This window comes from Moschus berezovskii, chromosome 20 (genome assembly GCF_049115385.1).
Source record: "Moschus berezovskii isolate FMDL1 chromosome 20, NW_MosBer_1.0, whole genome shotgun sequence".
Classification (NCBI taxonomy): domain Eukaryota; kingdom Metazoa; phylum Chordata; class Mammalia; order Artiodactyla; family Moschidae; genus Moschus; species Moschus berezovskii.
The window spans coordinates 43,801,964-43,946,142 of record NC_142479.1 but is presented as its reverse complement, the minus strand read 5'-3'; the positions used below and the strand labels follow the sequence as shown (position 1 = coordinate 43,946,142).

The 144,179-nt window shown below is 43.6% G+C and overlaps 1 protein-coding gene and 1 non-coding gene across 2 annotated transcripts; one reads left to right on the top strand and one right to left on the bottom strand.

The window, feature by feature from the left end:
• Positions 1-1,652: 1,652 nt before the first annotated feature.
• Positions 1,653-1,778, bottom strand: LOC129544858 (U6atac minor spliceosomal RNA). The gene has a single exon (XR_008683600.1). It is a non-coding gene; the product is annotated as a U6atac minor spliceosomal RNA (small nuclear RNA).
• A 47,946-nt stretch (positions 1,779-49,724) lies between these two features.
• HS3ST3A1 (heparan sulfate-glucosamine 3-sulfotransferase 3A1) lies at positions 49,725-134,234 on the top strand. The gene is made up of 2 exons (XM_055407316.2): positions 49,725-50,323; positions 131,509-134,234. Exons 1-2 carry the CDS (start codon positions 49,725-49,727, stop codon positions 132,128-132,130), a joined length of 1,221 nt encoding a protein of 406 aa, XP_055263291.1. The 3' UTR covers positions 132,131-134,234.
• Positions 134,235-144,179: the final 9,945 nt, after the last annotated feature.

Sequence of the window (144,179 nt, the reverse complement as noted above, 5' to 3'; positions counted from 1 at the left end):
GGGTTGGGAAGATCCCCTGAAGAAGATTATGGCAACCCACTCCAGTATTCTTGCCTGGAAAATTCCATGGACAGAGGAGCCTGGCAAGCTACAGTCCATGGAGTAACAAAGAGTTGGACACAACTGAGCAACTAACACACACACACAATAAAGTGCTCCTTGAATCACTCATGTAAACACTGAACATGTATTTATGGAGTACTTACTTACTGAGTATGCCAGAGACTGCAATAAGTCATGAGGTCATAATGATGAAAACTCTTGGCCTCTAATTTATGGAGTTTGTGATCTACAATTCCAACAAGGTGCAGCTATTACAGAACGATGCCATGAGAATTCACAGGAGGCAGCAACTAACTCTTCCTGTGAGTCAGGGAAGTCTTCTCTTTTGGGATTCTGGATCCAGTTTCAGTGTGTGTGTGTGTGTGTGTCTTATACCAGTAAGTGATTCTCCAGACAACAACTGTGCTTCCTACAATTCCACTCCATTCTGACACTATCTAACCAGAGGCAGAACCAGATCCCACAAGCTAAAGGTTCAGCTGGACGAGACTGCTCTGTGTCCCTAGTTCAGACTCCAGTCTCAAGCCCAGCTTACCACCTGTGCTTCTGGCCGACCTGCTGTGGATTCTATCAGGAAAATGTAGGCATGGGTTCTAATTCTGCCACTGTACAGGTCTATGGCTTTGGCAATGTTAGTTTCTTCTTTTCTTAAATTCTCACTTTCTGTAAAATGTGGAGAAAAGACTTGCTTTAAGTCGGACAAGACTGAGCGACTGAACTGAACTGAAGGGATTATTGTATTAAGCAAGTGAGGTAAGGCATTTGGCACAAGGTCTGATATGTGACAAGCACTTTAAGAATTATATTCATTGTTGTTTTGTTGTTCTTATTATTGCTTTATTTATTATTCTAAGGGAAAGAACACCTATCAAAGGGGAGAGATCCTAGATTCAACCTAACAACAATAGTGTAACAGAGTTTCTGAAGCACAAGATCCCAATATACCATGAATAAATTTGTTTCTAAGTGTAGAAAACCGTTTTCTCCTCTCTCAATTTCAGTCAAGTTTCTTCTTTCAACCTCCATCTCCTTTTCTTTGTCTCCATTTCTACTGATGTTCCTGGGTTCCTTCCCTGGGTCAGGAAGATCTCCTGGAGAAGGAAATGGCAACCCACTCCAGTATTCTTGCCTGGAGAATTCAGTGGACAGAGAAGTCTGACGGGCTACAGTGCATGGGGTCGCACAGAGTTGGTCCCAACTGAGCATGCGCTCACGTTACTTCCTCTTTATTTCTCTTAAAAGAAACATCAGCTCATATTCATTACTATTGGTAGCATTCTGACTGTTTTTTTTAAATTTTATTTTATTTTTAAAATTTTAATTGGAGGCTAGTTGCTTTACAGTATTGTATTGGTTTTGCCATACATTGACATGAATCGGCCCCGGGTATACATGTGTTCCCCATCTTGAACCCCCCTCCCACCTCCCTTCCCATCCCATCCCTCTGGGTCATCCCAGTTCACCAGCCCCGAGCATCCTGTATCGTGCATTGAACCTGGACTGGCAATTCGTTTCACATATAATATACATGTTTCAATGCCATTCTCCCAAATCATCCCACCCTTGCCCTCTCCTACAGAGTCCAAAAGAAAAAACAGTGGTTAGATGCCACGAAATAGGTGGCAATGTCTTAACCGTATGCATATTGTCAGGCCTGAGAGCCTCTTCCATCCTTGTCAAGGGGAGCGCTAACCTTCTCTCCTTTCATACAACACTAACTCTGGTTTTTAAAACCATAAAGCCTTCTATGCAGAAAGTTCTCTGTTGAAAATTCCAAGCTGTTTTAAAAAGACGACAATTAAAGTTAGTTTCTTCAGGGGAAGAAGATAAAAAGCATGGACACTACTTCACTGAGCCAATTATTCTCTTGACACAATTATTCTCTTGACACAATTTAATTATCTAGTGCAACAAACCAGACACCTTTTCTGCCTGGCCATTTTAATGGAGCTTTGACACCAGGAATTTAATTAAGTTAGAAGATCCCCAAAAACACCCTTAGAAGTCAGACAATCTCTTTCTGGAGCATTGAGCATAAAAAAATTCATCACTTATGAGCAACATTATTAAATGAGGTTTATTACTCTATCAGTGGACTAAACCTTTATTCTTATGGGAATGCATATATTTTAGTTATCATTTTAACTATTTAAAGGGTTGCTTTTTTTTTTTTAAGATTCTAAAGGTTACGCGGAAGAGCACTTGAGGATTAAAAACAAAACAAATAACAAGCAGTTATTTATCCACACACTAAAGGCAAAGTTTAAAAGCTAGAAATAATCTTAAACAAGTTGGAGACTTTTATTACACACACATATTCAATATATATTATGTAAAGTGAAAATTTCCAAATACATACATACATACCTGGAAGGGTGCATGAAAGTAGTTTGTTCAAGGTCACAGAACAATTTAGAGGTAGAAATGAGATTAGAGTCCAAGTCTTCTATTGCAAAATGTAACGTTAACTATTATCATAAGAGTCACATTCCTGGTTACGTTTATGATTATCCTCAAGAAGGAAAGGGATCTTATGAGGAAGGGGACATGTGGGAGCTCCTAGGGGCTGGCTCTGTTCTATTTCTCCATCTGGATAATGGGTATGTGGGTGTTTGTTTTATGATAATTCATTAAAGTAGACCCTTATGTTTCATATACTTTTGTATTATGTTATTAATATATATTTAACAATCTCAGAAAGTTAAATAAATATATACATATCACATAGATATATAATATATGGGCATTTATCTATATTATATGCAAAGCTATATGTAGCTATTTCATGAACATATGATATAGATAGAAATAAGCATTATGTGTATATAAACATACAAAGATATATCTACACACACAATGCTCACTGATGCTGAAGCTGAAGCTCCAAAACTTTGGCCACCTGATGTGAAGAGCCGACTCATTGGAAACGACCCTGATGCTGGAAAATATTGAAGGCAAAAGGAAGAAGGGAATGACAGAGGAGGAAATGGTTGGATGGCATCACTGACTCTACGGACATGAGTTTGAGCAAACTCCAGGAGATGCTGGAGGAGCCTGGTGTGTTGCAATCCATGGGGTCTCAAAGAGTTGGACACGACCGAATGACTGAACAACAATGTTCACACTTTAGCTGCACAGTCTAGTCCTTGTATCTTGTTCCCCAATACACAATTAATTAAGCGATATCTAAAACAGACCAGCTGAGAACTGAGCAGCTCCTGTGGGATCAGTTTTGAGGATTCAAGCCACAGATCCCTAGCTCCTTAGGGAAGCAGACTCACAGGGGTGGAACCAGGTCTTGAGGTAAAATGTACCAGAGGCAGTGTGCTTACCTCCGACATCTGTTTTTCTTTTTTTTCCATAATAATAGAATTTCTAGCTAAGCCAATGACTGCACAGAACAGAGTATGTTTCTCTGTTAGCTCACAGCTAGGCGTGTTCATGTGGCCGAATTCTAGGCAACAGGACGATACTTGGAGAGTCTTGTGGTGGTTTCTGAGAGACTCTTGTTGTTCAGTTGCTCAGTTGTGTCCAACTCTTTGCGACCCCATGAACCCCTGCAGCATGTCAAGTTCCCTGTCCTTCACCATCTCCCAGAGTTTGCTCAGACTCATGCCCACTGAGTCGATGATGCCATCTAACCATCTCATTCTTTTTTAGGAAACAACCAGTTGGCACCTTTGTCTTTTAATTTTTCTCCTCCATCCATCTGTTACCTGAAAAGCAGTCTGGGCCCCAGAGAGTTTTGTGAAACAGAGCTGCTCTCCTGTCCCTGGTTTACATACCTCTGGTATTTTATGTGAAAAAGAACAACATTGCTATCTTATTTAAGCTGCTGTTGTAGTAAGTGTATACATTATAGTCGTCTCTAATCCTAATTAACTCACGTGTGATTCTGCGGTTGGGTAAGAAGTGGTCTGGTGTGTGATGTATGTGAAAAGCTTTCGTGGATGTTTACAGCTGTATGGGGTGGAAGACTCCACTTACGATTTTATAAAGTAGGCATTTATTAGCAGAGACAGTAATAATTAAGAAACCATAAAACCAAGGCTGTCATGTAGTTTCACATAATAATGCCTTAAAGGCATTAGATGAATTTTATTTTCTTTCAGGAAAGATACTTAATATAAGTTTCTTAGATTATGTAGACAATTTGTATTTGTGCCATATATATTAATAATAAGCTAAACGGTGCAATAATCCATCCCATACAGTTTAAGATCAAAAGTCAAATATCTAAGGCACTGTTAGTTACTTCAAGAGTATTGTCTCCAAATGCAGGTTTGGACTCAAATCCTGTCTCCATTGCTGCATAGGTTTTGATAAATCATTTAATTTCTCTAAGTTGCAGTTTCCTTCTCTGTAAAATAGAGATCACAATAAAGCATCTATTTTCCATTTTTTTTTAATAGATGGGGAAACAGTGGAAACAGTGTCAGACTTTATTTTGGGGGGCTCCAAAATCATTGTGGATGCTGATTGCAGCCGTGAAATTAAAAGACGCTTACTCCTTGGAAGGAAAGTTATGACCAACCTAGATAGTATATTAAAAAGCAGAGACATTACTTTGCCAACCAAGGTCCGTCTAGTCAAGGCTATGGTTTTTCCAGTGGTCATGTATGGATGTGAGAGTTGGACTGTGAAGAAGTCTGATCGCCGAAGAATTGATGCTTTTGAACTGTGATGCTGGAGAAGACTCTTGAGAGTCCCTTGGACTGCAAGGAGATCCAGCCAGTCCATTCTAGAGGAGATCAATCCTGGGTATTCATTGGAAGGACTTATGCTAAAGCTGAAACTCCAATACTTTGGCCACCTCATGCGAAGAGTTGACTCACTGGGAAAGACTCTGATGCTGGGAAGGATTGGGGGCGGGAAGAGAAGGGGACGACAGAGAATGAGATGGCTGGATGGCATCACCGACTCGATGGACATGAGTTTGAGTGAACTCCGGGAGTTGTTGATGGACGGGGAGGCCTGGCGTGCTGTGATTCATGGGGTCGCAAAGAGTTGGACATGACTGAGTGACTGAACTGAACTGAAATGAGTTAAATGATTAAATGATATTGAAGGCAGGAGGAGAAGGGGATGACAGAGAATGAGATGGTTGAATGGTACCACCGACTGGATGGACATGAGTGTGAGCAAGCTCCAGGAGTTGGTGATGGACAGGGAAGCCTGGTGTGCTGCAGTCCATGGGGTCGCAAAGAGTTGGGCACGACTGACTGACTGAACTGAACTGAACTGAACTGAGTTAAAGTTTGCTGTCTTGGCACCATGGCTCCTTTGCAGATTAGCAGCTCCCGGGCTGGTCCCCATCACCAGATGCCTGGAGCACTCATGTCCCTGGTCCTTCATCTCTTCTGGCATCTCCGTGCGGGTTGGGGGTGAGCAGGATACACTCTGATCCCAGGTGTACACTGAGGTCGAAGGTCACCAGGAACCTCCTTAAGCATAGCTGCCTTCACGCTCCCCTGAGACCCCAGTGCCTTCCTGTGGCTCCCCGGCTCTGGCCCTGCATCCCACGCACCTATTTGATGTCATGCTTCCTCCCTTGAGTTTGGTCCGTTTTAACTTGGACTTCCCTATACCCTTGTGGATGGAAGCTCCCAGTGTCCTTTCTTCATGCCTCACTTCACAATCCAAGGCGTCATTTTCTAATTTGAAAGCAACAAACAAACAAGTAGGAAAGGGTATAAGGTTTTCTCCTAAAGATTTTGTCTTTATCACAAATCCTTTCTATTCCTTTAGGAATATGTGTGGGGTTTTTAAATTTGTTTTAATGTTTGGCTGCACCTTGAGGCTTGCAAGATCTTAGTTCCCTGACCAGGGGATAGAACCCATGCACTTGGCAGTGAAAGGGTGGAGTTCTAACCACTGGACTGCCAGGGAATTCCCAGGACATGTGTGTTTTGAAACACGATTAGTGTAGGAAATTCCTCTTTGTCCACTTGCTTGTCTTATATTCCTTCTCTGAGAAAAAGCACATAATGGCAGATTCACTTGAAATAGGAGAGTAAAAGATGCAAATACCAGGACAAACATCTGCCAAACTTTCAAAATGTTACCCACATTTTAAAGCATAAACCAGCTGTATGACAGAGGGGAAAGAATGTGTCCAAAGTAATTGATGGAACTGAAATGGCAATGATAGAGTCTACTTGTAGATCCTGTGCTAAGGAAATTTAGTTCAACTAGTTTAATCCCACACGAGCCAATTAATACACTGCTTTTTAGCTATAGACGTTATTCCATAATGGGTCCATTCATCTTGGAAGTAGAATGACAACTCACTATTGAGATGACAAATGTCCAGCAGCCTCAACTGGCTGGCATGTGATGGGTTAGCAAAGCTTCTGTGTATCCAAAATAGCTGTCGGAGCGTCCGAAGGGAAAGCTCTCAGTCTTTTTTCAGAGCACTTAGGAAGCCTGATCTTAGACCTCTCTTATGCCCCTTTGCATATCACTGAATTGCCTTTCTACTTTAATCACCTCATTTTCCAGACCTGAAATGGAAGCTAGAAATTAGAAAAGCACCATTCCTAGATCTCTAGACTATCCCCGCAATTGACTTTCCACCTTCCTTCTCTTTCTTGATTCATGGACTATTTTTGAAGGTACTGGGATAGATATGGGATGAAAGTAAGAAGACATGGTTATGATCAGTTCAAAACAAGAAAGAAATTATAATTTTAAAAACAATCCAGAAACTGGAATTTAAAAATAACAGCAGCCTGTATTAATTTAACCAAAGAATAAACAGGTTTATACTTTCCAGTTTCCCCTGAGAGCAAACCTGATTTACAGCAGAGAACAATTATTGTAATTCATAAGAGTGACATGAATCATCAATAAAAGGTCAAATGAAGTTTAATATAGTCTGTCAAGGGCATTTGAAAATTATGTAGTGCATTAAAATATTTTATAAAATTGTAATTAAAAAAGAAAACCTAAGCATGCCTTAATTGTCTGGAAAGCTGACTAATGCACAATGCTTTCCTGCCCAATGATATCGGATAAATGAGATAACAATTTTTATCATCAGTTACAAAAGATATGACTTATGAAGACGAGACTTGGACTTGCTTATCTCCCTTCAACTCTGTGGTGGAAAAAGATGTTCTCCCTGGTAGTCTAGTGGTTAGGACTGAGCACTTTCACTGCTGGGACCTGGGTTCAATTGTGGGTCAGGGAAATAAGATCCCCGCAGCCCCATGGGCAAAAAACAAAAACGAACAAACAAGAAAGTGCGTGCCTTTGTAAGTGACTGTGAGCTCATGGTCTTAATTTCCAGTGGTCAACACTATTGCATTTCCCATGGTTGTGCCCATAAGTGTTCATTGGAAATTTGCTTTTAAATTATAAAATGAGGGCAAAAGCATAGGAAAAAATTATTTCATATGGAAGAGAAAACAAAAGTCCTGATTACATGTATATATGGATACATACATACTTTTTCAGATTGTTTTCCATTATAGGTTATTACAAGATATTTTGCTACACAGTAGGTCCTCGTTTATCTATTTTATAAATAGTCTTGTGTGTCTGCTAAGCCCAAGCTCCTAATTCATCCCTCCCCGACCCCTTTCCCCCTTTGGAAATGATGTTTTTTTAATGTCTGTGAGTCTATTTCTGTTTTGTAAATAAGTTCATCTGTATCATTTTTTAGATCCACATATGAGTTATATGGCATTTGTCTCTTTCTGACTTACTTCACTTAGTATGATAATCTCGTGGTCCTGCCATGTTGTTGCAAATGGCATTATTTTGTTCTTTTTATGGCTGAATAGTATTCCATATCTGTATATACCACATCTTCTCTTTTCATTCATTCTTTGATGGACATTTAGGTTGCTTCCATGTCCTGACTATTGTAAATAGTGCTGATATGAACATTGGGGTGCATGCATCTTTTCAGATTAGAGTTTTCGCTTTTTTTCAGGAGTAGAATTGCTGGGTCATATGGAAACTCTCTTTTTAGTTTTTAAGGAGGCTCCATACTGTTTTCCACAGTGGCTGCACCGATTTACATTCCCACTGGTAGTGTAGGAGGGTTCCGTTTTCTCCACACCTTCACTAGTATTTCTTATTTGCAGACTTCTTGAGTTGGGCTGTTTTGGAGACAAGCTTTGAGTGCCAGAAGAATAAGGCCCTGACTGAGTACTCACAGCATGAAGTGAGTGAGAACAGAGAAGTATGACCTAAGTCATCCTTAGTAGCAATGATCTCAGTCTAGAATTTTCAACCCAAAGACATCAAGTTTGACCAGCCGGTGTGAACAGAAGCACCAAGAACATGACTAGAGTTCAGATTCTAGTGGGTCCTTGTGCTGTATGCTCTGCTCCTTCTTGTCCCTCGTGGAGCTCCTGGTTGGTGAGGCTGGCCAATGGTGCAAAGGAATACGTGGGATTCACAAAACAGAAGCCTGTTATGTTTCAGTTTTGGGTGCAGTTCAACAAGGCAGCAAGTTAGAAGAGAAATCTTCTACATCAGGGTGTCTCCAGGGCTGAAAAATCAATTGTGGAATAAAATGTGATACAACTGTCCTGGAAAACAGTTGAGCAGTTCTTCAAAAAGTCAGACATAGTTACCATGCTATGCTGTGCTCAGTTGCATCCTACTCTTTGCAACCCTGTGGACTGCAACCTGCCAGGCTCCTCTGTCCATGGGATTTCCCAGGCAAGAATACTGGGGTAGGTTGCCATTTCCTTCTCCAGGGGATCTTCCCAGCCCAGGGATCGAACCCTCATTCCCTGCATCTTCTGCATTAGCAGGTGGATTCTTTATCACTGTGCCATCCTAGAAGCTCCAGAGTTACTGGATGGCCCAGCAATTCCCACTCTCATTGGTATACACCCCAAAGATTTGAAAACTGGTGCTCAAACAAATGCATACATATGGGTGTTCATAGGAACATGATGCACAGTAGCTAAAAGGCAGAAACAACCCAAACGTCAATCAAACAAAATACTGACCTCAGTTCATTCATACAGTGACCTCACTGAGGTCCAGAAATATAATATGTCTGTACAATTGCATGGTGTTCATCCATTAAAAAGGAATAAATTACTGGTAACCCGCTAAAATGCAGATGAACTTCTAATACCCTATGCTGAGTGAACAACCCAGACACAAAGCGTCACATGTATGATTCCATTTATAGGAAACATCCAGGGAAGGTTAATTCATAGAGACAGATTGAAGAGCAGGGGTTACAAGGGAACTGGGAGGGGGAATGGGGAGTGGCTGTCTCATAGGTACTGGGATTCCTTTTGGGAGCGAGGAAAATGTCTTAAACCTAGACAGAGGTGATGGCTGCACAAACTCGTACACGTCATAAATACCACCGAATTGCACTGATTGAAATGGTTAATGGCTAAATTTAATGTTATGTAAATTGTACCTCAATTTAAAAAAAAACAAAAAAGATAATGATGATCAGAAGTTTCCAGGCAGAGTGGACCTGAGACATTGCTGTGAGAGACCCAGGAGGACGTTACACAGTTTTGTGTCCTTAATATGGCTCAAAACTGGCTGAGGGTAGGCCTGTGTGGTTAGGAAAAGGGTGAGCTTCCTGGACTGGGTTTCAGAATGAAGTGGAGGATGTACAGGAATAGATAGCAATAACCAAAGCTTAGGGAGGGTTGTATGTGTCCGCAGAGGCTAGCCCATGAATGCTGATGACGGTGAGCTTGCCTCCTTTCTCACGCTCTGGAAACCCTCAGAACTTACATCATCTCCCCCAGGAAGCGCAGAGGCGGAGGAACCTCAATCGAGCATGTTAAATACCAAGCTGACCACAGTTAACTCATACAGTGACCTCACATAGGTCCAGAAGGGCCTCAGTTTCCTTGGAAATGGCTACCACAAACTGGCAGACTGGGCCGGCGTCACATACCCAGTTGAATTATAGGAGAAAGTTTCATTTTCTTGAACATTGAAGTCAGCCACAGTGGAACATGAACTTGCAATAAATCTTCCAAGTGTGTTCACCTTTTCAGTATTTCCAACAGCATCTCATGACCACAAGACTCATCTGGCTGATGACAAACAATGCAGTGGGGAACTCCTTTGTCCACAAAAGTAGGTTTTATTGGAACTCTGTGTGTGGTGAGGGCAGGCAGGTTAAAAAGGAGAGGTTCCTGAGTTCCCAGGAGGAGAGCTGAGGTTTTGAGATTGAGAGGTGGTGGGAAACGAAGCCCATGGGAATGCAGGGCTTTGGCAGGATTGCAGCTGGAGTGATGGATGAGCACGTGGAGAACACACCTGCTGCAGGTGGGTGAGACCAGTGCCTCTGCCAGACTGAAGGACACACTCTGCTCAAATCCTCCTCTGCTGCTGCTGAGTCACTTCAGTCGTGTCCGACTCTGTGCGACCCCATAGATGGAAACCCACCAGGCTCCCCCAGCTTTTATTCTGCCTTTTTTGTTCTCCCTTGATTGCTACCAGTCTGTGAGAGAGGGGTTAAGCCCCCAAAGAATAGTCTGGACTTACAGGGGAAACAAACTGGACCTGGGAAGGGGGACGGCTCCCATCTACACCTGAGTAACTAGCCTTATCTCTTACAACTCACTTTCCACCTAAGTTTCTACAACATAGCTTCTCTCCATTCCTACACCACCCTGCTCCCTCTGCTTTGAACGTTCAATCGCTACTCCACTGTCTTTGTTTATCCAGTTTCTAGCCATTCTGTAGGGTACTAGTGGTAAAGAACCAACCTGCCAATGCAGGAGACAGGGGTTTGATCCCAGAGTCAGGAAGATCCCCTGGAGAAGGGCATGGAAACCCAGTTCAGTATTCTTGTCTGAAAAGTTCCATGGACAGAGAAGCCTGGGCGGGCTACAGTCCATGGGGTCATAAAGAGTTGGACACAACTGAGCTACTGAACACAACACACACATAAATACCAGGGAAGTTGCCACTTTCTTCAAGAAGTCTTCACTGACTTCTCCAACCTGGGTGACACACCTCTCTGCTGGATTCGGCAAACGACATGTTTACTTCCACTCTAGCCCTTGTCATTTTGATTGTAATTCAGTTTCCCCATGGAGACTTTCTCTGTAAAAGGCCACATAGTAAATATTTTTAGTTTGTGGGCCACAGATGGTTTGGCATGCTCTTTTTCATTTTAACTCTTGTATTTTATTTTCCTTATTTTTTTTTCCCAACCTTTTAAAATAGTAAAGCCCAGTTCTAGTTCACTGTGTGTGTGTGTATGTGTGTTAGATGCTCAGTTATGTCCCACTCTTTGTGACCCCATGGACTGTAACCCGCAAGGCTCCTCTGTCCATGGAATTCTTCAGGCAAGAATACAGGAGTGGGTTGCATTTCCTCCTCCAGGGATTCTTCCCACCCAGGGACTGGACCCAGATCTCCTGCATTGAGGGAAGATTCTTTACCTTCTGAAGAGGCCGTTTGCTCCTGCTGGCCCTAGTTTGCTGGTGTTTGCTCTGGAGGTAAACTTCTTAAGGATAGGGGATCGTATCTTGCTTTGCTTTGCATCTCCAGTGTAGGTATCAGCCCTGCAGAGTGCTCAGAATGTAGACCCGCATTCAGCTGAGAGCTGTATGTTAAGGCTGACTTTTCCTAAACTATTCTGCTTCCCTGAGTCTTTCTCATCTCCAACCACCCTACAACTTTTTGCCACTTTGTGTGTTTCAATTTATTAAACTAATTCCTTCAGGTTCAGCTGCTCCTCTGTCAACATGATGCCTTCATTGCAAGGCTCTGCCATGAAGTCCATGAGGTTTTTTGTTTTCTTTTTCTTTTTTTTTTGAGAGAGATTATAGAAGCATGCACATGGCTGCCTGTTTTTAACACGGAAAAGGTTACTTTGGCATGGCCAGTCCCTGAGAACTAATGAGTGCTGAGAAGGTTTTCTTTGTGGGAGCTCTCCCAACCTCAAGTTATAAAACCCAGTTTCAGCCAGGAATCTGGTTCTTAAACGGATTACGCATTTCACTTCCTTCTCTGTTTTAAGAGCATATTTCAGTAGATTTTTTAAAATGGAGATATCCTGAGTTTGCCTCAGGAATACAATCCCTGGGGACCCAAACAGGACTATGATCTGGGGGGTTAAAGGCAATCACCCCTCTCTCCTATTATCATTGCATTACGTGACATCTCTGGACATGCTCCCAACACCTGAGAAGTAGCCACCTGTCACCTTGACATGGTGAGAAGAGATAAACAGGAACACAGTCACGGAACTGTAGTCTCATCAAAAAAAAAAAAAAAAAATATATATATATATATAGGACTCCTAATACAACATGGTCATACAATCCATAAAAATCCCTCATATCCATTTTTACAAACAGTCTACATCAGTGACTGAAACAAAGCAAGAAGCAACAACAAAATGTACACCTATAAAAGCAGGCTCCGGGTGATGAGAGCTTCATCATAGGTAAACCCTCAGCGCAGCCAAAAACACTTGCTGCCCTTCTCTGTAGCCGGTTGGAGACTCTTTCTTTCCGGCCCATCTGCACTGTTTTTACAGCAGCCTTGCATACTTACAGAGTGACAGCATGCCGCTTTGTTGCTACAAACAGCTCCCATAAATGTTGGAGCCAAGTGTGTCTAAACATTACAGCATATTAAACACCTTTAAGCATGATCCATAACCTTGTAATTGGTACCAAAATAACAAGACTTGTGTTTTAAATGGGAATTTGACTCTGTGATTGCTGCTGTTGATCTGTTCCCCGAGCACGCAGCTGGGAAAGTGGGTCACGGGAAAAGAATGGCTGTGATTGAGGCAAGGCACCTTGAACTCTTAGACCCTAAAAGTCATCTGGGCCGATGCCCATCTTTGATTGATGAGGAAACCAAGGCAAAGTGGGTTCTCTGACTGAGTCAAGGATTCCTGACTGTCTTTCAGCTTTCTTTCTCTTTCTTTTAATATTTATTTACTCATTTTGGGGGCTGTGCTGAGTCTTCATTGCTGCATGGGCTTTTCTCTAGTTGCAGCGAGTGGGGGCTACTCTCCAGTTGTGGGGCATGGGTTTCTCACTTCAGTGGCTTTTCTTGTTGCAAACACGGACTCTAGGGTGTATGGGCTTCAGTAGTTGCAATGCATGGGCTCAGTTGCCCCAAGGCATATGGGATCTTCCTGGACCAGGGTTCAAACTGTGTCAGATGGATTGGCACCTTACAATCCATCTGTTGGCAGATGGGTTCTGAACAACTGGACCACCAGGGAAGTCCCACGCTCTTTCCATTTAACAAAATGCTTTTCTAGAAAAAGAAAAAAACTTTTCTTGGTATAAATAATAATTCCATCAGCTTGGAAATGACACAAGTTCAGTCTGAAATTCATCTCTGTTGGTCCAGTAATACGATGAATGAGATTTGGCTTTTGTTTTTGATTGGCAGCCTCCCAAAACATTTGCCTTTCTAAAAACATCTTTCTGAATCTGCTCCAGGTCCCCAAATCTTAATCTTTTCTTTAATTGTGATCTCCACAAGCCTTGACTAAGAGGAAATATGTTACTAAGAGGAATTGTGAGGTGTTACAAAGGATGCAGGTCTTAGAACTGGATGTGAGTGGTCCACATTCTGTTTTGGTGCTTGCTGGACATACAAATTCAAGCAAGTTACTAAAGCTCACTTACCCACATTCATTCAAACATTTACGTACAGTTCACTTTGTACCAGTCTCCTCATCCGGAAATGAGAACGAACCCTAGCTATTAATTAGGGTCATGAGAATCACATGAAATTACTTTAGAGATATCACCTGATTGTTTTCCACGTAGCAGGCAGTAAATTCTTATGGTAAATATCAAGAGCTGTAAAAAGATATGTGTTATAATGTACATAATTATTGTACTTTTAATTTAAATGTGTTGCTGGTGGGAATGACAGTCTTTTTTTTTTCAGACTAAATTCAACAAACATATAAGTAGGCCTCAATGAACAGGCTTTGAAAGATCAAAAAATAAATTCAAAAATTACAATACAGTCCTAATTCGTGATGCTCCAGAGTATGGAGATTGGTACATAACTGGTTCTCAGCCAGTATTAGGGAAATTATAACACAAGATGTTACCACTACACTAACTGGAGTATATTCTTAATTAAAGGTGGGTTGACAGCTCCCAGTGAATCTTTAAATGTAGTTACTGAATATGCTTGTTAATTGACATCACATCCTATTAAAACCATTTTCACTGTATGTTTTAAGTTCCTTTGAGAACAGTACTTCTGTTGAGATGCTCAAAATAAGTGATCAGTTTTCTGAAACTTATAAATCTTCCCCACATACTTTCTCCATCCTTCATCCCCTATTCCTGTATCATTTTGTTAAAAATGTTTAAAAAAAATTTTTTTTTAACACAGAAAATTGGCAGCCCAGTTTCTGAATTCACCACCAAGGTAAAGCCCGAGATCCTTGGCTTGGATCTCCTTGAGACGGATGGAAGGCAGAACGTATGATGTCCTAATGCTGATATTAATTTGGGGGAGTCAGGTTCTGATTTACCAGGGTCTTGTGAATGAGAATCAGTCATTGAAAGCCTTACTGTTTTTGTTTTGTTTTGTCTTTTAATCTCCATCCAGGCTTGTGATTGAAAAATGCTTTCAGGACCCTTGCTTTTTTGGCCAGCAAAAAACTTAAGAAAACTATTCTCATGTGGGGAACACACAAGGGAAAAATGGATGTGTTTTCTTCAACACCTGTTTTCATTAAGTAAGGGGAAGGAAACGAAAGAACTTTTTAATGCTTATCAAGTAAGTGCCAGAAGCTTACATATGTTATCCCACTTTATCTTTCAAATCAGAGAGGTGTCGATACTGTGGTCCTTGTTTGGGACATCCTCTCTAAGATTTTAATGAAATAAGATTTATCTTTTAGAATTAAACTTTTAATGAATTTTACAGGACTCAAGTAGAAATGAAAAGTCACAAGAAAAAGAATAGTGTTTAGACTAGCACAATATGCAATCGTGTTAATGTTAATTGATGTTCTTACTAAAGAATAGTGTCCTTGGATAAAGGTACAGACAAAAGAGGGGCCCAGAGATAAACAAGAGCTGTCAGGGGAAAAGAAGAAACTTGACCAATGAATCTGGAGGAGTCTTGGTCCATTGCCAGGGTCTCCACTTTGTGGAAATGTACACCTGAGGCTATATTAGCTCGATTCTATCAAACACCCAACCAGCTTCTCTTTGTCTGATTTCATGCTCAACAAACAAACCCCTGGTTGTAATTTGACTTCCACATGGGTTTGCCTACAGGAAAAGAAAGTTGCTGACCAAGCAGCTGCGAGGACTCTGGTCTAAGTCTTATTTATCTTGGGAGATGAATAAAATGGCTTTCTGATTTTATGTTAGTCTTGTGATTGGTTACTATAAATAGATCCTCCTGGCATAATAAGATTTCTGAATCTACCAAGGAGAGACCCACATCGTGGATGGGAGAGTATTTATCAGGTAGTTGATGCCAACTTGTAAGATCTAATTGGAATTAACCACTCTACCTGACACATATTACTTCAGCCAGCTGATAAGACTTGGCATCAATATTGATGACATATTGATACTATGTAGACTTTTGACAATTTGATGGAGTTGCACTTTATCTCTGTGGTCTTCCAAATAGCTAAAATCTCTGACTAATCATGAGGAAAAGATCAAACATTCTACAGAATACCTAACCCAAACTCACTGAACTGTCAGGGTTGTCAAAAACAATTAATATCTTGAGAAGCTGTCACAGCCAAGAGGACCTAAGACAATACACAACTAAATGGAGTGTGATATTTTGGGTGCCTAGATGAGATGGTGGAACAGAAAAAGAATGTTAACTGAAAACCAAAGAAATCTGCGTAAAATATGTGTTTTAACATCAAAGTACTGATATTGGTTCACTAATTGTAACAAATACACCACATTTTTATGGTGGCCCAAGAAATCTGTTTAGATTATGCTGCATTTAGGAAAAAAGTACTTCCCATAGACCATATGTCCTATTAAAAAATTGTTTGTGTTGGAAGTTGTGTGTAAATCTTCAGCCTTATTATAGTTAAGAAAACCATATGAAGAGTGGAGAAGGCTTACCTAGACCTTACAAGAGAGGAGAGGCTTCGAACAGAAAGGAACTTGAAGGGTCAAAGCTCATCCTGAATTTGTCTGATATGATTTGGAGACTTGTAACTGGATTGCTTGGATGAAATAATCTGTGATGTGATTCTCTGCCTAGTAACTCAGACGTTTGGGAAAGACATCGCTGTGGCTTAGTGTGACCTGGAGGAGGAAGGTGATGAAATCTAAGCTAAGATCAATGCTTGTGGACTGCAGATGTGGTTTTCTGAAAGGCAAGTAGAGACTATTTGAAATAAGAATAAAAGAATATACTTCTCTCAGAGAGAAGGAAAGGAGGCTCTCAAGATAGAGAACAAAATTATGAACTGAAAGATACTTCCTAAAGGATACGGCAAAGACCGCCCCTTCATCACCCATCCACCCGCCCATCCATTCACCCCCCCAGCCTTCCAGCCACCCATACACCCATCCATTTATCCCTACACTCATCCATCCACCCACCCATTCATCTGTCTTCTCTTTATTTGTTGTCTTATTTGGGGCTCTGGGCACAATCCTATTTCATATCCCACTCTAAATTATTGTTTCCTCTGTTGGATAAGAATAGCTATTCCCAATGCTGTCATCGTATCTGCTATAAGATTTGTATGCTTGGACTGGAGGAATTAAGAAATACAAGAGGAAAGGGAAGTACCACTCCAGATTTTTCAGTCCCCTGATGCCACTATAGCAGCAGCACAACCACCTGAAGGAGGATGACAGTCTCAGAGTTTCCGGTACCAGCTGGCAGTGCAGTGAGAGTTGTCCAACATGCAGCAGAGAACAGCCGAAGAGAATATGCAACCCAGAGAAGCAGCTGCCCGTTGGAGCAAGAAAGCGTTTTAAGACAAATCCCCCTCTCCCAAAATATGGAGGAAGGTAAGCCCAGTACTTGGGTTACACATGGATTATGTCAGATAATATATATTCTGCACATAGTAAGCACTGGATATATGGTAGCTATTAAAATAATAATAATAAATCTAAACGAATTCCACCTGGGACTATTTATCTGCGGAGGAATCTGGAGAGAGGTATGGCAGATCTGGGGGCCTCTGGGAATGTAGTAACATTATTTAAAACATCAACAAATACTGGAAACATAGAAACATTGAATGCCAGGGCTGGGAAACCTGAAGAAGCATTTTAGGTCAACACTCTCATTTTACAAATGTAATAAACTGAGTCCCCAAGAAGTCAAGTGACTGGCTTGAAACCATCCAACATCTGTAGCAACTGAGCTGGACACGCTGACTTCCAATTGACTGGGACTTTTTAAAAATTATTTTTCAAAAAATCCTCCAAATCTAGGGTCCATAAATAAATTCAAGAAAATTCTGGATAATGGCACTCCTAGATTTAGCTTAGTGGGGAAGTTATTGGCAGACATCATCCCAGAAAAGTGGAACCATTCAGTGGGAGAGAAAGTGCATTAGGGTTTCAGTGATAGACGTGAATTCTTAAAGGAATGAAAATTCTTCCCCAGAAAATGCTGTAAAGGGTGCCCATTTTGTGGGTGTCCTGAAAACTTGGTTTTCTGTTTTCCATGTTCATACAGTCAGGAAATCTTGCTGAGATGGTAGCAAGGATTTCTCCACTCTACAGAAGTGGGAGCATGAACAAGGAAAATGGACAGAAGCCCAGGGTCATTAGGCTCCTGGCGCCCATGGGATAAGGAGGGAGCCCCAAGCCAGCAGGTCCTGAGATCAGCTCCGGTGAGAGAGGCTGGACTTGTGTGTCCATCAAAATCCTCTATCTCCACTTGGAACCTTTCAACTAGGACCATCTTTTGTCAATAAACATTCATCCTGGGAAGCAACCTTACAAATAAAGAAACATCATCACTGTCGGGAAGTCGTTGACCTCAAGTTTCAGAACCAAGACTAGAACATAATTTTTTTATTTCTAGATCTTCCTGGAAGGTCATGATGTTATAGCATCACTGTCAATCCCAATTGAAGGGACCAAATTGAAGATTACGATATTATAGCATCACTGTCAATCCCAATCGCATCACAGAAAGGTCATTGTTATGTCTATGGTCCACTGGTATATTTGCCTTTTAAGTCTGGTTCACGAAATCAACTCTCTCTGAAGTAGTGGAACTGAGTAGTTTAACACGTTCTCTCATTACTCTAAATCCTGGTCAACCTCTTAATGACCCAAACTAGCCTATCTCCTAAAGTTTATTATCCTAACCTATAAGTTCCCCTGGAAATCATGTAGGTCAGAGCTCTTACAGCCTACCTGAGCTTCTAAGTATGCAAGCCTTGTCTTCCCTTGTCTCCTTTTTTTTTTTCTTCCGGTTGTACCACACGGATGTTTGTTCCCTGACCAGGGATCAAACCTGGGCCCTTTGCATTGGAAGTGTGGAGTCTTAACCACTAGACTGCCAGTGAAGTCCTTAGGTTTTCTTTCTATTAAATGTCTTGCCAGGTCAGGGCCCCTCGACAGGGATCCTTACTTCAAGTGCTACCTGCTGCTGCTGCAGCTGCTAAGTCACTCCAGTCGTGTCCGACTCTGTGCGACCCCATAGACGGCAGCCCACCAGGCTCCCCCGTCCCAGGGATTCTCCAGGCAAGAACACTGGAGTGGGTTGCCATTTCCTTCTCCAATGCGTGAAAGTGAAAAGTGAAAGTGAAGTCGCTCAGTCATCTCTGACTCGTAGTGACCCCATGGACTGCAGCCCACCAGGCTCCTCCGTCCATGGGATTTTCCAGGCAAGAGTACTACCCGCAAGTGCTACCTGGAAACTACTAATTGATGCCAAAGTTTTATTATTGCTGTTGTTGGTTTTGTTTTTTAAGGAAAACTTCCTCCTACAACAGGTGCTAAACAGATTATACGACCTTCGGAGGGATGTGTGTGGCATCCTCGGGCATTTTTACAACTGTAACAGCTATTCATGACATCCCCTGATTGACATCTAAGTTTGGTACAAGATCTGGTGCTAGCCAGAAATTCCCAACTTGGCAGATTTTATTGCTGCTTTAAGTTGACAAGGATTTTGAGGCTGCTGAATGTGGAGGGGAGTCTAAGTGATGCATGTCTTCTCATCCCATCTCCGTTGTTTATTCAAAAAATACATACTGAGCTTATAACATGTGTACGAGCCCATGAGAATGCAACATGGGGTCAGCTAGTCTGGAATCCCCCCACAATGACACTCATGAGTCTACAAGAGCATTTGAGGCAGGCCACAGAGTCTTAGAAAAAATAAAGTGATTCCTCATCAAAGAACATGTGGAATTTCAAATGCAACTCGCTCAGCCATTAGGCATGCTGACATATTTACTGAGGAGTCAAAATTTTAGTTGTAAATAACATGACTCTCGCCATCTTGGAAAGTCTTATGAAACCCGTCAAATGGATGTTTGGTGAGTATCTGGATCAAAGGAAGCCATTGTAGGACATAAGAAGAACCTTACAGTGGACCCAGACAGGAAAGAGGCCTTGCATGTGAAGGCCAGGTTCGCAGGCTGCCCTGTGGGAACTGTGCAGGCTCAGGGAAGCTGTCCTGAAAGACTTATCTGGGATGGCCTTGGGAATCAAGTGAGATATGAGGTGGGAATGAGCTAGTGATGAGACAGTTCTGAGCAGAGAAATCAATGAAAAGCAATGGAGAACAGTTTTGGTCATAGAGTAAAGAAACCCTGAGCTTATTTGCTTTGTACAAAAGGAGACCATATGGTCTAAAGTTCTGCTTCGAACACCATGATGGGCTTTTCTATATCTGATGTCAGTTTTGGCTACAGTATTGCAAGTTAGTCCTCCCAGGTGGCGTGTTGGTAAAGAATCTGCCTACTAACGCAGCAGATGCAGCTTCGATCCTTGAGTTGGAAAGATCCCCTGGAGAAAGAAATGGCAACCGACTAGTATTCTTGCCTGGGACATCCCATGGACAGAGTAGCTTATAGTCCATTGGGTTGCAAAGAGTTGGACACGACTGAATGTACACTCTGCTTAAAAAAAGTTCAGTTTTATTACATTTCTCTAGGGACTGGAATGACTGTCTTGTGCTTTGTTCTGAACAAAGTATAACTAACAAAATCTTTAAAGTTTATTTACCATCAATTTGGAACAACACCCTGAATAGCCATTTCCTTAATATGCAAAAACTTACATGGTTTAGTTCAGTTCAGTCACTCAATCGTGTTCGACTCTTTGCGACCCCATTGACTGCAGCATGCCAGGCCTCCCTGTTCATCACCAACTCCTGGAGTTTACACAAACTCATGTCCATTGAGTTGGTGATGCCATCCAACCATTTCATCCTCTATCATCCCCTTCTCCTCCCACCTTCAATCTTTCCAATCATCAGGGTCTTTTCAAATGAGTCAGTTCTCCACATCAGGTGGCCAAAGTATTGGAGTTTCAGCTTCAGCATCAGTCCTTCCAATGAATATTAAGGACTGATTTTCTTTAGGGTGGACTTGTTGGATCTTGCTGTCCAAGGGACTCTCAAGAGTCTTTTCCAACACCACAGTTCAAAAGCATCAATTCTTCAGCACTCAGCTTTCCTTATAGTCCAACTCCCACAACCATACGTGACTACTGGAAAAACCATAGCTTTGACTAGATGGACCTTTGTTGGCAAAGTAATGTCTCTGCTTTTTAATATGCTGTCTAGGTTGGTCATAACTTTTCTTCCAAGGAGCAAGCATATTTTAATTTCATGGCTGCAGTCACCATCTGCAGTAATTTTGGAGTCCCCCCAAAAAAATTATCTCTCACTGTTTCCACTGTTTCCCCATCTATTTGCCACAAAGTCATGTGTAAAGTTTACACATGAAAACACAATTTCAATAACTTGAAATGTATTGTTTTCCATATATCTTTTTTTTTTTTTTTAATGTCAGAGAGTGTTTTGCCTACGATCTCCTCTAGGAGTTTTATAGTTTCTGGTCTTACATTTAGCTCTCTAATCCATTTTGAGTTTATTTTGGTGTATGGTGTTAGGAAGTGTTCTAGTTTCATTCTTTTACAAGTGGCTGACCAGTTTTCCCAGCACCACTTGTTAAAGAGACTGTCTTTTCTCCATTTTATATTCTTGCCTCTTTTGTCAAAGATAAGGTGTCCATAGGTGCGTGGATTTATCTCTGGGCTTTCTATTTTGTTCCATTGATCTATATTTCTGTCTGTATGCCAGTACCATACTGTCTTGATGACTGTGGCTTTGTAGTAGAACCTGAAGTCCAGCAGGTTGATTCCCCTGTTTTCCATATATCTTAGTGTATTTTTTTTGTCATGTTCAATTTGACTTTTGTTGTTGTTGTTCAGTCGCTAAGTCCTGTCTGACTCTTTTCAACCCCATGGACTTCAGCACTGCAGGCTTCCCTGTCCTTCACTGGCTCCCAGAGATTTGGCTTTAGAATGACGTTTTTCATTTGATGAGAGTAGTGTGGGAATTACTTTATTTATGCAATACAGATTTAAGGGGAAAAATGTCTTTGTTTGTAATTTTTACAGCAGAATCATACAAACATCCATCGTGGAAAAGAGGTTTCCACAGATAGCCTGCATGTCAGTACTTTGCCAACAAAGATCCGTCTAGTCAAAGCTATGGTTTTTCCAGTAGTCATATATAGATGTGAGAGTTGGACTATAAAAAAAGCTGACTGCTGAAGAACTGATGCTTTTAAATTTCTGGAGAAGACTTGAGAGTCCCTTGGACAGCAAGGAGATCCAACTAGTCCATCCTAAAGGAAATCAGTCCTGAATATTTATTAGAAGGACTGATGCTGAAGCTGAAACTGCAATACTCTGGCCACCTGGTGCGAAGAACTGGCTTATTTGAAAAGACCCTGATGCTGGGAAAGACTGAGGGCAGGAGGAAAAGGGGGATGACAGAGGATGAGATGGTTGGATGGCATCACCGACTCGATGGACATGAGTTTGAGTAAGCTCTGGGAGTTGGTGATGGACAGGGTGATGGCATGCTGCAGTCCATGGAGTCCCAAAGAGTCGGACATGACTGAGTGATACCCAGACCTTGTGTCAGCAGAATATGCTATGGACTCAACTGTGTCCTCCCACCAAATTCATATGCTGCTGCTGCTAAGTTGCTTTAGTCGTGTCCGACTCTGTGCGACCCCATTGATAGCAGCCCACCAGGCTCCCCGTCCCTGAGATTCTCCAGGCAAGAACAATGGAGTGGGGTGCCATTTCCTTCTCCAATTCATGAAAGTGAAAAGTGAAAGTGAAGTTGCTCAGTCGTGTCTGACTCTTAGCGACCCCATGGACTGCAGCCTACCTGGCTCCTCTGTCCATGGGATTTTCCAGGCAAGAGTACTGGAGTGGGATGCCATTGCCTTCTCCACCAAATTCATATACTAAAGCCTTAACTCCCAAGGTGACCATATTTGGAGCCAGGGCCATTTTGAAATTAATTAAGGTTAAATAACGTCATAAGTATAGGATGCTGTCCTGATAGGGTTAATGTCTTTATAAGAAGAGGAAGCCAAGACTAGAGCTCTCTCACTCTCCACATACCTGCACAGGTGAAGGAAGGACCATTTGAAGACCCAGCATGAAGGTGGTTATCTTCAAGCCAAGAAGAGAAATTTCATTTGGAACTGAATCGTGACGGCACCTCAATCCCAGACTTCTCGCCTGCAGAACTCTAAACAGTTAATTCTGTTACTTAAGCCACCCAGGAGAAGGTGTTTTGTTATGGCAGACCAAGCTAAGACAGAAGACATTTCAATAAATAAAAATTTCCAATTTAGGGATAGTCAATAACTGATAACAGTGATTCAGAAACCTGTGCCTGTTCATAAGGGCTGTTAAGTGCAAATATACCATATTAAGTTGCTAATATATTTATTTGTAACACATAGTAATGTTAATATATATTCCTATTTACATCTTTATGAACATAAAATAGGAAATAGCCTTTCACACATAGAATATATGGAATCTTTTTGTAAAAAGAAGGAATCATTTGTGTAACCAAATGATGAAGTTCCAGTGGTTGATCTTGGAAGCATGGTTCTTTGGGGGAAATTCTTTCATTTTGTGATTTCTGCATCACTTATCTAGACCAGATCTCTTGAGTGTCATCTTATGAGCTCTCCATAACACAAATCATGCCAAATGGGTAGTAAAACATGGTAGAAGGTAATAGGCTGATTTGAACCATTCTTCTTTCTGACAGTTCACGATGATACCTGCTCTGTGATGGTTGTAAGTCACAGAGCTCTGGTATGTTCATCAAAGTTTTCTGCACACACTCCCATGTAAACTACCGGGCTCATCAAGACTCACACAGAGCTGCAGAACTGTAGCCAAAATTCAGCCTCTAAACACGGGTACCCAGTGGAATCTCGGAGACAGACTTTTGGGTGAAGTAGAAAAGAATAGCTTTATCCATAGTGGCTTAGTGTCCTCAAAATTGCGCATCCCAACCTGGAGTGGGTACTGAGGGGATTTCAGTCAGTTCCATTCAGTCGCTCAGTCGTGTCCGACTCTTTGCGACCCCATGAATCACAGCACTCCAGGCCTCCCTGTCCATCAACAACTCCCGGAGTTCACTCAAACTCATGTCCATCGAGTCGGTGATGCCATCCAACCATCTCATTCTCTGTCGTCCCTGTCTCCTCCTACTGCCAATCCCTCCCAGCATCAGAGTCTTTTCCAGTGAGTCAACTTTTCTCATGAGGTGTCCAAAGTATTGGAGTTTCAACTTTAGCATCAGTCCTTCCAATGAATGCCCAGGATTGATCTCCTTTATAATGGACTGGTTGGATCTCCTTGCAGTCCAGGGGACTCTCAAGAGTCTTCTCCAGAACCACAGTTCAAAAGCATCAGTTCTTTGGTGATCAGCTTTCTTCACAGTCCAACTCTCACATCCATACATGACCACTGGAAAAACCATAGCCTTGACTAGACGGACCTTGGTTGGCAAAGTAATGTCTCTGCTTTTTAATATGCTATCTAGGTTGGTCATAACTTTCCTTCCAAGGAGTAATTTTACATCAATAGTAATGGCTCAAAGAGGAGGGCGTGATCAGCTCATGAACTTTCTTTTGATTGGTTGATGTGAGGTCAGCATCATCAACCTTCTTTTTCCAGCCAGTCTGATGTCTCTGTGTTTGTGGGCTGCACACAGTTAACTTTTTCTCCCTTCTGGAGAGGGTTTATCTGCAAAAGGGCTCTGTGCATATCTTGAGGCGGAACCAGGACCTGCCTCAAGGCTTCACTATTGTTTCCTGGCCACTCCTCCCTTGTCTCCACTTCCCCTCCCTTCCCTGATTAGCAACTGTTTGGACCTGCCCTTTGGAAATCAGGGGAGGTGTGGACGCTGTAATCAAGATGAGACTCACCTGGGTCACACACCTAGTTAGTGGCAGGGCCAGAATTGGACCCCAGGACTCCTTCTTCTTTTTCATGTTTGGTTGATCAGTGGTGTCTGACTCTTTGCAACCCCATGGACTGCACCACACCAGGCTTCCCAGTCCTACATTATTTCCCAGAGTTTGCTCAAACTCATGTCCATTGAGTCGGTGATGCCATCCAATCATCTCATCCTTTGTCATCCCCGTCTCCTCCTGCCCTCAATCTTTCCCAGCATCAGGGTGTTTTCCAGTGAATCAGCTCTTTGCATCAGGGGGCCGAAGGATTGGAGCTTCAGTTTCAGCATCAGTCCTTCCAATAAATATTCAGGGTTGATTTCCTTTAGGCTTGACTGGTTTGATCTCCTGTGTCCAAGGGGCTCTCAAGACTCCTACCCTCCTGTTTATAGATCCTTCCCACATCTCACAGCCTCCTGGAAAATGCAGAGGAGGGTTTTATAGAATCCACCCGAGTTTCAACCATGAGACTCTTTTACTGTTGGACTCAACATGTAAGCAGAAAAGTTATGTGGTTCTTATTTTCCTCTGTTGAATTATTAATACCAAGAGCTGACCATCATGATGTTGAAAAAAGTAAACTTGGTGTCAGAGTGGGTGGGGCAGGTGCAGAGAACGGAGAAGAGAAAAATCACTGACTTTAGGCAACACTGCTTTGGCTTCAGGGCTTGTGGGCTTAGGACCAATTTTGGAAAGGGCTTTTGATTCCTTCCATGTTAGCTCTTGAGAGTCTTGGAGAAGATGCTGAAGCTGAAGCTCCAATACTTTGGCCACCTGATGCAAAGAGCCAACTCATTAGAAAAGACACTGATGCTGGGAAAGGGGATGACAGAGGATGAAATGGTTGGATGGCACCACTGACTCAACGGTCATGAGTTTGAACAAGCTCCAGGAGGTGGTGAAGGACAGGGAACCCTGGCATGTTGTAGTCCATGGGGTCGCAAAGAGTCAGACACGACTAAGTGACTGAAAACAACAACAGCGTTAGCTCACTCTATGCCTGCTGCTCCCATTGTCTCCAGGCATAAGTGAGAAGACTCCATGAGTATCAGCAAAACACTTGCTTGATCACTTCTTCAAGCAGAAGCGTTGTTTAAGATGAGAGGTCAAATTGTAAACGGGATGAGGGCTTCCCTGGTGGCTTAGAGGGTAAAGTGCCTGCCTGCAATGCGGGATGGGTGGGTTCAATCCTGGGGTCGAGAAGATCCCCTGGAGAAGGAAATGGCCACTCACTCCAGTACTCTTGCCTAGAAAATTCCATGGACGGAGGAGCCTGGCAGGCTACAGTTAATGGGATCGCAAAGAGTCATACATGACTGAGCAACTTCAGGTTGAGGCCTATAGATGGGATGGTAGATATATGTGTTTAATGATTAAGCCAATTAAAGAAGTTTCACATTGGAAAAAAAAAAGAGCATCCAGGTTTTTCTGAGAAATGAATATATACAGCGATACAGGCTTTGCATTGTGACTTGGTGACAGCTGAATTAACTCAGTTTTTCTCCTCCATTGCTTCACTCACTCACATTACTTGTCTCCTCGGTGGACAACTCAGCTGGTGGCCCTTGCTTAAAAAAATGACGTGAATTACATAATATTATTTTCTGCTTACAACTACAGCATGCCCTGAAATTAAAGAAAAAAAAAAAACTTCAAAATTAGATTTCTTTATTGTCAGCTGATGCTAGTATTTGCTCCACTGGACCTGGTCATAGTAGAGCTCATATATATATATACACACACACACATACACACACACATACACACACATATACACACACATGCACTCACACACGCACTAGTGGTTAGATCTTTTCAGCCCTTCTTTTCTGCACTTGAGCAACACTGTTGTTATATATAGTATTTCAGCTTTTAGTCCATTGCCAGTTGGAATATAGGTGTTAAATACCTCACTAACATCTTCCTGCTACTCATTCTGAACACTAAATACCTTCAAGGGGATTTAAAATTCTGTGGGCACCACCCTTTACCCAACAGAGCCAGTGGTTTCATGAGTGTAACTCTCAGCCTCTACTGGACCCCGCTTTCAGCTCTGACATCAACACCAATTTCCAAAAACGACTGAAAAGACTCTTGAAACACAGTGTTGACCTCAGTTGTCTCCAGTTCCCTCTCTCTGTGCAGTGAGAGTCACCAAGAATGAGATGCACCTTGGGTTAAAGCAAACTGCCACAGAAATAAAGATCAGACTCTTTTACTATGATTTGAAACTAAAACATTCCTCTACCGTAAAATCTGAAAGGTCCCAAAGTTTCATCATTTGAAAATAGACAAACATGTTTTTCTTTTAAGAGAAGGCAGCGGTGACCTAAGTGTTTTATATTCATTCTCACCCTGGGGAAAAATATATTCTTGGAAAGTTTTTACTTTTTTGAGCTCATTCCAAGGATGCGATGAACACGGCTCGATTCTGTGGCTGTATTTCATGAAGTGTCATTATCCTTCTGCCAGACCAACTAATGGATGGCTGGGAGGAAAGACACAATTTGGAGGCAATTAATTCTGCTTCAAGTCCCAATTCACTGATGCTAAATAGCATTTGAAACGCAATTCAAGATTTAGAGGCCAGGGGAAGTCTGCCTGAGCTGCTCCTCTTCTGGGCTCCTTCTGCAAGGAGCCTGCCTTTTGTTCCACTTCCTCTTGGTCCTGTGCTTGGGGCAATTACATGGGTGACAGGCCCTGGGTTTCTTTCTGCCCTGGTTTGCAGTGGGGAGGGAGCTCCAGGTGAGCCGATGCTAAAGATCACTCCACTGGACCCATCCACGTCAGGACACATGCTGCCATCTGCTTGCAACACTGCAGCAAAAACACGACATTCTGTTTCCCTCAGTGAGGTTGATGGGTCCACTCTGCCCTGGAGATGCACCCAGCAAGCCAGAGAGGCTTCACACCAGCTGGCCAGCATTATCCTGAACCCAGGCACAGCCAGAGGCCGGCCCGAAGATATTACTGCTGGGAATACAAAGGCATCAACTTCCGTTCATGATTTATGAACAAGCAGAGATAGTCATAAAGCAACCTCTGCTGAGAGAGCAGCCATCAGCCCACCTCTTTCCTTCTTCCTCTTCTAGGACAAAGGTGCTGCTAGCAGCCCTGGGGAGCAGGGAGTCTGCTAGGAAACCAGCTCAAGTCAAGTGGCCTCCCCTCCCGTCAATGCCTTCTAGAAAAGCCACTGGGTAACCTCTCACTTGCCCTGCCTCTAAGGTCTCACGTCAGACTCGGCCACTTCCTCGTCACCACGGACTCCCCACTCAGCATCCTGTGCCTGTTTTCTTGTCTTTGCGCCACACCTGTTGTGGTTTTGCTCGGAATGATGCACTGCATTAAGTGGTGCACACATCTCAGAAGCAGGAGATGTGTTATCATCCCCAGGTGGGGTTCCACTCTGACCACAGGGAGCGAGCCAGATTGGAACAGGGGGGTCAAGCAAATCCAGGGCACAAAGTGGATGGGCTTAAAGCCAGTGCTTGTGTTCCAGCCCCCACTGAAATCAGTGCGAGGTGGACCCACACCATGACAAGGGGACCCCGGCTAACACATGGTGGCCCTCAGTGCCTGGCGTGGCTCCATGCAGCTCACATATATTAACTGCTTGCCAATTTCACCACAACCCTGGGAGGCTGTAACTGCTTGTATCATTTTCCTCATTTCTCTAATGAGGAGGTTGATGCCTTGTGGACATTAAGGAAACTCCTTGGGTCACCTTGGTTCCTATGGCTGCCCGACTGGCTTGCAGTGCGTGATTTCAACCACACCACCCTCCACCACTCAGAGTCAATGAGGTGGACAGTCCTGGGGCCAGACGGTCTGAGTTGGGCTCAACCTTCTAGAGCCTAGTTGCATTGAACGCCTTCATTTTGCAGAGGCAGGAACTGGGGGTGAAGAGACGGTTTGGGACGATGCCATGTAGCAGGGCAGCCTGCATCAAAGTGGTTGCTGGGAGTTCTAATTTTGCTGCCAAACAGCCCCTGACTTCAGAGGGCTCACTAATCACTAAATCGCACCTGGGTTTAGATTCCCACACCTAGGGTCCTGCCTCCTGCCTGTCTCACAAGGTGCAGGGAAGACCCCCTGGGTGACGTGCTGGGTGCGGTGCGTGCTACCTGGGCGGAGGTGGGGCAGCTGTTCTCACCCAGTTTCATGCAGTTGAAGTGGTGGAGTTCAGAAGTCTGGCCTGAAGACTAACTCCAACTCCAGGAGGCCTTCCCCTGCTGTCTGCTGTCTGCAGAACAGAAACGAAAAACAAAGCCAGAGGTCTAGTGAAGCCCTGCCTGGACTCCACCCAACATGGTTTCCAAACCCTCAGAGCCAGGGTTGGTCACAGCAATGGGGGCAACAAGAAAAGGGGCTGCCAATGTAACTTGGGGCTGCCACTATGGAAAACAGCATGAGAGTTCCTCAAAAAACCAAAAATAGAACTATCATATGATCCAGCAATCCCACTTCTGGGTATGAATTCAGACAAAACTGTAACTCAAAAAGATCCATGAACCCCAATGTCCATAGCAATACTATTTACAATAGCCAAGACATGGAAGCAATCTAAATGTCTGTTGACAGAGGAATGGACAAAGATGTGGTACATGTATACAACTGATTACTATTCAGCCATAAAAAGAACACAATAATGCCATTTTCAGCAACATGGATGCAACTGAAGATTATAATACTAAGTGAAGTAAGTCGGAGAAAGAAATACCATATAATATCACTTATCTGTGTATAGATGGACCTGAGGAAATGGCAACCCACCCCAGTATTCTTGCCTGGGAACTCTCACAGACAAAGGAGCTAGGTAGTCCATGGGGTCACACAGAGTTGGACATGACTGAGATAACTTAGCATATGTATGCATGGAACAGAAATGGACTCAAGACATAGAGATAGGGCTTGCGGTTGCCGAGGGGATGGGAGTGGGAGAAGGATGGACAGGGAGTTTGGGATTAGCAGATGCAAACTAGTATATATAGGATGGGTAAACAATCAGGTCATACTGTATAGCACAAGGAACTATATTCAATGTCCTGTGATAAATCAGAAAGAAAAAGAATATGAAATGAATGCACACACACACATACACACATATACGTATAACTGAATCACTTTGAAATTATCACAGCATTATAAATCAACTATACTTCAGTCAAAAAAAGAAAAAAGAGGGCCTGCCTATAGGAGGAGTTGACAGGGTGAGGAGCCCTGAGTCCAAGCTCCGCCCTCACCCATTGGCCTGGCTCTGTGCCAGAGAAGCCAGTGACCCTCTAGGCATGCCCTGATCTCCCCTTCCCAGATCCAGGGCTCAGGTTAAATTGGTCCTCTTCCTAGTTACTAGATGTCCATTCTCTAAGGTTCAGTTCATTTCAGAGTTCATTGCCAGGTGTCCTGCTGGAGAGACACAGAAGTACACGGGGAACTTAGAAATGGGAAACCTGGAAAGTACCTGGTTATCATGCATGGTTGGGGGTGCAGTTTAAGCACACGACGTTGGAATTCTAAGAAGGATGTGGTTAATGCGGTTTGGGAAAGTGAAATGTTGAGCGCTTTGTGTATGTAAATGTGCTTCATCCTGAAAGCATTCTTAGAGATGAACTTAGTTAATTTTGCAGATGGAGCTTCAGTGACAAAAGTCACGTACTCAAAAGGTCAGAGTTAGATGTGGGGAATCTAACTATTGAAGCAAAAATCCAAGTCCTTGCTAGTATCTCACATTGCTTCTCAGCATTTATGGAGTATCTACTGTGTACCAGGTACTCTGCAAAACGTGTTGCACATATTAGCTTATTTAATCCTCACAGAACCCTTGGGTGACAGATAATATTAGTTTCAATTTCTAGCAAAAAGAAGCCTTAGTAACTTGTCCACAATCACATCAGCAAGACAAAGAGCAAGATTTGAACAAGATTTGTGGAGCTCCAAAACTATGCTCCTTCAACTACACCCTCATTTTCCCCTTTCTCTCTCTCTCTTTTTTCCTATGAGTTTTAAACAAAACATTCCCAAATTCCATCAGGAGTTTGATAATAGGCGGTCATTGCTGCAAGTGAGCATAATACTCACCATCCCCACCAGACCTTCTCTCCTTATTTCAGGGACCAAATATTACCTCTCGAGCCCTACATAGCTGCCAGGTCCAATCACTTCCTGTGATGGAAGACTTCTAGGTCAGGCAGCGGGTTGGTGTTGTGACCTTTGCATACTTAACCCATAAGCATGCCGCCCGCCCCCCGCAATCCAAAGTGACCACCTGTAATCCTTCCTTCTACCTGTGTCCCGCAGCCCATCAGTTATCAGATCCCTGATGTTCAAAGCCAGGCTCCACCTTTCCACTGCTGCTGCTGCTGCTAAGTTGCTTCAGTCATGTTCGACTCTGTGCGACCCCATAGACGGCAGCCCACCAGGCTCCCCCGTCCCTGGGATTCTCCAGGCAAGAACACTGGAGTAGGTTGCCATTTCCTTCTCCAATGCATGCAAGTGAAAGTGAAAGGGAAGTTGCTTAGTCGTGTCTGACTCTCAGCGACCCCATGGACTGCAGCCCACCAGGCTCCTCCATCCATGGGGTTTTCCAGGCGAGAGTACTGGAGTGGGGTGCCATTGCCTTCTCCACACCTTTCCACAGACTTCCTCAAATTCAGGGAACCCCTCAAACTACATCTCTCTTTCAAATCTCTCCATTGACCTCAGGTGCCAGATACATAACCTCCTAAAGAGCAGCTGAGGAGCTATCAGGACAAACCAGCACAGCATCCTAACTGAAATAGTGTGTAGAATGGGGAGTGTAGAGAACCAACTGGTTTAAAGATTTTTCTGCTGAGATTATGGAAAGGTCCAAAAATATCCCTTCTTCTTCGAGTCCAGGAAGAAGCTTCTGAGCCTTTTCTCTGTAAAGGCAGCAAACCCTTATTTGTCAAAGGAGACTTTTTTTTAAAATATACAAAATCCACAGCTTCTGCATCATTGTCGTTTTCATATGTGTGGTATAATTTTATTTATATGTTTATTTTTGGCTGTGCTGATCTTCACTGCTGTGTGCAGGCTTTCCTCGAGTTGCGGCGAGCCGGAGCTACTCTCTCGTTGTGGTGCCGTGGGCTTTTTATTGTGGTGGTTTTGCTTGTTGTGGAGCATAGGCTCTAGAGCATGGGCTCAGCAGTCATTGCACACTGGCTTAGTTGCAATGGGATCTTCCCAGACCAGAGACTGGATCTCTGTCTCCTACATGGGCAGGAGAATTCTTTACCACCTTTTATTTTATTTTGAGCCCTCTGTTGTATCTGCATTATTAAAACTCTCTCCTTTGATGGTTCTCGTTCTAGTATCTTTTTTACCCAACCCAAAAGGTGATGGAACAGCAGTGCAGCAGCAGGCAGGTGGAAAGGAAGGCAGGTCAGTCCACGAATAGTCAGCCAGACTCTGCTCCTCAGGTGGGGAGACCGACTGTTCCCGTTTGCCTGGAGACTTTCTCAGCCTCAGAACTGAAAGTCCTACATAATGAGAAACCCCACAGCCATGGACAGATCAGGAGGGTCAGTCACTCTATCTTTCTAAGATGAGAATAGAGAGGGGTAAAGATGTAAAATTAGTGTGGAAAAGCTAAACTTTTCCTAGAGTTTCTTTTCTTTGGAACTAAGGAGACTTTCTAGAGATGGCATTCCCCTGGAAGATGTGCTAAAAACACAGATGGATGTTTTCAAATTGTGGTGTTGGGGAAGACTCTTGAGAGTCCACTGGACTGCAAGGAGATCAAACCAGTCAATCCTAAAGGAAATCAACCCTGAATATTCTTTGGAAGGACTGATGCTAAAACCGAGGCTTTGGCCCCCTGATGCAAAGAGCTGATTCACTGGAAAAGACCCTGATGCTGGGAAAGATTGAGGGCAGGAGGAGAAGGGGACATCAGGGATGAAATGGTTGGATGGCATCACTGACTCCATTGACATGAGTTTGAGCAAGCTAGGAGAGATGTTGAAGGACAGGAAGCCTGGCGTGCTGCAGTCCATGGGGTTGTAGAGTCAGGCAGGAGTTAGTGACTGAACAACAACCTCGCCCACCCCAGTTTCTGCTGTGGACGTCAGGGTAGAATGGAGAATCTGCATTCCTGGCAAGGTCCCACGTGATGCTGCTGCTCCTGGTCCAGGGACCACACTTTGAGAACCACCGCTCTCCAGCTTACAGATCTCCCCTCCAGAAAGTACAGATTCCTCTGACTGTGATTACACCGGAACCATCTTGCCACTAGGTCTGACCTTGTACGTGCCCACTGAGCCATTTTATTCTTGCTAAAGTCTTTATTGTTCAGAGAGAGCGAGTGAGTGCCAGGCCAGTGACGTGGCCACCACTGATTAATGAGCCTCCTGCAGCCCTTGCATCTTTGGGAGACCCTGGCATGCGGCTTTTGCCCTCAGAGCCCTGCGTTCGAGGGGGAAAGAAATGAGAGGTCTCTTTAGAAAGGCCAGAGGGTGAAGGCTGGAGGGGCCGGGCGAGGCTGCAGATCACTGGAGAAAGACCAACCTGACCCTCTCCAAACCCACAACAAAACCTTTTCTTGAGTGATTAGCCCCAGAGAAAGGTGATTTGTTAAAGCCCTGGGTTCACCGCCTTTGTGTCCTGGGCCTTGGACATCTGGCAGGAGCCGGCGAGTCCTCTGATAGCGGGCTTGAGCCCCCATTCTCAGCCAGTGGACTGTGCATCATTGAAACACTGGCTACTTATTCTCATGCTAATCCGTGAACTCCAGAGCAGATGCGAGGCGTTTGGTTCTGTTCTTGCGCGCTTGTAAAGAACTAATGCAACTTTTTGAAAAGGGAAGGGCAGAGTTGGGCTGAGAGAAGGGTGAAGGTGAAGGGGGAGAGGGAAAAGGAGGGGACCGGGGTGAACTCCAGAAAGAAAGAAGAATTTACTTGAACTACTTTCTCTCTTGGTGGGCAAAACACCGCAGTTCATGCAAACTCCAGCCGAAGAAGTATAGGACAGGAAATATGACTTAATATTAAAGCTGTGGGACACCTCCAACTTGCCAAGTGGACAATATTCATAGAATGCAAAGGCAGAAAGGCATCATAGAAGTTTCTCTCCCAATAAGCACTCATGAGTCTTTTTCTCTCTGTCTTGTGCAAAAACTTTATCTTCTGGGGCATGGAAACTTTATTCCAGCCACTAAACGTTATGGGTGGCACAGTGATAAAGAATCCACCAGCCAATGCCTGCCAACACAGGAAAATCCCCTGGAGGAGGGCATGGCAACCCACTCCAGTATTATTGCCTGGGAAATCCCATGGAGAGAAAAGCCTGGTGGGCTACAGTCCATAGGGTCACAAAAGAGTCAGACATGACTGAGCACACACACACACACACACACACACACACACACAGATTGCTTGACAAACTTATGGCACCCTTCATTTTATAGTTAGAATGCCATTTGAAAATTGAGATAGTTAAAGGGGAAGCTGGTAGTTGGTCAAAGGACTATGTCTCTATTTTTATATGCATTTCTTTTTTTTCTATCGATAAAAAGATGTGTATAGATTTATAGAGAGAAGGACAGACAAATAACTTTCAAAGCTGTCAGGCATTTAATACTGTTATTCCTGTGTGGTTCATTTGACTAAAGTGCCTATATTATTGATTACATTGTAAATCTGTTAATGACAACATCGATTCTGTGGAATATCTAGATTTGTTTCCTACCCTATCATCAGGAGAATTCTTAAGGAGAAAGACTTATGATGCATTTGCTGATGGTGGAGTGTCCCTCTTGCCCAGAATTTGTGACCTATTTAATGCACGCCACGGACTCAGGCTGACGTCTGCAAAGAATGCCAACTCAAAATTGTTTACAACTCTCACCCAGATGTCCTCTCCGGGCCACCAGCTAGCATCACTCACTTTAACGGCTCTGCCATGTCAATAGCCTCTTCGTGCTAAGTGACCAGACCGTCACCTTCCACTCTTGAATCTTTTAAGAAGTCTCTGAAGTCAGAGTTGTGTAGACTTCCCTAGGGGTGAGAAGAACCTGGAATGCTTGTTACACAAAGACCTCTCTAGAGGGCCCTCCACTAGAGACCCTTATTCAGTAGATGAGAGCAGGCAGGGGTTCTAGCACACCTGCCAAGAGTTCCAGGTGACTCTGATCAGCAGAAATCTCTGAATCACATTGTCCAAAAGAGCGTGTTTGTGACAGTCATGGGGTGAGCCAGGGGTCTCACATGTAACCTGAGCTGCATGCCCTCTGCCCCTTCTCTGCGAATGCTGTCCTCTTTTGTTGGGCAGGTGTTTGGGTGTATAGTATTTAGTTGTAATTTTTAAAATAGCACACCTTTTTCTTTCATGATCTAATTCTTCTTTAGTACACCTGTGTTCAGCCACCTGTGACTTCTGATACCTGGCATGCCTGCTTTCACTGTACTGTCATTACCTGGAGCTTTAAACTGAACCTGATCTTCAGGTCTCTGTCTTGTAGAATGATGGGCACAGGGACATTTGGTGATGAAATATATATTATACAGTAAGTGTACGGGCTTCCCTGGTGGCTCAGACAGTAAAGAATCTGCCCACAATGCAGGAGACCCAGGTTCAATCCTTGGATCGGGAAGATCCCCTGGAGAAGGGAAGGGCAATCCACTCCAGTATCCTTGCCTGGGAAATCCCATGGACAGAGGAGCCTGGTGGGTTACAGTCCATGGGGTCACAATGAGTTGGACACAACTGAGTGACTAACACACACACAGACAGTAAGTGTATAGTATTTAATTGTAATTTTTAAAATAGTGAACCTGTTTCTTTCATGATCTAATTCTTCTTTAGTACATTTGTGTTTAGTTAGCCTCCCTTCAGGTGATGCAGTGGTAAAGAATCTGCTTGCCAAGGCAGGAGACACAGGTGGCACAGTTTTGACCCCTGGGTCAGGAAGATGCCCTGGAGAAGGAAATGGCAACCCACTCAAGTATTCTTGCCTGGAGAATCCCATGGACAGAGGAGCCTGGCGGGCTACAGTCCATGGGGTCGCAAAGAACTGGATACGACTGTGCATGCAAGAGCATTTTCTTTGAGTCAGTCACTAAATAAAACCTTTTATATGTATTAACTCGTTTACTGCTCACATTCAACTCAGTCATCATAGACAGTCATATTACTGTTATCCTCCTGACATAGATAAGGAAACTGAAGCCAGAAGAGCTTAGGTAACTTGCCCAGTTAGGCAGCTGACAGGAGGGGGACTCAGGGTTAAACCCAGGTAGTTCAACTCCAGAACTCAGCGCAATATACGCACCAGTTAACCTTTCACATAATCCTTCAGTTCCTCATCTGTAAAATGGGAGGGTTAGATTTGATCTGATGTAACCAAATTTATTTCTATAATGGGTATATGATCAGAAATTCATCTGTGTATAAATTCCAAGGATTTTAAAATAACTTTTGCTGAATGAAGAGTGTTTACATTTAGTGATTTTTAGATGTGACTCCACCATGATTCGAACGTACAGGGGTTATCAGTTCAGTTCAGTCTCTCAGTTGTGTCTGACTCTTTGCGACCCCATGAATCACAGCACGCCAGGCCTCCCTGTCCATCACCAACTCCCCGAGTTCACTCAAACTCATGTCCATTGAGTCGGTGATGCCATCCAGCCATCTCATTCTCTGTCGTCCCCTTCTCCTCCTGCCCCCAATCCCTCCCAGCATCAGAGTCTTTTCCAGTGAGTCAACTCTTTGCATCAGGTGGCCAAAGTATTGGAGTTTCAGCTTTAGCAACAGTCTTTCCAATGAACACCCAGGACTGATCTCATTTAGAATGGACTGGTTGGATCTCCTTCCAGTCCAAGGGACTCTCAAGAGTCTTCTCCAACACCACAGGTGAAAAGCATCGATTCTTCGGCGATCAGACTTCTTCACAGTCCAACTCTCACATCCATACATGACCGCGGGAAAAACCATAGCCTTGACTAGATGGACCTTTGTTGGCAAAGTAATGTCTCTGCTTTTTAATATACTATCTAGGTTGGTCATAACTTTCCTTCCAAGGAGTAAGTGTCCTTTAATTTCGTGGCTGCAATCAGCATCTGCAGTGATTTTGGAGCCCAAAAAAATAAAGTCTCTCACTGTTTCCACTGTCTCCCCATCTATTTCCCATGAAGTGATGGTACCAGATGCCATGATCTTAGTTTTCTGAATGTTGAGCTTCAAGCCAACTTTTTGACTCTCCTCTTTCACTTTCATCTATATCTATCTTCTTTCTGTCAGCAATCCTTCATTATATCGGTTTGGTGATGTCAATTTAATGAAGTGAAAGTTCAGCAGTTCAAAATTGTGTGACTAACAACATTGCACTTCAGTTATAATTGGCACTTGATCCAAGGATGCTAGAGGTACACCTGGCAAGGTTAGTTCTGCAAAAGAACCAGCGAGACTGGTGGCAAATACTTGCTGCTCTGTGAGGTCACGTGTGTTGGCCCAAGTGATAGAGAACGTTTGGATGTAAACAAAGTTCTACTTAGATAAAAAGCTAAACCCTAAAAACTTGCATCACTGAACAACAGAAAAATGAAAATAAATAAAACATGATCTTTATTCTTGCTCAAGATTCTAGCACAGACAACAAAATACATCTAAGGAAAGAAGAAAAAATGAAACAATAGAGTTACAAGCAAAAATCAATGAATCAGAAAATAGAAAATGGTAGTTTTACTCCTCAGTCGTTTTCTCTTTTTTTATATATAAAATAAATAAACATATATAACTCTGGCAAGCTTAGTTAAAAGTGATGTGTGTGTGTGTGTGTGTGTGTTGAGTCATGTCCAGCTCTTTGGGATCCCCTGACTGTAGCCCGCCAGGCTCCTCTGTCCATGGAACTTCCCAGACAGGAATGCTGGAGTGGGTTGGCATTTCCTACTCCAGGGGATCTTCCTCACCCAGACGTCAAACCCAGGGGTCCAACCACATCACCTGCATCTCCTGCACTGGTGGGCAGATTCTTTACCAATGAGTCACCTGAAGGGAGGCTAAACACAAGTGTACTAAATAAGGATTCCGTCCGTCCGTCCGTCCCGTCGCTCAGTCGTGTCCGACTCTATGCGACCCCGTGGACTGTAGCCTACCAGGCTTCTCCGTCCATGGGATTCTCCAGGCAAGAATACTGGAGTGGGTTACCGTTTCCTTCTCCAGGGGATCTTCCCGACCCAGGGATCGAACCCGGGTCTCCCGCATTGGGGGCAGAAGCTTTAACCTCTGAGCCACCAGGGAAGCCCAAATAAGGATTAGAATCATGAAATAAACAGGTACAATATTTTAAAAAGTATTATTGACTACTATCCACCATTTGAATACTTTGATGAAGAGAATGATTTTAGCATGTCTTTAATGTTCATTGAGCAAATATTATACAGAGGAAACGTAAACATATTGTCATAGAAAGAAATCAATTACATACGGCAAAAACCAAGAACACTCCCTTTTCCGTCTCTCTTGCACTCTTCTTAAAAATAACCACCATCAAGAGCCGAGAGTTCATTTTTTTCATCCACTGATGCATTTACATATGTATGTACTTATGTCTTCAGTGTCATATGGGAAAATCTACCTGTGAGATAATATTATCCACGCTGCTCTGGGACTTACTTTTTCACTTAAGCAAATGAGTTGATGATAAATCTAGTGCTGACATATAGATCTATCTCATCTGATTTTACAGCTTCAGCGTGTTCCTTAGGAAGGTAGCTTTTTATATGACTTAAACCACTTCTCTGTTGATGGACATTTAGGATGTTAGCAACTTCCCTCTTATAAACATGAAAAATGAGCATCTCTGCATCTTTGGGCTCAAGAGCAAGTATTTCTTTGGAATAAATTCCTAGAAGATCTTAATTTTGATGGAGGGTGGCAACTTGTCTTCCTAAAGGTCAACAATTATTTTTGAATTTTCTTTTTGTTTATTCTTGAAAATATTCTCTGTTATCAATGTTTTTACTCTGCCAATGGGATGAGGCCACCCAGTAATTTATCTCAGGCTTTCACTGCTCCCCAGAGGTAATTTCTATTATATATTGATCAGAAGAGTCAAAAGATAAAGCTGCTTCCTCAGTTTTCATCTCTCCAGACTTGGGAATATTAGTAAAATTTCTCAGGCTTATGTCCATTCACCAGAATGGTCTCTAAGGATTGAAACAAACAGGCGCAGAATCAAACATTACTGCCCAGCTCTATTCCGATTAGTTTTCCTCTCTTTTTCTTTCCTTCTGGTAAATTTTGTAATGGGAGAAGAGTAGCTTATTTCTCAATTATTACTCATTTCTTTAGGTAATGAGTAAAATAAATTACTGTGAAGATTTTCTGGGAAAGAGATTTTCTGTGAAGAATACAATATTCTCTTGATCCTCACTGATGATATTAATTTTGTTATTGAAAAGTGTTTTTGTTGTTGTTTTTTTCTTTTTTACAATTTACCTACAGATGATGCAATTGGGTGTCGATCTTTCCTGGTGGTTCAAAGGTTAACCAAATGTCATCATTGATGTTTGGCTATTTTGTAACCTATGAAAACAGTGAATTCATACCTTTCAAGTCTTGTTTGTCTGTTTCTCTGCCTATGCTTTTCTATGTAGTTTGGGCACTGATAGGGTTACCAGGTGAGGTGGGCTGGCCCCTTGAGACCCAGAGCCTCTGAGAGCTTCCCCTTGCTGGACCAGACTGAAAGCAGTGTGGGTGGGAGGGGCAGAGGAAGAAGGTTGAGCATCTCTTCCTGTCTTGTCACCCTGAGGAATTACTCCTCCACTTCAAAGCCACCTGTGACTGTGGCTGTGGGCCCACACCGCAGCATACTCATCTTACGGCATGTTGGGTGGCACTTGGATCCCTGGGTCCACTCCATTCTCCTGGCTGGCTTTCACACACTCAGCAACATTTCTGGTCTACTCATTACACTTTTTCCTTTCCCCTCAAATGTAATGAGTGCTCAGATTACCACATTGACCTAAATTTTCATGAATAATTTTAAGGAATAATTACTGATTGAAGAAATGGTGGAAAATCTGAATATAGCAACCATGATATTTTTAAATTGTCAATGCATACCCTTCCCCATTAGGGCTCCAGACACATACAATAGCAAAATAAAATAATAATAATAACAATACTACATTACCAAGAAGGTGAATGTGCACACACTTCAACATTGACACACATTGATGTAACATGAAATATTACAGAAAACAAAAAAGAACAGGTATCTCAGTATCTATAAAATATATTAAACAAAATCCCAGTTAATATGTACTTCTACATTTGAAATGAAGTTATCTAGTTCTTTAATAAGATAAAAAGATTAAAAAATCCATAATGGAAAAAGAACAAACATTACATTTTAACGGTCAAAATACAGAAGTATTTCCATTTGAATCAGTTCTAATGAGGTGGATGAAACTGGAGCCTATTATACAGAGTGAAGTAATCCAGAAAGAAAAACACCAATACAGTATACTAACGCATATATATGGAATTTAGAAAGATGATAATGATAACCCTGTATACGAGACAGCAAAAGAGACATAGATGTATAGAACAGTCTTCTGGACTCTGGGAGAGGGCGAGGGCGGGTTGATTTGGGAGAATGGCATTGAAACATGTATATTATCATATGTGATATCGCCAGTCCAGGTTTGATGCATGATACAGGATGCTCGGGGCTGGTGTACTGGGATGAACCAGAGGGATGGGATGGGGAGGGAGGTGGGAGGGGGGTTCAGGATGGAGAACACATGTACACCTGGGGCAGATTCATGTCAGTGTATGGCAAAACCAACACAATAATGTAAAGTAATTAGCCTTCAATTAAAATAAATAAATTTTAAAAAATAAAAGCAAAAAAAATACAGAAGTATTCTATAAATAACATAAACAGAAGGACATCTGATATTTTATTATTATTTTGCATTATTTTTATGGTTCTAACCAATTCAATGTGGCAAGAAAAATGAATGAGGTAGACAGTTTGGAAAGCAGACTTAAAATTTTTGTCTACTAGAGAGTAAATGATTGTCAACTGAAAAACAATGAAACTAGTAGGAGTGTCCACTAAGGGTGCTAGTTACTGAACACGTGGAAAAGGCAATAGCTTGCTTATATATCAGGGGGAAATCCTGAAAATATCCTGAAGAAAGATTTATTTACAAAACGATCATACATGTAACTCAGATAGGAATACCATAACAAAAGATGCAGGAATGTTATGAAGACAATGAAAAATTCATCCTGTGGCCATGCAATATAATTCAATAGAACAGAATAACTGTGGCACTCTAGAATAAGGCATACCGTGTTCTTGGAAGAGATTACATTTATATGTATGTATATACATATATGTGTGTGTTTGTATGTGTGAATTTCCTCTCAGGTTCAGTAAACTGAATTAGAGTCCAGTAAAAATGTAAACAGCATATGGGCGGGGGCTGGTAATTGATATGACAAACTTCAAATTTCTAGGAAAATAAAGATGTGAGAATAGTCAATACATTTTGAAATGCTAGTTTAGGGTTTAGAGTCTTAAAGTGATAGTACACAAGTAATACTTTAATGATAGTAAGTGATCCTCATGGGAATAACAGTTGAGTGTGTGTGTGACATAGTTGTGTCTGACTCTTTGCGACCCTTTGGACTGTAGCCCACCTGTAGCCCTGCCTGATGCCCAGGCTCGTTTGCCCATGGGATTCTCTAGGCAAGAATGCTGAAGTGGGGTGCCATGACTTTCTCCAGGGGATCTTCCCAACCCAGGAATCGAACCAGCATCTCCTGTGTTGCCTGCATTGCAAGTGGATTCTTTGCCCATTGAGCCATCACAGAACAAAATAAAATGTTCCAGGACTGATATGAATATGGATCAAGTTAAATGTGAACTTTCCAAGTGGCTCAGATGGTAAAGAATCTGCCTGCAATGCAGGAGGCCTGGGTTCGATCCCAGGGTTGGGAAGATCCCCTGAAGAAGGAAATGGCAATCCACTCTAATTTTTTTGCCTGGAGAATTCCATGGACAGAGAAGCCTGGCGGGCTATATATAGTCCATGGGGTCACAAAGAGTTGGACAGGACTGAGAGACTAACACTTTTCAAGTTGAATGTAGGAGAAACATGTCATTTCAACTCAGCAAGGAAAGAATAGTTATTAGGAAAACTAGTTCATCATTTAAGAAGGTAAAGTTTGAAGGTTAACTTGAAATAAGTAGACAAATTGCTTAGGTAAGAAACATACTCAGAACACCCCTTTCCTGGTAATTTTTCCTGTTCTTGTTCATGATCTCTTAGGATATTCAGTACACTAGATTGAATTTCCCTGTTTATAAAGGGAAAAAAGAGATCTAATGATATACAAAGAAGAAACTACTTTTTTAAATCACTATAGAGCCATGTCTAGAAATGTTTCCCCCACCCCGCCGGGCAAATGGGTGTATAAAAACCACATTCTTATACAGTCCAGGATTTGAATTATCCCACATCCTTTATTTTTTTTTTAATTGGAGGCTAATTACTTCACAATATTATATTGGTTGGTTTTGCCATACATTGACATGAATCCACCCCGAGTGTACATGAGTTCCCCCTCTCGAACCCCCCTCCCACCTCCCTCCTCCGCTTATCCTCCCTCTGGGTCATCCCCGCATACCAGCCCCGAGCATCCTGTAACATGCATCGACCCTGAACTGGCGATTCGTTTCACGTATGATAATATACATGTTTCAATGCCATTCTCCCAAACCATCCCACCCTCACCCTCTCCCACAGAGTCCCAAAGACTGTTCTATACATCTGTGTCTCTTTTGCTGTCTCGTATACAGGGTTATCATTTGCATCTTTCTAAATTCCATATATATGCGTTAGTATATTGTATTGGTGTTTTTGTTTCTGGCTTACTTCACTCTGTATAATAGGCTCTAGTTTCATCCACCTCATTAGAACTGGTTCAAATGCATGCTTTTTAATGGCTGAGTAATACTCCATTGTGTATATGTACCAAAGCTTTCTTATCCATTCTATAAGCAAGGTGAAAAGACAGCCTTCAGAATGGGAGAAAATAATAGCAAATCCCACATCCTTTAAAAGGGTGAGAGCTGGGTCAGAGGCTAAGCTGTAAAAAGCTCAGACATGAGCTTGGGCTTTTAGTGTTTAATTAGTAAAGATAAGCTTTATCTTTGAAGCCCCAGCTAATATTATACCAGAAGTTGGAAGGCAGAATGCTAAAGAGACGGGGTGTGATCAGATGGACAAAATGACCAAGTCCATGTGCAGAAACTATCAGCAGGAATGAATCTTGCACCCAGTTGCTTAATAATATGTCTGGAAAAGGTATACTATTGTGTAGAAACAATAATTGGAACTAAGTAAAATAAAAGCCATTTGTTGAAAGAAGTACTTTGCCTCGGTATGTCAAGTCATGTTCTGATGAGTTAACTAAGCCTAGTGGTCCATACCTACTTCAGAAAGTGTGTTGTTTAGTCGCTCAGTCGTGTCCAACTCTTTGCGACCCCATGGACCATAGTCCACCAGGTTCCTCTGTCCATGGGATTTCCCAGGCAAGAATACTGGAGTGGTTTGCCATTTTCTCTTCCAAGGGATCTTCCCGACCCAGGGATTGAACCTGAAACTCCTGCGTTGGCGGGTGAATTCTTTACCACTGTGCCACCAGGGAAGCCCTCAGTGTTCAGTTCAGTTCGATTCAGTCACTCAGTCTTGTCTGACTCTTTGTGATCCCATGAACTGCAGTATGCCAGGCTTCCATCTCCATCACCAACTCCCAAAGCTTGCTCAAACTCATGTCCATCACCGAGTCGGTGATGCCATCCAACCATTTCATCCTCTGTTGTCCCCTTCCCTTCCTGCCTTCAATCTTTCCCAGCATCAGGGTCTTTTCCAATGAGTCAGTTCTTCTATCAGGTGGCCAAAGTATTAGAGTTTCAGCTTCAGCATCAGTCCTTCCAATGAATATTCAGGATTGATTTCCTTTAGGATTGACTGGTTTGTGGTAGTTAAGAGAATGTAGTAGGCACAAAAAAATCTCAAGTTGGAAATCAAGTATTCACAAAGTAAATTTTTTATACTTTTGAAAGCTGAAATTTGGCTCAGACTGTAAAGTGTCTGCCTACAATGCGGGAGACCTGGGTTCGATCCCTGGGTTGGGAAGATTCCCCTGGAGAAGGAAATGGCAACACACTCCAGTATTCTTGCCTGGAAAATCCCATAGACGGAGGAGCCTGGTTGGCTACTGTCCGTGGGGTCGCAAAGAGTCAGACACTACTGAGCAACTTCACTTTAACAAGTGGCAAAAATGTAGTCCTAGTCCATTCTGGGTACCCTTGGGGTCTCCTTCTGTCTCCCCTGCTCCCATCCCCTTATCAATCCCTCTGCTCCCCCTCTGTTATCTCGTTTGGTCTTAGAGATGCTAAGACATCAGAGAGAATCTGCGCTTGGGCCATTGTTACCATCCACTGGGCATCTGACGAGCTATACTTTGTCCTTCCTGTCCTTGATCACCAGCACATGCCTATCGCAGTTGCATCATGCCTTGTTCCTGACCTCCAGGCTTCTCCAGACCCTGCATCCGTATCTGGATCCCACTGCCTCCCGGCTGTTGCTTCTTCCATGACTCTGGCGTTTTGAGGGGACCCCTGGGGAGCTGTTGCTGGTGCTTCCTGCTAAGGAATCCCACAGCCCTTCTCCTCCTTTGCTCTGAGGTGGGGCATATCATTGAGGCTTGCCCTTTCTCTGGGCTTCCCTGGAGGCCGTTGCACAAGTCTCCTTCACTCTCAGATTCCCTCAGCTTATCTAGAGGGTCTAGCTCCTGCCAGACATAATCTCTGTAGAAGGGTGGACAGGAAGCATCAGCCTGTTCCTCTCCTACTTTTCTTCTGATTCATATCTCCTTCTCCAGCAACACAGGAAAGATTAAAAATATTCTCTAGAAGTGGAGAACTAAGGAAAACTCACTCAGAATCACCTTATCATTCACGTCTATTGTTTATGCCTCACATCCTTCTAAAGTTCACCTAAAAGATTAACTCAGTTTGGATCTTCTACCATAAAAACGATGCGTTTTTTTTTTAAGGTGGACCAGTTTTAAAATCTTTATTGAGCTTGTTACAGTATCGCTTTGGTGGGTTTACGTTTTCGTTTTTCTGGCTGAGAGGGACCTAAGCTCCCTGATCAGGGATTGAACACACACTCCCTGCAGTGGAAAGGGAAGTTTTAACCACTGGACCAGCAGGGAAGTCCCTATGATATCTTTTAAATAAAATAAACACCAATATTATAGTGAAACAGAAAAAATTATGGACTGAGCCTAAAGGAGATCAGTCCTTGGGTGTTCATGGGAAGGACTGATGTTGAAGCTGAAACTCCAATACTTTGGCCACCTGATGCAAAGAGCTGATTCATTTGAAAAGACCCTGATGCTGGGAAAGACTGAGGGCAGGAGGAGAAGGGGACGACAGAGGATAAGATGGTTGGATAGCATCACTGACTCAATGGACATGGATTTGGGTGGACTCTGGGAGTTGGTGATGGACAGGGAGGCCTGGTGTGCTGCAGTTCATGGGGTCGCAAAGAGTCGGACATGACTGAGGAACTGAACTGAACTGAGCATCCTGTACTTTCAGAAAAGAAACAGAACAAATTAAAAAAACCCCACAAAACCCACCTTGAATCAATTTTTAGCTCCCTGTTATTTATATAAATAGGTACTGTTTTTCAACTAACTGTTCTTAATTCTTCTGATGCTTAGCTTTTATTGTACCCAGGCGATTTTGAGAACCTGAGCAATCAGTCTACTGAAAATGTCCCTTGATCCTTTTTGATCTTAATTCACCTCTTGATAAGGTGTATTTCCAAACCTGCATCCATTTCCTTCATATGTCATAGAATCGGAAAGAATTGACTCAGGACAGAAGCTAGATGCGTGAGTAATTATTAACCTTTCCAATTATTTTTTTGCCAAATCAATAATTCATAAAAACGACCATTTGTCAAGACCTTAGTCAAAGTCCTGTCCCTCAGGGGAGGTGGGTCCCTGGAGAAATAATAGAACAAAGAAAATTCCAGATACATGGGTGGAATGTCCCCCACCTGGTCTCAAAGTAAAGCCAGCCCTCACTATCTGCAGCTGAGGCCCCTGTCTTTTCAGAAAACATTTGTCCTCTGAGGTTCCTGACAACAGCGAGCCTTTATAAAGTTTAGGATTACATTTCTTGAGTCGTGTTCTGAGAACAATGAATGTTATTGGATAGGATGTGGGTAAGAGGAGTCTATGGTCCAAGAGGCTTGGAAAACATTGGATGAAGCAAATTTAACTGGTATCTTTACTAAAACGTCATCTCAGAGACTGTAACATGCTAATGTCTATTGGGAATACTCAAGAGGGTACAGTCTTTTTCGAATTTATTCTATTGCAGAATACTTTGCTATGGAACAAAGTAATCCCGCCAGGATTAGGGATGTAGCTGGGGAAACTCTGGCCTCTTTCAACACTGGAAATGGCAAGAAAAGACTTGAGCATCCACTCAGAGTAAGACCTGCTAGGAGCAAGCCCCAGCTCCTATCTGGCCTTTAGTAAATATCCTTAGTCTCTCTCCCTCATCATCCTTTCTTTTCCAAACTTCAGAGACTAATACTGGCCACTAACAGCAGTAAGACAGCTTCCCTGGTGGCTCAGCAGTGAAGAATTCGCCTGCCAGTGTAGGAGACACAGGTTCAGTTCATGGGTCAGGAAGATCCCCTGGAGAAGGAAACAGCAATCCACTCCAGTATTCTTGCCTGGGAAATACCGTGGATAGAAAAGCACAGTAGTCTACAGACCACAGAGTTGCGAACAATTCAGGCATGACTTAGTGACTAAGCAACAACAAAAACAGTGGTAAAAACCCTTCTTAATATGGTCTTACAATAATTTTGCTCGTTTTTCAGTCTGGAAACACCACTATGCTCATCTCCACCTTCAACAATCTTACTCTATCTTCAACAAGGTCCTTCTTCAATTCCACTTACTTTGGGAAATATTGGCCATCTTTCAGGGCATATCCAGGAGCTGGATATGAGTCTGGTGAGTGGGTAGCACCATCAGTCATTCGCTGGAACACAGTGCACTGTTGCATTCTAAAGAGTGTGTGCATGTTTTGTCTCATTGAGATTACAAGCCCCTAAGACCCCTGTTTCCCCACATGCAGGACATCAGCTGCTTGCTCATCCAGATCCATGTCACCCCCAGCTTCTGCTCCAGGAGGCTCACCTGGAGAGCTGACATCAACAGGCTCCCAAGCTCTCTGGCTTCCATGATGGTTTGGCCACTGTGGTGCCAGACACACGCTGGATTTTGAAGACTTGGTATGAAAAGAAAGAACATAAATGACCTCAGTCATTTTTATATTGACATGTTAAAATCACGCTTCTAGGTATGTAGGATATATTACTAAAATTAACTTCACCTGTTTCTTTTTACCATATTTAAGGTGGCTACTAGATTTTTTAAATGACCTGTGGGGCTTGTATTCATGGCTTATGTTTTATTTCTAAGGTACAGGGCTGCCCTAGAGCTAGATATGGTGTGAGTGGTTCTGAGAGCCCCGTCTCCTACATAGTGTGGGTGTTTAATACCCACATAAAGGAAATACCTGTACTTGGAATGTGAAAGCCATGATATTCTGCCATGTTGGAGCTGAAGCTATAAGGGAACTTGGTCACCACCATTTCCAGATGGGAAAACCCAACCGTGTTTGTAAACATTTATGGGATCGCACATGTTTTCAGAATAACTTTAAAATTATCTTCTTCTCTCTTTTTATTGGTCTTACTTCTGCAAGTCAGACTGAAATACCTAGAGATAAACTAAAATATATTAAAGCTCAACTAGATTGCTGACATCCAGTATAAGGACACAATGAGGCATTAACATTTGGCAGGACTTATTGCTCATCCTTGTAAAATCTCATTGCTTTATGGCAGCAGAACCTAACAAACTCTTCACCAGTGGACAGAAAAGGCTGGGATTGGCACTTCATAAACAGAAAACCACGTCCAGCCCTGAGTATTTATCCAGCTGGCACACATACAGCAATTCCACCCAGGCACCCAGAGTCAGAAACCACCAGATCGCCCTGGAAAGGTTATAAAGACTTCACTTCCACGTCAGATGGAGCGCGGGAAGGCAGGCGGGCCAAGTCCCCACACTGGGCAGCAGGAGCTCCCCGCACCCTGGCTCCGCGGCCGCGGCTAGCCCTGGGCAGCACCCACCCGGCGCCCCGAAAGCCGCCCGCGCGGCCTGCAAGGGTGAGTGTGAGGCGGCCAGGATACCGCCCACATTGCGGGGCGTCCTGCTGAGACCAGGAAACCAAGAAATCAGGAACAAATCGGATTGGAATTAAAAACCACCTCATGCAGGTTCCACGGGCCACCTCCCTCCATTAAACAGCAAGGCGATTTGTAGGCCTTTCTGACCCGCTCTCTGAGGAGCGCGGAGAGAGGATGTAAGGTCAGGGGGGGCAAGCGAACCAGGAAACCGCTGCTCAGGAGAAGACATTTAACTCCGCACTGGGGCGCGCGCAAGCTCGCGCACGAAAGCACACACACACACACACACACACACACACGTACAAACAACACTAAAAGAATTCCTTCATCAAAAACTGGGCCAATGGATTTGGAATCGGAGTTGATTTCTTTTAAAAAAAAAATTCTGAATTTCTCCATTTGATTCAGTTGTTGGCTCATTTCCTAAGAGGTTGGTTCATTTCACGTCCAGGGAAACTCTGATCATCACAAACTAACTTAAGGGAAACAATGAAATGAAAAACAAAAACAACAAAACACCAAAAGCTGCTGCGGGCAGAAGACTTCGCCCAGGAGTCCGCAGTGGACAGCAGGGTAGGTGGGAGGCGAAGCCGCAGCGAAGGAATCCAGTTCGCCCCGGACAGCCGGGGGCGCGGCGCGGTCCCGGGAACCGCCACCAACGAAACTTCCGAAGGTTAGCGGCGGCTCCGGGGTCTGGACGGAACGACCCTGGAGGGAGGGACCCCGAGCACAGGCATCGCAGGGGTCGGGGCTGCGCTGGGCTGAGTGGCGTCGGAGTGGTTTGGGAGCCCCTGATGGAGCGCGTGCCTCGCGGGGTGGAAGTCAGGCCCCGGGGATCCGACCCCCGCGCCTGCCGGTCAGAGGTCCCAGGAGCCGCCGCAGACCCGGCCCGGCTCCGAGGGGACAAGGCAGCCTGCTGGGGTGGAGGAGGCGGGGTGGGAGGAGTAGGGAAGGGGCGTCGCCTCGGTCGCCCCCGCCCTCTCCGCGATCATTGGGCGGCCGCCGCGGGGTCCGCGCCACCTTCTCCCGGGCGCACCCGCCCGCCCCCCTTGCGCTCCTCCGGGGGCTGGTCCGTCCCGGTCGCTGACGTCACCGACAAGTTTGCTGCCTTCGGAGCTCCACGTGTGGCGGCGGCGACTGCCCGGGAGGCGGCGGGGAGGCGGGGAGCGCAGTGGCCGCGGCTGCAGACCGGTCCCGCGCAACCCGGTTCAGCCGCGCCGCTCCCAGGTGGGGCCGAGAGCCGCCGGAGCGGCCGGGCGTGCACGGAGAGGGGCGGACTGCTGGGCGCGGCCCTTCTGGCTCCGGCTCCGGCAGAGGGACTCGGGGGACCTCGCCCCAGGGCCGGGAGCGCGCACCCAGGCGGGCCGGGGACCGAGCAAGCGGCGGCTTGGAGGCACTGTCCCCGCCGCGGTCTGGAGCGCACGGAGCCCAGAGGCCCGGGAGCCGCGCGTCCGCTCTCCGGGACCGAGCGAGGGATGCACGATCGCTGAGCTGGGACGCGCGCTGAGAGGCTGCTCCGGCCCGGGGCTGAGACGCACTCCTTCGCCACCCGCCGCCGAGATCCCTGTTCCGGCAACTCTCGGGGACCTGGGGCGCCGAGAGCGGCCCCGGGCTGAGGACTTGGGCGAGTCTAAGACGATGGTTTCTTAAGCACGGCATCACGTCCCCCTTCCCGCCCCCTCGACCGACCGGAGGCTGGGATCCCGCGCGCGGCTCCGGGGCCTCCATCTCCCGGAGGAGCCCCGGCTGCTGCCGCCCGGACAGCCCGCACGGCCGCAGGGGCGCAGGGCGATGTGGCCTCGGTCCAGCGCGCAGGAGCCCCCGGAGGATGTCCCGGCACCTGGCGGAGTCCCGGCCTAGCATGGCCCGTGCGCTGCCCGACGTTGCCTCCGGCTAGGATGGCCCCTCCGGGCCCGGCCGGCGCCCACCCCACCTCGGCCGAGCCGCTGTCCCGCAGCGTCTTCCGCAAGTTCTTGCTGATGCTCTGCTCTCTGCTCACGTCCCTCTACGTCTTCTACTGCCTGGCCGAGCGCTGCCAGACCCTATCGGGCCCCGTCGTGGGGCGGTCGGGCGGCGGCGAGGAGGCGGGGACCCCGGGCCGAGGCGTCCCGGCCGGAGGCCCGGGGGAGCTGGCCGCCTGGCCCGCGGCCGCGCGAAGGAAGCGCCTCCTGCAAGTGCGGCCGCGGCCGAAGCGCCGGCCGCCCGCCCCGCGAGACGACGGCGAGGAGGCGGCCGAGGAAGAGGAGCCCCCCGGGCTGGCGGGGAGTCTCGGCGGCTCCGGGGCCGGGAGCAGCGTGGCCGAGACCCCGCCGGGGACCTTGGCCCTGCTGCTGGACGAGGGGAGCAAGCAGCTGCCGCAGGCCATCATCATCGGCGTGAAGAAGGGCGGCACGCGGGCGCTGCTGGAGTTCCTGCGCGTGCATCCCGACGTGCGCGCCGTGGGCGCAGAGCCCCACTTCTTCGACCGCAGCTACGACAAGGGCCTCGCCTGGTACCGGTGAGCGGACGCGGGGCAGGGCGGGGGCGGCCGGAGCGCGCGGTGGGGGCCCCAGGAGCCCGCGGCGACCCTCACCCAATACATCTCCCTCCCCGATTTCATCAGAGGGCAGAGGGTCACCAGTAGCGGTCCTTAAGACGAGGGGTCTTTCCCCTACCCTGCCTCTGTCTAAATGTGGCGAAATATTTAGTACTAAACCCCTGTATTTTCGATTTGCCATATAGACATTATTTCCACAATAAAATGGATGGGGGCGGGGGGTGGATATTTTGGCCTTGGAGATATTTTTCTTTAGTTTTTCGGATTCCTTTCCCCCCAAATAGCCCATCTCTTCATTTTCTCCTACTCTGTGGAAGTAGAGAAAGAGAGAGAAAATGACTTCCCTGCCAAGTCAGAAACCTGCTCACCAATTACTAGATAAGTAACCTAGTGGATCCTTTCCCCAAGGAAACCTGTTTCTATTTCTCCTTTATCTTCTGGGCGGTTCCCTGGGGTTAATGTAGTCTTTGCCATCGCCTGTTTATTCACTTATCTTAACTCTTTGCCAGAGAATTGTCCTGGGTGGTAAGTAATATAGATAATTGTTCTGAGTGGTAAGTAATACAGACACTTAAAGTGTCAAGAACTAGACTCTAGGTTTGGGGGTATGTATGTGAGTGTGTTTTAAAAAAGGCTTTGTTGGCAATAACTTTTGTTTAGGGCAAGGAAATTGTACAAAATGCCTTCTGTATTTGTGGGAAAGAGTACCTTTTGTCTCTGAACTGGCGGAAACTTTTCTAAAGATCTTCAAACAATTCCCTTTATAAATGAGGTAGCCGAAATTTTTGTTAAAGGAAGACAAGTGGGGGGAAAATAGGAATCTTGGTAACGCTGTGAAAAAACCCTCCTAATGCAGTGTAGGAAACAAGGCTGATTTAGATCTTAATCTTAAATTTGCCAGTCTTCTCAAATTCAGACCACCTTTAATAACAGAATAAGGCAAACTCTAATAAATCTTAGTGTCACCTGGGTTTTGTTTGCCATAAAATATTGGTGCTTTTTTCTCTCCTTGGAGCATAAGGAAAAATACTCTGGAATTTTCCATTTTCTAAAGTTTTATCTTGTTCATTAAATGTGCCTTCTCCTTGTTATTTTAACTGAAATGATATTACAAACGTTCCAACACCATTTAAGTATATTTCAAAAGCCCACTCAATTAGCCATTCATCCCCCAAAGAGAAATGGACATGATTTGACAAGTTTATTTACTTGAGAGTCAAACACAGGAAGCAAATTTACAGTAACCCAACTCAGGAGAAAACGGTTTCGTCCTAAAAGTCAAACTTGAACATTAAACATGTTTCAAACAGTAACTTTCCATTTGTTGGAAAGAAAAACAAACAGCCTTCCCGTGCTATGGGATATATATCATTTAAAATCATCAGCCACTTAAAAAAATCCCCTTGTGTTTCTATCATTTCTGTTGTGTCCTCTGGGAAGTTCTTATAAAACTGACCTGTTGAATCTGGAAACAACAGGTCCTTCTTCTTAGCACAAAGGCAGCTCTGTTTTTTCCATCAAGGACACAAGAAAGAAGTGATTAAAGACCCCCTAAAACTCTTATCTAAAGCAGTTTGCATTGAATGCGGCCCGGTACACGGCTGTAAGTGAACACATTTCAAGCCGACTGCCCCAAAACATCTAAGACAATGTTGGACTCTAAGGTGCTGTTAAGTATGGTGAAATATTTAGTACTAACCCCCTGTATTTTCGTTTCGCCACATAGACTTTATTTCCACAAAGTAGAATTGTTTCTTCCCGTTTCAGAGATGAGTATCTGAGGGTACAGTATATCCAGAGAGCTGGATCTTATTTTCCGTGGACCTTTCTGAGCTTGTGTAAGAGAAGGAAGGTTTCAAGGTAACTAGAAACACAAGTTTTGGTTTTGTTTTTTTTTTTTTAGAAGGGAGAGGAAATTTAAAAAAAGAAGAAAAAGTCATAAACTTTTAGGCTGCTCTCTTGCTTGGAAACTGGATGCATGCTATAAAGTAAATATCTCCTTGGATTGTTTACTTGGGTAGAGGAGTTTTATAAAGCAATTTATGGTGGTTACAAAAATAACTGCACAGTAGACTTCATGGTTTGGTGAATTTAATTTTCTAAGTGTTGGAGCAATGTCTTTGTTTTACCATTTGCAATGGTCTTTTATTGGATGCATAAATTTAAGTTTAACTCAATTACATGGAAAACTCTTATTAAAAAAGTCCAACCTATGGAGCCTGGATTATGCGATTATTTAATGAAATTTTGCCACAGTTCTCTTTCATCTTGGCTCTGAACTTGGAGTTAGATGTTTGTGGAAAAGACTGAAGACTTAAACATGAAAAAGAAAATCACACACAACACCATCTATTAGGCACGTTTTAGCTCTTGTGTTTAGCCAGTATTTTAGGTAAAGGGATTACTTTTAGACCTTCTTGATTCAGTCCCAAAATTGTAATATAGGATTTCTAACACACACTTATGAAATGCCACCCCACCCCCAACACACAAAGGAACAGAAAGAAAGCCCTAGTATTTGAGCCCGGAAGTAAGTTATTCCAAGCGAAAAAAAAAGTCTGTACAATATTTTTTAGATGCTCATTGACATGGGAGAATCATCCAAGTCTAGCCTTGTTTTTTCGCCCAGTGAAGTTTTTCTCCATTTGCCACAATAGTTTGTTGTGGCAGCGCCCCCTACCGTCCTGATGATGGCACAAATCTGTTGCTGCTGGAAAGTTGGGAGGAAAATCTCTTGGAAATTGAGTTTGATAGTTCAAAACGCCTTTTGCTAGGACGTGTCAGTACATTTCTCTCTCTGGGGAAGAAAATTAATGGTACTTTTAAAACTACATCCCAGAAATAGTGTGATCAATGGTTTCTTCGTTTGGACAAGTGTGAAGCAAAGCTTAAGAAAACAAGTTTATTCAAAATCTCTAAAAAGGAAATTATTCAGATCGATTTAAAATGCCCAAAGACAGGGACATTTTAGTATGCCAGGGAATTTGTTAATGATAATTTAGGAAGCTTCAGTGGAGTTTTCTGGATATGAAACTCCGCCCTGATGGGGTTTAGAAAACATTCCACATGACTTAATTTAGCCGACATGCTAGCAGGACAACGACAAATGTCTGGCTCGCGCATCACGCGAAAGCAGTCCTTCACCAGGCTCCGTCTCCACGTCCATCGGCTGTGTGGCGGTTTCCTTGAGAAAAGTGGGGAATTGTTTCAGTAATTTCAGAACTTTAAGATTTCTTCTGAAAATTAAGACCAGATACCTCTGCTGTAGTTCAAGACCAGGTGAACTTGGAATTCAATAAGAACCCCCGTCCCCCACTCTGCTTTATATTTGCACCAGTTGTAATGTATGGTTATTTTTCTCCTAAAAAGATACCTTAGCTTTTATCTTACCTCCTAAGATAAAAAATACCTATTTATAAAGTATTTAAAGATATATGTGTGTGCTTATACATACTATGTATTTATATGTGTATGTATATGTTTGCATTCTGTAACACTTCAGTCTTTTATTTTGGGACAAGATAGTGAAGTGTTTGTTGTCTAATCTCTTATGCTAGCATATCTCATTCCTATGTTTTGACTCAGTTTTTTTAGTAAGACCGGATGATTTCAACAGAGAAAAATGTTGCCAATATTATTTTACTCTGTAGCAGTGGTCCCCAGCCTTTATGGCACCAGGGATGGGTTTCGTAGAAGACAATTTTTCTACGGACTTGGGGTCCGAATTATTCAAGCGTATTACATTTATTGTGCATTTTATTTTGTTATGGTTACATCAGCTCCACCTCTGATCATCAGGCTTTAGGTCCCGGAGTTATGGGACCCTCGTGTAGTATCCAGGAAGATCAGAGGTGACTCAGCTTGGAGTTCAGGAGATGGTTCTTTCCATGGCTTCAGAATGTGAAGGTCTCTGGCCCTTCCCGATCACGGCCTGTTTATCATCCACGGGAGAGGCAGGCTGAGCAGAGGCACTTTCGGTTCATGTCGGGGGTGATGGGCGTCTCAGAGCAGCTGGGAGCAGCTGTAGGGCACCCCCATGTTCGCTTTCCCACCCTTGTGAGCCACCAGCCCTTCTGCAGGAAGGGTGGGGGATGAAATTTGAGCCACAGGAGTCTGGCCACCCATGCAAGGTCCCGGGGACTGCCGTCCAAAGAGGCCCTGTGTCCTCAGAGGGATGTGAAGGACTTTGGAAGGGATGAAAGGTGGGGCGGGGGGGAAAGTGGGGAGAAGCAGCTTTGGGCCCCAAGTCCTGTGTCTTTGGAGGGGGAAAGGGCATCATGTCTTTCATTCATTTACTCCCAGGAGTCCTCAGTGACTGGACGCTTTCCATCGAGTGGGAGGTTGCAAACCGTGCCTTTGAGAAGCCTCATGCTGCCATTTTGTTTGCCCTGGGTTCATGCCCTGGTAGACCTCCCGGGCAAGTTCAACAGTCTCGTCTGTGTGTATGTGTGTGTGTGTGTGTGTGTGTGTGTGTGTGCGCGTGTGCACGTGTGCACTCAGGTTTGTGCATGAACCCACATTCAAGAGCAGGCACCCAGTAGGTGGAGAAAGTGATAGAACTGATAACAGGAATGTTACTTAGTGGTTAGGGAACTTCTGAGCAGTATCAGACACCTAAGTGAAACAGGGTCTGGAATATTGAGTCCAGTCATTAAAAACAATCACAACAGCAAAGTCATGCTTGGTACGGTCTGGAGTGGGAATACCTGGTGTGAGTGAGTATTCCCTTAGAGCGATGAGATTTATCACATGCTGATAGAGCATATATGAAACGCATAGCCATCTAGGAGCGAAAATCCTATTGTCATCTCTTGCCTTCCCTTAAAAAAAAACCCAAAAACCTAAAAATGCTCTGGCCCAAATATTTGTCTCATGGAAATGTCTGTGGATGGGCCCAGAAAGAGGGCATGCCAAATCTGTGTTCTGGAGGGGTCGTGAGAACAAAATAAGCTTGTGCAGTTTATGACACGAGGGAGTGACCTTACATAGGCCAGAAGCTCCCATCTTAGGAGGAGAGTGTTACAGAGCAAACAAACCCACTTGTTATAAACAGCTAAGGCTTGCCTGTCTCTATGGGATGAGTTTGAACAACTGCACATCACACATCGCTCAGGTTGCTGGGTCGGAAACTTCATAGATGTAGCACTTTTCCTTAGGGAAAAGCTTTCCCTTTCTCCACCAAAGAACAGGAACTTAGCTGATAAAGAGCATCATTTTTCCGTGTGCTTCCTAGTGATACGGGACTTGAAGCTTTGAGAAAGTTTGTTTCTCCTTAAGTGATGAATCCTTATTGTGGAAATGAGGTTTCTTATTAAGGTGTATGCCTTTAATATTATAACCAGAGGAAATTGCACCTCAGTAATATTTTGGCTCCCTAGTCTCTGCATTTGTAAGAATGTCTTTAAAATGTTTGCCAGCACTTTAAAATCTTTGCTAATTTGATACAGTTAAAAAGTCTCTATGGGCATAGGGATATTGATACAGTTAATAAATAAGCCTATGTGAAATAAGCTTATGTGAAACCAGAACCTAGAAATTGAGGAAATGCCGAGTTTAGAGACCTGAAGCATATTCCCAGCTGCTTGCTTCCAGTGATACAACTTCTGATTTTTTATATCACTCATGTGGTCATGACTGTTACATTTAATCTGTGATCCTTTGAAAGCTGTATTCCAGAAGTTCAGATTTGCTGTCAGATGGCTATAAATGTGGGCTTCCCAGGTGGCTCAGTAGTAAAGAATTCACATGCCAATGCAGGAGACCCAGGTTCCATCCCTGGGTTGGGAAGATCCCCTGGAGAAGGGAGTGGGAACCCACTCCAGTATTGTTGCCTGAAAAATCCCATGGACAGAGGAGCCTGGCTGTTTACAGTCAATGAAATTCTAAAGAGTGGGACACGACTTAGTGACTGAACACGCACGCAAGGCGGTAAATGCTTAAAAAAAGAAAAGAGGAAATATTTAGTAAGAAGGAAACTTAGTACTTGATGTTAGGCTTGTAATATTCTTGCAAAATTTAAAAAGAGAAAAAAAATCCTGTTTCAGGGACTCTTGAGAGCAGCCCGCTTTGAATGTGATATTTAGCGCCACCTAGTGGGAGGGAGAGTCAACAAGGAACCCAAAGGGCTGAACTTGGAAAACTTTGTCATTATTTGAGTATATTTGGTCTCCCCATTTTTTAAAAACAAAAAAAAAAGGAGGGAAAATCATGTTGTGTAGCACTTACAGCTTCTCTGCCTGAGCCCACTCTTTCAGGCAGGGAGGTTATCCTTTGGAGAGAAATAAAAAAGACCTGCCTTGACAATAAACCCGAAAAACAAGGTAGACGTGATTAGGAGATTTGTATTAGAAATGTGCATGCCTGAAAGAAATGCCATATGCCCCAGATTAGTTTTGTTAGTGTGTTTTGCCTCTGTTTCTGAAAACCAGCTTCACGTGAAAATACTTCCAGATGATTTTTATTTCAACATCAGCCATGCAGTCTTATTTCTTCCACCCTGTTGGACAGGCTCTTGAGGAGGGTCCCAGAATTCTTAAGGGGTGGCACCCAGAAGCCTGTTTAACCCTTGACATGCCTGAGATACACTTTGGAAGATCTGTCCGTGTGGGACAGTCTTATAGGAAGGTCCTTTCAGAGTTTCCAGCAGGAGATGGCTTCCTGTGAAGCTGTCCAGGGCCTGGGGAGCGGGGTGGGCAGGTACACAATACTATATATAAAATAGATAACCAGCAGTGGACCTACTGTAGAGCACAGAGAACTCTACTCAGTATTTTGTAATAACCTGCTGCTGCTAAGTCGCTTCAGTCGTGTCAGACTCTGTGAGACCCCATAGACGGCAGCCCACCAGGCTCCCCGTCCCTGGGATTCTCCAGGCAAGAACACTGGAATGGGTTGCCATTTCCTTCTCCAATGCATGAAAGTGAAAAGGGAAAGTGAAGTCGCTCAGTCGTGTCCGACTCTTCTTGACCCCATGGATTGCAGCCTACCAGGCTCCTCCATTCATGGGATTTTCCAGGCAAGAGTACTGGAGTGGGGTGCCATTGCCTTCTCCTGTAATAACCTATATGGGAAAAAAATCTGAAAAAATAGATATGTATGTTTATCTGAATCACTTTGTTCTAGATGTGAAATTAATGCAACATTGTAAATCAACTCAACTCCGGGTTTTTTTATTATTTTTTTTTATTTTAAAGTAAGCCTGGGTGGTAAGGGGATAGGAATGTTACAGTGGAGGAACCTGGCAGACCCCACCCAATCCAAGCGATGTGGGTGACATCCCCTTGTTTTCCTATTGAGATCTTGTGTGTGTGTGTGTGTTTGAGTCAGTCAGTCATGTCCAACTGTTTGTGACTCCATAGACTGTAGCCCACCAGGCTCCTCTGTCCATGGGATTCTCCAGGCAAGATACTGGAGTGGGTTGCCATTTTCTTCTCCAGGGAATCTTCCCGACCCAGGGATCGAACCAGACTCTCCCACATTGCAGGCAGATTCTTTACTATCTGAACCATCAAGGAAGCCCCCGAGATCTTGTATCCCCTGGTGTAGTGCAGGAAGGAAGGCTTCATGTGCGGGGTTTTCTGCGCCCGCCAAATGCTCAACCCCTGTCTGGTCATTAGAATACATGAACGGGTGGGGCAGCCACAAAATACCTGAGCAGCATTCTTCACAAATGTCGAGATCAAGATTAGCAAAATAAGGCTAAGACACTTGTCACCGCTGGGAGGGGACAAAAGACACTAATTACTAATGAGTACATAGAATCTGGTACCGTCCACTGGGCCCTGGAATAGAAAAAGGGCGTTGATGAAAAACTGAGGATATGTGACTGGCGTGTGTGGTTTAGTTCATGGTGTCATAGCAAGGTTAGTTTCCTGGTTTGATCCTTTACCAGGGAAGATGATAACCTCGGGGGACGCTGTCTGGGTTTCTAAGAATTTTCTGTACTGTTTTGTTTACAATTTTCTTGTCTAGAATGATCCCACAAACCAAGGGGAAAAGAGCATCCTTAACAGAGAAGGCAAACGGGTGGGATGAGGGTTCGAGAAGGGTTCAAGAGGGAGGGGTTATATGTGTACTTAGAGCTGATTCACAGTGTTCTGCAGCAGAAACTAACCCAACATTGTAAAGCAATTGTACTCCAATTTAAAAAAAAGAACAGAAAAACAAAAACAAAGAGGGCACGAGGGCTCATTCTGAAACCCTCTACCAAGCGAGCCCCTTTGCTTCTCTCCTTCCAGCTCCCCCCAACCCCCATCACGCCCCCCCAGCGTGGGCTAGCCAGCTCCCCTCCACGCCAGCACCTGTTACTCTAGACATGCTGATCTTTCCCTCAGCTTGTTTCATAATCAAGTTGGCTCGGGGCTCCCCTTCCTGCTCTCTTGTCTCTGAAACATGGGCAGAGACGGTTTTGTGTTCCTTTTCTGTTCTTTGTGGCTGGCAAGTGTCACATCACGAAGGTATAAAGTCACCCAGCCCTCTCAGGCTGGAGAGCAAAAGCTTTGATGGCGGTGATGGGTTTTTGAGGACACAAAGGACTGAAGTGGGAGTCACAGGAAAATCTGACGTGGGCATCTGGCTTTGTATGTTGTTGCTTCCAACCAAGGAGGAGGAGTTGTCAGGGGTGGGGAAGCTGGCGATGTAGATTAGAGGGTTGGGCGGACCCGTGCCTGTGGATGCCCCTTAAGCTAGGATGACAACACAGTCTAGATTTTAGGGGTGAGCTTAAATATTTTTTTTAAAAAAATATTTATTTGGCTGCACCAGGTCTTAGTTGGGGCATGTGGACTCTTTAATTGCAGCACGTGGGATCTAGTTCCCTGACCAGGGATCAACCTGGCATTGGGAGCATGGCGTCTTGGCCACTGGATCGCCAGGGATGTCCCCTCAGTTTAAATAGTCTATCTCCTTCCTTGACCTTGTGCTTTAACGTTTGGTTTAGACCCTGGCTTGTGAGGCCCGCTGCAGCATCGTTGCAGATGTGGAATAATTTCTGGTGTGAAGGAGAGGGAGGAAAGGAGAAAGTCCAACTTCCAGAGTGCTGGAGGGCTGGACCTGGGCATTCTGGGTGGTTCTTCCTGCTGCAACGACTAAACCTGGAATGCCAGTGTTATCAGACTCCAAGTTCCCATCTGGGTGGCACACTGGAGTTTTCTGCTTCTGTTTTTAAGTGCACAGTTGTGTGTCGGAGGCTCTGGCTTAATAGAATTATGAAAATCTGCCTCAGAACATCTCCTTTGATATTTTTAACGACTGTCAAAATAAAAATTACAGTTTTACTAAAGCAAAACAAGAAAACAACTCTGGCTACCTCTCGAGACTCAAAGAAGATAACAATATTTCCTCTCAATCCTTGGCTCACTTACCTTGATTGAATCTGTTTTATGAACCTGTGTTGTGCCAAGGACAAGCTATTAAATGCTTGTGTAGATAAAAATAATTTCTATGATTTAATGCTATTCTGGGCTTGTTTGGCATTTTTCCACCTTAGATGGCATACACTTTTCTTCATGCAGTTTGGAACTTTATAAATATACCAAAATATTTGAACCTGCAATGTATGTTTGATGAAATGTAATTTTAGTTTCTATTTCATTTATTTTCACTCAGATTTTTGTTACTTTCTTCCTTCTAATAACTGTGGGCTTGGGTGGTTCTTCTTTTTCTGATTCCTTGTGGGGTACAGTTAGGTTGTTCATTTGATTTTCTTGAATGCAGGCATTTATCACTATGAACCTCCCTCTTAAAACTGCTTTTACTGTATCTAAGGTTTTGGTGTTTTTCCTTTCCATTTTTATTTGTCTCAAGTTATTTTTAAAATTTACTTTTTGATGTCTTCTCTGACTCATTGGTTGTTCTCTGACTCATCGTGTCGTTCAGTCTCTACATATTTGTGAATTTTCTAGTTTCTTCTTGTCACTGATCTCTAGCTTTATACTATTGTGTTCCGAAAAGACACATATCATGATCTCAGGCTTCTTAAATGTGTTAAGACTCGATTCGTGGTCCAGCCTATGACCCACCCGGGTGAATGTTCTGTGATATTTACAGAGTTCATCTGTAAGCATGTCAGAAATCCTGAGCCATCCAATTGATTTATCACCCCTCCATTAAAAAATAACAATCAACATGGGAAAAAAAAAATTCCTCTTTGTTTAGTGGTCCAGATGAGCAAGTTTCCTCTTTCTAAATGGCTGCATGGGGATGCCAAAATATTGTCAGGAATATACTGAGAAGGCGGCTGGCTGCTCCTGGAAGTGGGGGGCAGGGTGAGGCGGTGGTTGTACTCATTCCTTAGGATCTTCAACGCTGGGCTCTCTTTTGACTGTGGGAAACCCCCGACCACCCTGCCCTGAACATGGCTGAGTCATTGCCAAAGTCCATCTTTCTTACTCTTTTCTGAAGTATTTCAGATTGACTCTTTTATTCTTTACAAGTGTTAATACTCCCAGTCAGGCCATAGCCCAGTTTTTACCCCCCAGCATTCTTCTGTTGATCTTATTATTGTTATTAATAACCTTTATCTAGTTATTCTGCCAGTTGGTCATTAGTAGTGCCAGGCTCTATACTATAGTGGGCAGGTCATTGCCAAATAGGACATGACTGTGGATTTGCATTTCTTTGGTTCTAACAATCAGAAACTGTTAAGAAAATTGGAATTAGAAGGTATCTTAGAGATTGTCTTCTGCCTATGAAAAAACAGGGTGCCTTGCCTAAGATTAACCAAAGACAAGAGCTCAGAGCTTCTATTTTTCATGGTAAAATTCTGGAGACTGCAACTGGGAAACCATTGCTTGCTCTGAATTACGTAAATTTTATTTTGGAGGATTTATATCGATGGCAAAAATATTCCAGAGAATGGAACAATTGATAGCATTATTTTCTCTCTTTCCAAGACTGGTGAATTAAAACAGTGAATCAAATTGAGTCAGTGATCAATTCATCTTTGCATTTCTGGCTTTCATCTCACCAATATTTTGATGCTTATAGATTTTGGAACCCAGCTAGCACCATTGGCCTGTGGATCCTCGTAAGTAATTTGTTTTATGGTTGTTACCTGTTTGTAAAAGATTAGTGGGAGAAATCCAAATACAGACAGGAGAACATTTTCTTTTTCTCTCTTGAGCATTTGGAGTAGGAAGTAATCAATCAAATTATAGGAATAAAATTCCTTTCCCTTTCTCAGAGTTCTCATTTGGATTAGAGCTCTCATTTCAATAGGAAATATCAGAGTTGCCAGGCTGGTTTGAGTGACAAAGTCAAAAATGGTATGTTTGTTACGGTCATAAATCTTTGCAGATACTCATTACGCTCAGGTATTTTAAAAAGGGAACTGGATTAAGCTGCAGTGAAAGTTACATTCCCAGGGCTAACTGCTCCCCTCCCCTCGCCACCTTCCTTAACTGAAGCCATGTTTGCTCCCAGTGGATGCTTTGAAAAGTTCTGGCCCTACAAACAGGCTGCAGTGATGAAGTGATTTCGTTTTACAAACAAAGCTGTCGAGTAAACAAATCTGGCATCTGGTTCTTTTTCTTAATTTTCTGCTGGACTTTAATTATTCCTGTAGTTTTCTTTCATCAAATGTTGTAGGCTTTTTTTATTTTTTAAGAAATAAAGGCTGCTTGTTTTTCTTTCTAATGAGGTCTTTCTCTTTCTTCTTGCTGTTGGAGGACTTGAGATTACAACAGTATCTGTTAAAAAGGCTTTCCCCAAAGCTAGAGGGTCTGCTAAAATGCCCTGCTAAGGTTTAATGATGGGAAGAAAATACATTTAATCTGTTTCATATTTATACAGGGGGAGGTCATGAGGAGCTAATGCTTGTGATGAAAATTCTTGGGGTTTTCAGGTGCACTTGCTCTGTGGCAAAGGGTGGCAAGTTGGAAGCACACATTGGAGAAACCACTTCTTGGCTCCAGTTGATGGTTAACAGGAAGGTAGACTTCTAACTGCCACGCCCTCTGATTTCTCTCAAGAATCTTGGGATATTGATTTTTTAGAAACCGTAGTGAGAAATAATTAGCATATTCAAAACAAAAACTCAAAAAACCAAAATTCTGCAAAGAATGGAGTAAATCAACCTCATCTGACCCAGAGCTGCTGCTAGTTTTTAACCTTTGACTTGCAGTGAAGATCCACGTCAGCAATAAAAATCTGGTGTGTACTAAGAGTTTTTCAAACTCTGAATTGCAAGACATTGGTGTGTCATAAAGCCAATTTTAATTTCTTAATGGAAGGGGTTATAATAGCCTAAAATAGAGTGAATCCCAGGTAGTAACCCAGGCAAATATTACCTTGACAAACTTGCTTCAGGTACGAACACAGATAAGTCGATCAGGTGTGTGCAGGAAGGTTGGAGATAAATGTGCTTGTCAGTAGTGGATCTCATTAGAAAAAACTTTGAAAACCACTGGCCAGTGTGAGCAGAGGTCCTGTGTGAAAAGACTACAATGAAAATGCCGGGGGTGTCCCTCAGCCTTTTTCCACCTTCTGTCTCCGGGCCCTGGAACTTTACCTGTCACGGGAGAGAGTCACTATTTGTTTAGTGAAACAAAAATGATGCCTTAGGTCATGGGTCAGCAGTTTTTTTCTGGAAAGGGCCAATAGTAAATGCTTTAGATTTTGTTAGTCAGATGGTCTCCATCACAAGTATTCAACTCTGTTTCTTAGCAGGAGAGCAGCCTTGTTTTTCAATCACTCAGTCATGTCTGACTCTCTGTAACCCCATGGACTGCAGCATGCCAGGTTCCCCTTTCCTCCACTGACTCCTGGACTTTGCTCAAATTCATGTCCGTTGAGTTGGTGATGCTAGCCATCTCATCCTCTGCCGCCCTCCTTTTACCTTCAGTCTTTCTCAGCATCATGGTCTTTTCCAATGAGTGGGCTCTTTGCATCGGGTGGCCAGAGTATTGGAGCCTCCTTACATAAATGATGGATGTGGCTACCTCCCAATATGTAAACGAATGGGCTTGGCTATGTCCCGGTGAAACTTGATTGACCAAAACAAGCCTTTGGCTCACTGGACATGCTTTTCAGACTTCTAGGACAGGCTCAAAGCTTCATGTATGTCCCTGGACCTTCCTTTACTTTACTTAGCGTGTAACTCTCAGGTGAGTATCCATCGTGAACACTCATGGGAGGTGTTGAGGATGCATGATGTAGCTGATGGACTCCCCACAAGGTATCACTCAGAAATTACAGCTCCTCTTGGCCAGATGAGGCTAGAAGAGTCCATCCTGGGAGTGACCTGTGGGAACTTTTTGAAATATGCAGACTTGTGCAGGATGATGGCATTTCATGTAAAGGTGATTCATGTGCTCAGTGACAAACATTTTACTTTGGAAAAGATATCATATAAACACAGCCAAGTGGTCTTTGGTCTTTTTTTATATATAAAAAAATTTAATAATGCGTCTTGCTGTTTCCTTGACTTTGTACTTGAGTATGTGTTTAATTTACATACATCTTCCTCCACGTCTCCATTTTTCCTTCAGCCTTTTGGATGCCTGGGCATCCTGTGTTGGGGTCACTTGACCTCTGCCCTGAAATGCAGTGCCACCCTGTGGTTTCAGCCAACAGTTTGAGTTTGCAGGTGAAGAGTGAGATGTCAAACTGGGACCAAAGTGTCGGGAAGGATTTTTGAGGCTATTCCATGGCATGTGTAGGGAGACTAATAATATTTTGATAGAAGCCAATATGCCTGAAATATTACAATTTCAATGCATAATCAACAGTAAAACATTATCAATGAGATATTTTGCATTTTTCATACAAAATCTTCCAACTCTCAGATACATTTTATTTTTTAACACTTTATTTTTTAAGTTTTAAATTTTTTAGTTTTGCTACATGGCACATGGATTTTAGTTCCCTGACCAAGGATTGAACCTGTGTCCCCTGCATCGGAAGGCAAATTTCTAACCACTGCACCACCAGGGAAATCCCTTTTTTTCTTTTAATTGCAGATTGTGCTCTTTGGATGGATACTTAAGGCTTCCTACATTAGCTTTTACACACAAGTAGCATGTGATTGATATTCCTATTTAATTTTCTTGAACATTCTGGGAAAAGTGTAGTGGCTAATTTCCAAGGCAGTGCTGCACGAGCCTATTCTAAACTCCATCGCAAGGGTAGAAAGCAAAATAAACTTGTTTTAAGAATCCCTATCTTTTTGAAAACTCACTCAAAAATTCCCTGAAAGAATGAAGACATTTGAATAATTTGTGTTTTCTCTTACCAACACTGAAATTGAAAGATTCAACCGTGGATATTCTTTCATTGGTGACATCTTATTTTTTCTCGATGAATGCGTAATAGTGGACATTGTAATGCTTGATATTTTCCTTTTTTCTGGGAATTTTGGTGATGACGAGAAAGCATTAAAAAAAGGGAGGGGGAGAAAAAAACTGAGCAAAGCAACCCAGCATATTCCTACTGTTTGACTCACAAATTTATTGCTTGTGGGAAAAAATTGTTTCTGTAGTGTTCATTTCTTATGTAAGTCGATGGCAGTCATTTCTGTCTGATTCATAGAGGCTCATGGAGAAAGGACTTGGAGGACATTGCAAGTTGAAAATGGCTTAAAATAAGGATACTCGAGTATCTAAAGTTCAGAAGCTATTTTCATGGCCTTGCTCTAGGTTTGGTCTTGGAATGTTGTAACTAATTATCTATTTCAACGTGGTGGTCCTTTCTAGGCCACTCAGAAATTGAGGTGGGGGGCCTTTAGACAGCATGGTGATGGATCAAGGGGATCAGTTTGGAGACGAGGAGGGAAGGGGAGTGTGTGAGACTTGCAGAGAACCGTGGCAACCCTCTGCAGTGTTCTTGCCTGGGAAATCCCATGGACAGAGAAGTCTGGCGGGCTACAGTCCCTGGGGTCGCAAAGAGTCAGACACAACTTAGCAACTAAACAACAACAACAAGAAGAAGCAAGTTCAGTTCCTAGAGAGGTGAGATTTAGTACAAAGTCTGTGAAACTCAAACAGGAACTGAACATCACAAAACTAAATCCAGTCACACCATTCTGAGCCTTGAGGGCTTAAGGGTATACAAATGACTGCATGGAATCTTCGTTCAGCTAATATCCTGATTAAAATGAAACCAGTCACCCCATAGCCATCTGCAGTTGTGTGACAGAACTGGAGAGTGTTTCATTGTGTGGCCAGATTACTACGTAATTGCAGCGGAGGAGAAAGCAGAACACTAGAAGCAGAAGAGAAGGAGAAATACTTTGGAACAAATGCCTCAGAGGCTACCAATAAAGGGGTCTAGAAACCCACGTGGAGGGGTATGAGGTGGGAAAGGTGGTTCAGGTCTGGCTGGTGGACGCTCTTGTTCTTGGTAAATTCCTCTGGGGATTTTTGTGTGTCATGGCATGATTCGTGTCCAGTAGATTTGTAAGTGAAGTGAAGGTCGCACTCTGGCAGCGTGCCTGCTGGGATGCCTGTCCGAGACAGCATAGCTAAGAAAGAGGGTTTGGGGAAAATATGACAAAATGTCAAATGTGATTTCTTATAACAGATTATTGATTTCTTGAGGAGAGGGAACAGGAAAATCATGAGTGGCATGATATGATGTGTGAACAGAGGTATACGGATGGAATAGGTGATTTTATGAAGTCCTTACAAATCCTGATAGCTCAGTTGGTAAAGAATCTACCTTCAATGCAGGAAACCCTGGTTCGATTCCTGGGTCGGTAAGATCCACTGGAGAAGGGATAAGCTACCCACTCCAGTATTCTTGGGCTTCCCTTGTGGCTCAGCTGGTAAAGACTCTGCCTGCAATGTGGGAGACCTGGGTTCCATCCTTGGGTTGGGAAGATACCCTGGAGAAGGGAAAGGCTACCCACTCCAGTATCCTGGCCTAGAGAATTCCATGCACTGTATAGTCCATGGGGTCACAAAGAGTCAGACGCAACTGAGTGACTTTCACTTCACTTACAGATCGGTTGGACACGAATCATGCCATGACCAATTCCCTGATTGTTATCAAACTACATCAGTGGAGAGATTTATATATATGCACATATGTAAATAAATATATATATATATTTGTGTATACTGAAATTCCCAGATGTAGAGAAGTTTGTACTTGCCCCTATAATATATATATAGGGCCTTCCAGTTGGCGCTAGTGGTGAAGAACCTGCCTGCTAATGCAGGAGACATAAGAGATGTCGGTTTGATCTCTGGGTTGGAAAGATCCCCTGGAGGAGGGCATGGCAAACCACTCTAGTATTCTTACCTGGAGAATCCCATGGACAGAGGAGCCTGGTAGTCTATAGTCCAGAGGGTCCCAAAGAGTCAGACACAACTGAAGCAAGTTAGTATGCTTCAGGGCTAAGACATACAGATGTATATGTATATATCTAAAAGTGTGTATTGATATATAGTTGATTCACAATGTTGAACTAATTTCTGCTATACAGCAGAATGACTCAGTTACACATACATGTATTCTTTTCCATTATGGTTTATCATGGGGTACTGAATACAGTCCCTGTGCTATACAGCTGGACCTTGCTGTCCATCCATTTGGATAGATTGTATTTTGACTCTCTCCTTGCAGCCATGTTTCCCCTTCATTTATACAAAAAAGCTCTGTTAGTACATAGACTTGAACATGGGACTTCCACGCACCTAGTCTTATAGTCTTAGCACAGTTTTAAAGGTTCAAGTGAAATGGTTCAAAACAGGAAGTTCTTAAAAATTGCATTCTCACTAGATATGTAAACAATTTCAACACAGTGATGTGGGTGTCTGACTTCTGATTGCCTCTTAACAGAACTTAGTAGAATATGCTAGCTCAGTTTTTGAAAGCATGGGCAAAATCGTTTTCCATGAAGAAAGTACTTTTCGTTCCTCCCCAAGGCCTTACAGATCTGAACTGTTGAACTCAGACTTGAGTAATGATGTCCTATACTTTGCCAAACAAGTCGTTTCCCCCTTTATCACATCCATCAGAAGGGGAAGTGTCCCGCAGGGCAGACTGTTTCCCAGGAAAGGCCCTTTCGTGTGTATGTGTCTGTTTTCTTAAGTCAAGGTAAGTTGAAAATCAGAGGAAAATTTCAAGTTGGTTTCCGTATCGTTCGCAGGCGGTGTTCACGAATCTGAGTCTGTGGGTTATATTCTGTCAGCACCGAAATGCTGAGACATTAATTAAAGAGGAATCTGTAATCACAGAAAAATAATGCAGACTGTTTAATAGCACCCGATCATGTAAAAAGGATGGAAATAAGGCATAGTTGCAGCTTTCTTAGACACAACTGCAACTAAATAAAAAATATGTTATAAATATTTTTTGGAAAACTTAAAATTTTTTTTTTTTTTTGTCTGGCGGGCTATAGTCCATGGGGTCGCACAAGAGTCAGACGCAACTTAGTGACTTAACAACAATAACAACAAACTATTTACTCTTTAACTTATTGGGGCTCTTTACATATTCTGGATTCCCGTTCTTTATTACATGAATTGCAATTGTCTTTTCTCATTTGTGGCTTCTCTTTTCATTTTCTTTTTGGTTTCATATAGAAATTCTTTACTTTAACATAGTGTAATTCGTGAGTTTTTCCCTTTATGCTTTATGCTTTTATGTGAATTTTTAGATGAATCCTTCTTCCTAGATCATAAGCATATTCTCCTATATTGTCTTCTAAAACCCTTATAGGTTTGCTTTTCATCCTTGGATTAAAAATCCTTAGATTTTTAGTCCACCTGGACTTTTTTTTTTTCCTCTTGCTATATTCCATATATATGTGGAATAAAAATTTAGGCTCAGAACAGTGTGACTAAATTTACTTTTATTGTATTTAATTCCTGTTTGAGTTTCACAGAGTTTGTGCTAAAGCTCTCTCTAGAAACTGAACTTGTTTGTATTTATCCCAAAATCAATTATTAAGAAATAAGTACATGATCATAAAATCTCACATTAGCATTGGAAATGACCTCCGAGTCATTTGGCCCAATACTTATCTGATAGACCGAAGTTTGTTAATATTAAAACGGCTCCATAGCTACTCTGGTCAACAAATCATCTCCTGATACATCTTTAAAAACTGATAACGTTTGTGTGTGCTCAGTCTCTCAGCCATGTCCGACTCTGCAACCCCATGAACTGTAGCCCATTGGCTCCTCTGTCCACGGAGTTTTCTAGGCAAGAATACTGGAGTGGGTTGCCAGTTCCAGCTCCAATGGATCGTCCTGACTCAGGGATCGAACCTGTGTCTCTTGCATTGGCAGGCAAGTTCTTTACCACCGAGCCACATGGGTTGCCCTTTCCTTCTCCAGGGGATCTTCCCAGACCGGGGATGAAACCCCCATCTCCTGCATTGTGGGTGGGTTCTTTTCCACTGAGCCACCGTGGAAGCCTGAAAGAAACACTGGATGAATGCAGAAAACTGCACTCAGCTGAACTGAGTCGTGTAAGTCTACATGAGTCTACACACACGTGCAGATACGTGCTTCACCTATCCACCACTCAGCTCAGCTCCAGTTCAGACTCACATTCATCCGTGTCTGGTCAACAACTGTCTGTCGAATTTTTGACAAACTTCCTTCAACATTTTACAATGACTCCCAAGCTACAATCTTCCCAATGCCCACTTCTATGGAAAACATCAGGGCTTTTTCAAGGTCAAGTGTCATGTTTATTGTTGTATCTATGAATTTCTTAACTAGTTCAGGTGTGAAAACTGTGCTACCCTTATTGTTAGCTTCCTACCTTTCAAAAAGTGTGCCCCTGATAAAGTTCAAGAGTGTTGTACCCTTACTTTGTTTTCCACATAAGCTCTGTGGTGTTTATGATGTGATTTTATATAGTGGGGGATTTGGGAATGTGTACCGTGAGTTACAGCACAGCTGATTATATACCATCACAGAAAATGTAGGAAATGCGGTACAGACAAGCTTTGTACCAATCTGATGTATTTTTTTATCAGGCATTTTACTGTGTATCACATATTTTTAAAATTTTGTTGGTCTAATTAGACTCAGGGCATATGTACAATTTGTTAGGAGTTTTATCATTTAGAAGTTTAACATAAACATTTTCTAACTACATTGTTAGACCTTTGGTAAATATTGTAATGACACCTAAGTCCTCTTTTAAGAATATGTCATAATTTACTTATCATTTAGCCTTTAATCACTTTTTGCTCCTGTTCTGCTGCCCTGTCGTATCTAATTTTTTTGCGACCCCCGGGACTGTAGCCTGCCAGGCTCCTCTGTCCATGGGATTTCCCAGGCAAAAATATTGGAGTGAGTTGCCATTTCCTCTTCCAGGGAATCTTCCCAACCCAGGGGTCAAACCCATATCTCCTGTGTTGCAGGTGGGTTCTTTACCCACTGAGTCATTGGGGAAGCCCAGTTAATCACTTTTTTATTTGGGGCTATTTTACACAGTACTTAGATGGATATCTTTGTAGAGCTTTTTGTTATATTGAATCCAGCTTGTTTGGCATGAACTCTGAGAAGTAGAATCATAAGGTCAAAAGCTATGAATATTTGGTACATATTGCTGAATTGATTTCCAAAATGATGGTGTGAATTTATACTCCTGGCAGTGTTGTACAGGTAGAAATGTGATCAAGTTTCTCTGTTTCCAGGATTCTCAAACACAGAGAGAAAATTCCATTTGAACAAGAAGACATGAGCCCTGCATCTGCAGGATCAGATGCTCAAAACTGCCCTCTCGTTGCTCTGCTGGCTCCTACCTTGTTCTTAGCATCCCGGCTTCTTCTAAATCTCCTTCTAAGATGTCTAGGAGTGTTGTCTAACCCTTCAAGTCACACCCTCGAGACAGAGGTCCAGCTGTCCATCCCCTGGGAGACCTGCTCCTGAACCCTTCAGGTGATGACCTGGGACAAGTCCATTCCCCTTTTTAGGGCCTCAGTTTTGTTTTCTTAAAAACTGGGTTCGACTCAGTGTTTTCTGAACATATTTGGCCATCTTTAGAGACACGTTCTCAAGGAATTCATGTCTCAAGAAAGACATGGTAAAGGTTGAGGAGAAGGGAGATGAAGGCAGATGAAAAACATCGATCCCTCTTTGACTTAGGAGAAGACTGATTTTCAGAATAGCATTTTGTTATGAAACATTTCAGTATAAAGTTAAAAGGATTTTATAGTAAGTGTCCATCTACTCACTACCTAGAGTCTGTTTTTAGTACTTTTTTATATTTCTAGTAATTAAAAAAAATTTTTTGACCACACCGTGTGGCACGCTGGATCTTAGTTCCCCAACCAAGGATCAAACGTGCACCCCCTGCATTAGACGGTGAAGTCTTAACCACTGGACTGCCAGGAAAGTCTCACTGTGCTTGTTTTATCACATATTTTTCCGACGACTGTAGATTCTCTTTTGTTTTCACGATCGCTCAGGACACGGCGACTCTCCTCGGACACCACGGGGCTCTGGGAAAGTTGGAGTAGTTTTGGCAGTTAGTCACTGAAACCATTGCAGCTGGCATATTGGTACCCAGCGCCATCTTGGATGCCCTCTGAGGGAGATTTTCTTCCTGCAGTTTCACAGAGAAGTGCTTATACTAAAATAATGCATCAGTTGCAGAGTGTAAAATATAAAACTAAGGAGACTGGATTAGAAACAACCCAGGATCTGTAGATCCACATGAGCCAAGGTCATCAAAGCCATCTCACCATAGACATTCCAAGGTTTCCATCACAGAGTACGCGGGTGGGGTTTTTTTCTTTTGGAATTCCCCTCAGGACCATACAACTCACAGGAACACTGCCTTTATTGCTCTGGGAGGCACACGCTAGTTAGACGAGTGACGCTGGTCCTCCAGGCCACCCCCAGCCCCCACTTTCTCCCGTTAACTCCAGCTGCGGCTCTTGTTCTCATGATCCATGAGCTTGTGTGGGCTGAAGTCACGAACCCTGAGCTCCCTGGGTTTGCACACATCTGAGGAGAGAGCTTTGATGACAACGAGCTTCTCCTGCCGCTTTGTGCTGCTGAGCAACTCACCATCAAATGCCCGTGTCATCCTTTCCTTCTCTGTAAAACATGGCCAAGAATTTTTACCTGGCTCGAGTTAGAGGGTTGGGTTGTGATTTTTTTTAAAAAAATGAGATACTTGGGAATCCCAAACTCCTGTAAATACATGAAAAGTACATGGGGTAAAATGATATTAAATAACAGTTTGTGATACTGACGGAGGAGGGTTTGGCAACCCACTCCAGTATTCTTGCCTGGAGAATCCCATGGACAGAGGAGCCTGGAGGGCTACGGCCCATGGGATCACAAAGAGTCAGACATGCCTGAAGCAACTTAGCACGGCACGCATGATACTGAAATAAAAGTAAGGCAAAGAAAAAAAAAAGATTGAAAGAAGATGCCGTAAATGCTAGCATGATGAAATTAGGTACCAGTGATGATTTCTTTTCCTGTTCCCAAAATTGTTTAGACAGTAAGCCCCCTACAGGGGAACCTTCATGCTGTGGGCTTTCAAAGATGGGACGCGCATTTCCATGCCCAGTCATATCAGTTAGCTGATGTGTCTGGAGCACGTTGTCAGGTGCATACATCCTCTACGAGTGGTTGTGCTTTTGTGTCCTTTCCTATGCAGTGCTGTGTAGCGTGCATTAGTGCAGTATCCTCATTTCAAGCCCAGGCTGTCCCAAACTTCCCAACAGAAGCGAACTTCCCAAGAAGTCTTCCCAAACAGAAGCAAGCGTAGAAGCGGTGGTGATGTAGCTGCTACTGCTGTCCTTTTCAAAGTATGGTAAAAATAAAAATGCTTTATTTTTTGTTTGTTTTTAATGTATTATTTGTATGAGAAGTATTATAAACCAGAGCTTCCCTGGTGACTCAGACTAAGAATGTGCCTGCGATGCAGGAGACTTGGGTTCAATACTTGGGTCAGGAAAATCCCCTGAAGGAGGAAATGGAAACCCACTCCAGTGTTCTTGCCTGGAGAATTCCATGGACAGAGGAGCCTGGTGGGCTATAGTCCATGGGGCCACAAAGAGTTGGCCACAACTGAGTGATTAACACACACACATGTTATAAACCTAATAGAGTACAGTATTATATAGCCGATTGTGTTAGTTTGGTACCTAGGCTGACTTGTTTGGACTTACAAATTGGACTTAAAAACACACCCTCGGAATGGAATTCATTCATACATGTAGGGGACTTCCTCCCTTTATCATGAAAAAGTGTATTAGGACTAAACATCTGTTGTTCTCATCATCTTAAGACAAAATGCAAGAAGTGACTTTTGTAGTAGCCAGTGGAAGAGGGAAGCCATCAGTCTTCTTGGGGAGAGACTGGAACATCCAGAAATGAACCTCCTTTGCCTGCTAGTAGCCCTGACTGCTGATTTATACCTTCTGCAGCCTACAAGCGTTGTTTACTTTGCATCCCTGGGTAACAGCTGGAGTCTCACAAATGTGTTGAGAATATTTGACTGTCAATAATTCTGGAGGGTTTTATCACGTTGGAGCTCTCGAGAGACTTTGAGAGGTTAGATTAACCGTTAGGTTAACCCACTAGCTCCTGTCTTCTGTGCTGTGCCACTTTCACGGGGGGATTAGCAGTACCCGTAATAGAATTCCCAGGTCCCAGCTTCTATGAGCAGGAAGGTGGGAGGAGTGGAAGATGGCCAAGACCCGTTTTAGGATTTTGGAGCAGAGAATGTGGAAACCAGCCAGGTGGCAAGGGCAGGCATCCTTGAGAGTCTTGAGTATGCTCTGTGGAAGTTCTCTTTTGCCTTTTTTTTTTACCCCAGGGGATTGGATGTACATCAGAATTTTACTTCCAGTCTAGTTTCCTGCATTAAAATTTCAGAAGTTGCTAGTTGTGAGAAATGAACATTTAAAAAATCTTGGCTGGTCAAGTAAGTCAGATGGAGAAGGAGAAATATCGCATGACATCCCTTATATGTGCAATCTAAAAAGGAATGATACAAATAAACTTACTTATAAAGCAGAAATAGGCTCACAGACTTAGAGAATGAACTTGTGGTTTCTGGGGGGAAGGGATAGTTAGGGAGTTTGTGATGCACATGTACACACTACTATATTTAAAATGGATCACCAAGGACCTACTGTATTGCACAGGGATCTCTGCTCAGTGTTAGGTGGCAGCCTGGATGGGAGGGGAGTTTGGGGGAGAATGGATACATGTATATGTAATGGCTGAGTTCCTTTGCTGTCCACCTGCAACTATCTCAACATTGTTAATCAGCCATCAGTTCAGTTCAGTTCAGTTCAGCCGCTCAGTCGTGTCCGACTCTTTGCAACCCCATGAATCACAGCACGCCAGGCCTCCCTGTCCATCACCAACTCCCGGAGTTCACTCAAACTCATGTCCATCGAGTCGGTGATGCCATCCAACCATCTCATTCTCTGTCGTCCCCTTCTTCTCCTACCCCCAATCCCTCCCCGCATCAGACTCTTTTCCAGTGAGTCAGCTCGTCGCATGAGATGGCCAAAGTGTTGGAGTTTCAGCTTTAGCATAAGTCCTTCCAATGAACACCCAGGATTGATCTCCTTTAGAATGGACTGGTTGGATTTCCTTGCAGTCCAAGGGACTCTCAAGAGTCTTCTCCAGCACCACAGTTCAAAAGCATCAATTCTTTGGCGATCAGCTTTCTTCACAGTCCAACTCTCACATCCATACATACTCCCATACAAAATCAAAAGTTTAAAAAATTTGAGCTGGAATATAAAGTATAGATCATGACTGGTTGTACAGAAAGAGGGGAAGGGGAGGAACAGGAGTGGTGACTCATCAGATTCAGTCTAGAGTCAAAGCGAGCATCAGGCTTTGTGCACACGATGGCATTTCAAGGAGTCTACTTTGGGGGACTTCTGTGTTGTGTGTGTCTGCCGTGTGTTCCCACAACATAGGCTTAACTTCACTCATGAGATGTGGGACCAATATAGTCTCATAAAAACAGCCTGTAATTATTTCAGAAACACTTGCGGGGGGCAAGCCAAGATGGGAAAAGACATGCTTTCCTTCGGCCTACCCTCCGCCTTTAACAATAAACACACAGGAATGTTGCCGAAAATATAACAACCACCACAATGGCTCAGACGATAAAAAATCTGCCTACAGTGTGGGAGACCTGGGTTCAATCCCTGGGTTGGGAAGATCCCCTGGAGGAGGGCATGGCAACCCACTCCAGTATTCTTGCCTGGAGAATCCCCGTGGATCGAGGAACCTGGCAGGCTGCAGTCCATGGGGTCGAAAAGCATCAGACACGACTGAGCGATTAAGCACACAACAAAAACACGTGCACCCAGCCAGAGTCCAGAGACTGGGAATTCCCACCTGCCAGAGCAGTGCAGACTGAGGCTGTGGTCCCCGAGGTGATTGTCCAGGACAGAGGGCCTGCACCCAGAAGGTGGGGGTTCTGGGATGCGGCCTGTGTTTGCCAGGAGAGACAAAACAGTGACCCCTACTTCTGCCCAGTGCCTTGACAAACCCCCTGCTCTTTGACCTCATGGCTCACCTCCCAGGCTCAGAAAAATGTGGCAGAGAAGCTTGCCTTTCAACAGGGGTTTGGGCAAAAGAAAAAAAAAATCACCCACAAAAAATTCAAACCGCAGTTCTGTATGTTGGCGTGTGGTCTGAGCTTATACTTCCTGTGAGAATGTGAGGAGTACACACTGAGAAGGCAGCACGAGAGCTGGTCTCAGGACTGTTGAAACCCCTGGTGTCTTGAGCAGGGGGAAAAAAACTGCTCTGGATTTTCTACAACTTGGTTCCCAAGAGAATTCCCCAGCACGAACAACCATGGTAGCGGGTGTGGACAGCGTTAGCAATTTCAGTCCCTTGAGAAAAGAAATCAACCGTGAATGAAAGACAGGAAATCTGGCAAACCCCAAGCAGACCTCAAAAAGATACAACACTCCGAAAGGTGCTTACAGCTTGTTTTAAATTATTAAAGACGTTTTAAAATATGTAAAAATTACAATGAAAAAGTGTGACAGCAGAAAAAGATTTGGGAAAGGACCAAAGAGAATGTGGGAGGAACACTGGAGTTGAAACGAAAGACTCAGTGGCTAGGCCAAGCTGCAGATTAAAAGAGAAGAAACAAACAGTAATAACCAAGAGATCAATCTGATAGGTTTACCAAACACAGGAGCCAAACAGCCAGAGCATATTGATAACGAAAAGATTTGATGAAATTACCAAAGAGGTAACAGGATGGGGGACTGGAAGAGGATGGTTTATAGGCACAGAGAATAGACTTGCTAGGTCCAAGGTACATTTAATAAGATGTCCAGAGAACAGAATGTGAAGAACTTTCAGATAAATAGAGTTAACTACACACAGTTGTTTTGCTGAAACAACTATTAAATGACATATTTTATCAAGAAAGACTGAATCCATAAGAAAAGCATGATGTATTAAAAATAAAAGCCATGTGGAGTCAAGAATTGGGTAAACATACTAGTACATTTAAATGAAACTTAATAAAAGTAATAAATGGGTTGGATTATTAACGAGACTAAGAGATGAAGTGGGGGCAGTGTTGACAGTGATGTTCACTTTTGATTTTCTTAAGTTAATCATCAGGCAAACCATTTACATGTAACCACTTAAATAATGACTTCAAACTGGAAGATAGTAAAATAAAATACATAATAAACTCAATCAACCCAAAAGAAGTAAAAAAATGAGCCAACCCCACCCCCTCATAGAATAGGAACAGTAGAACAAACAAATAGACATAGAATCTAGAAAGCAGCAGATAAGATGGTTTAAAGCAAGTCCAAATTTATAAGTAATCAAGCTAAATGTAAATAGATTAAACTCAGATGTTGAAAGATTCTCAGATTGGATAAGTTTCTCAGAAAGGGACGCCTCCATCACAAAGAACCTGGATCTTTGGAGAAAATTTCTACTCCTTTCAAACTTCCTCCACACTTCTGTTTTCTACACCAAGGCAATACATGTTGCTGTACACAAACTGAATAAAGATCGGAGTGTAGAAAAATTAACATTAGTGCATGTCCTGAGGCGCTGCTGATGGAAGAATGGCTTTTCTTGGATTAACAAGAAAAGTTTCCTAAAATCAATCCTGAACTTTTCAGTTTCCTACAGAGCAGTGGTGATGCTGATTTTGATCAGGGGGACCAGTCCAAATGTTTCATTGTATAAGAGTATCTTGGGCCATTCATTAATAATTTTTTTTTTTAGGATTCTATTTTTTTTTAATTTTTTATTTGAGGCTAATTATTTTACAATATAATACAATATAATACAAAAACTCTGCGCCCAGCATCAGTGCTAATAGTTACGATTTTGTGCTTTTTAAAATGGTTTTGCTGTTTTATTAACATTTAATCTTCACTAAGAAGGAGCTCAAGTATATGCCTGCCACACGTTCACATTTTTGAAAGGAAGATAAAATGGACAGCTTTAAGGGTGCAATGTATTTGTCACTGCACAATATATTCAGCAGTTAGACAATATAGGGGATGGTAAAATAGGACTGCAAGGAGATCAAACCAGCCAATCCTAAAGGAAATCAACCCTGAATATTCATTGGAAGGCCTGATGCCAAAGCTGAAGCTCCAATACTTTGGCCACCTGATGCAAAGAGTCGACTCATTGGAAAAGACCCTGATGCTGGGAAAGATTGAAGGCAGGAGGAGAAGGGGACGACAGACTGAGATGGTTGGATGGCATCACTGACTCAATGGATGTGAGTTTGAGTGAGCTCTGGGAGGTGGTGAAGGACAGGGAAGCCTGGCATTCTTCGGTCTATGGGGTCACAAAGAGTAACACACTACCTAATGACTAAACAACAACAAGTAACTATACACCACAAGTACAGCGAAAAGCTCTGAAACTGGAGGGAAAAACCCACCATTTAGGACTGCACAGAGGTCCTTGGCTGCTGACACAATCTCCCCTTGAGTTCAGACTCGAGACAAACTGAGGGAGTCTGTCGGTACACAGAAACTCTGAATTCAGAACAAACAGTAACAGGATATATTGGCCAGAGCCAGTTCAGATTGTGGGGCCCGGTCCAAAGCCAGCAGGGTTGGCTGGAGGCTGAAATGTTGCAGCTGAGGTCCAAGAGAGCAGACATCTTCTAAAAATTGCTTATTTCCTGAGAAGTCCCTAAGAATTCATTTTCCCAAACAGGGAATTTTGTTATTTTTAAATTGCTCTCTCATAGTTGATGAAAAGCATCTAAAGAGCTCAGAAACATATAGTCAAGACACGAAGGTGCTCCAGCCATGCTCTTTGAGGTCACATTTCCACAGCCAGAAAGAGCACTGAGCCCTCACTCGAGCATGGGGGACCTGTGTCTCAAGAAAAGGTCGTTTCATGATGCTTTGCTGGGCTAAATGTCTTTGTATCAGTCATTCCTAGAGGCAAAGCTGGAAAGGACCTTCTGAATTTCCAACCTATCCAGCTACTGTAGACCTGAAGGAAGCTAAATGCCCCCAGCATCCCTCCCCCTGCCAGCCTGTACTGGAACAGCAGAATGGCTGGACATCTGTGACCTTTACTTAGTTTGTCCAGATTCTGACTCCTAGATTACCTACACAGATCCTCCTCCAGTTGCCCTGATTCCAGCTGACGTAACATCCTTGTGCATCGCAATTTGAACAGGACAAGGGTACCAGCCAGCACTCGGACCCTTCAGATGCCTCCAAGAGCCGAGAATTCGCCATCCTCTTCTATAGCATACGGCCCTTCTAAGCCCTCCACTTCCCTGGGCTCCAACTTTTGTTTCTTTCAAAACGGTTGTCCCCGTGAACAGATGACCTGTGATCTAACCGTCCTTAAGGTTCAGGTGGCGTGTCTGAAGGGCTCATCATTTCCTTTCCAAGTGGGGTCCATCCATCCCCAGAAAAGACTCTGATGCTAGGAAAGATTGAGGGCAGGAGGAGAAGGGAGTGACAGAGGATGCGATGGTTGGATGGCATCACCAAATCAATGGACATGAGTTTAAGCAAACTCCAGGAGATGGTAAAGGACTGGGAAGCCTGGCGTGCTGCAGTCCATGGGGTCGCAAAGAGTCGGACTTGACTTAGCAACTGAACAACAACAGCAATATCCCCAGAGCGGGGAGGGTTGGAACTAGTTTGGGGACAATGGGTTCCCTCCCCGCTGCCTTCCGTCTGCAGTGTGCATCACAAGCTTAGGTATTTTTCCATCTTCAGTGCAGCCCGGAGAACCTGGGGAACCTGGTTGAGAGCCCCTGTTGGGTTGACTCGACTCCGTTATCCCAGCAAAGTGAGCAAACAACAGCTGGCCGATTCAGCTCCTCAGCCTCTGTATCCACTCCTGATACACAATCCCCTTGTAAAAGAAGCTCGGGTCTTCCAGGCACCCGAAGTTAGAGAAAACTCATCTTTTTTATGAACTCAAATACGGTCCTGTCATAGTAAATATAAGATGGTTTACGGTCACAGGGCACGTCGGCTGGCTTCATAAACCCTGCCTCCTGGAGCTCAGCTGGGTGCCTTGATATTTGACTCTACGGATGGAGCTGGGCCCTGGTGGAAATGTTTGCCAGCGATTTCCATCAACGTAGAAAAACAGGACTTACAGCCCATAAATTCTCTGCCCTGCCGGGGGTGGAGGCTGGGGGTAGGTACGGAGGGGCCTGAGGGGAGGGTGTTAAAGGACCTCCATCCGGATAGTGTTTCTCCAGTGTTTGAATCTGTCTTTCACGCTGGACATTTTTATAGGGCCATTCAATCCCAGGATGTAAGGAGATCAGAGGGGGCGGGAGGGGGCGGCAATGTCAGGAATAGGATAGGGTTACTGGCCTCGCCCGCTGTTTGTCCGTGAGTGCCCGGCCGCTGCGCTGGTGACAGGATGTAAAGTGCTCACAGAAGGGGCTGGGGCCTGTCCATCTGTCTGTCGGAGGCAGATGGATCTGCGGAGCGAGTCACCCTGGACTCCTCTGGGCCAAATCTGTGTCTGACTCATCTTCTGGCACATGTGGCAGGCTGCAGCCTCCGCCCCTGGACACAGAGCCAAAGACACTGCTGGTCTGGTCCACACAGGACAGCGCGGGAAGGCCCTGATGGAGGAGACGGGGCAGGGGCCAGTCCATCACTGGTCCCTATTTCTAGGGTGTTTGACAGGCTGGGCTTTGCTGGAGGAGTTAGCTGTCCATAGGGTTGAATTTGCAGTGGGCTTTAGCAGCTGTGGGTGTGTTTCTCCTGCAGTCCGGCTCCTGGTGCAGTGTGAACCCTGTCAACGAAAAGAGCTTATCCTCCAAGGAAGCTACTGGCGGCTGAGAGCAGCGAGAGCCTTTCCTGGTCACTTCTGATCAGGACCTCTGTGCTGGCAAAATACAGAACATTGTGGGTGCTTCAGTGCACAAAAGGGCTGCTGTTTGCGGTTGGGCCCATCCCCCGCTAGAATTCCCCAGTGTCTCCAGCCCTGGGGGGTCTGTGGCCAGTGCCTTTAGGGATGCTCCTGGTCTGGCAGCTCCTTGTGAAGAAGGCTCGGGAGAACGTCAGCAGCAGGGAGAGAGAAGTGCAGACCAGTATCACCTCCTGAGACAAGAAACTCCCTGGCTCTCGGCAGTAGACCAGAATACTCAGCTGCAGCCTGAGTCTGGGCTGCCTTCCACCCAGGGCACTGGGTCCCCATGCTGGCTGCTTTCTGGAGCCACCTGGGGAGCTGGTAATACTGATGCCCTGGGTCTTCTGCAGAGACTCCTGTCTGAGTGGTCCCAGGTAGAGGCCAAAGCTTCTGGGACCACGTGCATGCAGGGAGGGGCCAGCCCTGCTTAGATGTGTTAGGGCCAGAAATGAGGGTGATGGAGACATTTGTTTCTGGTCTTTTGTGCCTCTTCTACACCCACATCCCCTTGGGCTATAAACATTTAAGGTTTTGTGCTCTGTTGCATGATCTGCTGGAATTTGTTCGAATTTCACCAACCTCTTCTCAGCCCAGGAATGTGAGGAATGCCACTTTAATTCCCCAACTTTGGTGTCTTTTTCAGTTAAAAGGAGAAAGCATTGGAAAGAGTTCTGCAGTTGTTTTCTTGTTGTTTAGTCACTCAGTCATGACGGACTGTAGCCTGCCAGGCCCCTCTGTTCATGGAATTCTCTAAGCAAGAATACTGGAATGGGTTACCATTTCCTCCTCCAGATCTTCCTGGACCCCAGGGATTGAACCCCCATCTCCTGTGTCTCCTGCATTGCAGGTGGATTCTTTACCTGCTGAGTGATTGGGGAAGCCCTAATTACTTTTCAGTAACCTTGTCATGTTTTTCAAGTGCTATTTTTGATCTTGGCATTTTGTAAATATTTTTATGACAGTTACTGGACTTCAGTATTTAGCTTGTGTGATGTTGAAGACTTTTATTCTCTGGTGTCTTCTTTATGCAGCTATTTTTAAAAGACCCAATACATCAAGCATAAAAATAATACAGATAATTTCTCATGTACCAGACCTGACATTTTGCCATATTTGCGTCAGACATAGGTACAGAAGGATATAGATGTTTTCAAAGACATAAGCTGGTCATGTCAGTTAATGCAAGTCTCCTTGAGTCCCTGTTGGATTCCAGCCTCTCCTGCCCTCCCTTGAGGCAACCACCATCCTGAATTGCTTTTTTTAATCAATCACTTGCATATTTTTATTTTTATTACCTCTTTATACTGTAAATAACTGCCCATTTAAAAAAATTTCTATAAGATATTTGAACACGTTATTCCCATTTATCCATATAGTCATTGTAGTCCTTTAATATTTTCAGCATTTTATTATGAGTCTTTCCAATTTTTTAAAAACCTTCTCTTAAGTGAGAAGATTTGTCTTTGACCTACTTCACTTAGTATGATAATCTCTAGGTAGATCCATGTTGCTGCAAATGGCATTATTTCATTCTTTTTATGGCTGAGTAATATTCCATTATTCATTTACTCCTTGGAAGAAAAGCTATGACAAACCTAGACAGCATATTAAAAAGCAGAGATATTACTTGGCTGACAAAGGTCCATCTAGTCAAAACTATGGTTTTTCCAGTAGTCGCGTATGGATGTAAGAGTTGGGCTATAAAGAAAGCTGAGCGCCGAAGAATTGATGCTTTTGAACTGTGGTGTTGGAGAAGACTCTTGAGAGTCCCTTGGACTGCAAGGAAATCAAACTAGTCAGTCCTAAAGGAAATCAGTCCTGAATATTCATTGGATGGACTGTTGCTGAAGCTGAAACTGCAATACTTTGGCCACCTGATGTGAAGAACTGATTCATTGGAAAAGACCCTGATGCTGGGAAAGATTGAAGGCAGGAGGAGAAGGGAACGACAGGATGAGATGGTTGGATGGCATCACTGACTCGATGGACATGAGTTTGAGTGGACTCAGAGAGTTGGTGATGGACAGGGAAGCCTGGTGTGCTGCAGTCCATGGGGTTGCAAAGAGTTGGACATGACTGAGCGACTGAACGGAACTGAATATCCCATTGTATATATGTACCGCGTCTTCTTTATCCACCTGTCCATGGACACTTTGGTTGCTTCCATGTCTTGGCTGTTGTGACTAGTGATGCTGTGAACACTGGGGTGTGTGTATCTTACTGAATTAGGGTTTCATCTGGATATATGCTCAGGAATGGGATTGTTGAATCATATGGCAAGTCTTTTATCAACTTGCTCTTTCTTAGCCTGTCTTTATCCTTAGTATTTCACAATTTATCCGCTTCTGTAAAGTCCACATTTAAGTTTGGTGAGCATAGGGGGCAGATATCACTTAAAACTTTCTTCAAGTTTTATTTACTGTAAATCTTTTTTCCCCTCTTCAAAATGTACCTCTGCTGTTCCTTTCTATTTAAGGCTTTGTTCCTTTAATTTTGTGGCTTCTCTTTCTAGAACTGATGTCTGTTGTTATCTGTTGACTCATTCAAGGTTTTATTCAGGCCTTTAATTTGCTCGAAAAATAGGGTGTGTGATTCACCCCAGATAAACAGGAGGTCCAGTTAATGAAAAATCCAGTCTAATTAAGTGATTCAGCAGTGGGAGGTGGAGGGAAGAGGTGGCATCTCAGAGGACCCACCAGAAAAACATTTCCAGCCTGTCTTCTGACCCCCTGTTTATTTCTGTGAACCTGCTGGTCTCCATGGCTGCTTTCTGCACGGGCTTTAGCTTCTTGGGAGTTTGCTGATTTTGCCTGTTTTCATTCAGTTTGGCCTAGTCGTGTCTAAAGTAGGTGATGTGACTTTGTCTGACCTCCTTCCTCTGCCTCTACGTGCTCTTCCAGGGAAATTTCCGTTGTCCTGAGGGTTCTGTGGAGTGTGAGCCCTGTTGCCACTGAGTTTCTGTGCAAGTCTGTGCTTATTCTGTGATTTCTCCTTGCTGTCTCACCCTCCCTCCTTCTAGGGAGAGTTGAGGATTTCCTCTGGGGAAGCTACTACTCACTGCTCACACCTGCACTTCACTTAGGAAAGGTGCCCACGTGTCACGGCCTTCGGTACCTGCCCTTCACATGATGCCATTTGCGCCCTGGCTGCAGAAGTACCCTGAAGCTGAAGGCAGAGGCCACCCTTCACTGTTTTACAGTGATGAGCAAGGTTTCCAGATCTTTATCCTCCTTCTGTCATTTTGTCTAAGCCTGGATGAAGGATGTGAGAGGGAGCGATTTTAAGAATGTCAGAGGTATCTTTTACCTTCATGATAGGTTCCTTTGCTTTTATACTTAGAAAATGCTGCTCCAGGAGTTATTGCAGGTGTAGCTCTGTTTTCAGGTACTTATAGAAAATAGAGTATCTTCCTGTGCACAGTTAGGTCTTTGCCCATCTGGAATTTCCTTCGGTGTGTGGTTTAAGGTACAGAAGGCGCTTTATCTCAAATAGTTAAGATTGTCCTAGCACCTTGTCCTACCTTGCTGAGTATAAGTATCTTTCTAATTTTCATGATTTCACTCAAAAGGGCCACATTTACATCATAGGCAGATTGTGTCTTGTTTGTATGTGAGATCTATTTTTTTTAAATGTATTTATTATTTGGCTGCATTGAGTGTTAGTTGATGTGACACCCTGACTCAGTAGTTGTGGTGCTTGGGCTTAGTTGCCCCAAAGCATATGGGATCTTCCGGGACCAGGGAGCAAAACTGTGTCCCCTGCATTGCAAGGCAGATTCTCAACCACTGGACTACCAGGAAGTCCCCTGAATATGAGGTCTGAAACTCCACATGTAAGGCAAGTTCTTAGAGACTCAGACATTCCCCTGGGAAACCCCTTGATTGGGTCTGGGTTGCTGCAGGGTGACAAGCTTCCACCCCAAGGGTCCCCCAGGGGAGGGGGACCCCTGAGGAGACTGCAGAGGTATAGCATCCCTTCTTACTTTCTCAGGAAGCCCCCCACCCGAATATCGGGACAAATCCCCTGTAGTATTTCAGGGCATCCTCTCTCTCTGTTGCCAAGCTGAATCTGTGAATGTGAAATGGGTGTTTAGTGTTTAATATGACAGCTCTCCAAACAAGGGTGGATCGTGCATCTCCATTGGCAATTCTTAGTCTAACACTGTAGGAACCCTGGGGTCGGTTTACAGGAGCAGGGGTTTGGGGAAGGCCCCTGGAGCAGAATAGCTGGGGAGGGGGAGAACAGCATGCAGATAGTGGGCTCCACAGAGAGGTATTTAGGCTTCCACCTGCACTCAGGGTGCCAGGTGTTTTGGATCAGTAGGAATGTGGGTGCCCTAGCTGGGGAGGAGTGGGTGACGGCCCAGGAGAGGTAGGTAGGTAGTCTGGGAGTCTGTGGGGGACAGCTGTCACTTCTGGGCTGAAGGGTTGGTTTATTATTTGCTAAGAAGCCAGGTACCTGGAATGGTTTTAAGGGGAATTCAGGAAGAACGATTCGGCCAGGTGAGGGTGCAGGATAGGTTAGAATGATGGCGGTTTGTGCACAAGGAGTTCACTTATGAACAGATCACATAGTTTAATCCAAATAAGAAGGCAGAGAGGCGCTGAGGGTGGACAGATGCTGGCGGGACTTGACATCTGTTCCAGGGATAGGGTCTTTTCTGCCACTACCCCGGCAGATGAGGGAAACCTTGATGAACTTCTTATCTTCCTGCTTAAGAAACGAAACCTTTGCCTTCTCTCTTTTGGAGGAAGGTTAAGCATGCTTCTAACGAATCTGCTTCTAATGAGGGTTTGGACATGACAGTTCCTGAGTCACCAGCACTGGGTGAAGAAGGCCATGCCCTGGTCAGGGCCGTGCAGTGACCCCTGAGTGCCCGGCGCGTGGCCGCAGCCCAGGGACGCCAGCACGCATGAACCTGGAGTGCTCAGATGGCCGCTCTGGTCATGGCTGAGTCTGGGAAAACTTGGCGGGTTTGCCATTCCCCTTGGAGCACTTTTACTTCTCATTTTTATTTTTTAATAAGCCTGATACATTATACATTGCTCATTTACTACTAAAATTGGAACCAGTAGAGCAATAACTGGCAATTACCTCTTTGAGCACTGCGAATTTCCCTGCTACGTTTCTGCAGTCAGCGAAGGCTCCAAGCTGCTCTGACTGCTGGACTCAGGCTGTGGGCTTTGCAGCTGGACCCATGAAACGCCAGGCTTCTGTCCTGCCTGGTGCAGAGGCTGGCCACTCAATAGACGACACATGGACCTCTTGTTCACAGCGCTGGCCTTTGGGCCACAGTGATGCTTGCTCATGAATCGACTCTGCCCCATGGGAAGGAAAAAAAAAAGGATTTTAAATTTACTTGATCATGAAAAACCAGGAAGCGGAAGTCCCAGGGGAACCAAAAGTCCAAATGAAGCAATCAAGAAGCACTCCTTGCTTCAAAAAAGATTTTTCTTGTCTGAGGTGCCTCTGGTTAGCTGATACACTCTTTTCTGAATGCTCTAGAGTTTTTTTCCCAGGCACAATATGAAATAGTGTTTATTTCTCAGAAAAATATCTCTTTTTACGTCCATCATTCCTAACCTCATTCCCTCACCCTTTCAAGTCATTATTGTTGTTCAGTTGCTAAGTTGTGTGTGATTCTTCGCCACCCCAAGGACTACAGCAGGCCAGGCTTCCCTGTCCTTCACTATCTCCCGGAGTTTGAGTTGCCAGTTGAGTTGGTGATGACATCCAACTATCTCATCCTCCATCTTCCCTGTTTTCCCTTTGCCTTCAGTATTTCCCAGATCAGGGTCTTTTCTAATAAGTCAGCTTTTTGTATCAGGTGGCCAAGGTATTGGAGCTTCAGCTGCAGCATCAGTCCTTCCAATGAATATTCAGGATTGATTTCCTTTAGGATTGACTGGTTTGATCTCTTTGCCATTCAAGGGACTCTCAAGAGTCTTTTCCAGCACCACAGTTCAAAAGAATCAGATTGAGTGGCGAAATCTGCTGAGGGCAGGACCGAGGCTCAGGCCTTCACATGTTACTCAAGTTTCTGATTTTTAGCTTGTTGCAGAAAGATTAGATGCGGGAAGCTGTGTAGCCCAATCTGCAGCTTCTATTTCCCATTCTCAAGTTCAAGGGCTCAGACATGGCTGGAAGAGAGAAAGTTTTAGCCATTCCTTTCTTTATCAAATGGTAAAGAATCAGCCTCCATTGCAGGAGAGGCGAGTTCGATCACCAGATCAGAAAGATCCCCTGGAGAAGCAATGGCTACCCACTGTTTCCTAGGGAATCCCATGGACAGACAAGCCTGATGGGTTACAGTTAATGCGGTTGCAGAGTTGGGTAGGACTGAGCAACTAACACTTTCACTTTTTTCTTTGCTTTAAATTGCATTTAAGAAGTTCCCCCCCTGCCCCCACCCCCACCTGCCCCCCAGACCACCGTGAAAAGTTAGTAATAAATGCAACACTGAATGGTCCTGATCCTGGAGTTGGTTGGATCACTCTCTCCCCAGCCAGTAGGCAGAGTTCTGGAGACAAACACATTTCAGTACAGATGGGGACTCTTTTTATAAATAAATTTACAAATGAACTGACAGAGCCAAAGCTAGCCACCTAAGAAGAGGTAAAAAGAACACCCTTCCACCCTCCCCACATCTACTTTTCACATGCCTTATGGATTCATACCTTCACAGGGAGGTTGTATTGATCAGTGTCGCAATCATATTTTGCCCTGACATTCCCTGGCACTTAGATGATAAGTACCATGGTCAGCCAAGGGAAAATTAAAGTGTTCGGAACTAAAACCAGCAATTGCCAGCCAGATAGCCATAAACTCAGGTCTAAATCAAACCAGTAAGTGCCTGTCAGCTGGACAAAAAGAGGATGAGATGGAAGATCCCCTGGAGAAGGGAATGGCTTCCCACTCCAGTATTCTTGCTGGAGAATTCCATGGACAGAGGAGCCCGGGGCGGGGCTATAGTCCACAGGGTCACAAAGAGTCGGACACAGCTGAAGAGACTGAACGTTCATGCATGTGGTCCTTAGAACAGGGCAGAGGTGAGATCCAAGCTGGGCTTTAGGACCGTTCAGTGCTGTATGCTTGGTAGAAGGTGGAAGCCTGTCAGAGGAACCTGAATATGCTGCCAGAGCAAATAAATGGTGACCCTGCCTTTATTTAAAAGATCACTCCTTTGTTTGTGATCGATATTTTTGCATCAGTTCTTTTTTCTGAAAATACTGCATGAACATCTTATTTATTCTGATGACTGAATTTTTGGTGCCCTTGAAGTTTTACACTGGAGGAAAGTATGTCAGTCATTTTTCCCTGGTCCTGAGTAAATCCCTCAGTTTGAATTCCTCCCTAAACCGAAACCAACCTTTCACTTAGGATTGACTCTCTTAACAGCTTTCATATATAATATTTGTTGTTTGTTGTTTAGTTGCTAAGTCACGTCTGACTCTTTTGCAACCCTATGGACTGTAGCCTGCCAGGCTCCTCTGTCCATGAGATTCTCCAGGCAAGAATACTGGAGTGGGTTGCCGTGCCCTCCTCCAGGGGATATTCCTAGCCCAGGGATCGAACCCAAGTCTTCCACACTGCAGGCAGATTCTTTATGGTCTGGTCCACTAGGGAAGCCCCTGAGATCTTGTATCCCCTGGTGTAATGCAGGGAGGGGGGCTTCATGGGCAGGCTTTTCTTCCCCCAAATCCTTGACCCCTGCCTAGTCATGAGAAAACATGAACGGATGGGGCAGCCACAAAATACCTGAGCAGCATTCTTCACAAATGTTGAGATCGAGATTAGCAAAATAAGACTGATCCACTGTCAGAGCGGGGAGGAGACGAAGAGCGAGAAGTGGGAGGGGGCCATCTGCAAACCAGGAAGAGCGCTCTCAGCAGACACCCTATCTGCTCCCGCCTTGATTTTAGACCTCACGGCCTCCAGACTGTGAGAAAAGAATGCTTGCTGTTCAAGCCACTCAGTCCATGTTATTGAGTTGCAGGAGCCTGAACTGATTGTGACAGTATTTAGGAGCAAAACAGTGACAGAGTCATTGAAGACAGTGGGGCTTGGACTTGTTAGTGTCATTAAATAGCACGATGTTAAAAGGTGAGGCATAGGGTCAGATGCTGAGGAAAGGGCTTGAGATGAAGGCTCCCCCTCTTCCCCTGACATGGGTGGGAGTGGAGGGCAGGTCTCTGTGTGAAAGACAAGGTCGTATGATTTACTAGGTCATAGAATAACGGTGGGAAGTTTGGTCATCTCTGAGTCTGCTGTATGTTCCGTGAGGTTCCTAGGCAACCTGGAAAACACGAGTTCCACAGCGGGGGTGATCACTAAAAGTTGCATACCATGGGGTCTTGGAGCTTCATAGTACTTTTTAGAACATCACAGGGTCTAAAAGTCCTTAACATTAAACACATGTATCTCAACTCTGTCTGAACTTATCTGTCTATGAAATCCATGTTTTCATGCACATATATTTTCATTTATTCAACACTTATTTATTACACATCCTTACATGGCCCTGTGCTAGAAAGGTTCATTGTTCTAGAGAATGCAGTTTGAGAAATGATGATCTCGTCCAAACTCTTTATTTTTCGGATGAGGAAAGTAAGCCCGTGAATGGTCAGTAAAGGGAGGAGTGAGAGAGTGAAGAGGAGGTCCAGTTTCCTTAGGGAAGTCAGTGGGCACATTGTCTGCAGAATGATGAAAGCTGAGAAGAGTGACATGGAGCTGGCAGGAAGAAAGTAGGGAGGCAGCTCCATTTTTCCCCCCTGGTGATGATAAAGGAATGAGACAAGATGGAAGTACCTATATCCTAGCTTCAAGGAAAGAGTCTGTATAGTTGTTGTTCAGTTGCAAAGTTGTGTCCAACTCTTTGCAAACTCATGGACTGCAGCACACCAGGCTTCTCTGTCCTCCACTGTCTCCCAGAGTTTGCTCAGGTTCATGTCCATTGAGTTAGTGATGCTGTCTAATCATTTCATTTTATGACGCAAGAGTGAGTGGAAGGACTGGTGGAAACGAAGCAGAGAAATGCACACAGGGGATCCCATACAAAAGCCACCCCTAAAATTGATAAGAGGCTGGAAATAACAATTCATCTGATACTTTTTAAGTTACTGGGCTGAATGCCCTGGGTGATGCAGACCGAGCAGGAGGCAGTCCCTTCCAGGACGGAGGTCTCTTCCGTGACCTCACGGACAAGGTGATACCCCAGATCCAGGATCCATATTCATGCGTGTCCTGAGCACAGGCTGACATATTTCAGAGGCCACCAGCCACAGAAATGGGGCCCAGTGGAGTGGGACAGAAAACATGAAAACCTCTTCTGTTAAGAGAGATGCTTAGCTCCCAAGTCTAGAGAAGGAAGAAAAGCTTTCTCAGGTCATGATGGCAAACCAAGGGGAAAGAAAAATCCAAAAATGAAAGCTCTGCCCTGATGATAAGCAAAACATGGGGTGGGTTACTGGGAAAGTGCTCCCTGGAGCCAGTACAGGGTCCATTTCTCCATTCATCCATTGTCCCCTGGTCTCATTACTTGGGCACTCTCTGGTGTCATTAAGATATCAGCGTGATGTAGGCATATCTGCATGGGCAGTTTAATGTCTGGGGAAGGCATGGTGTTTATTCATGGGTGATCTTGGGCAGTTGTCAGACTCCAGCCTTGAGATAAAGACGCCGGGTCTCAGGGATGTTAATCCGCCCGCGGGCACTTTACAAACACGGGAGCTGGCTATTACCAAACTGATTATTTCCATCATTAACAACCCATCCATCAGTCTCTTTCGCCCGACGTGGCCACATGCATTCATCTCATCATAAACAATTATCTGACAAGAGTGCCGAGAATTGGTGCTCAGGGGGGAATTGCCCAACCTGGTCCGTCATGAGATGTAGCAAGCTGACCCCCTTGCTCGCACCCTCATTTCATTAATCAGATTAAGACAACAACCCGCAGAGGGAGCGTCTTGTTAAACAACAATATCCAATCAGAGTTCCTTTGTGTTGCCCGCCTCTGCGGCTGCGTTTCCTTTCAGAAGATGAGGCTTTGCAGGTCCCCTTGGAAAACCTGCATCTTTGCTCCTCCGATCACCCACCCATTTATAATAATTACCCGTGTTCCGAGGAGCAGGGCGTGCTGAAGGGCTGGAGTGATAGAGGCACCATCTGCTCCTTATCGCTCACCTGAGTCAGTCTCCTGACATCTCTTCTCCACGGCAACATGAGCCAAGCGGAGCCAGTGAAGAGGTTGGGGCTGTGCCAGAGAAATGATGGATGGAAGCAGGGGAGACAGAAGCTCTGCTTCCGGGCAGACAGCCCTTTCCTCCAAAGGGTGACTCATGGCGAAGGCAGTTTTGCCCCAGTTACAAAGGTCATCCCGGACCTAATCACAAAGGACTGATGTTTGTTTCTGTGTGCCTAGAGCTTAGACAGATCCCGTTACACCTAGGGAAAATAGAACCTCTGTCCTAGTTGCCCTCTGCTTTTTCTTCTGGTGTCATGCAGTTTCAGGGTTTGGTTTGTCAAGGAGTTTAGATGATCGCCTTTTCAGTAAATACTTGTTTATATTTTTAAAGCAAACCTAGAACAAAGGGAATAAAAACATTCATCCATTGGTATCCACAGGGGATTTATTCCAGGACCCTCCATGGGTACCGTATCTGAAGATGCCCAAGTCCCATCTCAGCCTTCCATATCCTCATTTCCACATTCATGGATTCAACCAGCCGAGTATTGCATAATATTAATTGAAAAAAACTCCCCATGAATCCACACAATTGAAGCCCATGTTGTTCAGGGTAATCTGTATATACCCGCAGGCAGGACATGAAGATTCATCTGATACTCTTTAGGATTTGTCTTTAAGAGATGAATATCTTCTTAAAGAGATACTCATCTTTAAGAGATGAGTATCATCTTAAAGATACTCTTTACGATTCATCTGATACTTTTTGTGCTGGATGTTCTGGGTGATGCTGACATGAGCATACTTCAGAGATACTGCAGGTTTGGTTCCACATCACCAAGATAAAGAATATTGCAATAAAGTAAGTCATGTGGATTTTTTGGCATATAAAAATTGTGCTTACACTGTGGTCTATTAAGTGTGCAATAACATTATGTCTAAAAGTCAGTGTACATGCTTTAATTAAAAAATACTTTGTTGCTAAAAGTGCTCACCATTCTCTGAGCCTTCAGCAAATGATCATCTTTTTGTAATTCTAACATCAAAGATCACTGATCACAGATCACCCTGCTGCTGCTGCTGCTGCTGCTGAGTCACTTCAATATAATAATAATCAAAAAGTTGGAAATAGCATGGAGATTACCAAAATGTAACACAGAAACATGAAGCGAGCAAATGCTGTTGGAAAAGGGATGCCAATAGACTTGCTCAAGGAAGAATGGCCACAAACCTTCCATTTGTAAAAAATGCAAGGGCAGTGAAGCCTCCAGGTGTAATAAAATGCATGCATATTCAGTCACGTCCAACTCTATGATCTCATGGACTGTATAGCCCGCAGAATTTTCTCTTCATGGAATTTTCCAGGCAACAATACTAAAGTGATTTGCTATTTCCTACTCCAGGGGATTTTCCTGACCCAGGGATCGAACCCATGTTTCTTGTATCTCCTATAATGAGATATACCTATGTTTATATATGGGTTAGAGTTGGGGTTTAGGGTTAGGATGGCATTTCATTTGATGACACAAAAAACATGTTGATTGTGATTTGTTTCCATTCATATAATGCTTCAATAATAGTCTTGATTTTCACAACAACTGTACTTGCTTTAAAAAAAGATTTGGGGGGACTTCCCTGGTTTTCCAGTGACTAAGACACTGTGATGCCAATGCAGGGGGGCCTGTGTTCAGTCCCTGGTCAGGGAACTAGATCCACATGCTACAACTAAGACCTGATGCAGCCAAATAAATAAACATTTTTTAAAAAGAAAGACTACATTTAAAATTTTTTTGGAAGCTGAGATTAAGAGATGCCATGCAGCTTGCCAAGATCATGATCTGGTTAGCAGTCATCTTTGATGAGAGGTCTCCTGAGTCCTACTCTTATCACTTAAAATCATCTTAGACTCATAGTAGTCCAACATTCTACATGATGCTTCAAAATCCTGACAAATGGTTATTTTTGTGAAGGGATCTCATTTCCCTTAGTGTAGGGATCTCATTTCCCTTAGTGTATTCCCTTCTTTTGAATAACTTTAACCATTAAAACTTCTTTTTTATAATTGAGCCCAAATCTTTATAGTTCTAGCAGATTCTAAATTTCCTCCTAGGAACACAGAGGAAAAAAATTAGATTCTCCGTGTCCTAGCCCCTCAGATCAAGACCTAATGTCTCCTGGAAATAATCTTCTTTATGACGATTCCAGATCTTAAGGTTTTATGGTTCTATATTAGTTTGCTAGGGCTTCTCAGGTGGCTCTGTGTGTGCTGACTTGCTTCAGTCATGTCCAACTCTACGACACTGTGGACTGTAGCCTGCCAGGCTCCTCTGTCCATGGAGATTCTCCAGGCAAGAATATTGGAGGGGGTTGCCGCGCCCTCCTCCAGGGGATCTTCCCGACCCAGAGATTGAACCCGCGCCTCTGGGAACCGCCCCCCCCCACACCTTGCTGACCCCCAGCGGGTGGTTCAGCAGTAAAGAATCCACCTGCCTATGCAGGAGACATGGGTTCCATCCCTGGGTCAGGAAGATCCCCTGGAGGAGGAAATGGCAGCCCACTCCAGTATTCTTGCCTGGGAAATCCCATGGACAGAGGAGCCTGGTGTGCTACAGTCTATGGGGTCGCAAAGAGTCAGGCACGACTTGTCAACTAAATGACAACAATAAGCAATTTGTTTGCTAGGGCTGCCGCAATGGAATACTACAGACTGGGCGGCTTAAACAGCAGGAAGGAGTTTATTTTCTCACAGTTCTGAAGGCTGCAAGTCCAACATCAAGATAGCAGCAGGGCCTCGCTGCTTGGCTTACGGACGGCCACCTTCTCACTGTGTCCTCATGTGACCTCTCCTCTGTGCAGGGGCATCCCAGGTGTCTCGGTCTTGTCTTATAAGGACATGAGTCCTATTAGTTTAAGGCTCACTCTTGTGACTTCATTTAACCTTCTCTGAATACACTCACTTTGCGGTTTAAAGCTTCAACACGTGGATTTTCAAGAGACACTGATCCCATAACAGGTACCATTAGGTCAAGGCTTTCATTTCTTCAGTTCAGTTCAGTCTCTCAGTCATGTCCAACTCTTTGCGATCCCATGAATCGCAGCACACCAGGCCTCTCTGTCCATCACCAACTCCCAGAGTTCACCCAAACTCATATGCATCTAGTCTTCAGCCATACTTTATTATACATACAAAAAACTAGAGAAAGCCAGCACTTTGCACAGAGGCAAACAGACCTGACATGCATCTTCCTTATTGGAGTAGCCTTCAGAACTTGTGTCCACCCAATGAGAACTATGTCAACAGCCCAAAGATGGCCACTCGGCCATGATGCTTGAAGACTCAACCTAAATCAACATTGAAACTAATCAAGCTTATGATTCCACTAAAGGAGGAGAGTTCTCAAGGAGCATGAGTCTCTTGGAACTGGTGCTGTTCCGTAGCACAGGATGTAAAATTGGAAGAGTTGGCCCCTCAAGTCTCAAAGAAACTGGACTCAGGCCTGAATTTCTTATAATATGTTTGGGAAGGTTTAGAGGGTAATTATACATACTGGCTCTTCCATTCCCAACGTGTATACCAAGAGTGAGTTGAGACAGTGATGAATTACGGAGGATGAGGTTAGAATAATTTAATAAGAAGAGGTGGAAATGTGGTCTTTAATTCCTAACCTTTTGAGCTGTGGCTAAAATCCATTAATAGAACACGGATTAAGAAGTCTAAAGTACGATTACTCAGCAGTTCTCACCAGTGAATCACTGTGGCACTTGGGCCAGAATTAACATCTGAGGATTCTTTCAAACTTTATGGCTGGGTCGGCTGGGTCTTTTTTTTTCCTTTTTTTCCCCTGGCTTGACTTCTTTTGTAGTCTTGGACTCTTTAGCACAGAGATAGGAAACGTCTGGCATCCATTCAACACTCATTCAAACCACAGGGTAGAAGTATAAAGGAGGCCTTCGGGGATATTCAGGGTCAGTCTGAATAGTTCATATCATAGATTTCAGTAAAAAAAAAAAAAATTATTTTACACCCTCAGTAAGGAGAATTGTATCACAATATACAAGTAGATTTAGCAAGATTTACAAATCCACATATGTTTCTTTAAGCAGTAGATTTCAAATATTTGGTGACCTTAGAACTCTCAGTTCAACTGAAATTTTACACTGAGGCAAAATGGAACAAAGCTGGTGAAAGGAAAGTTGCTGTGCTTAAAGAAGGATGTGAGTCTCAGAGACCCACCCCCCTTTCCATTTCCCTCTTTTGGGTAGCCCCCAATGGAAATAAATGCCAAGATCTTCTAAGAAGATAAATTGAATGCGTTTTCTCTGGGAGGTTCTTATTCTACAGTGATTTTCTCCCGATGAACTACAGAGCATGTGAGTGGAAGCTGATCATTAAGTAGTAAATCACACCTCTCCTTAAGTTTTGAAAAATATTTTGAAAATGATATGTGGTCGTCCAACACAAATGTAGAGATGAAAGGAATCAGATTTTCCCCACTGCAGGAGCTTTTAAAACTCTTTGGCTGTTTAAAGCAAACTGCTGAAACAAGGTATATTTTATCAATTGACCATGCATTTTTTAATCCATCACATCTACAGTGTCGAAGATGGAAGGGACCCTAGAAATTGAAATCAAATGAGATTGTTGCATAAAAGTGCTTTGTAACCTGTAAAGCCTTTTATAAGAATAAGCGTTGATGACAATGATGTTTACTTCTTTTCTTTAACTGGACATAAAACATTCCTTTGATGAGCACTGCTGAATCCGTTAATTGGAGCTCAGAGAATGGAAAAACATCTTGTCCGGTGTCAAGATGCTAGTGACACCAATAACACTAGAACAGTATAGATTGTTATTTGAGAATATGTTGATCAATTAGAAAAGCTTGGTAATCAGAGTCCATCAGAAATTAAAAAGAGAACATTTACTTTCTTTGCATAAAAATGCATGTCATCTATACTAGAGATGTATCTCAAGGAACTAATTTTTGCTGGAACTCAAAAGTCTATCAATCTGGACCTGCAAGTCTAAAATGTTTCCATGGAGAGAATTAGGGCTTACTCATCTAAGCGTGGGGGGCAGGGCAGGTACCCTTTCTTTGTAGTTCTGTGGTGACTTTGTTTTGAAACATACAAGATGGAATCTCGTCTTCCATGGTTCATGGTGAGCTTTTAATATCACTGAACTGCAGCCAAAATGATCTCTAAGAATCCTTTAGACCCATTGAAGTCCATATATTGTTTTTGTTTCTGGAAATTTGGCCAAGAGATTCTTTTTTTTTTTTTTTAATTTTAACTTTTTTAACACCAAAAATATTTTGTATTGGGGTATGGCAAAAAAAAAGAGAGAGAGATTTCTTTTTCTGCATTGTTGGAAGCCAAGGTTTCTTTTGAACCAAACAGGGCAGCATAAAAACATTATATGTTTCATTCTCTTTGAGCGTGATTATTGAGTAGTTGAGGAATTTCCCACGATCTGATTCCACTGTACAAATTTCCTACTTTATCCGCAACTTGACTTCTGGTGATGGGACTGCTCTGTAACTCGAACAAATTTGAAATGACTCAGTAATAGCAAATCTGCAGTGTTGTTTAAGGAAAAAGATGCTCTTCAGCAATAGGTCTAACCTGTGAAGTGAAATGATGGAGAATGACTGACCACAGATCCCCCCAGTGATCTTTAGTACCTTCCTCTGAGCTAGGACCTCGGTTTAGAGGAACACTGGGTGATAATCTGGGATTGTGTCCCAACAATGGCCAGCAACAGTTCCTCCCATCCGTATATGTGCATCCCTTTCTCCCATTGAATGGTGGAATCCGATAATCTAATAAGTTCTTCTCCCTTGGATCTGAGCTGGCTGTGTGACTTGTAGGAGCCAGTAGACAAAGGCAGAGGTGATGCTGTGCCAGTTCCAGACTTAGTTATCCATGTGGAGACCTGACAGCTTCTGCTTTTGCCCCCTTGGCACTCTGACCCACAGTGTGAGGAGGCCTACCCTCTGGAGAAGGAGGTCAGCCAGTCCAGCTCTTTAGCCCCCTCAGCTGAAGACCCGTACTTACGATGGAAGCTATGTTGTTACTCTAGCCCCAGCTGAGATCCAAGATGAATAAAACTACATGAGTCCAGTTGACATCACAGGGAGCAGAAGAACCGCTTAGCCAAGCTCTTCCTAAAATACAAAATGCTTTGCATTGCTTTCAGCATTACGTTGTGAGCACTTCATTAAACAGCAGTAGATAACTGAGACAGTAGGCCAAGAGGATGGATTTGGTTTGGTAGAAATTTCCCTGGCACTTTTCCTTCCTCCTGAGAGACTCTTCTGCTTTTGTATCTTTGGATGCTGCCCAGACTCTTGGTGAAGAAAAGTGAAACAAAAACAAACCATCAGGGACTTCTCAGTGGTAGACCCTGCAGGACTTCCTTCCCCCAAAATGGGGCCGGATTGGGGGCTGGAGGACCTAGGCTACTCAGTGGGTAATCTAAATGACTAGGAGTAAACCACTGAGCCATTTCAGGGAATGGTAAAAAATTTTTGGAAAAAATGGTGGGATTGCCCTTGTAAACACAAAGGGTGACTGAGCTCTGCAGTACCAAAGTGAGCTTTGTTTCAGAAAACAGCTGCTGGATGTCTGACAATTAAGGGGTAAGATGTGTCGTTTCTGTTGGGTAGAAAAATACTATAAAATTGATGTGTCGCTTAAAATACACAAATATAGCATTTAACAAAAAAATAGATATTTCTTGATAGAAAACACTTTCTAAAAGAGTGGTAGGGCAAAGCAATCTGCTAAAGAATGTTTATTATTCGTTGAAAACTCAGTTAAATTCAGTGAGATTGTCACCTAAGAAAACACTGACGCCCGGATTTTCATGTTATCGAAATATTGATGGCATAAAGTGGAGGCTGATGAAATGAAAGATCCTTATTACTTTCAGTACCTTGGAATAACCGTCTACCTGTGAACCCCAGGGCGTGCTTTCCCAGTCTTCTCCCCACTCCCCTCATCCCTGTCCTGTAAAAGAGGCATCTCTACCCTCAGTTGACAAGTATCTGGGTGGAAATTTTATAAGGTTTTTTCAGCAAGGCATCAGTTGTCTTTAATACTTGAAAGGAAATTGAAGGGAAGGATTCAATTACTCATGTGAAAAATGAACCTTCTCCCCAAGGTTTGGCCACTGCTGGCGTGCTTGTTTTAAAGCTGAATTATAGGTGTAATACGTTTGCCAGAGACATGGGCATTAATTTTCTCAAAGCTTCAAGATGGGGAGGACACAACTGGGGGAAGTAGAGAGAAAATAAGATAGTAAGAGTTTTACGTTGATTTATTCACCTTTGTGCAAAGTAGCAGGGACAGGCGGGGGACTGCTTCAGGAGCTGTGGAAGGAAGGACTACAGGGCAGCTGGCCAAACAGAAAGTCAGATTGTTGTTCTTAGATGATATAGGGTCGCTTTATTTCTCTAGCTACTTTATAAAAATACATATGCATAAAATATGCCACTGATGCAGCCGTATGGGCCAAGGCCGTGCTGTTTATCCAGGAAATGATTGTGTCCCTAACCTGCCTGTCTGTTAGCTCATTCCTGTCATAAAGTTAAACCAGATCTGTGCAGAGCAGAGCCTGTGATTCCAGTGTGTTCGAGTCGAGCAGTGCAGAGAGATCGACTCACAGCCCACCCACCCTCTGCAGATGGATGTGTGCATGGGTAAATAAACGGATGGATGGGTGGGAAGAGAGGCAGATGGATGGATGGGTGGATGGATAGTTGGGTGGATAGGTAGATGAATGATTGGATGGATGGGTGGATGGATGGATGGATGGTGGATGGTGGATGGGTAGATGAGTGGATGATGGATGGGTGGATGGAAGGGTGGATGCATGGATGGAGGGGTGGATGCATGGATGGAGGGGTGGATGCATGGATGGAAGGGTGGATAAATGGATGGAGGGGTGGATGGGTGGATGAGTGGATGGATGGATGGGTGGGTGGGTGGATGTATGGATAGGTGGACGGATGGATGGGTGGATGGTTGGGTGGATAGGTGAATGGATGGGTGGTTGGATGGATGTGGGTGGGTAGACGGTTGGATGGATAGGTGAATGGATGGGTAGATGGATGGATGGGTGGATGGTTGGGTGGATGGATGGATGGGTTCTTGGGATGCAAAGTTGATGTGCCACAGGTCTGCATAGGTGAGCTGTCCCTCAGAGGTGGGGTCACTACATGCAGATGTGAGAAGCACTGGACCAGGGATCTGGGGGTGGGTCCTCCCTCAGTCACTAATTATCTCCATGCAGGGCCAGGTATGTCCTTTATAGGGCTTGACACAAAGTGAAAATGGAGGAGTCCTTGTTAACAAATTATTATGAAATTTTAGTTGTAACAGCAGAGCACTGAAAGGAGGGTGGAGCCCTTCTGAGCATGGACCCTGAGAGACTGCAGGTCTGATGTCCACAAAGCCCATCCTGACTCTGTGACTTTTAGACAGGAAGCTTCTTCTCATATGCAGGGTTCTGTTTTCATGCCTTAAACCAACTGATTGGTTTAATGATATGGTTTAACCAACTGATATGTTTGGCAGCTTTAGCCATAGCTGGGGAGGGAGCGGTGGGGAAGGGACTGAAGTGCTATTTGGTGTTCCTGAGTATGGGAAGGCTGTGATATGCTCTATGGAGAAAATCAGTGTGTTAGGTAAGCTTTGTTCAGGCCTGAGTTAGTGTGTGATTAGCTGCAAGTTCAGTATTAATGAATCAACAGGATATATTAAATGAGATGTATTTAAACAGAAACACATATAAGACAAGATGATATACTGATTAACTGAAGGGAATTTTGTGATCAGAGACTCATGGGAACCCAGTAAAACAGCATGGTTCAGTATTCGCTAATTCAGTGGTCGAGGGAGGTTGTAAAGTGCCTGAAATAACAAGAATAGACTTCGTGGTTGAGGGTCAACCTGTTCAGGTGAAGGGCAGTGGAATGCATCCCATCTTTAAGGAGTGTTTAATGACAGAACTGATCATTCATGACTCGTGCTCATTAAATACATCATCTTTGAATTCTGAAAATCAGGCATTTACAGGAACGAAGACGTAGGTTGACATAGCTACGAAGTGGCCCTTGCAGACGTCATGAAAATAGCCTGTTGTGTTTTCCCTTTGCATCCTGAGTCAAAACCAGTATGTCACTGTATTGTTTACTCATTGCAAATATTTCTTAGAAATAGTCGAAGCCACCAAGATTGTACCAGGACCTGATTCCATCACGCTGCTTTTCGATGTTCTTGACATCTTCTGCCTAGAATTCCCAAATCCCACCCTTTCGTCTGAGGACAATGGAGGATGGTGGCCTTTCCCCATCTTAAGTGTCCTGTGAGCAGAGAGAATTCCTTAATTCTCTCCTAAACTCTGCGTCTCCAGATTCCTTTTCTGCCTTGATCTCCACTCTGTTCATCTTCCATTCTGAGCCCTCGGGTTCTGGATCCTCCTGGAAGCCTCCCTCCCACCAGGATTTCTGCTTGCTCCTGAAGTGTAGCCTTCTTGTCCTGATTTTGAGAACAGAGGCTTCTTCTGGAACTTGCTTCTGACCCCTGACAGCCTCAGGACCACACATTTGCCAATTTGAGGTCCGAACTTTCATGTGGTCCCTCTCAGTCTTCATCTTGCTCCTCTGAGAGCTAGGAGAGTCCATCTGGGTCCTTGCCCCCTGTTACAGGACAGCCAGGTCTTTCGCAAATGCGATTGTAAGTGAACACGTGTACAGAGAATACTTGTGCGTGCAAGGAGATTCCCTCCACGTGCAGGAGCCCACCTTCAGCTGCCTGACTCTGGTCTTGAGAGCAATGGCCAGAGAAGTTGCTAACTGATGGACTGGGGTACTCTGGCACAGAGTGACCATCTCAACTCATCTGGCTGATTGTGTTTGCAAAGAAGCTTGAGTTTCAACTCTAATTACAGCCGCTAATTCAGGCCTGGCCTTCTGATCATTCATCTTTTAAGTGTTCAGCTTCTGAATCCCATTTGGTTCCCTGTCCTTCCCCCACCCCCTCCCCTTGATGTGGCCAGAATAGTTAACTCAGACAATTAGTAAATGCTGCATCATTGAGTCGGTGAATGAAGCGAGTGTCTGTGTGAGGTATACAACTTCCTGAGTGGGTTTAATGGAAGCCTAAAGAGATTTTTCACAGATTCATGGGTTTTCAAAGGAGAAATTTGCATATTAATAAGAAGCTGTTCAGACTGATTCGCTTAATGTGTTTGGAGTAAGTATAATTAAATGTCAAGGGAGATATATCATGAAGTAATGGAGCTGAAGCCAATTTATCAAAAATAAGGTCTAGGGAGAGACATTTCAAATAATAAACAGTTCTCCAACCTTCCTTTTTAAGGTGATTTGCTTAGTCTGGGCCAAGATTTACACGTTTTTTGAGACTCGTTCAAACAAAGATGCTGGGAACAGAGTGGGGGGGTGGGATAGAAGAAATGAACTTTTTTTTTCTATTCAAGTTTATAACATTCAAGACAGTCTTTCCTGCCTGATTTTAAGGAAATAAAACCTTTTTAATTTTTTCTCTCTCAGATATTGGGATGTGGTAAGATCAGCACCTCTGAGCCACCCCCCTGTACACAGCTGCCGTTTGCAAATTCCTGTTCTGATGAGAGGCTATGTCACATTGAGGAGCAGCTGGTCACCCAGGAATTGCACCGATGACAAAAATTGGTTGAACATTGAAAGGGGTTCTAGATGTTGAAGGCGAGCATTTACTAATAAGCATGTCTAAGGAGTTGACTGTTCTTTGAACAAACTCAATCCATAGGTCTTCACCTTGAATGTGCTCTGGAGAGAAGCCATGGTAAAAAGTACACAGATACCTTTTTAATGCTTTTCTCTCTAAGTGTTTGAATGGACCAAGACATCCAGGGAAGTAGATGGATTCTCTTGAATTCTGGATATCACTAAGGTGACCTTGGGAATAGATGTTTGAGCAGATCAAATGGAAACAGGTCTTGATTATGTTTATCAAACTATGAAGCCAGTGGGATCATTCCTGGGCAGACTAGAGTGAGCACGCACTCACCGTCCCTCTTCAAAGAGGTTTGGGGTGGGAGAGAAGGACTTGACTCAATGCTGTAAAATCACTGGATGGAAGAGAGGTCATGCCCACCTCATCCTTGCCTGTGACGCCAACAAAATGACAAGTGACATTTACAAAACTTTAAACATGTTTCCACATGCAGTGACTATGCATGATGCTGACTGTAGCCATTGGGAAGATTATGTAGAGAAAGTCATTCGAGGATATAAGCTTTTTGAAGCACCATTTAAATTTAGGTTGGTAACAGTTTCCTCCAAGTTTTGCAAAGCAGACTTTGCAAACTGAGTTTCGTTGGGATAGATCTGCTTGTCCTGTATCTGAACACGTGTTATCTAGGATTTTTTTTCTGTTTTTTTCAATTTATATTCAATTGGAGGATAATTGCTAGATGTCCATCAACAGATGAATGGATGAAGAAGTTGTGGTACATATACACAATGGAATATTACTCAGCCACAAAAAGGAACGAATCTGAGTCAGTTCTAGTGAGGTGGATGAACCTAGGGCCTTTTATACAAAGTGAAGTACATCAGAAAGAGAAAAACAAATATCGAATATTAACGCACATATATGGAATCTAGAAAAATTGTATTGATGAACCTGTTTGTGGGGCAAAATAGAGACACAGATGTAGAGAACAGACTTGTGGACCCCGAGAGCGAAGAAGAGGGTGGGACGAATTGAGAGAGTAGCATTGAAACATATACATCACCATATGTAAAATAGATTGCTGATAGGAAGTTGCTGTACTCAGGGTTTTTTAGAATTGCTTAATATGACTTTGTAATAGTAATGCCCATCTTGGGTTTAAGTCCCAACACTCCCTCTTACGCTTTGGGTAACTTGGGACAAGTTGTTGAGTCTCTTTGCACTTCAGTTTTACCATCCAGAAAGGTGGAAGCCTGAGAGATAGTGTATGTGAACTCTCTTATTATTATTGTGATTTTTGGCATTTGACCTGTGACCTCGTGAAGCCATCGTTTTTGGACCACTCATTTGTAAGCATCCTTTATCTTTAAAATGACTGGAGACATCGGACCTAACCAGGAGAATCCCCTGGGAACTTCTTGTTGCATCTATTTAGAGCAATGAGAAGGAGGACATTTCTTCCCCTGGTCGTGTCCCTTTTCCTAGTGACAGATAGATTACAGCTCTGTTTTCAAAGGTTTGTACAAATCTATGGCAACTCTTACTCTGTGATAGAATCTGCACTGATTCAGTGAGGGAGGGTGGATGCCAGACCCCACCTGCTTAACCTACCCTCTCACTTAGCTGTGTTTGTTGTTCAGGTGCTCAGTCTTTGTGACCCCGTGGACTGCGACATGCCAGGCTCCCCTGTCCTTCACTGTCTCCTGGAGTTTGCTCAGATTCATGTCAGTGATGCTGTCTAACCATCTCATCCTCTTTCATCCCCTTATCCTCCTGCCTTCAATCTTTCCCAGCATCAGTCTTTTCCAAGGAGTCAGCTCTTCGAATCAGGTGGCCAAAGTGTTGGAGCTTCAGCTTCAATGTCAGCCTTTCCAGTGAATATTCAGTGTTTATTGCCTTTTGGATTAACTGGTTTGACCTCCTTGCAGTCCAGGGGACTCTCAAGAGTCTTCTCCAACACCGCAATTTGAAAGCATCAGATTAGTAAGCATATCACTTAGTATGGCATCCCTAACACATTTCCAAAGAGCTTTTAGTGCTGTGTTCAGCCAAATTTGAATGCATGACTCATTGGCTTACATTTTCTCTAGCTGTGTGGGATGGATTTGCATCATTTTTTTTTAGTAATATGTCATTTTGATCACATCCCTAAAACTTCAGATGGACACAGGAATACTGCCATGGGGTCGCGGACACCAAGACAGCTCTATACAAACGTTCCTTCAGTTCAGTCAGTTCAGCTCAGTCGTGTCCGACTTTGTGACCCCATGAATCACAGCACGCCAGGCCTCCCTGTCCATCACCAACTCCCGCAGTTCACTCAAACTCATGTCCATCGAGTCGGTGATGCCATCCAGCCATCTCATTCTCTGTCGTCCCCTTCTCCTCCCACCCCCAATCCTTCCCAGCATCAAAGTCTTTTCCAGTGAGTCAACTCGTGGCATGAGGTGGCCAAAGTATTGCAGTTTCAGCTTTAGCATCAATCCTTCCAATGAACACCCAGGATTGATCTCCTTTAGAATGGACTGGTTGGATCTCCTTGCAGTCCAAGGGACTCTCAAGAGTCTTCTCCAGCACCACAGTTCAAAAGCATCAACATTCCTTAGTTTTGCAAAATAGAAAGTTCATTCAATAGATGATTGCTTGGCAACTCAACAAACCATAGGCCTGAAATTTATTATACCTTCAATGTGTGCTTCCAGCTTGGAGCTTTTCTTTCGACCCTAGAAATACTAAATATAATATTTCCTGGCTCCAACATTCCCTGGACTTTCCACACCATGACCAGTTGGAAGGACCCTCCACATACCCAGCTGAGAATGAAGCCTATTTAACTTTATCCTTGAGTCCAAAGGCACCAAATGCAAAAATAAAAGATGGAATTTGGTGAAAGCAGTGGGTTTGTTCGCTACTATCACATTTTGATAGGAAATGCTTTTGAAATCCTTGAAGTCTGCCAGCAAAATATATTCCCTGTAATGTTACTTCTCTAGTGTTTGTGGGTGTTATGAGGGCAGGAGGATCTTGTGGTCAAATATGAGTGGGAAATGGATTCAACCAACTTAAATGGACTTTAATGGTGGACTTTTAAGGGTTTTGTTTCTAGGATTTGCTGTGACAAGTAAGTGAAATCTGTCATGCACAGTGTTTCCTCTGCGACAGTGAAAACCCAAAGGACTGTGTTTCTTGGGTTTTCGCAAATGAAGTTTGGGAAATGCTGTTTCGTGGGGTTTTTTAAATTATTATTCTTGGTTGCACTGGGTCTTCATTGCTGCATGGGCTTTAGTTGAGGCGAGTGGGGGCTATTTGTTGCAGAGCTTGGCCTTCTCATTGTTGTGGCTTCTCTTGTTGCAGAGCACAGGCTCAAGGCCTGTGGGCTTCAGTAGTTGTAGCTGAGCCCCTCACAGGGGCTCAGTAGTTGTAGCTCATGGGCTTTTTAGTTACCCATGGCATGTGGGATCTTCCTGTGTCCCCTGCATTGGCAGGTGGGTTCTTATCCACTGTACCACCAGGGACGTCGCTGTTCTGTTTTTTATTTAAACAAATTGTAATTTATAAAATGAAAACTTTGTCAGGATGGAGGAACTTCATTGTTAGAATTTGATAGCAGTCTTAAGGAAGTTATTTTAGATCTCAATGGGCAAATCTTTTTTTTTTCTTCTGAATAAGTAAATGGGGATGGGAGTATTAACTGCCAGTTTCTTTCCTGAAAACATGAGCCTGGAGGCTGAATTTTACATGATAGATTGGTGTTATGATGTGATTGATTTTGCAGTAACGTGGGACAAGTAATTCATTTTGTCCCTGACAAATAGCAGGTGGTATTCGTCCAAGGAAACCACCTACATAGAAGTAAAATGTCTTTTTTTTAGGGCTGTCAGGAGTACTGTGCTATGGAATTTTCCATATTTTATTGTTTTGGGTAGCTTATTCTCCCAGAGTTACCATTTCCATAGTCTACAAACCAATAGTGTTACTGAAAGTGGGGGCCAGCTGCTCGCCACTGAAAACAAATAAAGAGACCAGGCTGGTGGAAAGGAGTGTGTATGTGCGTGCTCAGTTGTGTCCGATTCTTTGTGACCCCATGGATTGTAGCCCCTCAAGCTCCTCTGTCCATGGGATTCTCCAGGCAAGAGTATTGGAGTGGGTTGCCATTCCTTTCTCCAGGGTATCTTCCCGACCCAGGGATCAAACCCACATCTCTTGTGTCTCTTGCATTGGCAGGTGAATTCTTTATCACTAGTGCCACCTGGGAAGCCCCTGATGGAAAGGAAAGTTTGCTTTATTTTGGATGCTGGCAACCTGTGGGGAAGGGCATACACTGGTCCAAAGGCCAATTCCCCACCCCACCCCCAACTGGTGGGCAAGAGCTTTTTATAGTCTGAGGGAGGGGGCTACATGCAGTCAGCTCTGACAGTCATCTTGAAATTGGTCATCAGTGGTCTGACTGGTGTCATCTTGATTGTTTTAAATACAGTTAGTCTTCAGTTTCAGGATCGGTTTGTTTCCATTTCTTTGAGGTGAGTTCTTGGAATTGTGGCAGCTTATGTCATGGCTACAGTCTGGTCATGACTTCTCCCACCCGGTGGAGGCTTCAGTATCTATAAGACAGCTCACAGGATGTGGCTTAGAATACTATCTACCACCCTTGAGGAGGAACTAAAGGCCCCTGACTTTGCTTAGTGACTGAACTATTGTTATTTGGTCTCCTTGACTGTTTCTCGGGCTTCCCTGGTGGCTCAGAGGTTAAAGCGTCTGCCTCCAATGCGGGAGACCCGGGTTCGATCCCTGGGTCGGGAAGATCCCCTGGAGAAGGAAACGGTAACCAACTCCAGTATTCTTGCCTGGAGAATCCCATGGACGGAGAAGCCTGGTAGGCTATAGTACACGGGGTCGCATAGAGTCGGACACGTCTGAGTGACGGAACGGACTGTTTCTTTATGTTCTCACCTCTCTGATTAAACTTTTTCTTTGGCTAAAGTATTTTCACAGACTAAAGGCAGGCTGAGGACACTGGGGGCAAGGATCATAGAGTCCTGCTTCGTTTCAACAGGACTGCACCTGTAGGGCTTCTGTGACGGTGGTCTATCTCGGATCCTGTATTTTCCAGCTTTACGTGTCCAGTGCCCCGTCCTGCCTCCACCGCTGCAGTCGTGGAATACTCCATTCCCACACACCGCCTTTGCTCCCACATCTGCATCTTTATATCTCGTGCCTCGAATGCTGAGTTTCTTCTTTTTCTACCCACTAAAGCCCCCCACTCATTCTTCAGATGTGCTAAGTCACTTCAGTCATGTCCGACTCTTTATGACCCTCTGGACCGTAGCCCGCCAGGCTCCTCTGTCTATGGGATTCTCCTGGCAAGAATACTGAAGTGGGTTGTCATAGCCCCCTCCAGGGGATCTTTCCAACCCAGGGACTGAACCCTCGTCTCTTAAGTCCCTTACATTGGCAGGCGGGAAGTGCCTGGGAAGACGCTTCTAGCGCCACCTGGAAAGCCCGTTCTTCAGAGGAAACCTCAAATGACCATGTTTTCCCACATGGTTGGATTCACCACATCCTTTCCTGAGTTTTATGCCATGTTGTTTACATTTCATTCCCCATCACTCTTTGGGTTTTCCAGTAGGTGGATCCTGAAGAGGAGGTTAGATGTACAAAAGATGACTTGGAAAGAGGTTGCCTGCAGAGGAAAAGGGAAAGAACCTGGATTGGGCAGACCCAGTGTAGACCAGACAGTCTCTGCCAGCTCCAGTGGTCGACCCATACCCGAGATCACTCATCAGAGGCTTACCAATTTGGGCTAAGCTTCTGTGTCACCACTTTGTCGAGTCACTGACCAAGAGCCGCCCAGAGCAAAGTCTGTGCTTCCCACTGGGATGAACCCTGTGGGCTCCAACAGCTGGGACCTTTCTGCTGGTCACCCAGCCGGGCTGCAGGTCCTTTCATGAAGGGAGATCAGTGTTAACTCATCTCTGAGCCTTCTGTGCTTTTTGCTGCTGGTCAGAGTTTTTTTTTATCTTATTTCTTTGTTTATGGCTGTGCTGGGTCTTCACTGCTGAGTAGTCTTTTCTCTGGCTGCAGTGAGTGAGGGCTACTCTCCAGGTGAGGTACACAGGCTCCTCACTGCAGTGGCTTCTCTTTTTGGGGAGTACCAGGCTCTAGGGTGCATGGGCTTCAGCAGTTGCAGCTCCCTGGCTCTAGAGCATAGGCTCAGTAATCGTAGCACACACACTTACTTGCTCCACAGCATGTGGGATCTTCCTGGATCAGGGATCAAACCTGTCAGGCAGATTCTTCACCGCTGAGCCACCAGGGCAGCCCTAGTCAGTTTTTTTATTCTTTGACCTGAATACCCAGCATGTTAAAACTAGAAGGAATTTCATGTGAGTGCACTGGAGCCTCTACATTTTACAGACAAGGAGGCAGAGAAACTGTCTTATAATTTCCTTCATTCTAGGATCCATTCTGAATTGACTCTAAAATCAGAATCTGCTGGATCAATCCAACCATTCCCATTCTTGTTCCATTTCAGTGGACATTCAAGTATCCGTTTTTCCAGCCATCTCACTGCCCCTCCCACCACCCCCAGGAGGCACTACCTTTTCCCTGGAGCCAAGAGAATGAATGCTGATGGATGTCAGGGAAGAAAATGAGGGAATTATTTGTGATATCAGTACTTGGCCCAGTGGTTCAATGACACCTTTACAGAAAACTCAATTGACACTTTAAATATTAGGCTTTTGTGATTTGAAGTCCCCAAACAATTGCAGACAATAAGGGGAGGTGAACCCACAAAGGCAGGTGAGCTGCGGCAAGAGTTGGGAGTCTGAGCACAAATATTTGTTTGTTGAAGAAGGAAGATCGGTGGCAGAATGGGAGTTCATCGCAGGAATGACTGCCCACTGTCCTGGGTATCACTCCCTCATCCTAGAAGCTGCTGTGCTCTGGGGTCTTAGATGCACTTGTGGAGAGCTCTACACGCTGGCGTGGGCACCACCCCTGCCTCCCCTCCTCTGAGGTCCGCTCTGCTCTGGGGTGACGGTCTTGCCCTGACTGCCAACCCCATAGCAGGTGAGGTCTGTCTCCTTGGTCCTGAGGGCCTTTGATGACTCAATTCTCTCAAAGCAAACACTTTCCACATCAATAATTAAACAGATAATTAGGGGGAATTTACCAAGTATAATCAGGCAAAATCAGCTCTATGCCCCTCGAGCATTCTATTTTTCATGCCCCGTTCCCTCCCTCCCCTTCCCCTGAAGTATTGTTTTGTGGACACAGAAAGTCTCTGTTTTGTGTCTTTATAAAGCCCGGGCAGAAAGAGGGAGGCAGGGAACCAAGCATTTGGAAAGGATGGACATGAGCAGTGGTAGGTGAGTGCAGACTCAGGCTGTCCAGTCTTCACTCTCTCCTTACAGCTTCTGGGGCTTGAGGAGCGGAACTGGGGCAGGTGGTTTTGGGGGCGGCACATGCTGTGGGGAGGGAAGTCCATGGGGAGGGGGACCCCGAAGTTAGAAGGCTACATATCCCACAAACAGAAAATAGGCCATCTTTTCAAAAGGCTACGAAACATTGATAAAATGTTTATCTGCTTGGCCACAAGAAGGAGAATGACTTTCCTGAAATGTTTAATGTTAAACTCACAGTTTGACCACAAGGGGAAAGTAATAGTAAAGGACAAATAAAATGAATGAAACCACTACAAGATTCAAAACCATTGTCCTGAATCCCTGAATAAAAGAGGAAGTCAAATCAGCAGGAAAAGACCATTTAGAAAAGGGACAAACAGTAAACTAAATACCTATCGTATCAGTCAGTGAAACACAAAGGGTGAATTAAGTCCTCACATGTTTTAATATCAAATTAGCAAAGACGAAGTCAATATTCAGATTCAAAAATCAGAAAACGAGCAAAATGCAAAGAGAACAATGAGAATAAATATGGTAAAATACATCAGCGAAATAAAACATACAAAAAAGTGAAAACCAGGAAGTTGTCTGGCTCCAAGATGGCTGTAAGTGTATAGATTGTTCACCCTTGTGATTGTGGGCTGTCAGGCAACTGTTGCCACCTTGTCCAGCATCACAAGAGGTGGGGAAAGGTGTCCAGACCTTTACTGAAAAGCACAGTCCTTTGTAATCATTATCCAAGGCACTAAAGAGCCTGCCTCACCTTGGGAAATTGGCATGGGGTGGCGGGCATTCTCTACTTGGGCAGCAAGGGCCCACCTTGTCAAAACCACCGTCCTTACTCAAATCTTTGCAGCATTTGACTTTTGACATTGTTGGTCAGGGCCACTTTTTAAAAGGTAATTTTTTCCATCCCATGTTTTGTCTTTCATCAACACCAGCCTTCTCCTTTCCTGCTTTGTTCCATCAATTGTTAGCTTCCTAGACTCAACCACCTGATCCTATTTCCTTCTCAAAAAACTAAACAAGTTCTTTGTCTTTTTTTTTATTTCACCCATTTTCTGCACAACTACACGGCCAGATCTTAACATCACTTTTTTCCTAGGAAGGAACAAGTATTGGAGGAAAATGGATAAAACTTCTCTTGATCTTTTGCCTTATTCTAGAGTCTTCAGTGCTGAGCCCTTGAGACCTAGTTCCTCCTTTCTCCCGATGAACCTCCTCACTTGTGTAACAGCTCACTTTTGACTTTACCTCTTGCCTCTGGTTCCTGTCTTGACCTACTTCTGATCCATTTTCAAACACTCAGCATTTTTAGCTCATTTCAGATGTCTATTTCAGTTTGGACTTTCCTGGTGACCCAGTGGTAAAGAATCTGTCTGCCAGTGCAGGAGACATGGGTTTGATCCCTGGGTCAGGAAGATCCCCTGGAGAAGGAAATGGCAACCCACTCCATTATTCTTGCTGGAGAATTCCATGGACAGAGGAGCCTGGAGGGCTACAGTCCATGGGGTCGCAAAGAGCTGGACATGACTTAGCGTCTGAGCATACATGCACACAGGGAGCTAAGAGCCCCCGTGCTGTGCAGCATGGCCAAAAAATAAATAAAAAATAAAAAAAGTGTTTTTCAAAAAAGAAAAGGCTTTCTCTTATGTGATGCTGTCTAATAAATTCTTATCTTGTATTTTATTGTAGTCTAGACGAGTTGACTCACTGGAAAAGACTCTGATGCTGGGAAAGGTTGGGGGCGAGAGGAGAAGGGGACGACAGAGAATGAGATGGCTGGATGGCATTGCCGACTCTGTGGACGTGAGTTTGAGTGAACTCCGGGAGTTGGTGATGGACAGGGAGGCCTGGCGTGCTGTGATTCATGGGGTCGCAGAGAGTCGGACACGACTGAGCAACTGAACTGAACTGAACTGATTCTTTTCAATGCAGGTGGCAGTTTTCTAAAGCAGTGCTTCCCAGCAAGGGATGAATTTGCTTCCCAGAGGACACTTGTCTGGAGACATGTTTGGTTGTTGTCACGCCCCAGGGACCTGGTGAGATGGTTCTGGCATCTAGTGGGTAGAGGCTTATTGGCTGCAATTGTTGGGGGACTTCAAGTCACCTGCTCACATCCTACAAAACACAGGGTTGCCCACCACAAAGAATGATCCATCCTGAAATGTCCATAGTGCCAAGGTTGAGAAGCCCCTCTCTGAAGCGTTGTGTCCATAGATCTAAAAACACTTCTCTGCCAGGGTTACCAAGGAGGGGGAACACTGCCCCCAATAACACACCAAGTTTCTTCCAAGAGGAATAATAAGGACAAATTTTGTCTTTCTGGCTAGTCTCATTTTCCCTTCCTTTAGTGTATGGCGTCCTCTTTCTTCAAGTGTGTGTCAACTAGACAGACTCAGGTCTCCAAGGCCACTTGGAGGTTAAAGCACTAATGAGCGCTCCTCCAAGTGTCCACAGAGGCTGATTCAGCGTGCGGGGCGATTAGAACTAATGAGCTCCGGGTGCCAGTGGTGGTCATCGGAGCTTAGTGGGGCTTTGAGACCCAAAAGCCCTCGACTTCATTCTGACCGGCTTGGACTTCTATTACTTGAAAACCCAGGAGGGAGAAAACTGCTGAAATGGTAGTTTCCTCCCCATCAGGCTAATTACTTCTTTTCTCAAGATCAAGACTGTATTTGGAAGGGCTGAGACATCTGAAAGCAGAGAATATCCTGCCTACTGGGGCAAGGAAGCAAGAGCTGTTGTGTGCCCCTCAAAAGAGATGAGCGATTAGCAAAGACTCTGAAAGCAGAACACGAAGTGGAGAGACTTGGAATAGAGTCTACAGACCCACTCAGCCAAGAAGGAGGTGGTTGTGACTGGAAATGCCAAAGCCCAGGCCTGGGAGGTGTGTCCTCTGCTCCTGAGTAGGAAGAAAAGATGCCAGTGGGACTGGAAGAGTTCAGTAGAATGCATGAAAGTGTTGGAGAATTCAGAAGGGAGCAGATGATGTTGCTTTTGGGTGGCAGGTGTGAGATGGCCTCACCAAGCTGTCAGCAAACTCAGCCTAGAGGAATGTGGTTCCAGTTTTCCTATGAATAAGTGATGCATTTATCTAAATGGAAATATGTTGCCTATTCTTGAGCATTCTTGTTTGTTTATTTATTTTGGCTGCTCCAGGCCTTAGTGGTGGCACTTGGGATTTTAGATCTTCATTGTGGCATGTGGGATCTAGTTCCCTGACCCAGGGATCAAACCCAGGTCCCCTGCCTTGGGAGCTTGGAATCTTAGCCACTGAACCACCAGGGAAGTTCCCAGCATTGTTAGTTGTAATCACTATGGATTGGTTCTACAGATGTGCACTGGTTAGAAAGTATTTTAGAGATTGCTCTGGCTCAGAGTATAGGGTCCTGGATTTTTTTTATCCTGTTTGGTTAGTAGTGCTCAGTCACTTTAGTTGTGTCAGACTTTTTGCGACCGTATGGACATAGCCCTCCAGGCTCCTCCATCCATGGGGATTCTCTAGGTAAGAATACAGGAGTGGGTTGCCATGCCCTCCTCTGGAGGATCTTCCCAACCCAGGGGTCGAACCTGCATCTCTTATGTCTCCTGCATTGGCAAACATGTCCTTTACCACTAGTGCCACCAGTGTTGGGCAAATTATTTTGTGTCTCCCAGCCAGGCTTTTCTAATATTTAAATGCATGGTTGGACTGGTGTCTTAATGTAAAGCTTTGTTTCTCCTTGAACTTACTATGGATTGAAGAGAATTGGTTGATAACAGAATTTTCCTGTTTATATCTTCACCCAAGCTGAATTAGAAATTAAAAGCATACCAGGGAAAGGGGACTTAATAACAAGTCAAAACTGTCCATTATAAAAACTATGGAGAGTGCCGACAACAATGGTATGTTAGTTAGTTCTTCATAGATCCTTTGCAGGCTTCTTAGCATTTTGAAGGCAAAAGTAGGGAGATGATGGTAAGTGACTGAATTTGATTTTTATAATGGGGTTATTTCATTATTTCCATTAAATGAAAGAGGAAGCTGAGACACCAAGAAATTAAGACACTTATGGGTGACATAATTATTAGGAAATAGAACCAGATGGTTCTAGTCCCAAACTTGACCCATTTTCACAGTATTTTTCCATCCAACTACCTCTCAGTTCTGTGCTTCATACCAGGGGATGGTTTTCTGATACTTTGGATTTTATGGTTATTTTAAATGCCTTGAAGGCAGTTAACAGTACTTATTGAAGCTTAATAGGAAGAACAGTCCAGCCCAATCAGTGAGTTTCTAGTGACTTGCTCTTTTTCTAGACTTGATGAAGGTTAAACAATAACAATATCTTCTCCCAGACAGTCAGCATGAAGGGAATGAAATAACTATATACATCAGTATCTAGGTGTTTACAAAAGATCTCTGTTATTTTCATCATCTGAAAGCCCAAACTAAATCAAGCTCAAGGAGTTTGAGATATCATATTATTGTTGTTGTTCAAGCACTAAGTCATATCTGACTCTTTGTGATCCCATGGACTACAGCACACCAGGCTCCTCTGTCCTTCACTATATCCCAGAGTTTGCTCAAATTCCTATCCATTGAGTTGATGATGCTATCTAACCATCTCATCCTCTGTCATCCCCTTCTCCTTTTGCTTCAGTCTTTCCCAGTATCAGGGTCTTTTTCCAATGAGTTGGGTCTTTGCATCCGGTGGCAAAATTATTGGAGCTTCAGCTTTAGCGTCAGTCCTTCCAATGAATATTCAGGATTGATTTCCTTTAGGATTGACTGAGAGATCATATAGCAGTTGGCCATTTCTGTGGCTAAAAATAAACTCATTGCATCACCATCACATCATCAGCTTCACCATACCGAGCACCTTCAGCTCGTTTGCTCGTGTGTGCAGCATCTTGGGGAGCTCTAACAGTTTCTCATCATGGCTTTTCCCATTCCTCGGAGACACAAGCATTATCTTGATGGCCTTACCCACCCCCAACAGGAGCCACACACATCTTTACCAAAAAATAGGCTAAAATAAAGGTTAAGTGGCTCCTTCACTCATGTCCAGACCATCAGTGTTGCAGACAGGCACCACTGCTGGCCGTTCAAAACATTTTGCAAACCAAACCAGTGCTGTAACCATGTAGACTTCATTTTAAGATGTCTGGGATTAGGGTCTATTTTCTTATTTACTCTGCTTTTGGCATTTTAGGACTGAGCTAGGGGTTCTCTGGTGGCTCAGTGATAAAGAATCCATCTGCTAATGCAGGAGGCATGGGTTCGATTCTTGGGCTGGGAAGATCCCACATGCCGCAGAGCAACCATGCCCATGCATCATAACTACTGAGCCTGCGCTCTAGAGCCCAGGAGCCACAACTACTGAAGCCCACGTGTCTTAGAGCTCATGCTTCACAACAAGAGAAGTCACCACAATGAGAAGCCCTTGCACTGGAACTAGAGTGTAGCCCCTAGTCTGGAGAAAAGCCCTTGCAGCAATGAAGACACAGCACAGCCATAAGTAAATAAAATTATTTTAAGAATGAATAAGCTAAGGAAGATGAGTCAAAACAGAAGGAGCAGTTCTATTTCTTAGAGGGTACAGTAATACTTTTGGTGTTGGGACGTGTAAGTTGATCAATAATTCTACTCACTAACCTGTTAATAGTTTGGTGAGCATCTGTCCAGATTTTTGGTAAGCCCATATTATATACCAGTACATCATGTCAGTTATTATGGCTAAAATCATGTTTCATGACATTACCACAAGACCTCAGAGACATCTGGATGCTTATTTGACAAGGCTGCAGGGTTCTTCTGATCTGGGCTGGCCTGAGATTGCAGCTGGCCTTGCTCATATGTCCACGTGTCTGTGGTCAGCTATGAGTCGACCAGATGGCTGTCTTGTTCTTGCCAGGGTCTATCCACATGGCTGGGGAATCAGCTGGCTGAAGGCTGGTCTCCGGTAGGCTTAGCTGGGATAATTGGGTGACTGAACTTTGTTCCATTTATCGTCCACCCTCCAGAAGGCTTGTCCAGACATAACCTCACAGTGGTGGCCAGACAAATGAGTGGAATATGCAGGAGGTTTTTCAAACCTTTTCTTGAAATAACTATACAATGTTATACATTGTATAACTGTAACATTGTATAATGTTATAACTATACAATATTAATGCTCATTGACCAAAGCAAGCCACATGGCTGAACTCAGTATCCAGTCTTGGGAAAATAGATTCCATGTTCATGATGAAAAAGCTGTAAAAGTCATGGCAATTGGCCAGGAGAGTGAGAGGGACCAAGAATTGGAGCCATCAACACACTCAGACCAATAATCACTGAATCATCCTTTAACACACAAGTGTTTTTTTTATCATCTGTTTTTACACATATGAGATAATATCCTATCATTTTATGGCTTATATGATACTGAAGATCTTTCTTCATTTGAAACAGATACAGTTACATCTTTTTAACCTTGCACAGTATTTTTTGGATAGCATATGCAGAGTTTTTACTCAGTCCCTTAACGATGGGTATATAAATTGTTTCCTGTTTGGGGAATTTGGGGATGGTGCTGCCGTAGACACATATTTGCATAAAGTTTTCTGTACTGCCACTGATGTTTCAGTAAATTGAACCTATGGAATCCCTCCTGTTTTATCCTCCAGCAAGACTGAGCCACTTGTAATTCCCTGAATGTGTCACCACCTTCTGCACCTCCATGCTTCAAACCCTGTTTCTTCTAAAATCCTGCTCCTTGGTCCACTTGACTGATACGCTCTAGTGAAACCCATGAAAAAGTGAATCTGCATGTAACATCACTGATGATTGCCTTCACCCCCACCCTGCAGGGTCTCAAGTTCATAGTGTGTGCAACTGTACTGTTATTCCAGTCTTCACTGAGGCACCACTGTGTTTGTGAAGCCTTCTCTGAATCCCTTAGGCAGATCCGGTCCTTCGCTGAACATCTAAGCACTCCTATTACAGCCGTTGTCCCAAACCCCTTTGCTATTCTGTCTTTCTGTCAAGAGGGTAAGCTCTTTGAGAGCAGGGCTGCTGTCTTTCTGATTCTCATTGTTCTGTTTCCTGGTGGGGTGCTTGACCCAAATGGACACTTGACAAAGGTTTGCTAAATAAAAATCTTACACTTGGGGGCAAAACTAAAGGTAACCATACAATAATAATTCAAGAGATACTTACTTGTTCATTCACTTAACAAATAGTTACTGAACATGTGCAGTGAATTGCATGTGTTTGAAATGGGAAGATGGCAAGAATGTCAGTGTGATTTCTTGACATCAGATGGTGTTTTGAGAGGCTCCTTATATCAATATAAAGGAAATAAAATCTAAGAAAAAAGGCATCTCAGTAGAAAATAATAGACCAAAATACATAACCAGGAAATGTCTTTAGAAATAGCATTCCCAATAAATGTCTGGGAAAATTAAAACATATTATTAACATAAAAATATATGTTTAACATATTAAAACATAAAATGTCTGGGAAAATTTAAAACTGGCTTAAAACCTAAGTAGTAAATATTTAAAAATTATTTCCATATATTTATTGGCATTAATTATGCAATATTCATAATACACAGTGTAAATGAATGTATTAGAAGACATACTTTAATATATTGAAGTAGAACTGAGATATCTGAAATAATATATTAAAATTCAGAGATAAAGTTTAAATACTTTCATAGAAGGTCAGTTTGCTGTATGATTCAAAAACCTTTAAAATATACACACCTTCAAGAGCCTCTTGATGAAAGTGAAAGAGGAGAGTGAAAAAGTTGGCTTAAAGCTCAACATTCAGAAAACTAAGATCATGGCATCTGGTCCCATCACTTCATGGCAAATAGATGGGGAAACAGTAGAAACAGTGGCTGACTTTATTTTTTGGGGTTCCAAAATCACTGCAGATGACCTAGATAGCATATTAAAAAACAGAGACATCACTTTGTCAACAAATGTCCATCTAGTCAAGGCTATGGTTTTTCCAGTGGTCATGTATGGATGTGAGAGTTGGACTATAAAGAAAGCTGAGTGCTGAAGAATTGATGTTTTTGAACTGTGGTATTGGAGAAGACTCTTGGGAGTCCCTTGGACTGCAAGGAGATCCAACCAGTCCATCCTAAAGGAGATCAGTCCTGGGTGTTCTTTGGAAGGACTGATGTTGAAGCTGAAGCTCCAGTACTTTAGCCACCTGATGCAAAGAGCTGACTCATTTGAAAAGACCCTGATGCTGGGAAAGATTGAGGGCAGGAGGAGAAGGGGACGACAGGATGAGATGGTTGGATGGCATCACCGACTCAATGGACATGGGTTTGGGTGGACTCTGGGAGTTGGTGATGGACAGGGAGGCCTGCCGTGCTGCGGTTCATGGGGACACAAAGAGTCAGACATGACTGAGCGACTGAACTCAACTCAATTCCCTTCTACTTCAAGGAAATAATTAAACATGAATGAAATGTTTAACTTTGGAAACAACCTAAGTATCCAACAGTAAGGAATTCACTGAACGCTTAATAGCAGTTCATATAATAGCATACTACATGGTCATTTAAAATTAAGTCAGTATGTGTTTAAGGTCAGGAATTTCCTATTTCTAAGTGCTCAAAAGCAGTTCAGAATGGTTTACATACATAATGATCTCATTTCACAAGTGTTATAAAGAATTGCATAGAATAGCCTGGATGGATAGACTTCAAGATACTACATCTGAATGTAGAAGAATTTGGGGCTTCTCTAAACTAAGTTTTCTACAACGAACCTTTTCAATTTGTACATTAAATTTTTTTTTAATTTAATTTTTAAAAAAGGCCTTGGGGACTTCCCTGGCGGTCCAGTGGCTGAGACTCCTTGCTCCCACCGCTGGAGGCCTAGATTTGATCCCTGGTCAGGGAAGCAACTCCCACATGTGAAAACTAAAGAACCTGAATGCTGCAACTTAGACCCACTGCAGTCAAAAAAAAAAAAAGTCTTTTAAAAAACTACTGTTTTTCTCTGGGATCGCACCCTGCAACCTGTGGTATTTTGTTTCCCTGAACTGATAGGAGACAGATTCCTTCCTGCTCCATCACACAAAGGTGGTGACAACACGTCTGCAGCGTCTCTGCCATGGAGAGCCTCCTTGTGAGTCGCTTCATTTTAAAAGTCCAGTTCCTGGGGACCATCAGGCTTATTTGGAGTCAAAGCTTTGTCTGTTTGCCTTTTTTCTCTGCGATGACCTCTCTGAGGCCTGGTACATCCTCTTTGTGTGCTTAACAGGTACCTGGACAGAACTATTCATGCTTGTAAACATCCCATGCGTCTAAACATTTCCAAAGTGATAAACCAAGCTAACTGTTAAACAAAATATATTCTGTCCTTCTATTTTGATAGAAGAAATATTTGAATATGAAATACTGCTTAATAACAACAAAACAAAAAACAGTAATGCTTAAATCTATTGTTTTTATGTGTCTGAAAGTTTAGGCAAAATACCAGAGGTAACTCGATTTAATTGTTACTGCTCAGTTGGATCTAGGGATGGACCAGCGATATGTGGGTGAGTAATGAGTGGAAACACGCACACATCGTGAGCAATTACATCTTCTGCAGCACAATTCATTTCTCATGCTTCATTTCAGCAAAATACTAATTACATTACCGTCAAGATTTTTATGATAATTTTGTTCTGGTGGCAATAATGACCTAAAGCAGGGGTCGGCAGACATTTTCTGAAAAGGTCGAGATCATAAATAGTTTAGACTTTGCAGGCCATCTGGTCTCTGTCACAAGTACTCGACCTGCTGTCCAAGTTCAGAATCAGCCACAGACTGTCCGTAAGCAAAGGACCTGGCTCTGTGTTCACTGTTCGTTACTGAGACAAATAGCTGGATTTGACCTGCGGGCTGCCTGGTCCCTGTTGGAGCCATGATTTTCTCCTCCTGGGCGGCACAGGTGGCAACCTTGTCGATGGAGTGGATCTGTGGACCCTCACTGATCGCTCTCCTGAAGTTGGTTTGTCCGTTGCCTCACTTCACAATGATACCAGGATTTTGGAGGTTGGTTTCGTCTCACCAGAGTGAGATTATTTTGGAAGTTCTGTTTGTGAGAAAGAATGTAGGTCATCTTTTGCAGCTCAAACCCAGGGAAGCTGATGGAAGGTCCTGATGGCACATTTTAGAAAGAACCTCCAGGGAGGCCAAAATCACAGCTTCTCGCTGATTTTCCTGCTTTGAACTTTAAAGGCAGGGGCTTCTATGGTGTGGCTCAGTGGTAAAGAATCCGCCTGCCAATGGAAGAAACACAGGTTCGATCCCTGGTCTGGAAAGATCCGACATGCCAAGGAGTAACTAAGCCCATGTGCCATGACTACTGAACCTGTGCTCGAGAGCCCACATGCCACAAGTACTGAGCCCATGTGCTGCAACTACTGAAGTCCGAGTGCCCTCGAGCCCGTGCTCCTCAAGAAGAGAAGTCATTGCAGTGAGAAAGAAGCCTGCTCACTGCAACTAGAGAAAGCCCATGCACAGCAATGAAGACCCAGAGCAGCCAAAAATACGTACAAATAAATAAATAAACTTTGCAGGCATATTGCTGAGCACCCACTCTGTGTCCAGAACCTAACAAACAAATCAAGGAAACCAAAACCAACAACAGCAACAAAAAAATGCCTCCTTATCCAAATGTAACAAAGAGGCTTTCTAAAATGTCAAGGTTTTTCTCATCCTGCCCCCACGTGTCTCGGCTGCTCTACTGTCCGTAGATTGTCAATTTCATGCCGTGAAAGCACATTTCTTGCCTTATCTGTAGTGGCACGTATGCGAAGGGCTGATAATTCCAGACTGATGAGAGGATCCGTCTGCAGCCGCACAGAAGCTGACAGCCCTCAGACCAGTCGTTTATAAAACCCTGTCTGGAGCCAAAATGAGCTGAACTGGGGGTTGCGTGGTCCTGGCCATGGCTGCAGCCCTGGCTGTGGCCGCGGAGCTAGGAGAGTTGCCCCTACCCTCAGCCCCAGCCCTGCCCGCCCCATGAGGAATTCCATGGAATCTCCTTTGGATGCTTGATCTTGGAACATGGTTAAAAGTGCCAGAGAGGATGAAGAACAGCCCTTCCTTTCATCGAGGCTCATGTTTAATGCATCATTCCTGCCTCAAAAGGACCACAAGGGAATTTCCCCTGCAGGGATGAACTTTTATTGTTTAGGGAGTTGAAACCTCAGTATGGTCAAACCCAGAGCTCGCTGTATTTCTAGAATTTGAGAAGAATTTTGAATCCTGGAGACAACAGTGAACCAGGGCTCAGGTAAGCAGGGTCTAAGCCAAGCCTTGGGTCCATCTAGCTTTGGGTTTTTTCAGAGGTTCCTGCCTCTGTGAAACCACGAGGCTGGGTCGGAGGGTTGCTTTGAGACTCCCTCCAGTTACCCCTCAGTGATGCTGCCCCTACAAGAGCACAGTCTTCCCACTTCCTTTTCTCCAGCTCATTTTTTTTGTTTGTTTGTTTTTACTGTATATTAGAATATGGTTGGGGGCTTCCCTGGTGATTCAAGGGGTAAAGAATCTGCCTACAATGCAGGAGACGCAGGAGACCTGGGTTCAATCCCTGGGTGAGGAAGATCCCCTGGAGGAGGGCATGGCAACCCACTCCAGTATTCTTGCCTGGAGAATCCAGTGGACAGAGGAGCCTGGTAGTCTACAGTCCAGAGGGTCCCAAAGAGTCGGACACAACTGAAGCAAGTTCGTATGTTTCAGGGCTAAGATACACAGATGCATATGTATATATCTAAAAGTTTATATTGATATATAGTTGATTCAAAAGGTTGTACTAATTTCTGCTATACAGCAGAGTGACTTAGTTATACATACATGTATTCTTTTCCATTATGGTTTATCATGGGGTACTGAATACAGTCCCTGTGCTATACAGCAGGACCTTGCTGTCCATCCATTTGGGTAGATTGTATTTTGACTCTCTCTTTGCAGGCATGTTTCCCCTGGGTTACAGTCCAAAGGGTTGCAAAGAGTTGGGAACGACTGAAGCAACTGAGCATGCACTCAGAGGGTAGCTGATTTACAATATTGTACTCGTTTCAGGTGTACAGCAAAATGACTCATATACATATATCTATTCATTTTCAAATTACTTTCCCATGTAGGTTATTACAGAATATTGAGTATAGTTCCCTGTGCTCTACAGTAGGTCGTTGCTGCTTATCTATTTTATATATAGCAGGCTTTGTATGTTACTCCCAAACACCTAATTTATCCCTCTTCCCCCAGCCTTTCCCCTTTGGTAGCCATAAGTTTGTTTTCTGTGTCTGTGAGTATGCTTCTGTTTGTAAATAAGTTCATCTGTGTCATTTTTTAAGAGTCCACATATAAGTGATACCAAATTGTATTTGTCTTTGTCTGGCTTTCTTCAGCTTATACTTGATCTCTCTTTCTGTAATCTGTCTCTGTCACACACACACACTTCTAAGAGTTTTATTTAGGCTCTAGATCCTAATTGAATTTCAGTTTATCTCTGTTTTCTATAAGTTCAGTTCAACTCAGTTGCTCAGTCATGTCCAACTCTTTGCAACTCCATGGACTGCAGCACACCAGGCTTCCCTGTCCATCACCAACTCCCAGAGCTTGCTCAAACTCATGTCCGTCGAGTCAGTGATGCCATCCAACCATCTCATCCTCTGTCGTCCCCTTCTCCTCCCGCCTTCAATCTTTCCCAGCATCAGGGTCTTTTCCAGTGAGTCTGTTCTTTGCAATAACTCCAACTCCAATACTGTTTTCTATAGTCATTTTTTATAACTAGATTTAGAAACATAAAGCCATTTCTGTTGTTCAGTCACTAAATCGTGTCCAACTCCTTGTGACCCCATGGACTACAGCATGCCAGGCTTCCCTTCCTTCACTGTCTCCCTTAGTGTTGAAACCTGTGCACCTGGACAGAATAATGATCATCCCTTCCTGGCTTGATGCATGAATAACACCAGATGTCCAGAGGTAGACCCACTGTGGACGGGTGGACAGTCCCTATCTTTTTCCAGGCCCTCTCTTGGACTCTGGTTGTCTTTATAGATTCTGCCACTATTATTAGGTGGTCTGTTAAGTCTAGCTTTTAATGGGGTTCAGTTCAGTTCAGTTCAGTCGCTCAGTCGTGTCCGACTCTTCGCGACCCCATGAATCACAGCACGCCAGGCCTCCCTGTCCATCACCAACTCCCGGAGTTCACTCAAACTCATGTCCATCGAGTCGGTGATGCCATCCAGCCATCTCATTCTCTGTTGTCCCCTTCTCCTCCTGCCCCTAATCCCTCCCAGCATCAGAGTCTTTTCCAGTGAGTCAACGCTTCACATGAGGTGGCCAAAGTATTGAAGCTTCAGCTTTAGCATCAGTCCTTCCAAGGAACACACAGGACTGATCTCCTTAAAGAATACCCAGAAAGAAAGCCCTAACCCCAATGGCTTTCCTTCTGGGTATTCGTTGATATTTTGAGAGGACTTTGGGAGAGGTACATCAGTTCCCAAGAGCCAGACACCATTTTAAAACAGAGTTTGGGGGACTTCCCTGGTGTTCAGTTGTTAAGACTTCGTCTTCCAATGCAGGAGTGTGAGTTTGATCCCTGGTTTGGTAGCTGAGATCCCACATGCCTCACAGCCAAAAAACCAAAACATAAGACAGGAGCAATGTTGTAACATTCAATAAAGACTTTAAAAATGGATCACATAAAAGAAAAAACTTTAAAAAAATAAAAATAAATCAGAGTTTGGGATGCTGTAAACGAGGTTAGAAAGGATATTTTCAATCTTATGAACACATGAGTTTCCCAATGAAGTAAACTTAGAAGGAGAAAATAAGGGTGGATCAATGAGCCTTGTAAGATACTGGTCTATTTTTGTATTTCCTAAGAGTCCATAGATGAGAAAAATCTTAGAATTGCTTGGGAAACTCTGAGATTCCACACAGACATCAAGGATTATGGATTGAATTTATGATCCCAGATAACCCTTGCCTCTTCCCCTTCAGGACTGCCCTTCTCCATGATCTGGATCCAGATGTATTTTCTGCCCTTTCAAGAGGCTCTCCCACATTATCAACCAAGAATCCTTGACTTCGCTCTCCTCCCCTGAAGTGCCAAGGAACATTGTGTTGCTTTCTTGAAATAAGCTGGTTTCCTTTGTCCACAAGCCCGTGGAGGATGAGAACCGTCTCTTTCTGTCTCTTTACTTGATTGTTCAGATGTTTAGAAGGAACACTGGCTTTCAGGGCACTGGGAAATGGATCCGTCTTTAAGTCTGATGCTTGGATATCTTGACGCCAGTTTGCTTATCAGATTTGCACATTGAGATTTGGTCAGTGTGGGAGCCGGTTCCAAAACCATTTATCTTCCTTTCCTACAGAAGCCAACTCAAAAAATCAGCGAAAGGGAGTTTTCTTTCCAGCCTCAGAAGGCACGTTTGGAGTGGGGGGTCCCACATAACGCCAGCAATAAAAGAAATATTGCCATAGCTGCCCTTGGCCTGGGGGACGTAGGCCCAGCAGCACAGGGGTTACTCTGCTTCCTCTACTCCCGGCTCATGCCATCGGGGGCCCCCGTGGGAACCACTTTCACTCCATGGCCATGAAAAGAGCATGTTTTCCCTAGAATTTCCTGCTGCCGGAGGTTTCCAGAAACAGACACACAGTTCTGTTTGGTTGCAGAGACTAAAAGAAAAAAAAAATGTATGTGTACATGGGCCAGATTTATTTCTCAAGGTAAATTACCTTTGCTTACAACTCAGGTCCTTCCCCTAGAGAAGAAAGCCTTTGAAAAACAGGCAGTGTCTGCGACCTGTTTGCAAGATTCCAGGCAGAATGATTCACGCTCTTGAGGTAGATAGGGAAGTAGTGCCTGTAATATTCCCTCGTTGTGACAGAAGATCAGCGATGGATCTGCCATCTGCCAACAGACCCCTGCCCAGGTTGCCTGCCCAGGTCCAGGAAGGTGGGAGGAGCGTGTGCTTTGGGGCAGAATGGACCTGGATTTTCCTTTTGTCCCTTTCACTCATTACTGTTTGTCTTTGGACAACTCCTGTTACCTCTCTGAGCCCATTTCCTCCTCTGAGAAATTGCGCCGGTAATTCTAGCTTTTCACTGTTGTGAGATGAAGGAAGGAATATATCAGATCTCGGTCTATGGTAAATGCTAAGTATGGGTTCCTTTGCTTCTGTCTTCATCATGTTCTTCCTAAGACACTTGGAGTTGAATTCTTGACTGTCCTGTGCCTGTTATTGGTCTGTTATTGGTAATTCCTGACTGTCCTTTTCTGTGGATTTCACTTTCTAGCAGTGACATCTTGTTTTGATGTTTTGGCCAGAGATGAGTGGTGCAGAGATGGGTCTCCTTTGGGACTTCCCTGGTTCCCTGGGTTTGATACCTGGTCAGGGAACTAAGATTCTACATGCTGCATGGTGCAGCAAAAATAAAAAAAGCAGATACAGAGATGGGTCTCCTTTGTCCCTGTCTTCTTGAAGGCAGCAAGATTACTCAGCTGGTGGATGGACTAATTGGTCTTTCTGCTGCCTCCAGGCACCAGGGAGATGCCAAGACAGCCTTCATCTGAACCATCCTCAGCACTTTGCCTTGGTGTCTGTTACTGGAGCTGCATTCTTTTCAACCTCATTGATTCTGGAATCAATTCTGTTGATGCCAAGTTGCTCTACTTAATGATTTACAAAAATCTTTTTGTTTGATTGGTAGTCACACTTCAGAAGAGATCAGCAAGTATGAGGCTGGGCGAAACTTTCAATCTGACAGTTTACTAATGAGTTAAAGCCCTGAACACACATGGAACCTTAGAGCTGGGATGGCCTCTTAAGACATGGGAGATGGTGGTCTTATCTTGCTGATGAAGAAACCAAGGCCCAGAGAACTTAAGTGATCCACTTAAGGTCACATAGCTTTTAACATCAGAATCCAAGCTGAATCCACACTTCTATTCCCAGTTTTGAGTTTCCTATGAAACTCCATTTTCTTCATGGAGATGTATGATCCATCTGAGCCATGTTTTAGGATAAAAGCAATCATGTGTTGTCTTTTGTCTCCATTAGAATTCTTAGGCAGAAATCTTTTTTTTTTTCATCATGTGAAAGATTCTTTAGTATCTTCTATTTATTCATCATATAAATTAAGTGATATATTTCTTCCATTAGGTATTTTTTAAATAAAAATAAGGAGTGTAGCAGTGGTCTTATTTTTTTTTTTAACTATTTTCATTATAGCCAATTAACAAATAGTATTGTGACAGTTTCAGGTGACCCTCAAAGGGACTCAGCCATCCATACACAGGCATTCTCCCCAAACCCTCCCATCCAGGAGGCCACATAACATTGAGCAGAGTTTCTTTTGCTGTGCAGTACAACTGCATTTTTGTTTTGCGATCTGTTTGGGGGGCTTTTTTAAAGTACAGTTTCTATCATTTTCCACCTGTAAAACTTTAGGATCTTCTTTGAAAACATCTCCTCTGCTCGCTCCATAAATCAGTTGTGTGGCCCCCTGTGTCCCCCCACCAGTATTCCTCCATTTCTCACCACCTTTTTCTTCCTCGCTATCAGCCCCGAACCCAGGTCCTCAGCTCCTCGAGCTGGGATCACACTGGCAGAGCCTCCCCAGATATATCTAACTACCTGCAGGACTTTCCTGAGCCATCCTGATTTGTACGCTGACTCAGATTTAATCTCTCACTGACGTTAATCACACCGTCCCCTTTTCAGTCTAATTTCACGCAGCTCCCCTGTTTCAAACAGACAAATTCCTTCATCTGTGTTCAATTTGGGCCTTTCAGCCTCTTCACAGCCACCCTATGGGGTAACTTTCTCATGTTATCGGGGTCTGCATCCATTGAACTGGCTCCATCCAAGTCACCTTCTGCATGTCCTTTTCCCATCGCTCTTGTCTGCTGACTTTTCTCTCATCCTGCGCAACAGGCATAACCTGGCCAAAGGCACTGGGAGGACCATCCATCACCTCCCATAGACAACCATGGTAGCTTGGACCTGCTGCTTTTCCTGCCTAAATCTCAGCTTCTTCCTCAGAAAAACTGGGAGCATAATGTCTAGCTTATCTTATAGGAGAAAACCATTGATAAATGTTTTGCAAGCATACCATGTTCTTCAGCTACCTCTCTGCTTGTGGCCACACTGTAGAGACACGTCCTCCGTGATACTGTGAACTCCGAGGCGCTTGTAAGTGCTGGGAGAATCTCACTTGGGACAGAGGCCAGGCAGCTCCTGTTCTGATAACTTACCCGGGGTGCGGGGCAAGGGGTCCCTGGGAGGACCACTGGTTCCTAGAGATGGAAGCTCAAACCTTGTTTACTAAACTTCCACAAATTGGAGATGTAGTTGGTTTAGCAAATGCCCCATTTTTATAAATTATTTACTTATTTTTGGCTTTGCTGGGTCTTCATTGCTGCATGGGCTTTTCTCTAGTTGCAGCGAGCAGGGGTTACTCTCTAGTTGCAATGCATGGACTTCTCATTGCACTGGCTCCTCTTATTGTGGAGCCTGGGCTCCAGGGTACAGGCTGCTGTAGTTGTGGTGCACGAGCTTAGCTTCTCTGCAGAATGAGGGATCTTCCCAGACCAGGGATTGAACCCTTGTCGTCTGCATTGGCAGTCTGATTCTTTACCACTGAGCCACCCAGGAAGTCTCGCAAATGCCCTTCTTGAAATTCATGTGTTCCTTGAAGAATTATGGAAAATTGGTCCATTGATTTTCATATGTGCCATAAGGTTCTATTGAAGTATAACACCGTTCAGAAAAGGACTCAGATCCTAGGATCTGACTCAGTGATGTTTCACAGGGTGGGTACACTCGTGTCACTGGCACCCAGATCCTGTGCTGGGATATTCCTGACTTTCCAGAAGCCCCTGTGACCTCATTCAGTCACTAACCCTCCCCCCCCACCAAAGGCAACAGCTGTGCTGACATCTAACTCTAGAGGTGGATTTTGCCTGTTTGTTTTTTATAGGAGAAATCATCTAGTGTATACGTTTTTGTAACTGGCTGTCTAATTCATTTCTATTGATACAATTTGATATCTTTGTCTTCTGGGTGAGTTCTTTTTTTAGAGAAATCAGGCTGAAGTAGACATAACATTTGCCATCTTAGCCATTTTTAACTGACTATTTCCCAGGACCGTAGCAGTAAGTACATTTACGTTGCTAAGCGATCACTCTCCTGAACTCTTTCATCTTGCAAAACTAAAATCCCCATCAAATACTAACTCCCCCTCCCCCCAGCCCTGGCAATCACTATTCTACTTTGTGAATTCAGCTCCTCTAGGGACCTCATACAGGTGGGATTACACAGTCTGTATCCTTCTGAGCCTGGCTTATTTCACTCAGCATAAAGGCCTCAAGGCCCATCCATGTTGCAGCAGGTGTTAGAACTCTGTTCCCTTTTTAAGGCTGCATAATATTCCACAGTATGACTAGATCATGTTTTGTCTGCCCATTCAGCCTTCTGTGGACACTTGTGTTGCTTCTACTCTTTGGCTATGGTGAATTCTTTTTTTCTTTGGGGACAAAGAACAAAAGTGTGCCACGCACCTGGTAATAATCCTTCATTTGCTTGTGAAACTCCTTCTCCTTGACATCTTCAGGAGAAAACAAATAAGCATCTCTAATTTTTCTTTATAATTCTAGTTTCTACCCTTTTACTCTACCCATTTCTACTAGAAAATGTCTCCAAATTATTTTCACTCCTTCAAAGTGAATGGAACAGCCAATCCTGTTCGCCTAGAAATTAAGGCATCCTAGGACCCACCCTGTGAAGAAAGCTGATCACCGAAGAATTGATGCTTTTGAACTGTGGTGCTGGAGAAGACTCTTGAGAGTCCCTTGGACTGCAAGGAGATCCAACCAGTCCATTCTAAAGGAGATCAATCCTGGGTGTTCATTGGAAGGACGGATGCTAAAGCTGAAACTCCAATACTTTGGCCACCTCATGCGAAGAGTTGACTCACTGGAAAAGACTCTGATGCTGCAAAGGATTGGGGGCGGGAGGAGACGGGGATGACAGAGAATGAGATGGCTAGATGGCATCACCGACTCGATGGACATGAGTTTGAGTGAACTCCGGGAGTTGGTGATGGACAGGGAGGCCTGGCGTGCTGTGATTCCTGGGGTCCCAGAGAGTTGGTCATGACTGAGTGACTGAACTGAGGACCCACCCTATCCATTGTTCACTGGAATTTCTCACCCTGCACCCCAGCTTGTCTGGTCTTTAGACAGACCCACATGTCTTCTCATTGTACTCGCCTCCCTGCTTCCCTCACTTGCCCAGTGTTTCTGAGATGCTCTTACTGTGCTCGGGTGGCTCTTCCATTGTGTCCCAGGCTGAGCCCTTATACAGAGCAGTCATAGTACATGCTTCACTCGGGTAAGGAAGGAAGATGTCCAAATGCACCTAAACATTTTGAAATACTATATTCCAACATATATGTGCGTTTTGTTTTGTGTGATAAAGGAGCTCTTTTCTGAGCATTAAAATTCAAGTTGCAATAAGAAAACGAATCTAAGAGTTAAAAAGGGAGATGGCTATTTAAAGAATTCTGAGATGAGTCCTTTTACAAAGCAACAATTCTCTGCAATATAAGCCTCATCAAGGATTTGCACTTGTATTTCTTTCTTTATGAAGAAAGTAGGTAGCAGGCAGCCCTTAGTTCACTTGGACTCCCCATCCCACCCACTTTCCTCATCCTGAAGATGACAGTAATTAATGTGTTTTTTCTCTGAAATCCTATTTTAGCTATTTCCTCTTCAAACTCCTCCTACGCTGGATAGCTCTTTTTCCTACCCTATCAAGATAATTTAAAATAGCATTTCTTTTTTTCAGGGATATGGGTAATATTTCCTCTGGGCCGGCACAATCTATGACTTTAATCTCTGCTGACAGGCCGTGGGGAGTCTGTACTTCTCCCCGGGGCCAGAGGACAGGAAGACTGAGATTGCCCACCAGCAGCCCCATCTGAAGGGTGTTATCTCTGTTCTACTGGCAAAATACAAGGTCGAGTGGTTAAAAGTCACAGATGATAGGAAAGAAGGCAAGAATGCTGACTCTTTAAAAAAATCATGGAATACTCCTCCTCATCATTTCAGTGGCGTCTGATGTGTGCTTTTTTACAGTCCAGAACTTTTTCCACACGTTTGATCCAATTTTCTTCCCTGAGATAGTCCAACAGCTTCTGTATAGATCTACTGGCTTATCTCATAAAAGTGTAACTTATCTTCCAAAGTAGGTTGGTCTAGCCGACTTCTCAGTTCCATGAAGGGGATATATATATAGAGAGATATAGATTTAGCTAAGTGTGTGTGTGTGTTGCTGTTGTTGTTTAGTTGTTAAGTCCTGTCCAACTCTTTTGTGACCCTATGGGCTGTAGCCCTCCAGTCTCCTCTGTCCATGGGCTTTCCCAGGAGAGAATACTGGAGTGGGTTGCCCTTCCCCTCTCCAGGCGATCTTCCCAACCCAGGGATTGAACCCAAGTCTCCTGCATTACAGGCACATTCATTACTGCTGAGCCTTGAGGGAAGCCCATATATGTGTGCATATATGTGACGAATCCACAGATTTTGTCACTGTGAATATGTATACATACACACGTACACAGCGACAAAATCTGTGGATTTGTGTCACACAGTGGCCCCAGCATTACACAGGCAGTCATGACCATCTGTGTCTCCCTTGTGTCAACACAGACCTCCCTAGTCTTTGCTTTTTCTTGCCCAGACCTTCAGCTATGTCTAAGAAATGGGGGATGGGGGCACAGTTAAAAGTTCTGAAAAAGGAATTGCAGATTTCTTAAATCAACAAGGAAAAAAGCAACAGGAATCAGATATCTAATTATCGTTTCTTCTCCAAAAGAAAAGTAAAGATAAGCTGACTAAAATATCAAAGAAAGCAAATTGTGAGGAGATCTGTATCATTAAACTAAGCCAGCATCAGTGGCTTATTGCCACAAATGTTGAAGAATTTGGGGTAATGGGGGAGTTGACACAGAGGGTTAGGAAGGAAATGAAATTGGCAGTCAGTTGCTTTTTGAAGTTGGATGTAAGTTATGTGAGATGTATGTTATAGTACTCTCTACTTTGGGGTATATTTGAAATTTTTCATAATATACAATTAGCAAATATACAGGAGGAATAAAATTACAGGAAATCAAACAAAAGCTGACTCATGTAACACACAGTGCATTTTTTATTACAAAGGTGAAATAGAAATTAATAATAAAATTATGAATGAAACCAGCAAGTCAACCATCAGAATTTAATAAAAGTAAAAGCAATCCTAATGCCTGGACCAAAAAGAAAAAGTATCAAGTGCAATTACTAAATATTTGTGAAGTTATGCAAATGACCAACAGTACATGTCAAAGTTTGAGGAATTTGATCAAGTCTGTACTTAAAGGGACAATAGTAGCTTCAAAATGTTTTTATTACTTGAGATGAGAGAAATTATAATAAATGAACTAAACATTCAGTTAATTAAATTGGAAGAACAAAGCATGAATAGAAAAAGAATAAATGTCATTAAAAAAGTAAAAGGCAAATAAGTAAATTTGAAAAGTCATCTAGAAACTAGAAAGAGACGCAGGAAAAAAACCCACAAAATTATAGTTGAGACAGGGCATAAAACTTCAACTACTCAACTGGTTTAGAAAAATATTAATTGACAAAATTCACTGAAGATGAAGCAGATCATTAAAAAAAAATAAGCACAGAAGAAACTGTAAATATATTTGAAGATTCTAGTCCCTTTCTTACCCTCAACCCCCAAAAGCACCAGTATTAGATGACTTGGGGCTTCCCAGGTGGCACTAGTGGTAAAGAACCTGCCTGCCAGTGCACGAGACACAAGACTTGGGTTCGATCCCTAGGTCAGGAAGATCCCAGGGATCCAGGATTCTTGCCTGGAAAATCCCCTGGACAGAGGAAACTGGTGGGCTACAGTCCGTGGAGTCACAAAAGAGTTGGACATGACTTAGCCACTAAACAACAACATACAGATACATATTTCGAGTCTATGATAAATAGTGGATTTAATGGCAGTACACTTTTGGAACAATACATAGGTTTTTTATTTCACCTGCTTGTATTTTGGGACTGGTTCTGAGATCCATCCTTTCTCATGCTTGAACTAGGTAGCAATCTCTCCAACAGGACTCCAACAGGAATTTTTTTCCCCCCACATGACAAGTGATTCTAACATTTGTCAGGAAGAATAAACAGAGAAGAATCATCAAGAATGTTTTGAACAACACAGTCAGAATTTACTTTGATGTACATTAAAATATATTACCATAACATGACAGTTGGGGCAATAGAGAGAGGGACCATGATATTTAAACTATTGTAATGGTGGCATTTCAAATTATTAGATGATAAAAGATGGATTATTTGATAAGTCTTGTTGTTATAGGAAAGTTCAGGAATTACAAAGAGAAATATTTTGTGTACTACACAATGAAATTATGTTGATTATAATTTATTTGTTTATAAGAAAACCACAAAAAGGGCTCAGGGTATTTTAACACCATCTCGCTGCTGTATAATTGTGTTTATTACAATATTCTAATTCACCTAAGAGAATTTGATCAAGGTTATTTTCTTACAGCCTGTGGGTTGATGATTATAAAAAAAAATTACATAGCACTTATTTTGTGCCAGGCACTTTTCTAAGCTATCGAGGTATATTAATACCTTTAATATTACACAACATCACAACTGTAGGAGGTCAAAACAGTATTATTATTTCCCATAAAGTACATCCATGAGGAACTAGGGGTGCAGAGTGTCTGTGCAGCTTCTCTGAGGTCACAGTCACATACCTAGTAAGGGGAGCGATTGGTACCTCAACTCAGGCCACCTGCCTCTGGCTGCATAGACTTTTGCTCTCCTAGAAAGACGCTCACAGAGTCCATTAGGGGAAGGCACTCAGGCTCCTGGCTCTAATGTGCCTTTCTGCTCCACTCAGGGACCTGAGGTCATTATGTTAGATGTTCAGGGCCTCTAAAAGCTGGATATGGCAGAAAATAAGGGAGAGGTGACACCAGGAGAGGATCTCATAGAATGTCGAATCCTACTCCTTCTATTCTAAACTAAGTTGCCTTAACATCTTAGGTGTATAGAGAACATCTGACCTCCAAGCTTCAGAGGGACGTTCCTGTATCTCTCAGCTCTGAAATTCGGCTTGCATTTTTTCATGTTTCTACAACTGTAATTAGATGGAGCCAGGATTAGAAGTGTTGACATTGCAGCTTGATGCTCTGCGATGACCTAGAGGGGTGGGCTGGGGGAAGGGTGCGATGAAACGGTGGGTGGGAGGGAGGGGGTATGTGTATACCTATAGCTGATTCACGTTGTTGTACACCAGGAATTTACACAACATTGTATAGCAATTAACCTCCCATTAACAATCAGTTTTTTACTTGGAGACATGTGGCCAAAGAGCTGTGACCTCTGACCCGCCCTGGTGTGTTTGCTCCGCGCAGGGACCTGATGCCGAGGACCCTGGACGGCCAGATCACCATGGAGAAGACGCCCAGCTACTTCGTGACGCGCGAGGCGCCCGCGCGCATCTCGGCCATGTCCAAGGACACCAAGCTGCTGGTGGTGGTGCGGGACCCGGTGACCCGGGCCGTGTCGGACTACACGCAGACGCTCTCCAAGCGGCCCGACATCCCCAGCTTCGAGAGCCTGGCCTTCCGGAACCGCTCGGCGGGCCTGGTGGACCGCTCGTGGAGCGCCATCCAGATCGGCCTGTACGCCGAGCACCTGGAGCGCTGGCTGCGCCACTTCCCCGCCCGCCAGATGCTCTTCGTGAGCGGCGAGCGCCTGGTGCGCGACCCGGCCGGCGAGCTGGGCCGCGTGCAGGACTTCCTGGGCCTCAAGCGCATCATCTCGGACAAGCACTTCTACTTCAACCAGACCAAGGGCTTCCCCTGCCTCAAGAAGGCGGAGGGCAGCGGCCGCCCCCACTGCCTGGGCAAGACCAAGGGCAGACCCCACCCCGAGATCGATGCGCAGGTGCTGCGGCAGCTGCGGGATTTCTACCGGCCCTTCAACCGCAAGTTCTACCAGATGACGGGCCACGACTTCGGCTGGGACGGATGAACTTATAATTTAAAAAGAAAAAAGAAAATATCAGAAGATAATATATTTTTTTACCAATCGGTAGAGAAGAAGCAGTTTAATATTTGCGCTGCCGATAGCTGTTTCAGTATTTTTTTTTTCCATGAATGTTAAAGAGATTGTTCTCCTCTCCACCCTCACTGGCGTGAACTACCAACTGCAAAGGTTTTCGATAAAAAAGGAAACCTGCACGAATCTCCATTTTCCATCTTTATTTTATGTTTTACGTGCACAGTTATGAAGTATGTGTCAGTTACCATTAAAACTTTCAAGAAATTCCTGAGAGTATAGCTCACTCTCTTTTTTAACACAGCCCAGATAAAATTGATACCTCTCCTGTTGTTTTTCTCCCTTTAATTTTGTTCCTGTACCTCTTTTTCTTAAACCCTTTCCCAATTAATAATTCTTTACGGTTACCCATCACTTCTCGGATATCACAGTGTTTTCAACTACATCTTTCTTGATCCTTATACTCAGCTGTGATTTAACAACATAGAACAGGAAGGCTATTATCCCCATTTTACAGATAAAGAAACTGACTATCAGGGAGGTTAAGTGATGTATCTTACCTCCAGATGGTGGACCCTTGACAAAACTCCATCTTCCACTTATTCCCTGTTTTGTGCCATCCTTCCCAGGGAGAATGGGAAAGGCACAGACATCCTTTAGAAATGCTTGGCTAGTTTGGGGAGGGTTTCCTGTTGCTTTTGAGTTCTAGGCAAGCTTTATGGCGCTCATACACCTTACAGAGTTGTGTTCAAGGAAACTACTCTGTCATGGACACAACGTCTTTTAAGAGGCAGTCTTGGCTTGCTAAAGCACCCCAAGAGGTGGAAATCCCACCTGAATTGAAGTGAGGGGAATTACTGGATTGTTGCATGGAGAACAAGGTGGCTACTCACACTAGGAGCAGGACAAGCTGTGGTAGGGGCAGAATTTACCTATTCTTGTTCTCATTACCTTATTTTTTTTCTTAAAGAAAAACCCACTTCAGTGAGAGTTTGCAAATATCAACCGCAGTTTTTAACCTCTTTTTAAACAAAGAAAGTCTGCCTCTGTTTATAACATCTTATTTCTAACCTTGGAGCTAGTACTAAAAAAAAAAACAACATCTTATTTACAAGGCCCTCAGTTTTTTATGGGTGGAGGGAGGGCTGTCACTTTGTCACTTTATATTTCCCCATTTCCTCTTTATACCAATTATAATATAATATTCATTAATATTTGGAAAATACTCTAAGAAATGCAGATATGGATAAAACAGTGATTTTTTTTTCTATTCTCCCATCTGTTTCTGCCTGTTCCCCGTTTATATAGCTCAAATAAATCAATAGTTTATTAAGAGTGTTCCTTTCCTCTCTGAGTGGGCATTAACCAGATTAGCATTAATGGGAATTAAATTGGTTTAGAGAAGCGCACATATGCACAAACTATATATAACATTTATAATTAGTCTGTCAGCAACATTTTATTACAGGTTTAAACCCAAGAGGAAAATGTCTCCAATCTCATGGAAGTTTTCCATGTCTGCCAAAACGTAAAGGACTAGACACTCTAGTATTCTAAAACAGTATTCTTTTTTCTTCTCAGTTTTGTCAATCAAAAGAACCTAACGTTGTTTTAAAATATGAAGTTTTATTGTGCATTTGACAGAGATGCTATTATTGAGTGAACTATGTATTTCTTGAGAATTCTAACACGGGATTAAAATGAAGGAAAAAATACTTAAGTTTCTAGGTATCCTATTCTTGCTTTAAATCTCTGGATTTATTTATTAATTCTCTTTTATGGGGGTTAAGTAGACCCCAAATCCAGGTCCCCTTTCCCAGCTGATCTCCTTCCCTTCTGTGCCCTCAACTTCCTGACGCTACAGCCTTTTTTTTTAGTTCTACTTGAATCATTACTACCAGCAACAAGAAATGCATTTTACACTCTTCATCTTTTCTCTTATGTCTGTGCTTCTGATTCTCTCATAAGCATTTGCTTGGCCTCACCCAAAGGTGACTCGCACAAGGAAACAAGCACATCTAACAACTGTATTCAGCAGCCTTCATCTTTTTGTGTTAAGAAATAATAAAAGAACAGAATTGAGTGCAAATAACTTCTTCTTGCATGTAGATTTTTTTTGTTTTCTCATATGACTTTTTAAATGGATGACTACAGAGCATTCCAGGAAAACCTTCTAAGATTTCATAAGAATGGTAGTTCTTTATCCTAACCAAGTGTATGAATATCTCAGGTCAGTGTACCCCAGAACAGGAACTTTCCATTTCTGCCTTCATCTGATATTTCCCCTTGGTGTCTATGGACTTGGACTCAGATTTCTTTTGTCCATTTGGCTACGTCACATAAGAAATAGGCTGTGCTCTTGATTTGAGTCTCTTAGTCACCCTTCCTCCAAGCTGTCTGCTCCACAGTCATGTCCACTGACCTCCTGCTCTCCTCTCAGATGTAGAGAACAACCAGAGGTCTGCAGCTTCATTCTGAATCATTTGCTTTTGAGGCCATGTCTACAGTGTATAAATTCTTCTGATTAGTAAGAAATTCTAAGAGAAATAAATTTTAGTCTATTCACTAGAGATCAATAAGCTTCTAGAGAATGGATATTTATTATTCCTGGAGTATTAATCCCACTCTAATTATCTTATTTTCAAAGATCCTCAAAGTTAGAGTAAACCTTGACAGTGGTCAGGATTAAATCCCCATTTGGTACTTGAATCCTTTCTTCTGCTGGTTGTGCAGGGGTTTGACACACTGATGTGTCTATCAATTAACTCTTAATTTTTGTAGTTGTAAAGAGGATAAGTGAAAGTGGAGTCGCTCAATCATGTCCAACTCTTTGCGACCCCATGGACTGTAGCCTACAAGGCTCCTCAGTCCATGGAATTTTCCAGGCAAGAGTACTGGAGCGGGTTGCCATTTTCTTTTCCAGGGGATATTCCCAACCCAGGGATTGAACCCAGGTCTCCTGAATTGCAGGCAGATACTTTACCATCTGAGCCACCAGAGAAGCTGGCTGGTAAAGAGGATAAACACTTCTTCCAAACACTTCCATCCTGTCAGCTGAGACCTGCCAAATCTGATACCTATGAAGATAAGCAGCATCTAATATGTGAATAAATAAAATCTGCCTGTAAAGTGATAATAGTTTATATGAATGTAGCAGATTACCCTTAAAGGCATCTTTTCTCCTTAAACCAACACCTGTTTCCACTCATATGCAGTCACTGTACAGATGAGAAAACTAAGGTTGAAGACAATGGTTCTCAAAAAAAGCAATTTTTCATCCCAAGTGATGTCTGAAGATATTTCGGGGTTCTAAATAAGCATGGTAGGGTATAGGGTACTTCTAGTGAATCAGTGCCAGGGACGCTGCCGAATATCTACTAATGTACATGAAAGCCTTCATCACAAAGAATCATCACACCCAAAATGTCCAATGATGCTGTGGTTCCAAGATGAAGAAGTAAACCAGTTACAGCTAGTGTGTGTCCAAACCAGGTCTAAAAAGACAGATTCTAATTAATGCTTGACTGGCAATTCTTTCACTCAGCACTCTAGGTTTTCTCTTGAAAACATTTCTTTCTCTCACTCTATAAATGACTCCATTATAGTAAGCAGATGGGAGTTTAAGTGTATGCTCTGTGAAGAGCAGTACTAAGGAGAAACTTTGCTGAGCTGGGTTTTTACAACTGAGACACAGAAGCAGCTTGTAAGAAATGGATGGCTGCGTTTCTGAGAAGTGGAAACAGCTTCACATGAAAAAATGTTATTAAACATTTCTAGAGTATTTATCAAGTTCAAGTCTTACGGCTTCAGTCCTCCTCCATGAGAGTGCTTTGACAGTATTTCTTGTTACCTGATGCAACCAAGTGTCAGGAAATAGAGGTAAATGCCTAGGCTTCTGTTAATCAGCTAAATTCAGATGGATGTACTGTGGTTTATAATTGACCCCTGCTGCTGCTGCTAAGTCACTTCAGTCGTGTCCGACTCTGTGCGACCCCATAGACGGAAGCCCACCAGGCTCCCCCGTCCCTGGGATTCTCCAGGCAAGAACACTGGAGTGGGTTGCCATTTCCTTCTCCGTAGTGGATGAGTAATAGCAAAGTAAGGTGAATTCTTACTGCTACATTTTCTACCAGGTTTTTGTGTGTGCTCACCATAGAATCAAAGAGAAGGTATGGTTCCCCAAATTAGGAAAGTACGGAGTTTTTCAGTCCAGTGAAAGTCTTAGTGTAGGAACTTCCCTGGCAGTCCAGTGGTTAAGAATTCACCTTCTGGGACTTCCATGGTGGTCCAATAGTTAAGAATCCACCTTCCAATGCTGGGGACATGATTCAATCCCTGGTGGGGGGAAGTAAGATTGCACATGCCACAGGGCAACTAAGCCTGAGCACCACAACTAACAAAAAATGCAGCCAAATAAAAAATAAAATAGTTTTGTTTTTTTTTAAGAAAAAGAATTCAACTTCCAATATAGGGGATTCAGGTTCAATTCCTAATCCGGGAGCTAAGATCCCACATGCCTCGTGGACAAAAAGCCAAAACATAAAACAAACAATATTGTAGCAAATTCAGTAAAGACTTTAAAGAATGGTCCACATCAGAAAAAATTCGTAAAAAAAATATGTCTTAGCATAGAAATAAAACCCCCACCTATGCTCATGTTGCAGCTGATAATCACTGAGGAAGAATGGGACTTTCAAAACCCAAACATCAAGAAGCATCAGTGTTATGTGGAGTTTATGGTCCTTGAAATATCTTCATCAATGTGAAAACAGATTTGCATTCAGAGTCTCAGCTACACAGGTGAGAACCGTGGATAGGAAAAGCACAAACCTGTTTGTCACATCATGAAATTTTGGAACCTTTAAAACTTAAAAAGAATTTGGGAAAAGCAGTGCAACTCAAATACAGAATAATAAAATAATGGATTTTTATTATGTTAGGAGGAAATAAAGCTGAAAATAGAAATCGCTTCTAATATAGGAATCCATTGTGGGACATTTAAGATATTTAGTGAGTATGTTTCAGGCTATAACTCTAATTTTCTAGTTAAATTTCCAACTGTTGGCTGTGTTCTTTTAATAGCTATATGCTCAACATCTTAACTCTCCTCTAATTTCACTGTCAAAAGGTAATAAGAAAGGATCATGCATTCTGCTCTGAGCCCTTTTCATTCCCATTATCCTGGGTCTGATCTTTTAGGTACAAAGGGTCAGACAGGATGAAATGGTGTCCTTTGCTAGCTCTGGCTGGCTGGTATGTGATGAAGCTAGATTTCTAGCTTTCTAATTCCTCAGAGGCGTCAAGGTTACCGTTTAGTCCACACATTGTTAAACTATGGTCCACGTGTTTCTTATAGTAAACATCGAGTATTTATCATCCTTGGGGGCTTCTTTTCATTGCAGAGAGAAGTGATGTAGATTTTCCCCTCCTACCTCCAAGCTCCCTGCTCCCTTCCACTTTCCAAGTGCCTTCTCTCCGCCTTCACCTACCTGTGTCCACGGATCCCTGGTGTCCTCATGGGCTTCACCTACTGGTCTAAGTTCTACCCACTCTTCAAAGGCACCTTGCTAGATGCTGTCCACTCCACACTTCAGATACTTGCAGTCCACCTAAGGCAGCAGCACTCAGCTTCAGCTCTAGGGAAAGTAGTCTGTTTATCTGATATAGACACCAGGAGAGACAAAGGTCAGATGGGTTTCAATTTCCCCAATGGTATTCACATTAGGAAAAACAGGGCCCACAGGAAGATGGATGAAACAGAGGTGAAAGTTGGGGGCACGCCTTTGACTGGAGCTGGAGGTGTTCTTGGAAGGACACTTCCCAGGCCTCCAGGGCCCCGCCCTTCATCCTTGACCTGAAGGGCCAAGGTCAGCAACTTGGCATTCCACTCCTGAAAGGTGGTCTGCCTCTGGTCTGGGCAGAGGCATGTTTCTCCCACCTGTTTTCCCACAAATCCTTATCTAAGCTCGGATTTCTTTATTTCAAGCCTGCAACAGCTGGTTAACCAGCGAACAGTCAGTCAGTCAGTCAGTCAGTTCAGTCGCCCAGTCGTGTCCGACTCTTTGCGACCCCATGAATCACAGCACGCCAGGCCTCCCTGTCCATCACCAACTCCCACAGTTCACTCAAACTCATGTCCATCGAGTCGGTGATGCCATCCAGCCATCTCATTCTCTGTCGTCCCCGTCTCCTCCCGCCCCCAATCCCTCCCAGCATCAGAGTCTTTTCCAGTGAGTCAACTGGAAGTGAGAAAACTTGACAGTCATTTCACTGCAGTTTTTCAGAGGGAACAAGAGTTCTTGATGAGTTACCATCAACTGATATCTCTAGAGCCAAACCTAGTTCTTATTTCAGATCACTTGATCTTACCCTTTAAAGCTCAGATCAGTTGTTCTTTGTCACAAAGAGTCCCAGCAAATATTCTAGAATAATAATAACTTACCTTTATATAGAATGATTCAAAGCATGTTTATATTGTAGTTAGGCCTGAATAGTTTCTTTCATTTCTAAATTAAAAAAAAAAAGTTTAGTCTGTTACAGCTCTTCAGCATTTCCAACAAACTCCACATTTCCCATCAACTGAATAACTTACAAATATCTTTGTACCCTTTTCTCCCCCTGTCCTTCTTGCTTCCATATCATTTCTCTTCTAAGTGACCTCTTACCCCTCAACATTTTATTGTATCTAAATCCTATACCAAAAGTCATCTTGCATCCTTATTTTTTTTAGATTCGTTCCTTTCTTTTCACTGAGACTCTTAACTGTTACTTTTTGCTTTTGGTAACCACCTGGCCCCAAAATCTTACATTACTTTTTATTTCCAAACTTGGCCTTGATTCTGCCTTCTTTGATCTTCTTCACCTTTTATTAGAATGTGTCTTTTCATTTTGGGCTTCCCTGGTGGCTCAGACAGTAAAGAATCTGCTTGCAATGCAGGAGACATGGGTTTGATACCTGGGTTGGGAAGATCTCCTGGAGGTGGGCATGGCAACCCACTCCAGTATTCTTGCCTGGAGAATCCCATGGACTGAGGAGGCTGGCAGTGTTGCAAAGAGGCAGACATGACTGAGTAACTAACACTTTTCATTTTAGGAAAAGTTCTCTTTAGAGAAAAACACCCTTCCCACCAGTATCCAAGCATCTGGCATTGAAACCTTTCTTGAGGATGCAGCTTTCTTATCCCTTCTTACCCACAAATATGCAAAAGCACCAAGCAGCCTCAGCTTTCAACTGTAAAATGATTCTGTACTCAACACATCCAGCTCTTCTTCCACCCAGCCGTAAATAATGAGCTCCTCTTCAGACTGTTTGGCCCCTGCTATTTGATGAGGCCATTAATAAAAAGTTCTGTATCAACAGAATGGTAAACTCGACTAGCCTGAGTCATATATAATGAATACAGAGAAAAATTGGAAGCAGATCTCTTTTGAAGAGCCTCATCCTGTCTCCTAACTCAAGTTGCAAATCTCCCACGTGATCATAATGTCCAGAGTCCGTCTCCCTCATCAGTCCTTCAGTGTGTATCCTTCGCTCTCTCAGCAGTCTCTTCCCTGCTTTTTCAGGCCAGTTTGTTCCAATGACACCTTCATTATTTAATTGACTCTAGCTCTAGTTTCTCCAGCTTTATCGTCATCATATTTATTGTCCTCTGGGCTTCCCTGGTGGATCGATAAAAGATCTGCCTGCAATGCAGGAGACTCAGGGTTCAATCCCTAGGTCAGGAAGACTCCCTGGAGAAGGAGATAGCAACCCACTTCAGTATTCCTGCCTGGAAAATTCCACAGAAAGAGGAGCCTGGTGGGCTACAGTCCATGGGGTCGCAAAGAGTCAGACATGATTGCATGACTAAACCACTACCACCACCTTTTTTTCTAGTATTGTCACCGTGATGTCTGTTATGTGTCTAAAACTGTGCTGTCCACCTTTGACTCTTTATCACCTTTCTAACCAGTCCTTCTCATTTCCTACATTATTTAAATTTTCCCCCATTCATTGCTTCAGGTCAGGGATACAGCCATGCTGATAAATAATAGGATTATACATTCATTAGCTGTACCTAACACTTCATTAGAGTCATTAGATTTACTTAACCGACCAGGCTCCTCTGTCCACGGGGTTTCCCAGGCAAGAATACTGGAGAGGGTGGCCATTTCCTTCTCCAGGGAACACTTCCTACTTAAATAGAGCTTGAAAGGAATCCATGGTTTGTCCAATCCATCCATTTTCTTAACCCTATCTTCTTTCTCTCTTTTTTTAAATGATGTTCCAATTCATCAGCTCTTTCTGTGCCTTCATGATGAAACCCCAGGTCTTGTGGATAATTTTGTGAATAATCTTGATTTGACCAGAAAGAATGAAATCTTGCATGAATCATTCAGTACCACTAAACCTCAATTTTTCTCATTTACTTTTTAAATGCACAGGATAAACTGTACTGTCAAGTTCATTCCAACTGAAATGTCTGGAAGCATTTTATGACTGGGGCTGTCACAACGGTTTTTCTTCTGTCTCTTAAAATGATTATCATTTCCATCACTTTAACTATTTGCATAGTCCACTGAAAACTGTCACCAATTGGACTTCTTGGAAGTCCAGGGGTTAAAACTCTGGGCTACCACTGCAAGGGGCATGGGTTCAATCCCTGGCTAGGGAACTAAGATCCCACATGCTGCGCAGCACTGTCAAAAAACAATAACAATAAAATACAGTTTCTATATCTGTTCAATCATTTGTCCAACTCACCAAACTTTTTTTAAAAATTGTGACTGAAATTTGCTTTTATTAATAAGAATCAGTGCTAGCTTGGCCACCAGACATTTCCTTCCTCTCTTGCTTGGTCACATGTGTCAATGTCAGAGGAGCCACGACTACCCTTGAACTGTGATTTACTTCCTATTTTTTCTACTGCCCTGATGTTCTCAATCCTTGACTCTATGGCTATATCTTTTCTGGATTCTGGGGGGAAAAAAGTCTGTTAAAAAATCCTTAATAACAGTTTCTAAACTGAGACTCTCTTAATCCATCCATTTTTGACCCTTTAATTTACAGACTACCTCCCACCTTGAACAGTAAAATATAGCTATGAAGAAACTTATTCATTCTTGTGTTAATCATTGCCTCCATCATCACTTTGATCTGGTCCAGACAGACCATGTTTTTCCACTGACATGTGCTATTTTCTATGGATTTTTTTTACTATGACTTTTTCTACCAACTGCACCATCCATTGCCTGCTCGGGAAAGAAAGAGACAGAACCTCACTCTGTGAATCCTTTACTACTGAGAGGATCACCATTGATAACCTTTTAGAAATGAGGACTTTGCTTCTTGCCTCTTGCTTAGCCATACAAATGCCTTCTGAGTCCAGTGCTTGCCCAAAGATCACCATCGAGTGACCCGAAAAGACAATATCTATTATTTCATGTCCTGACATCTAAGGTTTTAATAGTTAAATCCATTGGCTTGAATTTTGTGGGAATTTACTTAGTTTCCAAGGGATCTTTGGAACTCTCTTTTTAAAAAGGGATCTTTAAAAAAATTCTTTGATAAAATACACTTAAAATCTACCATCTTAAGCCATGAAGTGTATAATCCAGTGTCATTAAACATTCATAATGTTGTTGGGCAGCCATCACCACCATCCATCTCAGAAATTAATCCTCCCAGACAGAAACTCTAAAACTCTAAACAATAACTCCCCATCTCCCCTCCCTGACCCCAGGTAGTCTCTGCTCTACTCTCTGTCTCTGTAAATTTGACTCCTCATGGTACCTCACAGTGCATGTGTGCTCAGTTAGTCAGTCGTGTCCAACTCTTTGCAACCCCACGGACTGTAGCCCACCAGGCTCCTCTGTCCCTGGGATTTCCCAGGCAAGAATACTGGAGTGCGTTCCCGTTTCCTTCTCCAGCAGATCTTCCCAACCCAGGGACAGAACCTGAGTCTCCTTTTTTGGCAGGCAGATTCTTTATCACTGTACCACCTGGGAAATCCCATATCAGTGCCTGTGAAGTGAAAGTAACTCAGTCATGTCTGACTCTTTGTGATCCCCATGAACTGTAGCCCGCCAGGCTCAGCCCATGGAATTCTTCAGGCAAAAATGCTGGAGTGGGATGCCATTCCCTTCTCCAGGGGATCTTCCTAAACCAGGGATTGAACCCAGGTCTCCTGCATTGCATGTGGATTCTTTACCATCTGAGCCACCAGGGAAGCCCAGTGCCCGACACATAACAAATACGATGTAAGTTTCAGTGTTTCTAGTAGCTATTGTTTAGAAGCCTTACAGACTCCCTCTCTATCTTTTAGGACATGACTGTTTGTATGAATAATTTTACACGGGTATATCCCTATCTTCCTATGCATTTCCTGGCCTCTCCACACAGATTATGCAACTTGGGATAACTGCTGTCTATTTTAAGATTATTTCACCCTGAAATTAGAAGACTGCTCATTCACACACTGGAAACTTCTGAATCCGAAAGTTCTCGAAGCAGAGATGAAAGGAGAGAGGAGTCGCATAAACCCACTGACTGAATTCATGCTTGAGAGTCCACAGTCACAACCCCCTATTTTGCAGAAACAAATCATGGGCAGGGGGAGTCCACCTGGGTTTGCTGACTCTAAATCATCCAACAGGAAGCAAACCCTCGGAGTTACGTGGTTGAGGGACCCGTGGGTCTTGCCAGAGAAGGGCTGTCAGAAGCCACAAGGAGCAGCTCCCATGGCCTCATGTCCCCATTCTCTCTTGTGACTTTCCATAAATCCTTAAAGTTCTTAGAGGCTCACCTGGCTCCTCAGAGAGTAGGTGAGATGGTCTTAAATGTTCCCATCAGCTCTCAATAAGGATAAACACTTATGTCAAACTTGAAAATAGGATGGCTTTGTGAACCCTAGTGATGACACATTTTAATTGTGTCCATGTTAAAGTTTGCTCAAGCCTTTTGATGCCAAATATTAACTTTTTTTTTATCAGCACCCCCGAAGGTGGATCTTTCCATGTTCATCACAGACTATTCCTTGGAGCCCCTAAGTTCAATGGCACATCCTCTCTAAGACCTTTGCAACCACATGGCAGAGTATTGTCTTTAAGAATTCTTGTCACTGGCACAGGGATCGAGCAGGTTTAATGTTAATACCAGTGTACGACACACCCCACTTCTGTAATCATCAGGTATGGAGACAATATAAGTTCACATTTCCTGTTTTCATTAGAAGAGGAAGGGACTTACCGGAGGGTCCAGTGGTTAAGACTTTGCATTTTTAATGCAGGGGTCTCTGGTTTGATCCCTGGTCAGGGAGCTAAGTGTGGTCAAAGGGGAAAAAAAAAAAGGAAGTAGGAGAGGAAGAAAGACGATGGTTTGCAAGTTTAAAATATAATGATTTTTCGGGGGTTCAGGAGGGGGAACTTATATAAACCCGGGGCAAATTCATATCAATGTATGACAAAACCAACCAATATAATATTGTAAAATAATTTGCCTCCAATAAAAAATAAAAAAAATAAAATAAAATATAATGATTTTTCAAGTGATAACTTTAGGAAAAAAAAGCCCGATGAAAGAAGATGACTAATATACTAGCAAGGGTATTGTTCAACCTCCCCAAATATAAACCAGGTTGATCAAACTGGGAAGTTATATTTATCACACTGTTTTGAGGTCATGGAATTAATTCATGATTACAGTGGCAAAACCTCAATGTGACGCAAATGCTCTTTAGTAGCACTTCTATAAAATGAAGATATTTACCATGAAATAGGACTTATGTGCTATGAAATAAAACTTTACAAGGCTCCCAGCTTTACAGACTAGAACTATTAGCATTTTATATATCTATCAAATTGGTTAAAGAGTTTCAGCTTCTCTGTCTTTTCTGAAATAAAAAGTTATAATTTTTCAAGGGTACATCTAGGCTTCCTAGGGATTTTTGCAAATATATCAAGGTTCATAAAAAACAAGCAAATTCATCGTTTGCCTTAATGGTTGGGTTTCGTTAAAGCTGATGGCACATGTTTATTTACTTTC

Bases quoted from the DNA above. Each gene is read 5' to 3' on its own strand.
- HS3ST3A1 (XM_055407316.2), top strand. From the start codon at position 49,725: ATGGCCCCTCCGGGCCCGGCCGGCGCCCACCCCACCTCGGCCGAGCCG. The intron at 50,324-131,508 runs GTGAGCGGACGC...TGCTCCGCGCAG, and splicing joins AAGGGCCTCGCCTGGTACCG to GGACCTGATGCCGAGGACCC.